Consider the following 144,179-nt stretch of genomic DNA (forward strand, 5'->3'; position numbering starts at 1 on the left):
TTCCTTTCCTCTGAAATATTCTCTTCCTGAAGATTAGGAGATAATGCATCTGGAATAACATTAGCTCATCCAGGTTTGTGGTTTATCTGAAAATTAAATCCTAATAATCTCATATTCCATCTGGCTTGGGTAAACTTGAAATATCAATCCCTAGAGAGGACTACAGCCACAGCAAATGAGAGACATTGAAAACATCAAGAGCAAAGGAAAGTTCCATCTTTTAAGTTAGGGCTCAACATTCCTTTGCCTCTAGTGGTATATTTTTCTTTCACTAGTTGGGGAAATTTTGTTGGCAGAAGTCTCTTTAGTACGTTTATTTATCTTGTGTTAATATGTGCTCAGTAGGCCTCTCTAAATAGGAACAGAGCACATGTATATCTCTTCCTCTGGATGAATCAGAATTTGGAAAGGCAAAAATAGGTGTTAAACCAACAAGCCAGAAATGAGGTGGATTAACCTTTCAACACTTATGTGTGGAGATGCATCTCCATTCAAGGCTGTGGGCCACTTAGAATGACCTTTGCCTTTCTTGGTCTCAAGATGTATGCAGGTAACAAGCATAAATCCAGCACAAGGTAAGAGCAACACAAGGCTATTGATACTCTGAAATTTTGGTGCATTTTCTTGAAGCTTTAAAAAGTTTTTTTTGTTTTATTTTTTATTGTTTAAGTTATTGCCTGAACACTATTTGAGTTGACTATGTCAAAAGGTGAAATGCAGATTTGACCACAGTCTAGTTATATGACAAAGGATGCACTAGGTAAAAGATGGGAAACAATTCTCAATGCTTTCCAAAGGGAAAACCTTGGTTTTATATGTCAGTCACGTGAAATTATCATGAAGCATTGATTTAAGTTTGAAGTCTCACCAAGAAATAGTAAATATTTTCTCTAAGTCTATAAAATCTGTAATGGACTGAAAATGATTATTCTATAGCTCTTCCAGCTCTTTTTTGAGCTGCCAAGCAATTCAGCCAGAATTAAAAGCATTGTACCTGTGACAGGGAAAATTTGATAAGTGTTGATTTATTTGCTTTTTGGATCAAATTGTATAAGAAAAGAGAGCTGGATTTAGAATAAAGAAAACCTGTTTCTGCCATTTCCTACCCATGTGGCCCTGGGTAAATCATTTATTGAATTCATAAGTGAAGGAGAGAAGGGTTGCACCAGATGACCTCAAAGTTCCTTCTAATTCCGTATCTATGGTCCTTTTGTCTTAAATATGACCATTCCCAATTTACTTTCTGAGATTTTAAAACTTAAATGGAAGATATCAATGGTTTTATAGATGTCAATCTGATAACATTTAGTAATGAAAATAATTAACCAGATTCTTTGACCATGCAAGAAAGCTGAACCATTATCTTTGAAGGATTATACTACCTAGGTTTATATTTGGAAAAATAATTCCTACTAGTGGAGAAGCTCTTCATATTGAATTTAGAATGAGGAAAGTAATAAGGGAGCATGATTTGAAACAAAGGAAAAAATCAGAAGAGGACTTCATTTATAGTTACTCTGTGGCTATGAAATACAGCAATGGTATCCTATCCTTTAGAGGTTTAACTCAAGGCTGTCTTTAAATAGTCATCCTACTACAGATGAACTAGATAGCCCATAAGGGATATAGCCCCTAATGTCAAAACTAAAAAGGGATTCTCTCTAAAATGGAGAAAATCATTGCTATAATACAGAATTTATAACTTAGAAGAGGCTTCGGTTTCCACCAAGGCTAAACATTACACAGTAAGAATCTTGAATATAACCAGATAAGTGACCATCCAGTCCCTTCTTGAAGACTTCCAAGGTAAGAGAATCTGACACCTCTCAAGTTAGCCCAATTAAATTTGGGCAATTCTGTTTGTTGTGAAGTTTTCCTGGCATAAAACCTAAATTGACCTCTTTACAACTTCCACCATTGTTCCTGGTTCAGTCCTCTGGGACCAAACAGAATAAATTTTACTTCCATATGACAGAGCTATCATATTGTCCCTGGATCTTATCTTCTCCAGCCTAAACATGTCCAGTTCCCCACATGACTTGTATTTTGAACATTTATGTTCCAGGTTGCCTTTCTCTGGACACTTTCTTACTTATCAATCTTCTTTAACTGTGGTACCTGAAACTGAACATAATACTACAGATGAGAAATGACCAGGTCAGGGAGTAGAACTCAAATTTCACTTGCAGACCACTAAAACACCAATGTCTTTTATCGGAATAGTTGCCTTCCATTCATGCCTTCCCCATATTGTATTACAGAAGTCATTTTTTTTGTACCCAAGTATAAGACTTTGCATTTATAACTATTGACTTTCACATGCATATTTTTATCTTTCAGTCAAAACATACCCTTAAACTTTCTCTGCCCAATTTTCCCTCTATTTCTCTTACTTGATTTTCAAAATCCTTTTTAAGCTCTTCCATGGCCTGAGATCAATTCATATTTTTATTGGAGGCTTTTGACTTTTTTTTCTTCTAGTTGTATATTTTAATTTTGTCACTAAAGTAAGATTCTATAATATGAGTGTTATTACACTGTCTGCTCATCTTCCCACCCAAATACTTAACTTTTTAACTCTTTGTCAAGATCAGACTTTGCTTCCAGGATGATTGAGGGTGGAGGTGGGTGTACTGTCCCAGGCTTCAGGGGTTTTGTGTTAGTCACTCAAATCCCCTCTTTCTGTAAGCCCAGAGCTCCAGAAGCAGCCACTGCTTCTGCTGCTGTAGGCTCCACCTCCTCTGTTCTGGGGCTAGGGCTGGACCCCAACTAGATGATGAGCTCCTCTTTCACCCAGGTCCCACAGAGTTTTCCCAATGACTTTCTACGCTGTTTTTGGCATTTGTGGCCAGACTAAGTTCCACTCCCAGTTGGGTGCAATATACGTTTCCTGTCATCCTTTCAGATTGTGTTGTGCTGGAGATTTGTTTCACTCTGTTATTTTATGGGTTCTGTAGCTCTAGAATTAGTTTATGGTTATTTTTTTACAGGTATTTGGAGGGGTTTGGGGGAAAAGTTCAAGCAAATCTCTGGTTTTACTCTGCCATCTTGACTCCATCCATATGTATATATTTAACCCAGTGCTGTAGCCCATCAAAGATCCCCTTGACTCCTGATTCATCATCCATTACATTAACTAATCTTCCTTGATTTGTGCCATTTAAAAGTTATCATATTGTTTAAGGCATTCAAATTGTAGATAAAAAATGTTGACTAAACAGCACAGGCAGAAGTACAGATACCTAGGGTGTTTCACTTAGACTTCCTTCCATACTCACTCTGAACCATAATGCCTAGTTTTTTAATCTGGCCATCTGGCCAGTTTTGAATCCTTTATCATTCAATTTATGTCTCCATTTTTTTATTAGAATATTATGGGATATTTTATCAAAAATGATCATATTATGTATTAAATTTGGATATGTAAATTGAATACTAATTATAAAAGATAAAGGGGTTTGAAATTATTCCACATAATCAAAAATTATAGAATCTTAGCTTTATAAAGGACATCAGATACAGTCTATTTATCTAGTCTAATCATGAAAAATGAGTTCTCTATATAGTATCTCTGTGAAGTACTTAATTTGACTTTACATGAGAGCGATCAGCAATGGGGTAATGCTTTATAATCAGCCAATTTCTGACAGAATATAAGCTCTTTGAGGACAGATTCTTTTTTCATTTTTATCTTTGTATATTCAGTGCCTGGAACATAATAGGCACTTAATAAGTGATCATTGCTTTTTAGATGGCTATAATTTTATTATTTCCTTACATTGATCCAAAGTCTGTTTTTGTACAACTTTCACTCCTTGGTCAAGCAGAATAGTCTAAACCCTCTCATATATTATGGCCCTTCAAAAATATGCTTCCTACTTGTCTTCTCCACGTTAAGCGTCCCCATTTCCAGGTAGCTGTTGGTACAGTAGATAAAGTGTTCTGCCTGGAGTCAGGAAGACCTGAATTCAAATCTGTCTCAGACATTTCTAGGTATGCAACCTTTGGCAAGTCACTAACCCCTGATAGGCCTCAGTTTCCTGAACTATAAAAGGGGCACAATAATAGCACCTACATAGCAAGGTTATTGTGAAGACTAAATGAAATGATATTAGTACATAGCACTTGCCATCCAATGTCTGGCACATAGTAGAGTCTACATAATTGCTTATTTCCCTTCCTTATCTTTCCCATTTCCTTCAAGTTATATTCCTATGGCATTTTTAAAAGTCTGCTCACCATCTTTGTCATCATCCTGGTAACTTACTCCAGTTTGTCATGGCCTTCCTAAACTAGTCTGAACAGAGCAGTGTGTTTTGTTGCTATCCTTTCTCTCATTCTGAGCAATAGCTTTTTGTTAAAGCATTTTAAGTCTATAATAGCTTTTATTGGTTGTAATGTCATGACTTCTACTTTGCTTCCAGTCTACTAAATTTTCAAGATTTTTTTTCATCAACTCCTTTCTAGGGAAGTTTTCTCTGTCTTATAGCTATACAGTTGATTTTGGTTTAGTTGAACATACCAGAACTTTGGGTCTTGTATCCGCTCATGAATGACCTGCAATTGAAAGGATTTTGCATTTTGTTTTGATGTTGAAATGTTACAGGATGTCACCTGAAGTGTTGAAGCAGGAGAAGCTGTTCCAGAAGCTGCCTGTGTAAAAAAACAAAACAAGAAAACTTACAGAGAGTCCACATAACCCTCCTCCCAGATTCACTGTTCTTTTTATAGGGGGAGGGGAAGACAACCCCAAAGAACTATTCAGGGTTTACTACATTATATCAAATGGCAAAGTCATTTCAGTCTTGGGTCACCAACATAGAAAAAGGGACCAAAATTTCTTGTGAATCACTGGGTCTAGGAAGGGCAATTCTGAATATACTCTGTAAGTTGACCCCAATGAACCATTTTAGCCTTCACTACACTGAGAAGAAAAACAGCACCAACTACTGATCCATGTGTCTGTTTTCTCATGATTATAACATCTTCATGAAATGGTCTATACTTTGATTAAAATATGAGAATGAAACATATATATGTCAAACATTTTCATACTCTCAATTAACTTGAAGTGTATACAGACTATAAGATCCAGCTGTGTCTATTTTGAAGTTGATTACAAAGGGACATTTGACTTAGCAAAACAAAATGCAGCCTTAGACTTGCTTTTAACAAATTGTCTTCTGTGCACATGCTAAGATTTTATGAGGATCCATGACATATGCAGTCATTAGAGATAATTTTGTGTAATGATTGTCTGGTAAAATAAGGAGACATCTGCTCTTTAGGGGTATTCATCAAGGTCATGAGCATGTCCTACATGAAGTATAGACAAAAGATGGATTTCTTGTTAATTACTAGGGTCTCTAGATACTTTTATTGGAAGATGATATTATGTTGATTGTGTCAAGCTCTCAATTACTAACTGCTCCTTCTCAGTGAGATTAACACTTTTGAAGAACTACATCTCTTCAGATAAACTGGGAAAACAAGATGGAGGAATAGCAGTTATTGATAAGATTGTACTAATATCTCGGACAAATGGACAATTTCCTGGATCCAGAATAAAATATTAGAGAGCTATTATAATAATACTTAAACAATTGTTTAATATTTTCAATAATTACAGGAGGCTCAATGGAGCAAAAGTTCATAATGGTAACACCAATATTTTCCCAATGATGCAAGATGATTGTGAAGCATGGAGCACCACAAGGGAACAAAAGGGCAATGGAAAGTTCGGTGAGTGTAAGTTTTCTGCAACATTTTGCTAAGGATGACTTCCATGTGAGAAGTAGAATAAAAGCTACCACCAAGTACTGTATCATTAAAAAAAGAGGTAGACTAATAATAAAGTGAAAGTGATGGACAGCATATATACATGCCAAGAGTTAATACCTATTAGCCATGAAATATTAAAAAAAAATCATACAAGATAGTTATTTTATGTAGGATTTACTTTGTATGCATATGTATATATGTACATATACATATATACATGTATATGTATATATATACATACATATATATGTATATATATACATACACACAATGAAAAGGAGGAGGATAATTATGCAGGATAAGAAGATGTAGGAAGTTTGCAGTCTTCAAAACTATTTCATTTGGAGTATCTACACAATGAAATCAGATCCACTAGCTATACACACATATATGTGCATATACACATATTATGTGTGTATATATATATATATATATATATACTTTGATTTGGACCTGTAGTTTCATCAGTGTAGGAAATCACTTGTACCAGTGCAGTTAACAACTGTTCTACAGTTTATAGTGTTAGAGATGATATTGAGAGGCACTGAAAATTTATGTGACTTGTCCAGTGTCATGTACCTGTGTTTTGGAAGCAGATCCCAAATCTATGTCTTCCCACCTCTCAGTTCAGCACTCTATCCGTCTACTATACTATATTCACCTCCTCTATTGAAATATGGAAATGTGTGTTTCATATTATTTAATTCAACATATATTAAGTAGCTTTAAAAATAGAATATTATTCCTGATTTTTGATAGATTTATGAATCTGTCTTAATTTTGTCATATTAGCCATTTGGACTTTTATGTTTAGGGGAAATAGCATAATTAGGTGGAAAGGATATTGGACCTAGGTTCCAATCCTGGCTGTGGTGCTTTTTTGCTGTGTGACCTTAAGTGAGTTATTTAAACTCTCTAGACTTTAGTGTCCTCATTTGTAAAATGAAGAGTTGCACTAGATGACCTCCAACATCCTCTCCACCTCTAACTCTAAGTCCTATGATTCTGTTATTAAAATATTTGTAAATACATATTTGTATCTTCAATTCGTTGATGAAAATATTGGACAAAAAAAAAAGACTCAAGGAACAATGCTTCTCATACTCCAGTAAAGAAAACCTTCCAGAATGATTTTCATCATACTCTTTGGTAAGATTATTTAATTAGTTGTAAATTATTTAGCTGCACTATTAGCTCACACCTCTCTAATTTCTTCCAAAGGAAACCATGAGAGATTTTGTCAAATACCTTTTGGAAACACTTGTTACATATTAAGATGATATATTATACATTTATATGATGTATTAATAGTATCATTAGATGAACAAATCCAGGAAATGTACTATTATATACATATTTTATATTTTTTCTTTGATTTTCTCGTCTATATTACATACATATGTTATACTTTTCCTTTGATTTGCTAATCTAATCACACTATTGAGAAAGGAAATGAGGTTACTCTGGTAGAATTTACTTTTAATGAAAAAATACTAACTCCTGGTGATCTCTGCTTCCCTTTCTAAGTAATAGAAAGCCATCTATTTTAATTCTGTCCTAGAGTTTTCACAGTTATTGAGGTAAATCTCTAGCATCTAGTTTGAGGTGTCCACTTTTTCCATTTTGAAGATCAACCTAATTTCATTTACTTTCAATTCAACTATCCTATTCCCTTTCTCCATGTTTTCTTTTATTTATTTATTTTTTTAAATTCTTTATTTTATTTTTTGTTTGTTTTCTAGGAAATAAAACTTCATAGACAGGTAATTTAAACTCATGGAAGACAGGTGGGTACTCTGTAATGATCTCCTTATTTAGATTTCATTTCTCTGTTAACTCTTAATGTTTTCTTTCCAGTCCTGAAGAACATGCTCTTTGGTTGAGAAAACAGAGGTAAAATAATTCTATTTTCTTCCACGCATCCATCTTCTCCTTCCATATAACTCAAGTCTTGCTATGCCTTATCTTATCCCCAATATAGCTAAAAGAATTACTTTTATTGTCCTCAATATTTATCAAATGGATAAATCTATTTCTATTGAGCATTTGCTCTCCTGACATTTAAGATCACACCATCCTTTTGAATTCATCGTGGTACCTGTCCTCAAAGTTATCTGTCTTATATGTTAAGAAGCTATGCTGATTAGGAAACCCCAATCAAAAATGACTTTACAATTCTTAGAGCATTATCTAAGGTACTTTGTGGTTAAGTGACATATCCAGGGTCAATCAGTTAGTATACGTCAGAGTGTCAGAAGTAGGAACTGCGATCTACCTGACTTAAAGGCCAATTCTCTTGTCACTATTTCACACTGCCTATCTGGATAGTCATCACTGAGATTTAAAAAAAAAAATCCCCTATAATACGTATGCTTGTTATTTCTTATTAAATACACCTCTTTCTCAAAGCTCGACATCTATGAAGCTGAGGAGCAGTGTTCTACTTTCTCCTCCCCTCCTCTACTCTCCAGTGTATTGGTCCCAAACAAATTTAGGATGAGCAGGTTTATTGAAATAGGTTGTCAGATACAAATCAAAGGTATATTAGAGATGTTTTGTCCTTTTTTATCTCCCAGTTGAAGAGGTTTTAAAAAGTAGTTCCCCAGAAGGCCTTTACTCTAGCCTTTTTCACATACAAATGCGTTACACTTATATGTATAATACAGGCATTCTATACTTAAATATCATGTGCACATAAAGTTGAAGGGACAATGTAGTCCCAAACTTTAGGTGAAGTTTATAGGCAAATTTGGATTCCTGGGCTCATCCTGGTTGGTTAAGGATATTAGTTAAGGATATTTGCAGAACTCACACACAAATCTGTAGAGATACTGGCCTTTAAAAACTTTGTAGTCAGGCATCTCTGCCATAAAGTCCAAGAGATGGCATTCTTTAGGACCTGGGGGAGTTATTGTGTTCCACTGGAATGTAGTGAATGGCTTGTAAATTAGAGTCCCTAATGAAAACTCGCTGGTGTCCAACTGGCGCAATCATCTGGTTAAAATCAGGCAGTAATTCCACTAATTTTACTGCCCTTCTCCCAGCCCTCAACGCCTCATTTAGGAAAAAATGTTTATGTTCCCCTCAAAACACCTGCGTTTTAACTTCAGTCCCCAAAGCAATTACATTTTTTATTTATTTTTTATTTTTTCTCTCTATATTTTCAACTGCTGCATCCCTTTCTTTTCTAAATTTAAACAAATATGAACCACCACCAGAATCTAGGATTTCAGACTTTTCTAACCAACAGTGTTTTTAGAACACAGCATAATTTCACAGAAGCCATCAGAACCATTTAGACACTTTTCGGAAAACAATGCCACAAAACTTCTTAGAAGGTTTTACTTTGTGATGAAGTGACTTAAGGTGGAGGGAGATGATAGTGTGACTGCCACTTATCCAATTTGAAGCTTTCCAAACAGACTATGGTTTTTATCACAATTTAGTCCCACTGAGACCCTCCACACCTTTAACAATTTAACATTATCCAAAAAAAGTGTTTTGCTCCCTCAGGGAAAGAAAAAAGTTACATGGCAAATGTTGAAAATCGAGTATGAAATGCTGCAAGTTCATTTTGCTTTTTCATCCTGATAGGGTAATAAAACTCTAGCTGGAATTTCACTTCTCTGGTTCCTATCTCCCAAAACTTCCTCAGACTAAGCAGAATTTTTTCTAACTAATAGGTAAAAAAACACATACTTTTACATAACTTTTTGGGGGATGCAAACATAAGGAAAACTTTTTATATAACCTATACGAATCTCGTTATTTGTTTCCAGAATTTCCCCTCCCCTACCCTCCAAGTCTGGGAAACATCTGTGATGTTGAAAAGCATTCTGGGTAATGACATGCAAATAAGCCCACCAGTTAACAGAATTTCCTTGTCCAATAATGGAATTGGACCAACATGTAGATTTTTAAATTGGAGCATGGCTTACCCAGGCCAGATGTGCAAACAAGAGCACATGTTTCACTCTTTTAGGGTTTGGTGCAGATCTAGAGGAGATGGATGGGCAAGATAAATCCATATGGTAAACCACCAGGGCAGGGGAACAAGTGAATGGGATGGTTCTTTTGGGCGATCTAAATATCAGTAATGTTTGGGTGTGCTTAAATGTCACTGATAGCTGGGGAAAGTCATCTACATTTCCTGATTTGCCTGTCAGCTCCGCTGACTGAGGAGAGCACTGAGTGCTCTGGTTATCACTTTGTTAACTCTACCTTAGATTATACAGTTATCAGGGCACTGATTGATGCTCCCACTTTCAGAGAACCAGAGGTGCTTGGGTTATCAGGCACCCAGAGAAAACCCTCTTCTCCCTCCACTTCTCTAAGTAATGACCTTCCTGAAAACCAGAGCAAGGAAGACAGATAAATACCTCGCATTCCATTTCTTCTGTGAAGTACATAGGTAAGACTTTGACTGTTCCTACTAGTAAAGAGGAAACAAGGACGCAACCTGAAGCCCAGGGCTTCCATCATAAAAGAGACCCAAGATGGTAGCTGTTTTCTGCCTGTAGAAGGACAAAAATAATTGGAAAAGACTGGAGAGGGAGTGCTCCCCCAAGACCACACATTATGCTGATAAATAACCCACTGGAATTTAAATGAAGGCTTTAAAATATATAAAATATAGGGAATCAAGTCCCAAATAAAACATTTCTAAATGTGTGAAATGGGTTCATAACTTTGATGAATTTAGTAAAATTATATGCTTTGAAAACTCTGAAGTCCAAGGTCTAGAAGTAGAAGAATTATTTACGTCATAGTTAATGGTGATCCACTTATTAAGAAATTATAAATTTCTTGATACTTTAATACTTGAAAATGTTGAAGATTCCACAGGTATGGACACTTCTTCCACTGATATAGACCTCAAATCCTCCTCCATGCTGTCCGTACATTAACTTCATAAGTTTCTCTGGTTAAAAAATTCAGCAACTAACTGTTGTCCAATCTTCTGTTAATGAGCTCTGATTTTAGCTCAGCTGGATCCTGGATTATAATCCATGTCTGGACCTGTACTTGAAGCGCTTCCAGATTGAGGAAATGTTCCAGGATACACATTTCACTGGTATATGTAATGTGTATTCATTAGCATAACCCTTAGGAAAATGAGGTCCACTGGACTCGATGATATCTAAGATCTCTTCTGAGTCTAAAGCTGTGATCTTATGAAAACCCAAAGTCACTTACATGCCAAGTGGAGAGTCCTACCTGGGTAGGTCTTTAGTAGAGATATTTATTGATATTCTTTTGATAGCTAATGATTTATTTACTTAACTGAAGGCTGCTGCCCTTATCATGGGCTATTAGCACATGCATACCCTATTTTATGAGCCTGTTAAAAGAATGAATTGTTTTTATGTTTAGTCTTTTGTTTCCAAGGCTAATTTGTGCTTGTGTGTTTAACACCCTTTTCATCTACTAAAAGCTCTTAATAAGAACAGCTAAATAAATAAGCTATTAGATTGAGAGTAGAAAGTCAGCACAAGCACAGTCTAGCAATTATCAACAACACCAGCACAGATAGCACTTTACTGTTCTATATTCTCATTGACCACAACACAGGCACTAGAATTAGCAAGGTGGCTAACTGGTGGAAACCCGTACCAAATGCCAAAGTCACTTCCTTGTGAAAATATCTTTGGCTGGGTCAACACAAAGACCGAATTAAGAACAAGCCAAGCCAAAGATACTTTGTTTGGATTCTCTGGATATTCTAGAGTATGTAATTTTTAGAATTTGAATTATTTAGATATTATCTATTTTCTTTTCTTTATCTAGACTTGACTATCCCATAATCTAACTTTAGAAAGTTGGCTTGATCAGTCATTCAATAAACATTCAATAATCGGTCACTATAGGCACTGTACTAATTAAAGCAGACCAGACACTGGACCTGGGTTCAAGTTCTGGTTCTGAAGTTTGCTAATTCTATGACAAGGGGCAGCTAGGTGGCAGAGAGGATAGAGCACTGGGCCTGGAGACTAGAGTCCAAATCTGATCTCAGATACTTACTAACTGTGTAACCTTGAGCAAGTCATGCCTACATAAAACTGGAGAAGGAAATGGCAAACTGCTCCAGTATCTTGCCAAGAAAATCCCATGGACAGTTGGTCAAAGAGTTGAACAGAACTGAACGATAACAATTACATGGCCAGGACTAAGTCACATAACTCCTCTCAGGCTTCCTTATCATTGAAATGAAGATGGTAATATTTATAGCGTCTGCTTCACAGGACTGTCAGGAGAAGAGTGCTTTACAAATTTTCAATATCTACAATACTCTCAAAAATGATCATGGAAATAGGGGTAGAATGTAAATGAGAACCTTGGAGGTATGAACAATTTTGTTTTTGTTTTTGAATCCTCAGAGATACATTGGAAGGGTTCAATATATGACTATTGATCTGAAATGTGAATTAATAATTAATGATAATAATATACTGGAGTCGTACCACCAAGGATATTTTCAGTGATGACTACGGAAGAGGAGATTACAGTCTAAGACTGTTATTCAACTGTAGAAAGCAATTATTTTATTCACCTGTGCCCTAGTCCACAGAACATTAAATATAAAAGAATAATAAAACAGAATGTTCCAGGACCATTTCCGTTTTGAACTACATTGAACATGATGAGAAGGATGATGGCGTAATAGTAAATTCTAGTAGGAAATGCTGCAAGCTCTCTAAGTCTGACAATATGGAACCCTGGAGTGAAGGTTGTGAGGGGTGGTGTGGACAAGGGCCAATGAGGGGGATGATAAGGGATGAGAAGTTATCAAGAATTTGGTTCTTATTTTGGCTTTTAATAGATGAGTATTTGTTTCACATTTACACTCTTAGCTTTAGCTGACGGGCCCTAAAAGGACAGCCCAGCTTATCCATGCCTGTAGAACAGACTGAAAATATTTTTGCCCCAGTATTCCCCTGAACTTGAATGTGCTTGCCAATTTCTTTCCCAATTCTATGAAGGATTAGGTAATACTAATCATAAGATAATAACTGAGAACCCAGAAGGTGGTAGATGGTCATTCTATATGCTATCGCCATCTAAGAGGACTCATGATTTTACCCTTCAACTACAATAATGAGTATATGCCATAAAATAATATAGTAATAGTATATGATTAGTAGGCTCTATCACTGTATATATAATTTGATTACATAGCCCCCTTTGCTATCTTTTTTGGTTAATTTCCCCCCCAAGTATTCAACTTCTATCAGGGAAAATTAGGCTTTATTTTTACACATGGATGTGAGGCAGTATTACATAATGGGTAGCAAAACCATCTTGGAATAGGGAAGATGAGTTCAAGTCCTATGGTGACATGCTTGTTGTGCTATCCTGGGCAAGCAGTATAATGCCTTAGTGCCCTTGGGGACTCCCTAAGATGATCAATTGTAGAATGAATGCTGATCTATATTGATAGAAGGGATTTCCTCACCAGGAGTTCTCTATAGCAATAAATTATATGTCTGGTCTCCCCACAAAAGATGTTTTTATTTTAGAGGCATACCAGCAGAGTGGGATGCTGGACTTACAGCAGGCCTGCAACAGCGTAAGGCCCACTTGTGGCCTGCCAAAGCGTCTCGTGAGTGGTATGTTGTACAGATCTGTTTTACATCCTTTACATTCTTCTAGGGCCCACCAAAATCCTTTGGCTGGCCACAAACAACCCATAGGTGGTATGTTGTACAGGTCTGCCCTGAGGGAACTTAGCATAGTCAGTTTTGCTGAGAGATTTGCATAAAGCAGGTCTACACAACATACCACCTGCTGGCTACTTTGGCCAGCTGTAAGCAACTCATGGGATATGTATTGTGCAGACCTGGCTTAGAGTTAGGAAAACTTAAGTTCTGACACTTGGCCAAGTCATTTCACATATATTATCTCAGGCAATTTGCAGGAATTTATATTCTAAGCCATAGATTTTATTATGTGTTCTGAGTGTTATGTTAAATATCTCTTATTTTGTTATATGCTTGAGTTTGCACATCAACAGTTCTCTAATGCTGGTGAATTTCTGATGTTAGTATGTTTTACTTGATTTTCCCACATTTCTCTTTTTTTGGGGTTGTATCTGAGTTTGAAGTTCAAATCAACCAAAGCGTTTCTTTGATACATTTTGAACAAGTGTTCCTGAGTCAAGACTAGTAATTCAAATGCCCCAAGACTAATTAGGATTTCCTAATGCTTTTTTGGGATGCTCAGAATTATGATCAGTGTTATTGATAAGGGGGATTGGCACAATTATTTTACACTAGGAAGGAAAAGAGATGGAGGAAGGAAAAGAGATGTTTCAGATGCAACTAAGTTGACTTGGAGGCCTCAGTTGATAAGTCCTTCCTCCTTCCAAAACCAACACATGCAGATTTGCTTAGGAAATGTCTGGGAGTTTCCAAAACACAAAATTGGATTGGAAAATGAAGACTACAGTGCCATGTGAGACAAGAGTTTGTCAACATGCGAAGAGTTGGAATTTTATCCCCCAAGAATCTGGGCTAGCACACAATCTGGTATCTCTTGCCACACTCCAGTAGCAGCAATTTAGGCCACAATTTACATTTTCCATTTGTGAAAGCTCTTGGAATTCAGTAGTGGAAGCGTTTGGGGTGGTAGATTAGAGAGAAACAGACCGAGCAGGAGCAGTAGCGAAACAGGCAGGCATGTAAAATGTGCAACAAAGGAAATAGGGGAATTATTTGGATCAGCTTTAAACCAATGTGTGTGTAATTAACAGCTCCTATTCATGATTTAATTTCCCCAACATATTACTTTTTATTTGAAACCCTTCATGGAACATTGTGAATTGGCCATGAATCAGAAAAGATGCTTCAAGATGGGATCTGACGTAGTTCTCTTTATTTCCTTTCCATTAAATTTGGTGCTGGTGAAAGATATCACCCTGACAGTCAAAGATCTCTTCCCTGCTTTATTGGAGCAGGTACATCACGGAATCAGCAATGCAGGCGTTTGTGTCTGCTGAAGTAAAATTGTTTGAGTGATAGGGTCTGCTAGAGGAATAGTGAGTAGAAAATAAGTTTCTTTTCCAGCTCAGTTGTAGGTCTCTCTGCTATGGCTGTCCACCAGGGCCAATTAACATCAACTGTAAAGGGATTTGAGTTAAATACTAATTTATGAATAGCTTTCCTTTTTCCCTCCCTCTATCAGTATGGTCCAAATTTTTTAGATCATAATGATTTTTGGCCATTTTTAATAATAATAATAATAGCATTCATATACTTCTGTAAGGTTTGCAGACTACATTTGTGGGGATTAATATTGTCCATTCTACAATAAAAGAGATTGTGGCAGAGCTCTTTGGCTCAATGACATTTTATTAAAAGCTCCATGATCCCCTCTAATAAAGTGGACCTCAGATCTTCCTCATAATTCGAGACACCCCCTTCTTTCAGGATCTTGTTTTGTATAGGATTTGATACCCAAATATGCAACAGACATGGTAAAATACAGAATCTCATTGGTTGACAGGCCTTGACCTTAAGTGCCAAAAATGACATATGAACAAGGTGGGGTCACAGAATGGGGAAAGCATGCAGCATCTCTACTGACTAAGTGGTCATAAGATGACCACCTGCTTATGTTGGACAACAGAATGGTCTGAAGGTATAAAGATAAATTGGAGGACTTTCCATGTAATTGAGTCACCTCTGTCACACTGGACTTGATCAACATGATAAGAAAATGCAAAGTTAGAAGACATCAAGTTAGTTTCCTATGATTAAGCAAGTGAACTTACAATCTGCAGCTCACAGCTCTGGGACATAATATACAGAATTTATAATCCCTACCCCTATGGAATCATATCAAATTGATTGGTACTGATTGAAATAGAGGTTCAAATGAATTATTTCTCAGACATTATAAAAATATTTTTTCATTAAATTTTTCATTAAATCCTCACACCAGCCTTGAGAGATTGGCCCTATTTTTATCTCCATTTTACAAATGAGGTAACTGAGGCATAAAGTGATTTATTTAGGGACTTGCCCAAGGTTACACAGCCATTAAGTATCTGAATCTAGTTTTTAGTTCAGATTTCCTGACTCCAGGGTTAGTGTTCTATACATAGTACCACCTAACTTTAATGAAGAATTAGATTTCAAACAGAGTTAGGTGGCAACATTTTGAAGCTCTGACTCACTTAAATCTAATTTACACAAGTCATCACCATAGTGATGTCATTGGACTTCTTCAGAAACAAAGTACAAGCAACAGCAAAAATCACAATTTCCATTCCTGGAAAGAAAGAGCACACATGGGGAGGAAAAAGGTAGCAAGCATTAACACAACCCTGGCTTTTAGACATTTTAGAAAGAAACAGAAAATAAAAAAAAAAAAGATCTTAGAAAGCATCTAGTTCAATAGTGCTTAATCTTTTTTGGTGTGATGGACCCTTCTGACAGTCTGGTGAAGGATCTGGACCCTTTCTCAGACTGATGTTTTCAAATAAAAATAAAAAACATAGAAATACAAAAGGAACCAATTATATGGAAATATAGTTAACAAAATAGTTAGAAGAAAAACCTAACAGATCCCAGATTAAGAACTGGGGATTGAGTTTAATTCCTTTGTTTTATAGACAAGGAAACTGATGACCATGAAGATTTAGTCACTGGGTGATCCAACAGGATGAACACTGGCCTTGGAGTTGGGGGTGCCTGGTCCTGAGTAGGCTTAAAGCCTTGCTTTGACATTTACTAGCTGTGTTACTACGGAAAAATCCCCTTAATTCTTTAGGCCTTAATTAACTCATCTTTATAAAGTACAAATAATACTTTCATTATTTATATGACAATAATAATAATAGTATTTATGTAGTATTTTAAGGTTTACAGCAGGCTTTACATGTTAACTCATTTAATCCTAGCAACAGCTCTGTAAGAGAGGTGCTATTATTATCTACCATTTAGAAGATGAGGAAACTGAGCCATAGAGTTTAAGGAACTTGCCTGGGGTTAAGAAGCTAGTAAGGGTCTGAGGCAGGATTCAAACTCAGTTCTTGCTTACTCCAGACTCTGTTCTGTGTTCACTGAGCCTTGTTTTGACGAAGCCACTTTGCAATTTTAAAACATTAGTGTTGTTATTTTCCATGGTCCCACACCCAGTTGGTAGATGAGCCAGGCTAGAACCTGTCTCTTTTGATGTCTAATACCTTTGTTCCCATTTATTTTTTGCTCTGTATTGCCTAATTGATACTTCATGGGGATAGAGGACATTCCTGCCACAGTAGAAGTGGTCACAATAAGGCAAGAAGGCTTCTCACAGCTGTTTTGGGATTCATAGAGACATGTCATAGGTTGCAAAGGTTTTGGGTGAGACTATGGAAACTTTCTCCATTATATATTTAAGTAAAGTGAATAAACTTGTGTTAAGACAGGGCTCAGTATCAGGCACTGAGATATAAAGATGAAAAATGACATAGTCCGTGTTCTCAAGAAGCTTACAATCTGATTGGAAGGATGAGAAAAACACACAACAATCATGGTGAAACAAGTTAGGAAATGGTTAAGTGCACATATGTGATAGGATGATGTATTTTGAGAGATTTAAGGAGGGACTCAGAACTAAGGCATCAGGATGTCATGGAAGTGGTGATACTTAATCTGGGCCTTGGTAAGGGAAAAACATTTTACTAAGCAGAGATGGAGGGAGTGGGTTGTCCATTCTACCTATAAGGACAGTACAGGTGAATGCATGAGAGTATCTGTTGTCAAGGCAAAGTTGGTAAATAGGGAGTAAACTGTCACCTAGAGTATCAAGTATGTGATAAATGGTGTTATAAAATAACCTGCAAAGAGGATCATAACTAGCGTATAGATAGCCTTGAATGCTAGTTTGGATTTCATTTAGTAGACAATCAGGAGCAACTGAATATGATTGAAGATATCGTTGAAGTGAAATGATTCTTTTGGTATTAGCATAAAGGATGTTCAGAAGACAGGGAGCGCTACCTAATCAGATCAATTAGGACTATATTGTGATAGTCAAAGTAAGAGGGAATGAGGGTCTGAACTAGTGTTGTGGCAGTAGAACTTGAAGGGAGGGGATAAATATATGGCATATTTTGATATTAAAAACAGCCAGTTAATCAATAAACATTTATTAAGCACTTACTGTGTACCATGTACTCTATTAGGATCCAGGAATATAAAAATGAAAAGACTTGACAAGTAATTGGAGATAGGAAATGAGAAAAAGAACCCAAATCACTGAAGGTGTAAGACAGTGCTGCCATCAATGAAAGTGGTGATGTTAAGAGTAGGTGAAGGTTGTTAGGGTTTCCTGCATTTGCCTAGATAGGAGAAGATAATAGCCCGGGTGAAATGATTTCAATGGCCAGAATAAGGTTCAGGGGAAAAAAAAAGAGCAGGAAATCTTATATGGAGCTATAATAAAATTTAAGAAATAAACAAAATTTTTTTGGTAACTTGCTTCAGGTGTAGATTAAGATTCCATGGCCACCTTTAAAGTTTTAGCAAAGAAGAAAAAACAAGACACCCAATGATTAAGGAGGTTTGGATCTTCGTTTAAGCATGGGATGTAGAATTGCAAACTTCAGTGAGTAACTAAGGAAATTGTTGGATAATTCAAAAACTCTCCCACTTTCCCGTTTTTGAATTCTATCTATTTGAAGTGAAAGTGGACACGTGTGCCTGAATTATTTTGATAATTATTTCAAATTTACAAGTTTTGTTTGTCTGTTTTGTTTTGGGGTCTTGTTTGTTTGTTTAGACAAAACCAGGGTGTAAGTTGTTTTTGTTTTTTTAATAAGAAGTATAATTAATTCTGGAGCTAGAGGAAGTACAAAAGAGCAAACGAGTGGGTTCATTGCCTGAACAACTGGAACATTGCTGCCAAATGTGGGTAAAGCAGTTTTTATTTTTCCTAAAAATATAGACATCATGTAAGTAGAAAAATATTTTCATTTGTAAAAGAACTTTTTCATTTTGTACATCTGAAGACATAAAAGAAGCCATACTTGAATAGAAATTAGATCAGTGAACTGAAACTAGTTCAGATTGTAACATAGACCACGGGTCTGTGAGAAACATGTGAGAAAAAAATGTTGATGGGGTTTGGCTTTTTTTTATAGTGCAACAAATGGAAGGTCATTTTATGTTGCTGGAATTCCCTCAGCCCCACTCTGTTCTGTGCAAAGAACCTAAAGCAGAAAACAGAAAGCATAATCTCTGTGTGCATGTCTCTCCATCTCTCTCTCTGTCTGTCTCTCTCCCTTTCTCTCTTCTCCCTTCCCCACCCTATCTCTGTCTGCCTCTTTGTCTCTCTGCCTCCACTCTTTTCCTCTTTTAACCATCCCTATTATTGTATTGCTACATCTTGTGTATTTGGGGAGCCCTGAGAGAACTTAATGCTTCTATAGAGAAAAAAACAACATTCATTCAAAAATCAGTATTGATCTTAACCCCCCCCCCCCCATACACACATTTTGAGTTCCTATGGGAAGGTTACATCTGTATCAAAAGCTAGACCAGAACTTTGACTTTGACCCAGAAGGTAAGATTGATGGAAAAAATTTGAAATTTTCATGTGTGTGTGTGTGTTTGTGTGTGTTTGTGTGTTCTTAGGGGTAGTGTGGGATGTGGTTCTAGGTAAGGGAAGCCTAACTACAAAACTTAGAAATTCAAAGGTTTTTCTATATTTTTTTTCTAGCTCTAAAATTCTGATTCTTGCCTACTATGGGAGTTTGAATCTCAAGAACAGACTGTGTTCTTAGAAAATCAAATTCTCCCACCTAGAATTTTAATATCACAAGATAGTATACATGAATTTCCATAAGTAGATATATATTTATTCTTTTTTAATTTCTTGATGTTTTTTGTTTTGACAACAAATATTCTGACATACATACACATATGTTATACAAACAACCTACTGCCTCCAAATAGTTACTGAAAAAGTTTTGTTTTTTTTAATAGAAGTGCAGTATCTTTTTACTTTTAAATGCCATATTAACATTAAATATATATTAAACCATGCTTTTGTTGCCTTGCAATGATGACCTCATTTATGTTGTTGCAGTTACTGGGTTTTCGTGGTTCTATTTCCTTCAGTCTGTCTCACATGTCTTTCTGTGTTTCTCTGAATTCTTCATGTGTCATTTCTTAGAGCACAGTAATGTTCCTTTATATTCATACAGCATAATTCATTCAGCTGATCTTCAACCATTGAAAATATACTTCTTGCTAGCTTTTTGTTTTCACAAATAATGCTCCTAAGAACCTTCATATACACATAGATTTTATCTTTCTTTCAAAAATCTCCTGGTGAAATCATAAAGCTTATGAATAATTTAGTGACTTTTCTTTATTAAATCCAAATTATTTTCAAAACTCATTGAATTAATTTACATCTGTGTGAAATGTAATATCTGTTTTCTTGTTGTTTTGTGTTTGTCCCTTGTTCTGATAACCCCTCCCAAAGAGTTTCCCTCTCTTTTATAATGGCAAACTTGATGGATATGTACTATTAACTTTGAGTTATTTTAATTTACATTTCTCTAATGACTATTGTAGCTGTTCAGTTGTTTCAGTCATGTCTGAATCTTCACGACTCCATTGGGGGTTTTCTTGGCAAAGATACTGGAGTGGTTGTCATTACCTTTTCCAGCTCATTTAAAAATGAGAAAACTGAGGCAGAGTCAAGGGAATTGACCAGGGTCACACAGCTAGTAAGTGTGTGATGAGTCTTCCTGACTTCAGACCCAGCACTCTATCTACTGTGGCATCTTGCTGTCCATTAGTGATTTTGAATGTTTTTATTTTTTGGTACTTGATTGTATTTCTTCTTCTGAAAATACCTTGTGGTCACTTGCATATTGGGAAATGGACCTTAAGAATGAGAAATTTATGTCAATTCTACTTAATTTTGAATGCCAGAATTTTATTAGATTTCCTGTAAACATTTTTCTACTCTCTTTTTTTGAATTGTAGTAGCAGTAATTTAATTTGTGCAAAGATTTTCAGTTTTATACAATTGAGATTGTCCACTTTGACTTTTATGTCTTCTATCCTGCCATCTCCTTTCAAAATCTTCCTCTGTGCATAGCTGTGAGGTTTGACAACTTGATTGAATATGAGGAAAAATGAGAGAGTGAAGAGTTGAAGATGACTGCTAGGTTTTGAACCCAAGTAACTAATAGAATATAAACTTCTTAAGATCAGGGATTGTGTCATTCTTTGTATTTTTGCCCTCAGAATCTAGCACATTATCTGTAGAGAACTTTACAAATGCCTTTTAAATGATTAATTGATTTGAAGAATGTTAGTGCTCTACCAAAAATGGAGAAATTAGGACAAGGGTTTTTTATTCGGGGTGGGGGGAGGAATCTGTATTTTGAGCATGTTGAGTTTGGTATTGAGATCCCTGTAGGATATTCAAGTAGAGATATCCAGGAAGAAGTTGAGAATGCAGGTTAGGGCCTCATGAGAGAAATGAGGGTTGGACATTTACTTTGAAATGATAGCTGATGGGATCAATCAGAGGCAAATGGAGAATTCAGGAGAGAGCATTGGTTTGTGTGCGCATGAAAACTGTGTGGTTAATCGATGAACAAGTATTGACTGACTAAGTACCTACTATATGCTACGCATTGGGGATATAAATACACAGAATGAATCAATTCCTAGCCCAAAGGAACTTATATTGAGGAATGCAATGAGTTCATGTAAGATAATAATAAAAGACATAAAATGAATAAATGCAAATATATACAAAGCAGTTAAATACATAGTAGTTTAGTAGTGAGGACATGAGCACCAGGAGGGATCAGGAAAGACTTCATGTAAAAGATCGTGTTTGATTGGTATCTTAAAAGGAGAGGGAAAAACTCTCTCAGATGGAGGTAAGGAGGAAGATTGTCCCAGTTGTGTGGGATGGCTAGGGCAAAGGCACAGAGATGGGATATATAGTGTTATGTATGGAGAAAAGGCCATTTTAGCTAGATGGCAGAAAGTGAGAGAGAAGGACTGTCCAATAAGGCTGAAAACAGAAGTAGGGGCCCTTTGCAAATGGAGTTAAAACAGAAGAGAGGGGGCTATATTTTATCCTAGAGGCAATAAGAACTCATTGTAATTGACTGAGTAAGGAGATCAAAGAAACATATTTTGGCATTGGAGTGGAAGAGCTTGGAGGCAGGGAGAACAATATAGAGGCTCTGTGTGAAAGGCAGGAAGGAGTTAGATGGTGAGAGACATTGGCAAGATTTAGCAAGGATTGCCTATGTGGAGAGATCAAGAAAATAGAGTTGAGTATAATGTAGAGGATAGAAGCCCTGGAGAATGGAGAAATGGTGGTGTGTTCAATAGAAAGAGAAAAATTTAGAAGAGGGTAGAGTTTATGGAGAAAGAGAATGAGTGAAAATACAGAGAGATAAGAGGTTCTAGTTCCAAAGCTAGAAAAATACCCACCATTAGGATGCATGATATGGAGGATGAAGCAGCAAAAGACAATAAGAAGTGGTCAGGAAGGTAGGAAGCAGACCAGGAGAGATCAGTGTTAGGAAAACTCAAGGAGGAGAGATTTTCCAGGAGAAAGAGTATGGTTAACAGAACAAAGGTTGTAGATTGGTTGAGAAGCTTTAAGGATAAGGAAAGACCACTTAAGAGATCATTACTGACTTTGGAAAGAGTAGTTTTATTTGAATGATAAAATTGTAAGCCAGATTGCAAAAGGTTGAGGAATGAGAGAAGGGGAGGCTGTGAGTATAAATAGCTTTTATTTTTTATTTTACTCATGAAGTTTAGCTGAGAAAGGAAGGAGTTATACAGGATAATAGCTCGAGGGGTGGTAGGATCTAGTGAAAGCTTTTCAGTTATGAGGGAGACTGAAGTGTGTTTGAAAGCAGTAGAAAAAGAACCAGTAGATAGGGAAAGGTAGACGATTAGAAACAGAAAAGCATGGTTGAGGATATAATCTCTTGGAAAAGAAAGGAGAAAATTAGAATAAATGAACATATAGAGTTAGTTATCCTTGACAAGAAGGGCCACCTCTTTGTCAGACTGCTGACTTTCAGAGCCTGGTGGAAAGAACAGTAGAAACTAATGCTAAGGGATTTTGAGATGGCAAGAATGAGAGAAGATGGGAGTCAGGCTGGAAAGTCTAAATTTTCTCAGCAAAGTAAAAGGCAAAGTTCTCATTTGGGGGAGGGAGGGAATGAATGGTCAGTTTGAAAAGGTAAGCTAAGATTTGGAACAGGTTCTGAGAAGTGGGATAGGGGGATTAATTAGGGAGGAATTAAAGGACTTTCTCACCACAGTGAGTGCCTCATTAAAGTTGGATAAAATAAACTTAAAATGTATTCACTCAGCATGACTATGAAACTTCCTCCAGGTGCGTTCCGTAGTCTACGAGTAAGGGCACAGGAGAAACATGGTCAAATGATAGCAATGAAGTAGGGCTACAGTTTTTTGGGGAGGAAATAGTAGTGATAGGCCGTAGGGGCAAGGGGTTTAAGAGATAAGGAAAATGTGGAGTTGACTTTGGGGTTGAGGTTGGAGAACAGAGGAAGATTAAGTCAGAAAAAAGGAGTAAAGGCCTAAGAAATTATTGAGGGTGGAGGGATTGGAAGTACCAGGTTTCGGAGCGGTAAGGCATATATGGAAAGGCAGAATGATAGGTTATAGTGCGATAATAGAATGTCTGAGCTTCTAATTAGGGAAGTAAAATACTTGTGGGTAACAGTGAGATCTAGTATGTGACTAACTATGTGAAAATGTGTGAATGAGGTGGAATGAAGGAGTAGATCATGGGATTTAAGAAGCCTGGGGAATTGGGAGGTTAGGAGTCTTGAGAAAATATCTATAAGAACATTGAAGTCTCTCAGTATAAGTTCAGGAGTTGGGGAGAAGAGGAAGACAGTGAATTCCTGGAGAAAGAAGGGAGTCTGACTCTGTGGCATCAACATACAGAGTATATTGAGGCAAGAAATTCAAGGATCAAGGATTGTACAGAGTTGAACCAGTTAACTACAAGGTCAAGAGTCTGAAGGAAGAGAAGTGAGGTCAGAGCAGGGATCATGTTCTGGGAAGGAAGGGGCGAGTGGAATGATAACAGAGAAAAGAATTTAGAGACTTAAAAGATAGGGGCATCTGGAAGAAAAGGAAATAAGGGTAGAGGAAGTTCAGGGTTATGGACTATGAAAGTGGAATATTTGTGGGTGATGAAGAGATCAAGGTTCTGATGGGGTACAGTCTCTAGGAACCTCCTTGAACTCCACTAGAATCTTCCCACTTAATCTGACCTTTCATACTCAAATCTGTTACCCTTAGCCTAGCCGGGCCCTCCTTTGTCTTATCTCTGGATTGCCCCACCTGCTTCCCACCCAAGCCCTCCCTGGTCTGATATCTCCTGATTGCCTCCAGCTATTTCCTCCCTAAACCAGTCACCCTGGTCCCATTAAGGTCCTCCTTGGACTTCTCAAGTTACTCCCTAAACCCCTCCTCCCATCACACTAGACTACCAGACCACCCCGATCCCTTCTACAATCTTTTCTGTATTTAAGTTCCATCATATCTCCATAAAGGCACTCAGATTCAGTCCAGCTCAGACACTGTCTAGCTGAGATTCTATCTGGCCTGCTTCTTAATACAAGCTTGACAAATGCTTAGGCTCCTTAAGAGGCAACCCAATATGGCGAATCTTTAATAAAATTTATTTTTCTTTGGCTTTAAGAAGGCTTGTGTTGAATTCATTTGAGCAGGACCCGATGTGTCAGTATTTTGGGGTCCCTAACACCCCAGAACCTCAACAGTTCTGATCATTCCTGTGTGTTTAACTGAGATAGAATAAAGGTATCAGATAAAGGAGTTGAATTTGATGAAACAAGGGAAACAAGGATATTTGAGGGAACATAAGTATCCAAGTTGAATCCCTCAAAAATGAGGTCAGCTTATTCTTTGTAATATTATGTTCAAAATGTATTGCATACTGCTCATATCTTCCCTCCCCCTGCATGTACTTGTCTAGTGCCCTTTGACTGACATACAACTTTAGTTCTTTGGAAGATGCAGTGGCTCAAAAACTTACAATAGCACTGGAAAAATATTGGCATTAAAATGATGAGCCTTTGTTTCAGGGAGGTATTAAAAGAACTCAGCTATTATCGAAAGGTAATTCATCTTTCTTCTTCCCTATAGTTCAATGGAGTCTCAGATTATCATACAACAGCAGTGTATATCCAAGACTGGATGTTAAAGCCAGGGCCAGAAGCATTTCTTCTTTCATTTTTTTTCTGGTCTGGATAGTTAGACAAAATTATTTTGCGTGATTATTTAGGAGGCTTGGCAATGTCCCAGAGTTTGATGCAATAAACAAAATGTCATCTACAAACAGGGAGCATCTGGAGGACCTCATTATCCATAGGGAATCCCTCCTTGAAATAGACTCTGTGCTGAATATCCTCCACAACAGTGGTAAAAATGTTTGGCAAGCGTAAGGCTCTCAGTTTAATGCCTTGCTTAATCATCATATAGAGTCATCAAATAAGGTTGTCTCTATTGTTATATCTTTCAAGAAATCTTGTAGAATTTAAACATGCCAGTTTTGCTCTATCAAATCTTTTTTTCTTTAAAAAAATAACAGCTAACACAATGGGTCTTTCATTCTTTGTTTTCCAATCACTTGAATATGGTAAATACTCACTTTACTATGGAATATGACTTGCAAAATATCCACATTCCCTTGTAATGCTCTATATGCATGGAAAGATTATTATCAAAAATTCATATAGATGTGAAAATGCACATGACTTTTCATATTATTTTCTCAGCCTTTTTTTTTGTAATACTAAGGTTCAATTTTTCCCATGCTTTTGGTATATTCTCCTTCTTCAAAGATCTTGAGAATAAATCCTTTGATAACCTAAAAATAATGTTTCAGAATGGACTTCCTCTGTTTATACTTGGTTTAGTCCAGCTACTTTTCCCATCTTTGCTTCAGTGACATATCCATTCATGATGAAGTATATGCGAGACTTTGATGCTAGAACCCAAGTATAGAAACTTCACTATGATACAGATCTCTATTAATCTTTGATCTGTTTGTTATTCTGGAAGTTTCATGTTTAAATATCCTTGGAATAAATTTGTTTAGTAGCTAAGTTCCTTTTTTCCTTACACTGTTTCTCATTATTTATATTACAGTCATGGTGCACATAATCTTCTACACTCCTTAATATTTTTCAAATGAATTTAAATTTTAAATCATTTTTGACCTTGATTGCCATATCTCTCCACTAGATAAGGAAATGAGGTCTTTGTTGACTGACTCAAGTTTTAGATTATTAATGGAAATTAATTTATTTCAGCTAAACTTCTATATAAAAGTGTTAGAATGGAGTTTCTTTCCTCAATTCAGTTCTAATTATTGACACCAATCATTTGTCTACACAAGTCATCATGAAGACATTGTAAATGTGTGACATCTTTTTTTCCTTTGTCTTTGTTATTTCTTTTAGATTATTTCTAACAAGTTGGTGGTCTGTATATTGACAGCTGATTCAGGAATAACTCCCACATCCCTAATGTACTATTTCCTGTCCATTAAAATATAATCTGTTTCATTTTTTGTGTTGCTATTTGATACTCTCCCTATCTAGCTCTTTGCCATCCTTTTCTTGAAGAAAAATGTCTAAATGATATGTAAATCTGGGGCTTATAACTTTTGAGCCTCTCTCCCTCTTTACTCCTCATCCACATTTTTTCTGCCTATTTTTCACTATCCTTGGTAATGCTTACCTTCGCCTTGAAGTCAGAGAATATAAAAGTGTATGTTGATTTAATATGGAATGCCTTGTTGACCTCTTCATAGAATTTATTTTTCTCCTTCAATCTCTGCAACAGATGTTGGCACATAAACTGCAATTATTTTCATGGTGGTCTTTTTGTATGAACAATGTAATATAAAATGGCCAAATGTCCCACGATATGATTTTTCTTGTTGACTTTGGATGCACAATAAAATTAACTCCACCAACTACTTTATCTGCCTCTTTAAAGTCAAGCTATAAACTATCCTTCCATTTAGTGGCCACTTGCTTTTGTCTTCTGGTTTTAATTATAACGAGGATATCAAGATTGTTATGATTCATTTCCTGTACCATTATGTCCACTCATTGGCTATTGAATAAGGTTCTCACATTTAAAGTGCCAAAAACTGTTGATGTTTATAGATGTGTTTATAACTTGTTCTTAGGACTTTCTGGCCCTTTTCTAGCCACACTGCATCTTTCTTGAAGCAAGAGAAAGGGGACTTAAAGGACCGAAGGGAATTTTGTCTTTTTTTTTCATAGGCTACCACAGCCAAATAAGTCATTATACCTGGCTAATCTACCTGTTGATAGGAATTTTCATACTTAACCTATGCTGCTTCTTAGAAGGCAGACACAATCTACATCAGAATCATAAGCAAATATTTTCCATTAAGGTAGAATCATTGGAATAGACTTCAGAAGCCCAGAGTCACCTTCATGCCATGATGAGATGAAATAATGATTAATACTTTAAAATGTACAAAGCACTTCCCATACATTATCTCATTTAAGCTAGTTTATTGGCTCTATCATTTGGGAAAAAACCAAAACAAAACACTTGATCATCTTTTAATAACTGTTTTAGTCTTCATATAAAGTCTGCCTATTTTGTTTATTTTTTTCAAGTTTTTGAAAACTTTTTTTTTGCTTTATATTCTGTAAGAGATAATTCTGCTTTTCTGTAATTAATTATGAATTTTTATGCTTTATAATGTGAACTTTTTGTAAACAAACTTTATGAAAATAGATAAATTCTCAGAAGTCCCATTTGGATAATTTTGATTACATGAAATTAAAAAGTTTTTGCGCAGACAAAACCAATGCAATCACAATTAGAAGTAAGACAGATGACTGGGGGAAAACCACAGCAAATTTCTTTGATAAAGGCCTTGTTTCTCAACCACATAAGGAACTGAGCTAAGTTGTTTTTTTTTTTTTAATGAGCCATTTCCCAACTGATAAATAGTCAAAGACTACAAAGAGACACTGCAGAGAAGAAGAAATAAAAACTACCAAGGGCCACATGAAAAAATGTGTTGTCATTCTTGATTAGAGAAATGCAAATTAAAACAACTCTGAGATACCATCTTATATCTATTAAATCAGCTAACATGGCCAAAAGAATGACAAATACTGAAGAAGATGTGGAAAATCAGAACACTTACACTGTTGGTGCAGTAGTGAACTAGTCCAACTATTCTGAACAACAATTTGGAGCTATGCTCAAAGGGCTATAAAACTGTGCATGCCCTTTGGGTCAGCAATATTACTACTATATCTGTGTTCCAAAGAGATTAAGGAAAGGAACCTATTTATATAAATATATGTTTTAGCAGCTCTTTTTTTGTGGTGGTGAAGAATGGGCTATTGAGGGAAGACCTTTCAATTGCTGAATGACTGAACATGTTGTGATATATGATTTGATGAAATACTATTCTGCTATTTTAAAAAAAAATGATAAGCAGGATGGTTTTGTAAAAACCTGAGAAGGCTTATGTGAACTGATACAAAGTGAAGCAAGCAGAACCAGGAGAACATTGTATACAGTAATAGAAATAAAGGTATAAGGAAGGTCAAAAAGATTTAGCTACTCTGACCAATACAATAATCCAAGACAATTCTAAAGGACTCATGATGAAAAATACTATTGCTTTCCAGAGAGAGAACTAATGAATTCTGATGAGAACATATTGGAGCATAGTTTTTCAAAACTTTCTTTATATGTCTTTGTGTGTGTTTTCTTTTGCAATGTGGACAATATGGAAACATGTTTTGTATGACTTCATATGAATAATTGATATATTGCTTGCCTTTTCAGAGAATGGGGCAGGAGCAACAGGTAAGGAGAGTGTGGAACTCAATTTTTTTAAATGAATGTTACAATGTTTGCATGTAACTGGGAAATACTTCATGAAATAAATTAAAATAGGCTTTAAAGAAAAAGAAATCCCATTTAGTTATCACCAAAAGTCTATTTATTTTCTAGACTTTTTGCTATCCTGTACTGATCCTTAATTACTATTTTTTTCTGTTGTATTTATCTAATTCTTTATTCCCTCCCCCTATACCTGACTCTTCTTTCAACTTTTTTTTTCCAGGACTCTTCCTTTCTTCTAGTTATCCATGTTTTCACCCCTCCCCCCCCTTTTTTCACTCTTTCCTGTTCTTCATCCTCTGTATCCTGCAAGTCACTAGAGCTTCTCACTTCTTCCTTTTCACTGCTCACCATCATCACCTTTATGTTGGACTATTACAATAACCTCCTAATTAGTTTTCTTGCTTCTAGGCATTTCCCTTTTCAATCCATCTTCTGTCCTATTGCCATATTGATATTCCTGCAAGGTAATTCTGACCATGTTACTTCTCTACTCAAGAGTTTTAAATGTCTCTCAAATACCTCTAGGATAAAATAGAAAATCTTAAACTTCACTTTTAACATTCTCTGTAATATAATTGCCACATCCCTTGTTTCATATTACTCTCTATCAAGTACTTGCCATTACATTTAGGAGTTTTGCTAGCTGTTCCCCATATAGGACATTCTGTGTTTTACCTCTCCACATACACCCTGGTGGTCCCCCATGTCTGGAATGGACTCCCTCTTTATCCTCCTCACTTCTTACAATCCCTAGCTTCCTTCAAAACCCATTCCAGTTGTCACCTCCTAATGGAAGCCTTTTCTTATTCCTCTAGAAGTTGGTTCTCTTAAATACCTAAGATTACTTGATATTTATTCCATATAAACTTACTTGTGTATTGCTATTGTTTACCCTGTCAAATACTAGCTCTTTCTTGGCAAGAACTTTTTTTCCCCTGTTTTGCCTTTGTATCCTGCCTCTTTAGTAACTGCTTAATAAGTACTTGAATTTTGTTTTTCTGTTTATTTCTCTCACCAACCTTTCACATTGTGATATTTCTTTATTGTATTAAGACCTTCCTCATTAGGTTCATTTACCTTTGTTTTGGTCTCTTCACTAGTATTTGGTTCAGATTTCCTGAGGACTTCTTTCCTCTTTTTTGGCTGTTTATCCTCTTTGTTTGATATGTCCCTTGCTGTTTTGAGAAGACAAGGAAAAGTTTGACTTAGTCACAACCTCTCAGACATTTTTCTGGAGATACCTTGATATATATTTCAATCTATTACTGATATATTAACAACTGATTTGACAATAGTGTAATCCAAAGTTCAATATACTTCATTTGGTACAAATGGAATATAATAAACTCCTAGAATACTATGCTCTTTTTGACAAAGTTTTGAAAATTAATATGTGACATAAAGGACTATTAATATAATAAATGAAGTCTTCAGGGTTTGTTCTACAAACTTCAAGTTCTACTTTATAGAATTATAGAGTATTGTTCATATGTTTACATTTGATTGAACTCCCACATTCTAAAAACCTTTCTGCTCCTTGAAAGCCAGGAGTCTTTTTCATTTTGTATTTGCATGCCAAGGACTGAGCACATTTCCTTGCACATGGAAGGCACTCAATAGGTGCCTGTTGTATTGTGTTGGTTTGAATTTTCAGTTCAAACTCTACATTTTCTCAATAGCATTAATGGCTGTTTCATTTTCAACTACTTTCTAAAAAGACTTGTACAAATTTATTCTAGGTTGGAGTGATCCTGAAGTGTTTCTTAGACTAGGTCTGAGAAAATAAATTTTGTCATGACTATTCAAAGTATAATCCATCTGCTTATGAAGATCCATTTTAACATAATAAGTCTATGCTCCTAGAAACTAGAAGTCATCAGTTTCCAACATTTTAAGCACCAAGAAGAGATGAATTAATGTAGTATATTTTTATAGTTTCATATCTTGTCTATTATTCTTATGACATGGAGTTGACATGAAGTTGTGTCTATAGCGAGCAAAAGAAAGTAGAGTTCTTGTAATTATATTTTCAAAGCCACTTGAAATGAGTTTCAGAGGAACTAAACTTTCTTATTTGGCTATGTATGTTTATCAATAAAACTAATCAGATGAGTTGGCTCTCAAAATAAAATGGAGAATGAAGTAATTATGTGGACCCTTGTGTCTATGTGACATTCTTTTATATTCTTTTCTGACTGATTTGCTACCATTATCCACTGGGAAAAAAACCATAACTATTTCTGATGTTGAACTATTTGATTGTTTCAAGGATGTTAGTGGGGAAAACTTTGTTTTCTGGGCATTCCGTAGATGTATTTATTGAGGATGCTAGGACTACAGCATCTGGAGAAGCATTTGCCAAGTTACCTCTTCACCAGGGTTTATTCCCTGAATGATAGTTGTTGGGATCCGACTAGATGTTGTGTCATTAGTCTATGGGGTACTGCTATTTATTCACTTAGGGTTTGGGGTTTCTTAATAACTGCTCATTAACTTGGGGAGGAATAGGCTGGGTCTATAAGAGTGCAACAAACAGACCACAATTTAGTCCAGACTATCACCCTTGGCCATCTTAGCAATTGGTGCAAATTAACACATGATTTATTGGGCCACAACACTCCATATTGATCACCCCAACAGTGTGTGTGAACAGCAATAAGATAATATTATGTCTGGCTAATCTCCTCAAAAGAAAAGGTTTCACAAAAATCAATGAATTATAGTGACTGGAACAATATTTTTACCTAGTGATGCTGATAAATTTGTATCATTTTAAGTGGGTGTAGAAAATAGAAGGAATCAGGAAGGCCATGGTTTAAGTCTGGCCTCTGATGTGTGTTCATTATATGTCCTCAGGCAAGACATTTAATCTCTAAGTGGCCCAGATACAATTCTCTAAGAAGATGCAAGGTGGTGGAGAGTTGACTATCTATGTCTGTGAACAGAGTTCCCCACAGAGATGAGATGCCTATGTTTTCCACTTATTTCTATAAAGTAAATATAAGAGATACAGAAAATTCTGATTAAAATCAATATCTGTTCATTCCATATTCTCTGACTTAACATATCTTGCTCAGTGGGCAATTAGATAAGACTTATCCATAATTTTTGGCACAGGCCAAAGTAGGATTAAAGTACATTTCATGAAAGTTTCAACCCACCTCCCTGACCCGTCACAATGGCTTCTCTGGTATTGCCATTTGTTAGAAGTTCTTGAGAAGAGGAACATTAATTTTTGTTTTTGTATCCCCAGAAGCTAGTAGAGTACTGGGCGTATACTAGGCTTTTATTAAATTTTTGTTGATTGCTTGGAGGGAGTGCATAATTTAGATAAGATATGGTCCTCACCCTCACAGATTTTACATGCATAGCAGGGAAAGATGTCATGTAGATAAATAACAAACTGTTGGAGATGTGCTGACAAGTGCTACCTGAGGCTTGTTGAGAGAGAGAGAGAGAGAGAGAGAGAGAGAGAGAGAGAGAGAGAGAGAGAGAGAGAGAGAGAGAGATTGAGAGGAAGGTTCTTTGGAGGTACAGGGAAATAGTTACATCTGAGTTGATATTCAGAGAATGTGCAGTAAATTCACGAGGTCAGGAGAGGGAAGGAAGGCATTCTTGGTACAGGAAGTGATGTGATCCAAGAAGCCCATGGCAAATGAGAAGAATGGTATAGAGCTTGAAGGGGAAGTGTTATGAGAATGGATAGGATTACTAGGGGAGAGGGAACAAATGCTCCACATTTCAGTCTTCCAGCTGTTCTCACCATATTGCCAGGAAACATATAGTCAACTGCCCCAACTTTATCATCCTTACTACAATGCAGGTTTATGACAAGAAACTGGAAAATGACTATTTTTACATGACTTTAGAATTTGTTATGAAATTTTGCCAAAAATCTATAAATACCAGCCAGGGCAGTTAAGGTAGTGGACTACATTCTTTCCATCTCATGAACTATTATTTCTTGTTCTGAAATCATAACTTAAAATGAGCTGAATAGTCTTTGTTGAATTGGGTTCCCTTGTAAAATACCTGGTGAGTGATGCTTGATTAAAACCAATTATCTTTAGTTTCCTGCTTCTTTTAGTGTTAAGTTTACATTTAAAAAGAAAAAGAAAAAAATAGAGAACTATGAATACAAGGAATTTATTTGTAATATTTTAGTGAGGTTTTTTTTTCTTTTTTACCTATCTGTGGCTATCATTGGTTTGGTAACCTTTTTAAAAAACGCTGGATTGTCCTCATACCCATTGTTTTACTCTGTCTGTTTCATAAAAGCAAAAGGTGAATTTTTTTACGTATTCAGAGTTTGAAAGGGGGAAAAGGCACAACAACCTTAAACTTGTAGTTAACAAAATAAACTGCAGAAAAAGCCCCTGAAGGTCTTGGCAGCAAATGTTTCCCACTAAATTGGGAATCTGTGCACTCATAGTCTGAAACAAATTAGGGAGGAGGGGAAAAAAAATCAACAGCTCTGGGGTGAAACAGGGGTTGGTGCTGCCTCATCATTTTTAAACCAAGAATAAAACAAGCAAATTTTGTTTAACTGCAGGTCAAAATTTAAAAAAAAAATAAAAAAAAAACCCTCATCTGCTCACTGTAATTACTAACAGAGTACGGTCTCTGCCAGCTGCAGAGTTCATGGATAAATGGAGGGACACATTATTTTTTCTCCCTAGGGTTAACCCCTCAGCTTGGGTCTCAATTTGCCTACAGTATGCCTTTAATAGACTCTGAAAAGTTGCTCTGGAAAACTTTTAGACTGCCTTTTTTGATCACAGTGAAATAGCTGTGTGTCTACAAGTTTTTAAGTGATTAAGGAAAAATTTACACCTCAGACCAAACCCAATCAAGGAACCCTCCCATTTCCTGAACAATTACTGCACAGAGCCTAGCATTTTGTAATTAAGGGATAGGTGAACGTGGCTGTGTTTTAAGTCTATCAAATGTCTTGAATTACTTTCGAAATGCTTTTGGTTCAGCACCAACCAGAAAAAAAAGTTTTGCCAAGTGCATTTTCCCTTAATTTTTAAGCCCAAGTGTATTTTAAGGAAAATTTGATCCTTATGTTTCTGATTCATTTACACTTAACTCATTACAATGTTGTGTGTGTGTGTGTGTGTGTGTGTGTGTGTGTGTGTGTGTGTGTGTGTATTTTAAGCTATTGGTATCCACAAAGACTAGTGAATATTTTTAAAAGCCATCTTTAACCTTATTTTATTTGAACCAGGAAGTCAAATTGGGTTGAAAGTAATTGGAATCTGAACTCAAAAGGCTCAATTTTGGTTTGAGATTGAACCCGTAAGGTTCATGTGGGGTCTGAAAGCATTTTCTTCCACCTCTAGTTATACTTTTATTAATGGACAATTTCCCCTTGTTGTCAAGAGCCAATCAGAGTAATGTGTATTAACAAACCAATATAAAGTGTCATATTTATTCAAATACCCTGCGGATGATCTGTTCAAGTTCCAAGGTTATACAAGTTTTCACAGAAAGCTGTGACCCATTTTGGGTCCCTTTAATCTCTCCACCATTCAGACAGTGAATTGACTTGAAGAGTGAAGGAATATGAGCATTCAGGAAAGGACAGATTGCTACAAGATGAGATGGGTCTCAAGGTCAGTCACATAAAGGAGAATGAGAGGATCAAGAGAAACTCAGACTAGATCAGAGAGGATAAGTGCTCTCTGACCATGGTTATATGATCACAGTGGCTCAGTGAAAACTAAATGTTTTGGTCAGCTCAGTTCATCAGGGGATGTCTTCACCATAAGAGCAGAGAGATTAGGCATTCAGGTTCTCAGCTCTGTAGCTTCCTCATTTAGACAAGTTATGGTGAATTAAGACCACCGCATTCTAATCCTTGACTGAGACATACATTTCAACTGTCTCCATAGACCATAAAGATGATCAGCAAATTACCCAGTGAATACACTTTGGTTAATACCTCTGATCAAAACCCATCAAGAGACCCTCCCATTTCCTGAACCATTATTGCGTGAAATCTTGCATTTTCTAATTAAAGGATAGATGAATTTGGCTATCTTTTAGATTTGTTTTATATCTTGAATCACCTTTCAAATTATTTCAATTTAGCACAAACCAGAAATAAACAATCTGGAAACATTTATCAGGCAAACATTTATCACCATCTATACCCCAATAAAATTTTTGGCCTGAATTACTTAGATGATTGTTTCAGATCTGAAGTTCATTTTTTGACACATCTTGCTTATAATTAAGAAGAACAAAATTATTTTTCTACATAGAGAAGCAAGGTAGTAATATTGAATAGAGAGCTAGTTTCACAACAAATTCAGCTTTTGACATATATTGGCTGTATAACCTTGATAGATAAAGCTTCCCTACCTGGAGTTTACCTATAGTAATAAAAATCACACCCCAGACCCTATGTCCATAGGAAAAAATAATTATGGCATAAACTTTTATTCTGATGCTTTGCTATTGTCAGGTGGGTCTGACTCTGGTTCTCAAAGCATCTACCAGAGGACTGAAGGCTCTGGCATATCCTACCAAGTTAGATTATCCAAGTATTGGCTTAGCAATGAACCACATTTCTGTTATCCAAGGACCTACCTAAACTCAGGATCATCACCATGCTGGCTGTAGGGGAAGGAATGTTATTTATTTTATTTTGAGGGCAGTTACAACATCCATATACCTGCTACTAAGTTATGGAAATGTTAATACATGCAAAAGTATTGGGAGTATCCATGCTTACAAGTATATAGATCTTTGAAGTATAGAAATAAATTAAAAGCAAAGAAGAAACAAGGAGCTAATGAAAGTAGAGTTTATGAAAGTCTGAAGAACAGATTTTTTTTAAGATGAAGCCAAAATTACAAACAAAAATTTTCACTTTTGGCAAAGGGTGAATCTTGGCTTTGTTTTTATCTTGGAGTCATTGACTCTTTCAAAGAGAACACAGGCTTTCCATTTCAGTCAAAATATAACTTTTCCTGTGTGAAGCAAAGCTAAAGTGAGGTCCCCATCTGGTGGTCCTCATCAGGACCAGGACCTTAAAGATGATTGATAGATGGATGTGCAAAAGGACCCTCATACCCCTGGTTCAGATCATATGCTTCAGTGTTAACCTGCCTGCATCTCTCCTCTGGGTGAATGATATCACTCTGTCCTTTCAGCAAAACCAACTTAAACTTTTATAATGCCTTATAGCAAAGTAGCTTTAGACATTTTACAATAGCATTAAAATGAAAAGCCAGCCCTTATGTCAGCATCACCAAGGGGCCTAAACTAAAAGTCAGTTAGTTTGCCCTGAAACCAAATCGGGAACTTCCTAACATGACCCACTTTTACACCCCTGCCTTCTCTTGATATTTGTTCATAACCTTGGCAGCTGTTTAGATCCTAACATGGTGCAAGATCATAGAGCAAAACCTGGAAAAGACCTCAGAGGCCATCTAGACAAACTCCTCATTTTATAGATAAGAAATTTGGTGTTATGATTTCTAGAGGAAATAGAGTAGTTGTATTCTATTAACTCTTAATAGAATATGAATATAATGAAAAACATAACCATCTTTAATATTGAAACCCTGAATTGTTTCCATTCAACTCTCAAACGAAGCAGTTCAAACTAATAAAAACAAAAATCCACATGTAGGTAGGTGTGTGTGGTATCTTGTCAGACTGATCAGACCCTTCAAAGACAAGAATGATTTTGTTATTTTTAGCAATACATCAATTTTCCCCCGGGAAAATTGAGAGAATTTGTTAGGTTCTAGCTTAGAAATCTATTTTTAAATGAATGTCTGTAAAAGAACAATTATGTTAATATCGACATTCTAAGGAAAATTGTGGTATCATGGTATAAAATAAAAATATTAGCATTCAATAAATCATGACTCCAGGGAAAAGTTATCTACTTATTTTTTTCTCTTACAATCATAACCCAGTGGCCAAACTATACAACGCAAGATCATATCCACATTAACAACGCTGGAATTGAAAATTGCAGTGATGATCACTTAATTGAGATCTCAAACTTTTGGGTTTCAAATAGCGAAATAATTCAAGAAAAACTTTTTTTTTTGTTAGATTTATGTGTGTTGGGGCAGTGGTGTTTACACAAATAAAGGTCAGATGAGGTTATAATTCCTACTGTTCCTTTATAAGCAAAGGAATGTAGAGAATTGCAGGAATTGATATATGATCACTTTTGTAAAACTTCTACAGAGGAAAAACTTTCCTGTCAACAAGCTCTTAGGGTAGTTTCTTATTCGGTTGATAACATCAACTCAGACCCCTGAACAAGCTAATTCTACGTTTCACTTTGTCTACTGGGGCTGTACAACACCTAGGATGAATCTATACATTTGTGGCCCAAATGAGTGTGACTTCAAGACTGATTTGCTGTGCCCTGGAGATACCTCAAAATGAGTCTTCTCATTAGTTTCTGAATCTGTTAAGATCCCATGATGACTTATGATGATGCCTGTAGTGTGAGTTCTAGCCCAAGATATAACCCTAACTGCATTTTTCATCTTTTCCTTTCCTTCCTAACACCCCTGCACACACATACACCCCATAAACATCTGTAAATAATGATAACAGGAGAGAAAATTCACATAATTACTCCCCTGTACTTCCCAAAGAGTAGATATTTGGGAAGAAATGGATTTTTTTTGGGGGGGGGGGTGAGGAGAGGGAAGATGTGGGAGAGGTTGGTAAGAAACTTAAGCTACCCAGATCTTAACATTTTTTTCTAATGGACATTTGACCATTTAAGTCAATTTCATTAGCTGTAGTATTGGAATGATCAAGCCGCCTTTCTGGCAGGGCCATCCCCAACAGTAGCAGATTTGTGTTTTACAAAACTCACAGTGTCATTATTAATATTGTTGTTATAAATTCACTGCCCTAGGAAATCATCCAATCAGATTTCTTAAATTCCTTTTTTTCTAATATACCATTACTCCAGCATCCCTTTCTTTCTGCATAAAGCTCCAAATTGAAGTTTGCTGTTCTTTTTTTTTTCCCTTCCTTGTTGATGACACAACAGAAGAGGGCAGGCCTAGGGCAGAACTATTTTCTTTGCCTAGGATTTTATTGCTGAGCTGAAGTTTAGTTGAAGCTGCCTTTAAAAACGACAAATGTGTTCTAATTTTAGAGCATCATAGCAATAATTGTTTTTATTTCAGTGGTGAAGGAAAGTGAAGAAAAAACAGCTTGGGACTTAATAAACACCTTAGCCTGCAGCCTTCGACTTTATTCATGAGATTTTTTATCTTCTCTCTCACTCTCCCTCATAGCATCTTCTTTACTGCATAGTCTTAAATTACCATTGCAGAGGTTATATGTTTATTTACAAAGAGCTGGCTCCGATGGAGATCCTAAAGGCGAGAAGGGTGGCTCATGGCAGTAAACATTTCTAGCTTTCTAAAACACCAAGGCCAAGTGAATAAGGTGATGTTTAGTAGTTCAGACATATTATGCTTTATGGCTTCATTAACCATCTGACCTGTATGGTGTGCAAATTTCATGAAAGTGTGGTGCATATTTATTCCCTGAGGTGCTTGCACTGCTTGGTGGTGTTTTATTCTTAAAGGGAAATGACAATAATTACTTATAAAGTTCTGGTCACATCTTCACATTTTATGAGGCAAATTGAATGTTTAGCTACATATGGTATATACAGATAAAATATATTGACTTGTATACTCAAACACAGGCATATAGAAATGTCATTTTTATTTTATTTCTTTAAGAGACCCACAAATGTAAAATGAAAGAGGAAACTCATAACTAGATGAATGATTCTAGTGCAAAAAAATTATTTTGTTATTTGATTATTTCAAATAAAAGTGAATTTCTTTTGCCTTGAATTTTCTAGGCAATTGCCTTGATTTGTTTTTCCATCACAAAGTGAAATGTAGTACTGTCCCTGTGATCTGAGTCATTTTATCCTTATAAACAGCCAAAATAAATAACTCAAGAAATCCCCCTTTACCTTTCTAACCACAATCACACCCAAGTTTACCAAAAATGTCACTAATTAACACTACTTAAAATTTATATTAGATTGTAACTTTAAAAAAATATTTTTTTTTTATGAGAATGGTATACAAAAAAAAAGTCATCATCTGGATTTAATCTATTTTGTTGTTGCAGTTGTGTCTGACTTTTTATGATCTCATTTGGGGTTTTGTTGGCAAAGACAGTTCCTTTTACAGACAAGGAACTTAGGTAAGTATTAAGTGACTTACCCAGGGTCACACAATAAGTAAGTGTCTGAGGCTAGATTTGAACATGGGAAGATGAGTCTTTCTGATTCAAGGTCCAGCACTCCATCCACTTCACTGCTTAGCTGCTCAACTTAATCTATACAAATTAATGTATTAAATCATGCCTATAAATTAACCAAACTTTCTCTTTTTCCTCCTATAACTACTAATCAGCTTCTCATAATCATTTTAACTCTCTTGAGTAAGGGCAGGGTACATAATGTGCTCTTACCCCGAATTTTTTTTTTTTCCTGCATCATTATATGCCACTTGGCCATACATACTAAATATCTCCCTCTATAGACAATCTTATAAACTGGTCTAAAATCTGCACCATTCATTTGAACTTATAATATAGTAAGACCTATTAGTCATATTTGCATGTATATTTAATTCAGTATTATCTCCTCAGCCTTATTCTAAGCGCTTTGAGGACCAGAATGTGACCTCTCAGTTCAGTGTTCAGGAATACAATAGTTGCTCAATAAATACAGAGTGTCCCAAAAGTCTCAGTTCAACTTTAAACCATCAATAATACTAAGAAGGGTACTAAGACTTTTGGGACACTCTGTATATGACTGAGATGCATGCTATACTATTAGAGCAAATAAAGGTCAAGAAATTGGTAGGATAGTAAATATTTCATTTCTCTTTTCCTAGCCAAGTTAAATATACATAGTAAAAAGAGTGTAATGATGCAAATTCTGCATTTTAAGCATTCAAATGCATACTTTATATTAGCTTTTCCTATTTCTCATGTATCTAATTTAATACTTTATTATTAAATATTGAACAGTTCTTTACCTAATGAGGGCTTTAGAATTATCCATCCAGTTACCTTCAGTGATCACTGAGGATAGATTCTACATTTTCAAGATTATTTTTAAAAGCCTGTGACTTTTTCAATCTCTCTGCAGCTGTGAGTGGTGCTGGCATATCTCAATGAGAGCTGCCGTATCCCTGAGGATTCCCAGCAGCAGGAGGTCCAGACTGATGAGTCTTTTTGAGACTTTTACAGTATTTACTCTCACTTAGTGTGATTATTTTTAAATACACCTTCCCTAATCATTGCAATTAAAAGAAAAAAATCATGAGACCATTTCTGTTCATGCTCAAAAGTGTTTCTGCAGTATAGAAATCCCAAAGCCAAACTCATAGTACCCTCTTTTGTAGTTTTTTAAAATAATTTTTATTGTTATTGAGAATTTGGTGGATAATTCTCAACAATTCAAAAGAGAACTGATTGTGAAAGTACCATGGTAATTATGATGATTACCCTTGGGTAATTAGGGGCTACTGCAAAACTCATGAAGGAATTGAACAAGTCCAATTCTACACTTGATAAAGTGGAGAATTGACAGTTCATCCTGGATATCCTCTTATTGTTCAGTGATCCAGGAGGTGGGAGAAGAAGCAATTTTTGGTTTTTTGTTCACCCTTTTTTTTTCCTCTTATATCTGCCCTCACGAAATATCTGAGTGATTGTCTCTCTCTAGGTAGACCTGTCCTTAACCTGATGACCTAAGAATATTGCATATACAGACACTTGCAAAACTATTCATGCATTTGGAGAAGCATTGACACTTAAACTATGTGAGCATGCTTTGTGTGATGCTACTTGGGTTGTAATTGAAAGAGAAAAGGTTTTTTTCAGTGAAAGATAAAATCATCAACTTAGGCTGGAGATGTTGACCTGTGGATGAAAATATGAGTCCTCAGCTTCCCAGGTTAAATTGTAGACCTGTGCTAACTATCGAACATGTTTAATGGTATACCCACCTTACTCAGGGAAGATAGGAATGATTACTGAAGTACAGACCATCATCAGGAGTGAATGCATCTATGATAGGAAAGGCAGAACCATCACTTGAATAGGATGTATTGGGCATTTTCATTGCTCCAGGACTACATAATTTAGAAGGTATAAAAATGTAATATTTATGATTTTGAGAAACTACATAGTTTTTAAGTTCATTATATTAATATTTTGGTAGTACTTTCACTTTATCGATAGTGGAGAAACTACAGAAGAATGAGCTAAATTAGGAAGCTACAAGATGGGGAACTTTATCCTATTTGCAGTTACTCACCAAGTTCTCATACTGGAACTACACTGTTCCTGTGCAGCAGTGGCCTGAGAATGTGGTGTGTTGGGGTGTTTTCCTTACAAGGCATTATTGGGATATTTTTCACTCATGGTTGATTTGAGGCTGTATCTTATGCTACTTTTCTCAAGTACCATTTCATACTATGTGCCCATATATATGACAACTTATAGTTATGGGTATAAGGAGAGTTAGAGAAAGTAACATGATAAAAGAAGACAGTTCTTGCTAGGGGATGTCACTAAAATGAAGACAATTTCCTAGTACCACTCCAGGATAGTCAATGAAGACAATTTTGATTGAGTCCTATATGTGCTAAGCTCTTTGGGGAGATACATGAAAAATATGGAACCCAGTCTATGTCTTCAATGAGTTTCTGATCTGACCCTTTGTACAGTTCAATACAATGTTAGGGAGATAAGACTGCACATAATCTCTGAAAGTCTATCAAATTCAAGAGTTCATGATTTTATTTCTGTGGCTAATATAGTTGAAACAATTGGAGGATATTATCAGATGATAACCAGTCAAATGCTTCTTATTCTGACAACTCTGAGTATAATAAGAAGGATAAGGAGGAAGAAGTATCTGGTGATGCAGTGAATGAGGAAGACTTCATGGAGAAGTTTGAAATTGGACTTGGTCTTAAATGAGGGATGCTCAGTTCAACAAAGAACTATGTACTGTTAAGTCTGAATTGGGAGTAGAGGTGGCAGTGCAGTAGGAACAGTGATGTACTTGGGAATTAAGATGATTTGTGGTGGTGCTGGTTTGTAGAGACCAGCTTGGCTGAGTGGAGAGTTTGTATTGGAGACTAACGAGAAATCAAGTTAAACTTCTAAGGTGCTCAGGGTTCCATTTTTGTTAGCATGCCAGAATGTCATTGGATGTGGGAAATAATCAGATCAACCACTTCATCAATTAAGACCAACCACATACCAATACCCACAGAACTGAGAAATGGCTATCAATCAATTAATCCTTTCAAAAGTCTTCTCGGTCATATAGTGAGTAGATTCTTGTTAATTGGTTAATCGACACAGGTGAAGATTGATTGGCTAAAGTTCTTTCCATGAAACAACTCCATTGTCTTTTCTGAGAATATTCTTTCAAGATACCAATGGTTCACTTCATATCTAATACCCTACTTCATTGAACCTCAGGACAGCTTTTCAGTGTAATTGTATAAGCTTTTTCATTTTTTTTAAAAAAAATTATTTATATTTAGTTTTCAACACTTGTTTCCATAAGTTTTAAGTTTTCTATACCTCCTTCCCCTAACCCCTCCACCAAGACATAGTACGATCCAATATAGGCTCTACCTATACATTCTTATTAAACTTATTTTTACATTAATCATGTTTTATAGAAGAATTAGAACAAATGAGAGGAACCATGACAAAGAAAAGACAAAACAGAACAAAGCAGAAAGAAGCAAATAGTAAGCTTCGATCTGGATTCAGTCTCCTTAGTTCTTTCTCTACATCTGGATGGCATTTTCCATCATGAGTCTTTTGGAGTAGTTTTAGGTCTTTGAATTGCAGAAGCTTCTTCAGGCTCCAGAGTCAGATAATGATCCACATGAGAAGTCAAACCATAGAGTAGGATATATAGTAGCAGAGCATGATGGTAACAGCTTGGCAAATATAAGGGGACCATATACTCATATTACTCAATTGAATTATGCTTTTTTGACTTCTTATGATGTAGAATTTGAGTCTTCTGGCTTCAGAAATCCACCAGCTTCAGTGCAGAAAGTCTTGGCCTTCCTTAAAAACTTAGGAGCCTGAGAACAAAGAGAATGAGAGGATGATTAATTGCGAAGGATTGTTCATTCTCAAGGTAAAATTACTTTTGTTACATTACATATGACATTCTGACAATATTTATTCAACTGAATTATTTAGACAAGGGATTCTTAACTGAGAGTCTATGCATTTTTTCTTTTAAACTTAACATCCATTTACATTTTCCCAAAAGTCTTAGAGAAGTTTAAGTTCCAATGGCACTAAGACTTTTGGGACACCCTATATTTTAGTAGGCCTACAGGGTGTCCAAAAGTCTTAGTAAAGTTTTAAGCTATTAAAACTTAAAGCTGTAGTTCTTTCAGAATACCCTGTATTTCAATATAGTGAGTTTTCTTTGTAGCCTTACATATTTTAGGTATTTAAAATATTATTGTGAGAGGGGATCCATACATTTCAGAAACAGATGGCTAAAGAGATCCATAACACAAAAAGGTTAAGAAACTGTGATTTTGACATTAGAATTGCACTTTTTTCTTTTTGGGGAGTAAAGACAGAGTTCTTATTATTAATATGCACCACTTTAAATTGAGGACTACATAGACTAAGCATTTTTATTTTCTTTACATAAAAATGCTAGCCCAGTAACATAAAGGGATCCCTGATTTTATGTACATAGTGGTGATTCATTATTGGCTTTGTGTCAACTTTCATGATATGAGGATATAGAGATGTGTAGCCTATAGAGGAGAAGTTTCAAGGAGATATGATGTCTGTTTTCAAGTCTTTTAAGGCTGTGTAGTAGAAGAGGGATCAGACATTCTCTTTGGTCTCAGAGGACATAATCAGCAGAGGTGGGAAGGAGACTCAGAGGCAAATTAAGGAGAAAAAAAGAACTTACAAACAATTAGAACTGTCTAAAAGTAGACTTGCTTGTCCTGAGGCATGGTGGGCTCTAATGTATTAGAGGTCTTTAAGAAGAGGCTGATTGACCACTTGACTGGCATTTTATATTATAGTGAGGCTTCCTTTCATATTTTGGTTAGTCTAGGTGACTACCGAGGTTCCTTCATATTCTTCAATAATTCTGTGATCTTAGAATTGACAGTATCAATCCCACTATGCTTCACTGTAAGGTTATTTTTTAAAAAAGCACTTTGAATTAGGATACATGTGGGATATCGTTATGTTGACTCATTGGCATTTGAAAGGCATTTTTTTCTATTCTGTATAGAAAATAAACTCTAAAATTTAACAAATGTTAGCACAAATACTCTAAATTTCTAACACTGTTAGTCGTAATAACAACATGTAACAATTTGTCCCAGGATGATTTCTATTGGAATTTCATATGATAAAATAAAAATGATTTTTCAACAATAATAATAGCTAGTAGCTAACATTTATGTAGTGCTTAGCATGTGCCAGGCATGATGCTAAGCACTTCAGAATTATTATTTCCTTTGATCCTTCCAACAACACTGGGAGGTAGGGGCTATTATTCCTATTCTGCAGAGGAGCAAACTGAGGCAAACAGAGGTCGAGTGACTTGTCCAGGATCACATAGCTAGTCAATATCTCAGGTCAGTTTTGAGCTCGGGTCATCCTGACTTCAGGTCCTAAACACTATCCATTATATCACTAAGCTATCTTTGCAATATTTTACATTTTATATGTAATGCTCTAAAATTTACAAAGCTTTTCCCTGTCTCACCATGACCATAGGAAGCAGATTATCATGCAAATAGCATTTTCCTCATTTTGCAGAAAGATCAGCCTGGACTCAAACTTAGTTTTGTTCTTGAGTGGTGTGTTCACTTTTTATTGTATCAAGCTTAAATACTCTTGAATTACAGGAGTCCACAGATCTTTTCATTTTGTAATTAAAAGAGAAAAAAATAATATTTTTTTTTCAAATTTAACTTAGAAGTTGAAACCCAATTTTCATCATTTATGTTACTAGGTTAGCATTTTTATGTAAAGAAAATAGAAATGTTTAGTTTATGTAATTCTCATTTTAAAGTGATATATTTTAATAATTTACTACCAGGTACATCTGTGTCATTATTCTGGGTACATATGCCTTCTAGTCAATTTGTGACTTGCCATTTTCTGTAACACAAGACCTTATCTATCAGGCTCTAAAGCTTAGATGACATGTCCACAAAGTTTCTCAGTATTATTTCTAGGTTTGAGGTTAAGCATATATCCTCACCCATAAGTACTCTCACCATTTCCAGGCAGCCAAATAGAATTTCCCTCTGCCCTCTATAGACACTGACCTGAGTGTCCTTCAAATAAGTGAAATTAAATAAAAGTTCTGTGAACTGACAATGTATTGCCCTGCTAGTTTTATATACTCATTTGAAAGCTATCTTACAGTAAATAAATGGTATTTATACTTGATATAATAACAATAAACATTTATTATGTGCCTACTACATGCCAGGGACCATGCTCAGGACTTTTCAAATGTTATGTCATTTGATAACCCTGGGAGATAAGTGTTATTATTACCTCCACTTTACAGATGAGGAAAAATATGGTATTTGTGGTGGTTTCTATTAAATATTGGGAACTGGGCTCTTTGTAAGGCTCTTAACAGGCTTAGACAATTTAGGTGGTACAGGAGAGACAATGCAGGTCTTGGAGTCAAAAAGACCAGAGTTTGAATCCAGCCTCAGAAACTTCAATGGTAGACAAGTCACTTAACCCTGTTTTCTTCAATCTCCTCATCTGTAAAATGAGCTGGAGAAGGAAATGGCAAACCACTGCAGGATCTTTGGTGAGGAAACCCCAAATGGGGTTACAGTGGGTCAGACACAACTGAACTAAAACAAAACCCTTAGTAAGGGATACAATCACCTATAATTGTATTAATTCTTTGGGAAACTCAGATTTCTCTTATATCATTTTGATTTTTAGCACAAATTCCATAAATATAACTTTCTTTTATTACAGTTAAAGTTTTCCCCTTTTTCATTAATTATTTTCCTAAAACACTTTTTATTCCAAAAAATATTTGTCAGTTACAAGTAGAAAAATTTTAACATTTATTTTGTAAAATGCTTAGTTCCAATGTCTCCCCTTTCTTCCTGCCACTCTTTCCTCCTTGAGAAAACAGTTTGACACAGATTATACATATGAAGTCATAAAAAAATAGTTTCTTATTGACCATGTTGCGAAAGGAAGCAGACAAAAAAACAAACATTAAAAATGAAGTTAAAACCTGTGCTTTGATTTGCATTCAGACTCAATCATCTCCTTCTCTGGGGGTGGGTAGTATTTTTCATCATAAGTCCTTCAAAACTGTCTTGGATCATTGTATTGATCAAGATAGCTAAGTCATTCACAGCTTATCATCACAAAAGATTGCTGCTACTACGTACAATTTTCTCCTGGTTCTGCTCAGGTCAATTTGCATCAGTTCATATAAGTCTTCTCAGGTTTTTCTTAAAGCATCCTGCTCATCATTTATTATAAAAGAATAATATTCCATCCTAACTATATACAACTTGTTTTGCTATTCCCAGATTGATGGACATTCCCTCAATTTCTAGTTATTTCTCACCACAAAAAGAGATACTATAAATATTTTTTGTTCAAATAGGTCCTTTACCCTTCGCTTTCATCTCCCTAGGATACACACTTAGTAGTTGTATTGCTGGGTTAAAGGGTATCACAGTATTATAGCCCTTTAGGCATAGTTCCAAATTGTTCTCCAGAATGGTGTACTAGTTCACAACTCCACCAACAGTGCTTTAGTGTCTCAATTGTCTCAATTTTTTCTACATCCCCTCCAGCATCTGTCATTTTCATTTTCTATCATGTTAGACAGTCTGATAGGTGTGAAGTGGTGCCTCAGAATTGTTTTAATTTGCATTCCTCTAATCAGTAGTGATCTAGTCTAAAATACTTTTTTTCATGTAAGTATTCATAGCTTTGATTTCTTCTTCTGAAAACTGCCTATTCATATCCTTTGACCATTTTTCAAGTGCAGAATAATTTGTATTCTTGTAAATTTGTAAATTTCATCAGACTCTTTATATTTGAGAAATGGGACAGCTAGGTGGTGCAGGGGATAGAACTCCAGTCCTGGAATCAGCAGGACATGAGTTCAAATCCTGCTTCAGACACTTAACACTAACTGTGCGATGCTGGACAAGTCACCTAACCTTGATTACCTCACTGAGAGAGAGAGAGAGAGAGAGAGAGAGAGAGAGACACATAGAGACAGAGACAGAGACAGAGACAGAGACAGAGAGATGAGGCCTTCATCAGAGAAACTTGCTGTAACTCTTTGTAATATATTTCTGTAATCTCTTTGCTAATATCTTATTTAAATTTTTTGCATAGACATTCATTATAGAAATTGGTCTGTTCTTCATTTAGGCATCAACACCATATTTGTGTCATAAAAAGAATTTGGTAGATTTCCTTCTTTTCCTGTTATTCTAAGTAGTTTATATAGTGTTAGAATTGCTCTTTAAATGTTTGGTAGAACTCACTTGTGATCTCATCTGGTCCCGGGGATTTTTTCTTAGGGAGTCCATTAATGGTTTGTTCAATTTCTTTTTTTAAGTAGAGTTGTTTAAATAATCTATTTTCTCTTCTGTTTATCTGAGCAAATTATTGTTTTGTAAATATTCATCCATTTCACTTAGATTGTTAGATTCATTACCATATAATTGGGTAAGATCATGCCTAATAATTGCTTTAATTTTTTTCTTTATTAATGATTAATTCACTCTCTTCTTTTTTGATACTGGTAATTTGGTCTTTTTTTTTAATTAAATTTATTTATTTAACTTTTAACATTCATTTTCACAAAATTTTGGGTTACAAATTTTCTCCCCTTTTATCCCCTCCCCCCCCCAAACACCAAGCATTCTAATTGCTCCTATGACCAATCTGCTCTATCTTCTATCATCCCTCTCTGCCCTTGTCTCCGTCTTCTCTTTTGTCCTGTAGGGCCAGATAGCTTTCTATACCCCTTTACCTGTATTTCTTATTTCCTAGTGGCAAGAACATTACTCGACAGTTGATCCTAACACTTTGAGTTCCAACTTCTTTACCTCCCTCCCTTTCCACCCCTTCCCTTTGGAAGGCAAGCAATTCAATATAGGCCACATCTGTGTAGTTTTGCAAATGACTTCCATAATAGTTGTGTTGTATAAGACTAACTATATTTCCCTCCATCCTATCCTGTCCCCCATTACTTCTATTCTCTGTTGATCCTGTCCCTCCCCATGAGTATCGACCTCAAATTGCACCCTCCTCCCCATGCCCTCCCTTCTATCATCCCCCCCACCCTGCTTATCCCCTTATCCCCCACTTTCCTGTATTGTAAGATAGGTTTTCATACCAAAATGAGTGTGCATTTTATTCTTTCCTTTAGTGGAATGTGATGAGAGTAGACTTCATGTTTTTCTCTCACCTCCCCTCTTTATCCCTCCACTAATGAGTCTTTTGCTTGCCTCTTTTATGAGAGATAATTTGCCCCATTCAATTTCTCCCTTTCTCCTCCCAATATATTTCTCTCTCACTGCTTGATTTCATTTTTTTTTAAGATATGATCCCTTCCTCTTCAATTCACTCTGTGCACTCTGTCTCTATGTGTGTGTGCGTCTATGCATGTGTGTGTGTGTAATCCCACCCAGTACCCAGATACTGAAAAGTTTCAAGAGTTACAAATATTGTCTTTCCATGTAGGAATGTAAACAGTTCAACTTTAGTAAGTCCCTTATGACTTCTCTTTGCTGTTCACCTTTTCATGGTTCTCTTCATTCTTGTGTTTGAAAGTCAAATTTTCTTTTCAGATCTGGTCTTTTAATCAAGAATGCTTGAAAATCCTCTATTTCATTGAAAGACCAATTTTTCCCCTGAAGTATTATACTCAGTTTTGCTGGGTAGGTGATTCTTGGTTTTAGTCCTAGTTCCTTTGACTTCTGGAATATCCTATTCCATGCCCTTCCATCCCTTAATGTAGAGGCTGCTAGATCTTGTGTTATCCTGATTGTATTTCCACAATACTTGAATTGTTTCTTTCTAGCTACTTACAATATTTTCTCCTTGACCTGGGAACTCTGGAATTTGGCCACAGTGTTCCTAGGAGTTTCTCTTTTTGGATCTCTTTCAGGTGGTGTTCTGTGGATTCCTTGAATATTTATTTTGCCCTCTGGTTCTAGAATCTCAGGGCAGTTTTCCTTGATAATTTCATGAAAGATGATGTCTAGGCTCTTTTTCTTATCATGGCTTTCAGGTAGTCCCATAATTTTTAAATTGTCTCTCCTGGATCTATTTTCTAGGTCAGTTGTTTTTCCAATGAGATATTTCACATTATCTTCCATTTTTCCATTCTTTTGGTTTTGTTTTGTGATTTCTTGCTTTCTCATAAAGTCATTAGCCTCCATCTGTGCCATTCTAATTTTGAAAGAACTATTTTCTTCAGTGAGCTTTTGAATCTCCTTTTCCATTTGGCTAATTCTGCTTTTGAAAGCATTCTTCTCCTCATTGGCTTCTTGAACCTCTTTTGCCAATTGAGTTAGCCTATTTTTCAAGGTGTTATTTTCTTCAACATTTTTTTGGGTCTCCTTTAGCAGGGTGCTAACCTGCTGTTCATGCTTTGACTTCATGTCTCTCATTTCTCTTCCCAGCTTTTCCTCCACCTCTCTAACTTGATTTTCAAAATTCTTTTTGAGCTCTTCCATGGCCTGAGCCCATTGGGTGGGCTGGGACACAGAAGCCTTGACTTCTGTGTCTTTGCTTGATGGTAAGCATTGTTCTTCCTCATCAGAAAGGAAGGGAGGAAATGCCTGTTCACCAAGAAAGTAACCTTCTATAGTCTTATTTCTTTTCCCTTTTCTGGGCATTTTCCCAGCCAGTGACTTGACCTCTGAATATTCTCCTCACACCCACCTCCCCTCCTGATCCTCCCAACCACTTGGGGTCTGAGATTCAAATGCTGCTTCCAGCCTCAGGGCTTTTGGCGAGGGCAGGGCTGCTATTCAGTGTGAGATTAAGTTCAGGTGCTCAGGTCAGGGCAGGGCCACCTCTCAGGCTCAGTTCCCTCAGGGGGTTTATGCACAGACCTTCAACAATGGATCCAGGCTCCTGCCTGCTTGGGGAGCCCTGGTCTGCTGCTGCCTCTCAGCTTCTGCCTCCCGAGGGGGCCTGAGTTATGGGGGCACCCCACTCCCCTCTCGACCTGCCAAAGAGACTCTCTCTCCAACCGCCATCACCTGTGGGTGAAGGGACTTGTGCGGCCACTGGAGATTCCGTCCCTGAAGCCTTCTCTGATCTGTTCCTCTCGGTGCCACGGCCGCAGCAGGTCTGGGCTGGGCTCCGTGTCTGCAGCATGATGGACCTTTTGTGAGAGGTTTGCAGGTCCCTCTGGAACAGAAATCTCCTTCACTCCACTGTTCTGTGGCCTCACTGCTCCAGAATTCACCGTGAGTTACTTTATACAGATGTTCTATGGGTTGTGGGTTCAGAGCTATGTGTATTTGCGTCTTTCTACTCCGCCATCTTGGCTCCACCCCCCCTTTTTTTTTAATCAAATTAACCAGTGGGTTTTTTTTTCCCCATAAAACTGCTCCTAATTTTATTTATTTGTTCATTGGCTTCTTATTTTCAATTTTATTAATCTCTACTTTGATTTCTGGGAATGGAAAAAGTGAGAGAAAAAAATAAATGTTTGTTAATTAAAAAAAAAAAAGAGAATGTGTAAGCAATGATGAGGTTGTTTCTCATGATCACAGCTACAGAACAATAGTCATTACACTTATGTGTGATGTCTAGAAATCAGACCACACATCAGCTCCATTCAATGGATTAGGACCTGCAAAATTTTCAAATTCACAGCATCACTTCCAAACTTAGACATATGACATCAAGACTTACACATGCTCAAGACAGGAAATGCAAAACAGAAAAGGCAACTATGAGCTTGAGCTTGCCTAGTTGAGACCCTCTGTTCTTGCTGCCACCAGGGAACAGCTATCATGATACTAGAATGGCGGAAAGGGCACCGATCCCTTCTCACCATCCCTTCCCCCAGTGAAAAGCTTGAAGGATATTCCTATAACCTGCAGCCAGGAAGAGAAGTGAATAAGCCAGGAACCTAGTCCTTTTGTTTTTTTAAGTCCATTGGGGCATTAACTCCTTTTGTTCAGTGACTGACATGGTCGTAGCTTCATCAAATCCAAAGCATCTGAGTGTTGAGTCACTGACAGCCAGCCAAAAGCATCCACATAGTTCATTATCACCAAAACGCTCAAGCTCTGGTCTACCTAACAACACATGGCCAATGGAATCAGAAATTTGCAATTTGCTTTGAAAATTACGTTTTTGATCCCTGTTTATAACTGACAAATACTAACCCCCTACAGATCCTATTTTTAGGAGACTCAGCCACATATTTCATGTTTTCCATAAATTTCTCTTAAATGTTGTCCACTGTGAATTTGCTAATCTTAAATTTGATCAATTTGTTCCCATTTAGCCTCATGCCAGCTTGTTTTGAGTCGAGAGTTATTTTATATCTACTGTATGTCATCAAGTTCTAGGCCACCCTGAATACCCCAGACCACATACTCCAGGGATATTTCTAGAACAACTTCACGTATGTGAGTCTCAACTGTGTAGTTATGAAGAGCAAGATTCAGAATCTGGTGACTGGAAGTTATATATCCCCATTCTATATGGGTCCAGGAAACTGCAGCTTAAGAGATCAGGCTATTTCTGAAATTATCCTTGACAAGTCAAGTTCTGAGACCACCAAAATTCAGGCTCTTCTCAAACATGCTCAAATGGTACTAGAATTAAGTGGTCATTCTGAGCGAAGCTTAGAATGGAGCAAACTTTAGTGAAAACTCTGGAATTTATTTGACTTTTTTTTCTGCTAGCTGTAGTGTTTTGAAATTTGCAAATCACTTTACAAATGCTATATTACTTTATCCTTACAACAGCTCTGAGAAGTAGGTTCTCTTTTCTTTTATTACTATCTTATTTTATAGATGAAGAAGTTGAGGTAGGCAGAAGTCAAGTGATTTGCCCAGGTTCACGCAGCTAGTAAGTATCCAAAGTCCCATTTCAAATGAAGTCTCCCTAGCTCCACTTCCAGCATTATAACCACTGTGGCACCTAGTTACCTCTCATAAAAAGATGAGGTCATGGCAGAACAGAGGCTGATACTCTTCCTGAAATAGATACCTGGAGATACCTATGTCTAGATATACATCCTTGCAGTTTCCCTGGAATTGATCAGTCTTCTAGTGTAGATAATATCTTATCCAGTTATATTCCTAGTTGCAAACATACAGATATGGAATTCCTTCTGAATCTCTAGGTACTTTTCTGTACCTCTCTTAGGACACTCATATCAACATGATTTTATGGAATGTCAGGATCCAGAAATACCTTAATGGACTAGAACACTGGGTACAAACAAATAAGATTACATTTAAGAGGCAATCCAATCTTACACTTGGGTACAACAAAATTAGCTAAATAAGTTCCAAACTGGGGCTAGATAGCAGTATTTCTATAAAAGTTCTGGGAATATTTATGACTATTGTATCCATTCAGCCACATGATAGTTTTGTTTCCTAAGAGTGGTGAGCTGATTTGATACGGGCAAACAGTATGATATGGTGGCCAAAAACCAAATGTAATCTTAGGCTATGATAAGAAGCATGACGTTTGGGACCAGGTCATAGTACTTCTGCACATTGCCTCAGTCCAACCATATCTAAAGTAATGGGCTCAGTTCTGAGGGCCACATTTTAGGAAGAACACTGACAGGGTAGAAAGTAGCCAATGGAGAATGACCAGGATAATGAAAGGCCTCTAGTACATGCCACATAAGGATTAGTTAATGGAATTGGGCATGTTTATCCAGGAGATGAGAACACTTACGAGCAACACGATACCTATCTTCAAGTATTTGAAGAGCTATCTTGTGGAAGAGGGATTAGACTTCTGTTCAGCCCCAGGGAGCAGAGCTGTGTAGCAATGGGTGGAAATTACAAAGAAGCCGATTTAAGCTGGCTATAAATTACTATTTCCTAATAATTAGAGCTATCTAAAAGTCAAATGGGCTGCCTCAGGAAGTAGTCAAGTCAACAAGCATTATGAAATGCTTACTCTATGACAGGCACTGTGCTACATGCTGAGAATTCAAATACAAACAGAAGGAAAGATAGTTCCTGCTCTCAAGGACCTTACTTGGACGTTACATTAAGATTGGGAAAAGACAGCATATGAAAGGAAGCTGAACAGTAGGATGGAAGGGGAGGGATGGAAACCTAGTGCATGGTACAGAAAAACAGGAGAGTAAAAAGTACAGACTGGAGAGGAATGAAGACATGGTTGACTTGGGTATTCTCCTTAAAATGAAACATCTAGGAGGAACCAGACAATCACAGAGTAGAAATTATTTCCAGTGTATGAAGTTCAGAGGTTGAATGAACTTCTTGGCTGAAGGATACTTCCACTTTCTGAAGTCCATGAGTGGAATGAACTTTCCTGATTAAGAGATTTGTATGGTATGTTAGAGAAAGCTTGCAGAAGTAGGGGTATAGCCTGGAGAAAAATGTTTGGGTTTCACCTCATTAAGGGTATTCAGGCAAAGGCTAGAAGAATATTTGTTGAGTAGGTTGTGAGGGAGATTTGTGTGCAGGTCTGGGTTATATGTGATGGAATTCGCAATCCTTTCCAAATCTGAGATGCCTGATTCTGTGAAAGAGTAGGAGAATTTTGAATCTGAAAATCTGAATTTGCTTTCCAACTTTGAAACATGTTAGAAATATCATTTTGAGCAAATCACTTCATTTCTCTTTTTCCTCATGGGTAAAACAAAAGACTTGTACCAGATGATTTGTAAGGCCCTTTTCAGGTCTGAAATTCCATGATTCTTCTATGTACTAGATTTATCTTAAACAGGTTTGATCACTAAAGAGGTGTTGCCTCACTCAAAGTGAGAACTCGAAAAAACCCTAGCTTAAAAAGGCCAAAGTCTGGGCCATCTCCAGTTGTCCTGCTCTATATTTGGCCACTGGACCCAGATGTCTCTGTAGGAGAAAGTAACACTGGTGACTTTGCACAGTCCTCTGTCATTTAAATCCAGTTCAATTGCAAGTCATGTCATCATGTTCCTGGTATCATGGTACTCTTAGAGAACAGGATAAGATTTATCCTCCTACTTGATTACTAAACAATAAAGGTTTTGAGGGCAGGAACTATCATATTCTCTTATTTCCCTATATAGCACATTGTCTTGCCCTTAAATACCAGTTGAATTAAAGTGAATTTTATTCAAATCAAAATTACTGGAAACAATTGATAAATGTTTAAGCTTGATAGTGAAGCACAGATTTCCGCAGAAGTGAGTTCTTGAATGGTTTTTGTATGAATATAGGAAAATATCAGTACAGCCAAAGAAGACAAATGAGATTTGGAATCAGAAGATGTGAATTCAAGTTCTGACTCTGACACTTCAGGCTGTTTGATAAATTCCTTTCGCTTCAGTTTTCTCATTGTAAAATGAAGACAATAATACTTGTACTACTTATTTCATAGGATTATTGTAAGGTGCTTTGTAAGGCCAAATTCTCTACCTATGACATACTGTTGCTATTGGCAATTTCATATTCTATTCACAATATAGTTCATTCCATACAATGCTCAATTATTTTGTATGTTGTTATACAAAAGGGGAAATGAACATCTGTAAAGTGTCTCCTACATGCCAGGCAATGTGCTAAGCATTTTGCAAATATTATCTCCTTTGATCTTTACAACAAACCTGTGAAGCAGGTTCTTATTATTATCTTCATTTTACATTGGAGAAAACTAAGGTTAAGTAACTTGGCCAGAGTCACACAACTACTAACTATCTTAGGTGTGAACTGAGATATTTCTGACTCCAGGCCAATCACTCTATCCAGTATGCTACCTAGATGGCTCTTTATATATGTAAACGTAAGATTTATGTATATATGCATAGTACTTACCTTATACATATAAATAAAGTATATCCATTTCTATTTATGCCTATGTTTCCATTTGTATAGGGAACTGAGTAGTGATTATCCTTTACTCAATGGCCAATGAAGATCAACAAATGGTCCTGTAACTTAATAGTCTTTAGAGAATTGCCTGGTTCATTGAGGACTTGCCATTTTGGTACTACGTGTCAGAGGAAGTGTAGGAACTCAAGTCTTCATAACTACAAAGCCCAATCTCTATCCACTATACCATATGGTTCCTTAGAAATAAGTAAATAGTAACTACCTTATATCTGTGTTTATATTCTTTTATATTGGAAAAGAAAACATTTCTCCTTCTACATTTGAACACTTCAAAGGCCACTTTTAAAAATGAGTAAATATGCCATAAATTGTAGTAAATCTCTTTATTTTCATTCATTTGAAACTGGTCCCATTCCCTGTCTCTTGTCTTCTGCAGAGTAGAAGCTTGATGATAGGTTACATTTTTCTGTATCCCTTGAGACTGACTGTAAGTGGGCTTTCCTCTGTTTCTGAATGAAGAGGATGGATGGACACAAGGGAAATCAGATTCTAGTTTTTTTTTTCAGTGGACAAATAACATCTGTATTAGCCTAGATGATTCAACAGTCCTCCCAGGGACGAAGCTTGCAGAATTAATTTGGTTATGGATCTGATCACACACATAGGATATGAGTTTAGCTTAGTCTTCCCCTCAGGCAAGCTAATTCATAAAATTTGAAATATAATTTTTGGCAATGAGGTAATGTTTTACCTAACTAAATAAGTAAAGAGAAGGAAAAACCTAATAAAGCCAAAATCCCCAGCAGCTAAAAAGTTAACACCTCCATGGTGATTGCCAAACTAAGAAAGAGCTGACTGTTTGCCAGCACTTGAAGGGTCCCAAACGTGTTAAACTTTTTTCTTAAAACTATGACTCTTTTCTTTCAAGTTATTCAACCTCTCACCAAATAGGCCTCTTCCCCTGACCCTTGACCTGTAGTTATTTGTTTAGCATTGTGGCAACAGAGTTTGGAAATCTGAAAATCATTAGGTTAAATGTTAGGGTGTTGGGGAGGGGAGATTCCTGAAGTGGGCTGAAGAAAATTCCATTTGGAAGATTTTAAACTTTATTTTCCTGTAGGAATTAATCTGTAGGCATGGGATTATGAGTCTTTGGAAACATTTTCAATAGATTTTTTTCTCTTAAAGAAAAGAATTAAATTCAGCTGACAAAGTATCTGTACACAAAAGATTATATCCATTAACAGCTATTCTAAAAGCTCATTACAAAAAAAAAGCCAAATGAAAAATTTTTGAAATGTGGTACATTATACAACTAGAAATGATACGTTCATATGCTTCTGACACTTTTGGATTTATTTAGAAAATTACCAGTAAAGAGAGGGTATTAAGTGCCTGGGACAAGAGCTGGCTTTTGGTAAACAGATTCTCCTAGTAAATCTAGCAAGTTGATTATGAAAACTTGCTCAAAATTATAGAAATTCAGTGACAGTTGGAAAGGTGGAAAGAAATATTTCAGAGTTAGGTCAGATAGTTCTCTGTTTCATGCCTTCTTCTCTCACCTTTAGTAATAAGTTGTTGCTGATTCCACTTGAGAGTTTTTCTTTCTTTGCTCCGACATGCTGGAATCAATCCTTGGCATTGCCTCTGATATTCTAAAGTAGAAGAAAAGAAAATTATAACATCACTGGAGGAATTTTCACTTCACATGACAACCAAAATATCCTGATTGTGGAGGAGAATTTCGTTCATCAGCATACTCTACATGCATTCCACTGAATATGTGATGTTAAAAAAATCTAGCCAATTGACTGAATTTTTTATTGTGCATATTTCAAGTAGATCCTTTTGTTTTCCATGAAAATGATTGCCTGAGAACAGGAGAGAGGGAGTACTGAGAGGACAAGATGCTAGTGAGCATTAATGGGTTTGGGGTAGGGTGCCTTAGAGTTTAAGTTTCTGATAGGTGGATGATGAGAGAGAAGGTGATAAATATTAACTTTCTCCTCCTTTCTCACTTGGAATAATTATGAGTTATAGAAAGCAAAGATGTGGTAGTTAAGCTTGTGTATCCTGGAAGTATTGGAATTCAGCTGGTTCAGAAGCCTGGGTACAAGTTATCATCCAAAGTATAAATAGTGAGGATATATTATCATGTTGCAGTTTAATTAGCTGGAGAAGAAAGTCATCTATGTAGAAGATTCAAGAAGCACTATTTGGGAGTTAAGGGAGGAGAGGAAGTCACTAGAACTGTGATTTTATTAGTATAGGAAACTCCTGGCAAGGAAATTCTCTAAATATAGACAGACTACAGGTTACTCACCTGTGACTTAATCTTAGTGAATTGTCTGGGACACTGAGAGAATAGATGACTCACCCACTAACACACAAGTAAGTATCAAAGGCATGAACTAGTCTCAAATCTTCTTGATCCCAAAGTGGCCTCTTCTCTCTTTGGAATACCGATCATGCCATAGAACCTGAAACTTCAATTGTGCTTTTGTTACTGTTCAGTCATTTCAAACTCTTTGGTAGCCCATAGGGAGTTGGGGTTTTCTTGGTAGAGACACTGGAGTAGTTTGCCATTTCCTTCTCCAGCTCATTTTACAAATGAGTAACTGAGGCAAACAGGGTTAAGTGATTTACTTCCCCAGGATCATACAGCTAGTAAGTGTCTGAGGCCAGATTTGAACTCATGAACCTTCCTCATTCCAAGCCCAGTGCTCTATCCACTGCACCACCTAACTTCTACCATACTAGCAGATACCATAACTGACTTTATTGGATGGGGAGGGGAGTTCTTATTTATTATATATCAAAATATGTTTTTTCTACAGTTAAAGTGTATTCTAGAAAACCAATTCCCTGGGGCAGAATAAGAACATCTGTGGATGAGTCAGCAAATGTAGGTAGGGAAATATGGAATTGGTGGACAGATCTATCATTTGGATTCTAACAAAAATCTGGAAAAGAAATGGAATTTGATGGGAGCTATAAAAGGGAGTTTGTTTTGAGGTAGAAAAAGGTTTTTAATTGGGAAGCAACTCTTGCTGGTAGCAACTTGGTAAGGTTGGGCTCAGGAATGGACAAGGGAATATCACTGGGCACATGTGCTGAACTAGTGCAGAAGGCAGTGAGGCCATCTTTGCCATAAAGGCCAAAACTAGTCATAGCAACTGGTTCAAAAAGCAACTAGAGGGAAGGAACCAAGATGGAAGAGTAGAAAGACTTATATACTCTAGTGCTTCCCCCACAGCCTACAAAATATCTGTAAAAAATGACTCTTAACAAATACTAGAACAGCAGAAGCCACAGAACAACAGAGTGAAAGAGGTTTCCAGCCAAAGGTAAGCTGGAAGGCCACCAGGAAAGGTCTATCTCACAGGATGCTGAACAGAGCAGAGCCCAGCCCTGGCCATATGGAACTGGGAGGAACAGGACCAGAGAAGACCTCTAGGGCAGAGTTCCCAGCAGGAAGGGTCCCAAATACCTCAACCCATAAGCAACAAAGAAAGCTCCAAAGGTCAGTTGTGGGAGGGCTTTCCCAGCTAGGTGAGAGGGGAAGGGATTCCTCCAGCAATAGCCCCAGGTGACCACAACAACAGCAGCAGCAGACTGCAGATGGCTACGGTATCTGGGAAGCAACCTGAGTCCATAGCCCAGGCAGCTCAGCTTAAAGCCTCTGGCAGTAAGGAGCAGCTGATCTAAACCTCAGCCCTGAGTGACAATTTGAGTATTGTGGAAATACAATCAGGATAACACAGGATCTTTCAGCTTCAACATTAAGGGATTGAAAGACTTGGAATAGGATATTCCAAAAGTCAAAGGAACTGGGATTAAAACCTAGAATCATCTACCCAGCAAAACTGAGTATAATACTTCAAGGGAATAAATGGTCATTCAATGATATAGAGGACTTTGAAGCATTCATGGTGAAAAGACCAGAACTAAAGAGAAAATCTGACTTTCAAACACAAGAATCAAGAGAAGTATGAAAAGGTAAACAGGAAAGAGAAATCATAAAAGACTTTCTAAAACTGAACTGTTTACATTCCTACATGGAAAGAAAATACTTGTAACCCTTGAGAATTTTCTCAGTATTTGGGTAGGTGGAGGGATTGAGCACACACACACACACACACACACACACACACACACACAGTACAGGTTGTGTTGAATCAGAAGAGATATCCAAAAAAATAAGATAAAATAAAAATTAAGGGTTGAGGGAGGAAAATACTGGAAGGAGAAAGGGAAAAATGGAATGGGACATTCTATAACTCATAAAAGAGATAAGAAAAGTCTTGTTCAATGGAGGAGAAAAGGGAGAAGGGGAGAGGGGAAAAGTGAAGCTACTCTCTCCACATATGGCTTAAGGAGGGAATAACATGCTCACTAAATTTGGTATGAAAATCTATCTTACACTACAGGAGAGTAGGGGAAGAGGCAACAAGTGGGGTGAGGGGAATGATAGAAGGGAGGGAAAATGGGAGAAGGGAGGAACTAGAAATAAACACTTTGGAGAAGGGACAAGGTCTAATGAGGGAATAAAAAAAACAAGAGGGGATAGAGTAGGATAGAGGGCAATATAGTTAGTATTACACAACATGATTATTAGGGAAATCTTTTGCAAAATAACACATATTTACTCTGTATTGAATTGCTTGCTTTCTCAGTGGGGATGGGTAGGGAGGGAGAGAAGTTGGAATTCAAAGTATTAGAAACGAATGTTGAGAATTATTATGGCATATAAGTGGGAAATAAGAAACACAGGTAATGGGGTATAGAAATTTATCTTGCCCTACAAGAAAAGAGAGAAGATGGGGATAAGGGAAGGGTGGGGTGTGATAGAAGGGAGGGTATATTGAGGGAAGGGGTAATCAGAATGCAAGGTATTAGGGGGTAGGGAGAGGAGAGAGATGGGGAGAAAAATTGGACATGTTACAAAGTGATGTAAAAAGCAATTAGTATTAAAACAATTGACTGAATTAATTACTGAGACTAAATCAGAGACTTCTTTAGTTTGGGAAAAAGAATTTTACTCTAAGTTTCCTAGAGGCAGGTAACCTTGGGTAAAATTTGGCATTGATGGAAAAGTTAAGGTTTTAATGGTAAATTTGATTTTATGATTATTATTTAATCAGGAACTAGAACATGTATAGTAAGGTATGTAAGCCAATTAAAACTTGCCTCAAAAGATGTTCCTTAGCCAATGTGAAATTATAGTTATATCTAAAACCTGGTTATTGGAACTTGCTGTTTTAAGACTCTATGGGACTATTAACTGACTGTTCTTCTGAGTCTAACTCCAGGTATGGATAGCAAGAAAGGTGGTCTGAGCCTCCAATCCATGATGCCAGTAAGCCTGTGAGATGCTGGTATGAACTGCAAAAGGTGATGTCATGGGAAGGATGGGAGAGCTTCTGTTCAGCCTGGGCTGAGGTGGGATTCTCCTGATTCATCTTCCCCATTGACACCTGGCAGACTTTAAGCCTGACTGAATGCCAGTGCACAATCTACTCCTGCCTGAAACTGACATGAAGTTGGGGAGATATTGGTTCCCTGCAATGTCCCTATTCTTAGTGGCAATTTCCTATAGTCAAAAGGTTTATAAGCTTAATACCAGATCTATTAAATTATAGATTGTTGGTAGGGGAACATCTGAGGTTAAGTCTAAAATTAAGCTATTAGGCATAGGACTTTAGACCAACAACAATAAGTTAGCGTCCTTTAATTCTTAGTAATAATGTGGAAACAATTAGGTCAAGGGCTTGTGAAGTTAGCATATACAGTTATTATTTGTATATCAGTTAATTAATGTTAAAAACAAATTCATTTGTGGTGTATATTGTAAGTGCTTTAAAAGAAGTATCACCTGACCAAAAGCTGGAATTGTTTTATGTGATATGAACTGTGTTAAAAATGAAAAAAAAAATAAAAGAAAAAACAACTAGAACAGAAAGAATAGGTCAAGGCTGAGAAATATATTCCCTGAGTTAGAATAATTGAGATCTTCAGGAAGATGAGAGGCAGAGAACAGAGAAAGAAAGCGAGGGGTAAGGGTGAAAGCCTTTTTTCTGTCCTTCATACAAAGCTGGTTGGCTAGCGATTCACATTCCTAGGAGATGTAGTAGCAAAGAGAAGCCAGTAGTGAGAGTTCATAAGCCAAGCCCTTGATATAAAAGTGGAATGGTGGTTTGTTTGGAAAAGAAAGGAGAGGAAAGATAAGAACTGCATCTACATAGTGCTCTAAGGTCTGTAAAGTCCTTCATGCTTGCTATCTCACTTGCTACAATAACTCTAGGAGACTGGTGCAATTATTGTCTCCATTTTGCAGATGAGAAAACTGAGGCACTCCATTGTTAAGGAACTCACCCAGTTTCACATAACTGTTCTTGTTTGTCCATCCTTCAGGAAGAGTAAGTGCCTGAGAAAGTATTCATAATCAAGTCTTACTAATTCTCAAGTCCTGTGTCCTATAAAATGTGCTCCTTTGCTGCCTATAGTGCCCTGGGGTCCCCTTCACCATACTCACTCTTTTGGGCAAAAGTGCTAAAGGTTTTACTAAACTGTAAAGGTTGAGTTGTGAGGGATAGGACAATCACATATATCTCAATCACATATATTTCAGCTGAAATTAGTTTACCAGGATAGTTAGTTATATGCTGCAGAAAAAGGATGTAGGATAATAGTACAGAAACAGGTCTACAAATTGAGGGAGTTCTCAGTAGATGGACTGCAGTGGGAAGCTGTGGGCAAGAAGAAGGGAATGGGCTGTATGTAGCCTGGGTTTTCAGAACCTGGGAAGCCGGTGAGGCTAAAAGGGAATGTGAAATGTAAGATGGAAGGTGACTGAAGAAACATTTCAAGATTTTTTCCTTATATTCACCCTAGGTACAGTCCTACCTATTAACTTACTCACAAAATTGAAAGAATTAGAATTGTAGGGCTGGATGAGACCTAAGAGATTATGTATTGCAGCCTTTTCATTTTACAGCTGAGGAAACTGGAGCCCAGAGGGATTAAGTCATTTGTCTAAATTTCAGCCTGGTCTTTTGACATCTAATCCCGTTTCCTTTCCACTGTGTTATGCTGCAAAGGAGTAAACTTTCCCATTTAATCCAATATGCAGGTGGAAAAGCCTTAGGATTTAAGATTGGCATGTATGCATCTAAAGGCACATGTGTATATTTGAGAAGAATCGCTAGAACTTTTAGGCAAAGGGTGAGGGATACAGGGATTATAGGCTCCATCCCATATCATGCTATTTTGTTATATAAAGTGAAACTGATGACTGTGATATTTAGCCTAGCACAAACAATAAACTACTCTGGGGCCTTCAGAGCATAATGCAGATTTTGCCAGGTAATTTACCTTTATCACTTCTATATTTTATTGATTGGCCTGCTCTCTTTGTATGTTATAACCCTTTATAAGATTGTAAACATCTTGAGAGCAGGGACCATTTTGCTTTCGCATCTTTATCTCCCCAGTACCTAGCATAGTACCTTGCCTATAGTATGCACTAGAGGATACTTGGTAAATGGTGACAAACTAAGCTTTGGCAAAGAAATGTAATTTACATTCTCAAACACATACCAAAAGCTAGTTGTAGAGCCAAAGATAGATTTCTGTTCTCTATATCCTTTTTCTGGTAATTATCTGCCAATTAAATTGCATTGGTAATGTTTACACAGCAAAAGTATCTGAATGTACAGTAGAAGGGAAAAACTCTTTGCCCCTATAACGCTAAACATACAGATTGGCCATAAGGTCTTCTCTATGTGCACAGCCAGTTGTAGCATTGTGACTAATCTGACCAGGATTAGTCAGATTAGGAGGATAAAACCGATATGCACTCATAAATGTAACTTGAGTTAAAGAAACAACAGTCTAATTTGAAATGCATCCGCTAGGAAGAAAGTGCCTCTTTGAAAAAAGGCTTTGTAAGATCTATGAAATGAAGAACCAAAGCTACTGCCTATTATAAGCTCTCCAAATTGTGCTTATAGGGCTCGTAGTGCAACGATGGCAGACTTTTTATTCAACTGCTATGTTAGTTTCTCATTGGTCCTCGGTCACATTTGCACATGCTGGATTAGTGGGATGGAAGGCAAAACCATCAGAAGGGTCATTTGGAAGTGCCAAACTCAATGATACGAGATCAAAGAAACAAAATGGCTCTGCATATTTTTATTTTTGTTTTTAGTCTAGGTGGTATTTGATTGGCCATTCTGAAAAATGCCATGTGCAGGAAGAAAATTTACAAATGATTTTTGCAGTTTTCATTTCTTCCATGAACTCCTTCTTGAGGTGAATTTATGTGGATTTGGCCATAGCAGGAAAACTTCATGCAAAGTCGTGGTGACATCATCTTTAAGGTGATACTATATTATAAAGGTAACTATACATGTCTGTATAAAAAAAGGATGATTAATAAATTTCAAAGTTTTGTCCTTTTCTATATTATTGTCTAGAAAAGAAAGCTTTTAATTTTACCCTTAACATCATTAGAGGAATAAAATTTTCTACAGTTACTCTTTTGAACCTTTTAATTTCTAGTCAAGTAACTAGTGTCTAAAGGATTTATATCCTTGGTATCTCAGCATAGGTCTGTATTAGTGAATATTCACACTGTTTTTTCTATAGTTTTAATAGAATACATGCAGGATTTTTTATTAAATATTTTACTAGGATAAATTAAAAGTGAACAGAATTTTTCTTTCCTAGATTTTTTTCCTTCCCAGTCTAAACTTTAAACTACCATCTGCCCATCCATTTTTTCTCATGAGAGTTTAAAAAAAGTACAGCACAGAGGAATTTCATTGATCCCATTTTGAATCCCGGAGGATTTGCTACTTTGTGTCTTTTTCCCAGCTGTTGGTCATTTCCCATGAAGCCATAGCCAGCACCAGAGTACACAAGGTCCCTGTACTGCTTAATCTCACCATGAGACTAGATATAGTCTTAACCACAAATGGATTTTCTTCTAATGATTAATTCTAGCCTTTGGAGTGTTCTTCAGTCATCCTAATGGAAGGACTTAACCATGATGTATCAAGGGAGTTCACTGGTCTCTGTTTTTTTCACTGGTGGCCAAGATTAGAGAGGCTGCAATTTTAAAATATTTAGTAGTTAAAAATAGCAAAAGAAATGCTTTTGGTAATGGAACAGTGCTGGGTTTTGGATCTTCCTGATAGGGTCCCTTACTTGATTTTGTCCATTCTGACTCCATACCAAGCTGGTCATTTCTGTTACCTGGTGTGATTGGAATAGTTGTTCTAAGATTAGTTCCTTCTTAAAGAGAACCCTAAGACCAAAAGGAGAAGAGTTGCTTTAATCATCAAGGCCTGACCTTATTGATGATGTTTTATATTCATTTTCCTGATAGCCTGCCATTCCTGACTGCTAGCCTTGAAAGATATGCTGAAGTAAGCCTCGTTCTGTCCTCTTGTGTTTATATACCCCCATTTCTAGTCATATGATTTTTTTTCTGACCCCTTCTTGACCCAATCTTTGATCCTCAATTTATCCCCTAAGAGTTTGCCTTAAAGCCATACATTGATATTCGGCATGTAAATGTGTGCCAGCCCTGGAATGCTGAAAGTTCTATTCATTGGCCTCTACTTTGGCTTCTAGACTTTTCTCCTGAGCTTATGTACAGCTATATTCATCCACTCTTTAGAGCTTTGCTTTAACTTGCCTTACTCTGGATCCTTGGCATTTATTTGTAATTTGCTACTGAGTAGATTCTCAATCCTGTGTCATCTTAGGAGTTTAGGAGTCAGAGAGACTGAAGATGACCATCTCTCATTAGATCACCCTTTCTACCCGCCATGCTCCTCTGCCCAGAAAAGAATGCTATAACACAAGTCAGCCTGAGAGATCACCTGTCTGAGCATATACCCATAAAATGGGAAACCAGATTCTTCGAGAAACAAAATAACTGCCCAGAGTTCCTAGAGCCATGTCTTAGCAAGCAGTGTACTGTCAGGGGGTGAGATGGATAGAGGCCCAGCCTAAAGTCAGGAAGACCTGAGTTTATATCTGCTTTCAGACAGTTCTTTGCTCCATGATTCTGGGCAAGTCACTTAACCTCTCTTTACCTTATCCGTAAAACAGGATAATCATAAAATAATGATGACAACATACATACCTCCCAGAGTCCTTGTAAGGATCAAATGGGATGAAAATGATAAGCCCTTAGCTTAGTACCTGGCACATTGTAAGCACTATATAAATGTGAGCTGTTGGGACTGTGGTTATTATCATTACACTGTAGGAGACATTTTGTTCAGTCATGGCTGAAGAAAGTTCCAGTTCATGTCTGAGACAATTTGTTGCATAGAATATATTCTGGGTGTATCAGAATGCTTCAGTCGTGCTCTGTGTATGCCTATGCTCCTGATATGGTCTCTTCAAGACAATTCAACAAACACTGATGAAGTGTGTGTCCTATGTGTTAGGGAGGCAATGGCTTTTTGCTCCCATCCTTCTAATTATCTCATGATTAGTAGGAATAGTGCATGATAGAACTGAGTGGTTCCACAACTCTGAGAGATTCTTCCGCACTCAAAGTGCTCCGATCATGTGACTCTTCTGCTCAGCAAAATTTTAACTCAAGTCCTACTTGGAAATTTGAATCAAAGAAGGGAAGTAAAACTTCCTGGGTTCATGAGGCTAAATAAACAATGAGTAAAAGTGGAGAAAACGAGGTCTAATTTTACAAAGTTATGTTGTAAAGGCCAGAAACTAAGGATCTATGTACACCTTTTTTAGTCTGGTGAAAACTATGGATTCCATTTCAAAATAATATTTTTAATGTATAAAATGTAATACATAGGTTTACAGAGGAAACCAATTGTATTGAATTCAGTTATTAAAATATTTTTCTAAAAGTTAATGGGATCCAAGTTGAGAACTTTGACATAGCCAGATGGAGAACATTTTCTTTCTCAGTTTTTTCTTCTCCTTTCTATTCATTAGAGTCTATGTCGAGCTTCAAAAGATATCTATCTCAAAATGGAAATGTTGGCGATGTTTTCTTTCGAAAGCCTCCAAAACCTATTGAAGTCAGTAGTAATGAGATGGGTAATTTAATCACAAAATATGAAAGAAGTTAGATTGGATAGGTTAAGAACACCTAGAAAAATAGATTATTGGAGATGTTGATGTGAGGCAAGTGTATAATGTTAATAATAGGACAGGAACACAAATTTAGATCTGGAAGGAACCTCAGAGGTCATCCAGTCCAAATCCTTCATATTACAGATCAAGAAACTTAAAAGGTTAAATGACTTGCCTGAGGTCAAACAGGTGACCAAGTTGGTGGTATTCAAATGGAGTTTCTTTGATTCCAAAGCTAGCAGACATTCCACTGCACCGCACTATACTCTCTCCCTCCCTTGCCTTGTGTTTGCATTACTCTTGATACTTTTTGAAAATTTTCACTGATGTGATATGATTTGATCATGTAGGTGGGGCAGGTATGATTAATATTCATACTTGACAGAAGGGTACCGAAGCATAGTGACCCTTTTGCCCTTATGTATTCATCTGGCTTAACTCTACTTTATTGTTTACCTGGTCTATGGTGACAGAGTAAGAGAACTTATTTAGAACTTAATTTTCCTCAGCTGCCTAAGCCACTCCTTAAAACTACTTAGAAAGAGGCAGTATCAATAACAGACCATAGACAATAATGTAAAAAATGTGCCCCTAGGGTACGGCTTAAACTGTACCCCTAAGTGCCTAAATAATCACAAGGGAGTAATTTTGGTAAGGCAGTAAAACTACTTCAGGGATGTTTGTCTGAGAGTGGTAATGACAAGACTGTTATAGCACAGGTGACTGTCAATTACTTTAAATACTGGGTTGTGTATACATACAAGAACTTTCTTGAGGGTGAGCAGTGGGGATGACAGAAATGCTTTCATTCCTGCTTACCCACTAGTAATTTGGGATCTGGGTGTTGACATGGAAATGGTGGGAAATTTGGGGAGAGGTGACCACTTAATCTCAGAGTTTGTGGTAGAGAGGAAGACAACTAGCATCCTGTGGAAAGTAACTTAGATATTTATAGTGATATTTCAGATGATTAGGGAAAGAGTCGGACTAAAATCTTGTGGGGGAAATCAGGTGGAATTGGATGGAAAACTCTAAAAAGTGGAAATCTGGTCACAAAGTAAAACCCTATAAGCAAGAAAGGAGGAGCTGTCTAAAGAAACACACACACACACACACACACACACACACACACACACATGCATGTTATAACTCATCCTCAAAGAGGACCAAAATGACATCACTACATTGGGATCAATGTGTCCAGCTGTAGGTGATCAGACCACGACAAGTTTAGAAGGCTCTACCACAGGTTGGGCACAAAAGTCCATATGACATTTGGAGTGGAGATGTCTCCAAATTTGAACATCTCATGTTTCTTTTGAGCTGCTACGATTCTGTTTTGCTATAGAGCATAGTACCATCTCTGATGTGGGCAGGTTATGCTGGACAGTCTTAGGTTAGTGTCTCCCCTGTCTCACAATTGATCCCAAAGTTCTTCAGAGAAACCTCGAGAGTTTCCTTGGATTGCTTTTTCTGACTTCTGTGTAAGCACTTGTTTCATATAAGTTCTCCAAAAAATAGACTCTTTAGGCAAGCATACATTTAGCATTTGAACAAAGTGACTATTCAATTGGAGTTGTGCTCTCTGCAGTAGACTTTGAATGCTCAGCTCAAGAAAGAACCTCAGTGTCTTAACCTTAACTTGAAAAGTGATCTTCAGAATCTTTCTAAGTCAATTCAAACAGCAACAATTCAGTTTCCTGGCGTCATGCTGTCCAGGTTTCACAGACGTACAGCAATGAGGTAAGTAAAACAGCTCTGTAGACCTTCAGTTTGGTAGGCAAACTAATATCTCTTTTTTCCATCACTTTCTTTCATGGCCTCCCAAACACTGAGCTAGATCTGACAATGCCTTCATCAGCCTCACCATCTATGTGGACATCCCTGGAAAGTACACTGCCAAGGTAAATGAGTTTGTCCACAACATTCAAAATCTCTCCTTTTTCTGTAACCAGTGGTTCTACATATGAATGGTGCAGTGCTAATTAATGGAGAAACTATCTTTTTGATGTTAGTTGCCAAGCAGTAGAGAACCAATCCACTCTCTGTTGTATCTTGGTCTCAGAAGCTACACCGAGTGCGTGGTCATCTGTAAACAAAAAATGTTGTGCACCAACTCTCCTTTTACTTTAGTCTTGGCTTGTAGCCTTTACAAGTCAAATAATTGACTGTCATGTGGCAGCTGACCTTGATGCCATTTTCATTCCAGTTGAAGGCATCTGACACCATTGCTGAAGCATGGGAGCTAAAAAGCATGGGACCAGGCACATAGCTTTGCTACAATTCACTGGTGACTGGAAAAGAATGAGAGAATAATTCATTATTCAGAAACCATGCCTGTGGAACTGGTAAGTATGTATGTATGCATACATGTGTGTATGTCTATGCACAGATATGTGTATATGTACATGTTTATTTGTATTTATACATACAATGTGTATATGTATCTGATGTACGCTCCATTGCATCCTGGATGCATGACACACATGTACATATAAACACACAATGCACAGATACATATAGACATGTGTACACATATGTACACATACACATATATGTACACATATGCACAGATGTTCATATACACATAGGCACCAAGGGAACTGATCAGCAAGTAGCTTTTAACAAAGACAGCCTCAGTGATAGAAGCAAAGTCAGGTAATGGAGAATGAATACAAAAGCATAACATAGTCTGGTAAGAATTGTATTAGAAGCACTAAAACCTATAATTAGTTGAGACTAGCAAGGATATCTAAAAACAACACATAAAAGGTTTTCTTAAAACTAAATGTGTTGACAGAGGAAGATCAAAGACAAGGCAAGAGATGCTTTGAGTGGAAGGAACAACGATAACTAACATGGAGTATGAATGGGTAGCTTCTCAATTCTTAACTCTATTTCTACTTTCCTTCCAAAGAGAATGATCTTTGTCCAGAAGAGAAAGAATAAAAGTGGCTAGTGGGGAGTCAAAACCCAAGAGAAGGGGAACGACAGGCAAACATCTATCTGACTTTGATGAACTCAGGTCACCAGGCCCAGGTCAACTGCACTCTTGGGTGCTCTAAGAATTGATGTGTATAATTGCTGAGCTACTATCTTTTAAAGGTTATGAGGAATAAAAAATGCACAGTTGGTCTAAGAAGATTTGATTTTGATTTTTAAAAGAAAGAATGGAGTTTTCAAACCATTAGACATTTAGTTTCACTTCATTTCTTGACAAAATTTTATGAAGTATTATTTAAAGGAATTATTAGCGAACATTTAGCAAAGAAAGGGATGATTATAAAGAACATGTATGGCTTCATCAAGAATCGGTTACAATTGAACTGACTGGAGAATAGTATAATTTCCTGTATTTTAGAAAAATCATTTAACAAAATTCCATGCTATTTTTCAGGTGAGTTAGATGTGGCTTAAGTAGTTTACATTTATGTGGATTCAAGATTATTTGAATGGTTGGACACAAAGAGTTGTTATGATTAGCTTGGAATCCCTCATGAACTCTTCCCCAGAAATTTGCCTTTGGTCCTAAAAAAAGAAATCAGTGTCTTGGTTAAAAGTATAAGTAGCATACTTATCAAATATGCAGATAAGGAAAAACTGGGAAGGATAACTATATCAGTTCTTGAATCGGAATTCATAAAGATCCTGTCAAGATAGTTTCTTTATATTCTGGACAGCAAGATGGCATAGTGGATAGAACACTGGATTGGAATCAGGAAGACTCATCTTCATGAGTTCAAATCCAGCCTCAGACATTTAATAGCCATGTGACTGGGCAAGCCACCTAATCTTATTTACCTCAGTTCCTCATCTATACAATGGGCTGGAGAAGGAAATGCTAACCCACTCCAGTATCTATGCCAAGAACATTCCTATATCCCAAGTAAATCAAAGACAGAAACAAATGTCATATTTTGTGTTAGCAAAGAGCTAGAATCAAAGTGGGTGTATACTCTTTCAGGAATGGCTGAAAAAAATAACTATAGTATGTGAACCTAATAGGATATTGGCATGTAGTAAGCAATAGTAATAATGGGGAGTTCAGAGAAACATGGGGTAGTTTGTATGAACTGATTCAGAGCAACACAAATAGAACTAAAATAAAAATATATGCATTGACTAAATAATTTGAATGAAGTACCTGTGATTTCATTAGTTTGGGGACTTCCCTGGTCCCCCCCATGCGATCTTCTCTGAAACTTACAGTCTTAAAGAATTGCCTTAGATATTAAGTGACTTGCCCAGGGTCACATAGATACTATGTATGAGAAGAGGAATTTGAAACCACCTCCTACTGGTTGCAAGACCAGCTCTCTATCCACTTAACATCAATGAAAAATTCACTGATAGGAAATGTATCACTTTGTGAGTGAAAACTTGGGGATGATCTTATAAAATAGATAATTAAGCAGTAAGGGAGACGGTCATGATGTAGCCAAAAGAATGTCTACTTTAGGATCAGAGGACTTGGGTTTGAATCCTGCCTGTCATTTACTACCTGTGTGACTTTAGGCAAGTTGTTGAACCACTGTGGATCTCAGTTTGCTTATATGTAAAATGAAAGGGTTGTATTAGATTCCTTCCACCTTTGACTCTATGTTTCCAACTTTCCTCCTCACAACAAAAATGCTAGAGCCTATGAGCGTAGAATATTTAAAGTATGGTCAGATGCAGTCACAATATATGTCGTTTATTTCAAAGGAGGGTTTTATGTGAAAGAGATTTATCTTTTTCCAGAAATGGCTGTGATTTAAAAACAAAACTCATCAATGAAATATATTTTAAAAAAGAAGACAATCACAGAAAATCCAGCATTGCAGTTCCCTGAGAAATATATTTGTGGTTTCAGTTGTGTTGTAAAGAAACCACCCTCTGTGGTTAAATGAAGAGTCTATTCCTTCATAAAGCAGATTTCTCCTTTTCTCTAAATGTGGACTGTTTGGCTGTACAGTCAATAAGTCAGGCTTCCCCTTTCCCAACCTTCCTACTTCTTCAAATTGTGGAAAGGTAAGAACTTGCCCCTACTGCCATATGCTGCTCAGAGGCATAAAGTCTAGGATGTTGGACCTTGAGTAATGGAGTCCTGAGTTTGATTCCTGATTCGTAGACTTACTAGCTCCGTGACTGTGGGCAAATCATTTAACCTCATTCAGCCTCGGTTTCCTCATCTGTAAACTGGTGCTAATGATTCACTTCACAATTCACTTAATGATTCACTTCATGATCCATATTACTGGATTGCTATGAAAAACAAATAAGATAATGTGTAAAGAGCCTTGCAATGTGTAAGGTGCTATATAAATGCTAGTTATTATAATTAGCATGTTTTGCCTAAATAGTAAAGCCTTGCAGCGTTAATCTCTTTTCTTTGAATAACTGTGTATGACCCTTAAAATTATGGGAACAGAATAATAAAATGCAAATGTGAGAAATTAAATTTATCAATATTATAAAGAAAGTGATAATACTAAGGCAGCCCATGTAAATTGAAGGGATTTTTAACAATGATATTATTTGTATATCTATATAACATGAAAGGGAGTACTTCATAGGCACACATGAAACACAGAAAAAAATCAGAGGAATATCTTCGGTCTGTTGGGTGGATCCTCTCCAATCAAGGCAGCTGGTGGCACAATGAGTAAAGTGCTGACACCAGAGTGGAGACTATCTGAGCTCAAATCCAGCCTCAGATATTACTAGTTCTGCAATCCTAGGGAAGTGACTTAACCTTGTTTTGTTTCAGTTTCCTCAGCTGTACAATGAGAATAATCATAGCCTCATAGGGTGTTTGTAAGTCTCAAATAACTTAATATTTACAGAATAAACAGATAAAAACAATTTAGCATAATCCCTGATACATAGTAGGCACTCTATAAATGCTTATGGGAAGAAATGGACAATAATGGCATAGGATGAGAGGACATGGGGCTATTTTCTCCACCAGGATGAGAACACTGATACTTGTATGCACTGGACAATTAAATGGAAGAGTGTCTGTTAAGCACCTACTAAACCAGGGACTATATCTGTTAAGTACCTATTACGTGGGAGGATAAGTACTAAGGATAAAAATAGAGCTGATAACTTCTAGCCCTACTTGCAAAGAGCGTTAAAAAATGTTCCTAGCACAAGTGAGTTCCCTGAAATATAGAAGATCTGAGTTTGAGTCCACCTATGACAGTTATTATATATGACCTTGAGCAAGTCACTTAATGTCCCTGGGCTTCATCTTCCTCATCTGTGATACTTCCTCACATCTGTGAGTGAGGTGGTAGTATGAGCTGAAAAATCCTTTCCAGGATCATAGAGCTATGATCCTAAGAACAGAGCTGGAGAGGAAGAGTCTAATCAATAAAAATGGAATGAAAAATGAGGTAGATTAATGCTTACATAGTGTCATGGGACAGAGAAGTAGATTTGGAGTCAAAGGACATGAGTTCAAATTCTACTTCTATTACTTATAAACTATATGATGTTGGGTAAGTCCTTCAACCTTCTAGACCTTTATATGACTTCTACCCTGGAATCTTTGATTCTGCAGTTAATTGGGTAACACCTAATTTACCTATTCTATATTTAATTGGGTCCTTGAGATTCTTCCATATTGTAGTAAAAATTGTGAATCAATTGTGTGTGTGTGCATATGGCTGAGTGAGGGAGTCCAGAGACAAAATGTAAAATTGACTTTTCTCAGGAGTGTGGTCATTAGAAAGGTATTTTATGTGGGAGTAAGGGAAAAATACCAGGAAGAACAGCTCTCAAAACCAGACCAGGAGTAGTTCCAAGAACTGTCTATTTCCATTTCTAATGGGAACAGAGAGTATAGCACGAGGATTTCAAGAGCTCAACTGAAATCAAGATGACCTAGGTTCAAGCGACACACATTGGCTGTGTGGCCCTTGTTGAGTCATTTAACTTTTCAGTGTAACTTTTTTAGGTAACTATTTTCAAAACATTTATTTTGTTAAAAATTTCCCAATTACATGTAAAGTTTTTAACATTCATTTTTAAAAATTTTAAGTTTGAAATTCTCTTCTTCCCTCCTTGAGAAGACAAGCAATTTGATATCACTTCCACATGTGATACATGGGCAGTTAAGTGACACAGTGGATAGAGCACCTGACCAGGAGTCAGGAAGACTCACCTTCTTGAGTTCAAATCTGACTTCGGACACTAACTAGCTGTGTGACCCTGGGAAAGTCACTTAACCCAGTTTGTTTTCTTCCTTACCTACAAAATGAGCTGTAGAAGGAAATGTCCAACCACTCCAGTATCTTTGCCAAGAAAAACCCCAAAAGGGATCATGAGGAGTTGGATACAACTGACAAATGACTCAATAATGTACACGTGAAGTCATGTAAAACATTTCCATATTAGACATGTTGTAATAGAGTACAAATATAAAAAAAGACTAGAAAAATAGTGATCTAATCTCTCTTGTTTAATCGTAAACTTAGTCTACAGATCTAACGTAAAGTTTTCTATGTTCTGCTAATTTACTTATGGTATTACTCTTTATGCCTAAATCATGTATCCATTTTGAGTTTATTTTGGTATGTGGTGTGAGATATTGGTCAATATCTACTTTCTGCCAAGTTACTTTCCATTTTTCTCAGCAATTTCGGTCGGATGGTGAATTCTTGTCCCAAAAGTATGAATCTTTGGGTCTATCAAGTGCTAGATTGCTATACTCCTGTACTACTGTGTATTATATAGCCTAATCTATTCCACTGATACATCATTCTACTTCATAACCAGTAACAGATTGTTTTGAAGATTATCACTTTGTAATATAGTTTGAGACCTGGTGCTATGAGGCCACCTTCCTGCACATTTTTTTCATTGTTTTCCTTGATAATCTTGATCTTGTACTCTTCCAGATGAATCTCACCTGTTTATAGTGTATGATCTTTGTGATCTATTGCTGTAATCCTCTTCCTAGCTTTTTATTTAAAATTTTTATGTCAATATTCATTAAAGAAATTGGTCTACAGTTTTCTTTTCTTTTTTTTTTTCTGTTTTTGCTTTTCCTGGCTTAGGTATCAAAACCATAATTATGTCATAAAAGGAATTTGGTAACACTTTTTCTTTACCTATTTTTTCAAATAGTTTATATACTATTGAGATGAATTGTTCCTTAAATGTTTGGTGGAAATTATTTGTATATCCATCTGGTCCTGGGGGTTTATTGTTCAATTTCTTTTTTAAGATAGGGTTATTTAAGTATTCTATTTCTTCTTCTTGGCAGTTTATATTTTTATAAATATTCATCCATTTAACTTATATTGCTACATTTGTTAACATATAATTGGGCAAACTAATGCCTAATAATTACTTTAATTTTATCTTTATTGGTGGTTAATTCACCCTTTTCATTTTTTGTACTAGTAGTTTGATTTTCTTCTTTCTTTTTTTTCTATCAAATTAATCAATATTTTCTCTATTCCATTGGTCGCCCCCCATAAAACAAGTTCCTAGTTTTATTTATTAGTTCAATAGGATTTTTTCAACATCTAATTTTATTTATTTCTCCTTTGATTTTTAAGATTTGCATTTTGGTGGTTAATTGGAGATTTTTAATTTGCTCATTTTATAGTTTTTTTTTTAGTTGTGGGCCCAATTCATTGATCTGTTTTTTCCTCTCTTTTATTTATGTACCTGTTTATAGATATAAACTTTCCTTTAAGTATTGTTTTGGTTGCATGCCATAAATTTTGGAACGTTGTGTAATTGCTGTCATTCTCTTTGATGAAATTAATGGTTGTTGCATATTTGTTCTTTGTTCACTCATTCTTTAGTATTATATTATTTAGTTTCAATTAATGTTAATCTATAATTCTATAGCTCTTTCCTGAATGTAATGCATAATGGTCTGAAAAAAGATACATTTAATATATCTGCTTTTCTACATTTGAGGGTTTTATGCCTTAACATACGGTCTATTTTTGTAAAAGTGCCATATGCCATTGAGAAAAAGGCATATTCCTTTCTGTTCCCATCCAGTTTTTTCCCATTTCAGTTTTCTCCAGAGATCTATCATATCTAACTTTTCTAAAATTCCATTAATTTCTTTGACTTCCTTCTTATTCATTTATGGTTAGATTTATCTAGTTCTTAAAGGGGAAAGTTGAGATCCCCCCTCAGTACAGTTTCATTATTTCCTTCAATAATTTACTTAACTTTTCCTTTAAGAATCTGGATGCTGTACAATTCGGTGCATATATATTTAGTATTGATATTATTTCATTGTTTATGGTGCCTTTTAGCAAGACATAGTTTCCCTGCTTATCACTTGTAATTAGGTCTATTTTTGCTTTTGCTTTGTCTGAGATCATGATTGCCCACCCCTGTCTTTTTTCTATCAGCTGAAGCATAATAGATTCTCTTCCAATACCTTATTTTAATTGTGTGTGCTTCTCTGTTGAAAACGTGTTTCTTGTAAACAACATATTGTTGGATTTTGATTTCTAATCCATTCTGTTATCTGCTTCTATTTTATGGCTAAGTTCTTCCCATTCACATTTACAGTTATGGTTACTAACTGTGCATTTCCCTCTATCCCATTTTCTTCTGTTAATCCTTCTTTCTTTTCTTATCTTGTTCCTCCTCTAAAGTCTATTTTACTTCTGACTTTTGCCTTTTTTTGTTCTGCCCTCCCTTTTATCACTCCTTGTTTCTTTTATCTGCTTCCCCTCCCATTTTCCTGCTTGATAAGATAGATTTCTATTACAAATTAAGTATGTATACACACACAGACACACACACACACACACAGTCACATTTGCTCTTTGAACCAATTTAATTATGAGTGATGTTCAAATTTGCTTTCTCCCCTATCATTTCCCCCTCTATTGTAAAAGCTCTTTCTTGTGCTCCTTTTTTTGTGAGATAATTTCCCCCATTCTTCCTCTTGCTTCTACCTTCTCCCCCATGCATTCATCTTTCTTGCCTATCTATTTTTTTTAAATCTTCCCAACGTAATTTACTTACTCCCACAACTCTTTCCGTGGAAAATCCTTCCTAATGCCTCAATAATGAAAAGAAATTACATATAAAATCTTCCCATATAGAAATGTAAACAGTGTAACTTTATTGAGTTGCTTATGATTTACTTTTCTATGTTTCTCTTGAATCTTATATTTGAAAGTCAAATTTTCTATTAAACCCTGGTGTTTTCATCAGGAATGGTTGAAAGTCCTCTTTCATTAAATATCCATTTTTGCCCTCAAAGGATTATGCTCAGTTTTGCTGAGTAGGTTGTTTTTGTTTGCAATCCCAGTAGTTTTGACCTCCAAAATATCATATCTCAAGTCCTCTGCTTCTGAGTTTATTTCTTGTCTCTTGAAATCATTAGCTTCCACTTGCCAATTCTGATTTTTAAGGAATTATTTTCTTTGAATTTTTGTATATCTTTTTCCAATTGTCCAGTCTTTTTTTTTAAGGCATTATCTTCATCAGTGAACTTTTCTGCCTCTTTTTCCATCTGGCCAATTCTGTTTATAAGGTGTTATTTTCCTTGAAATTTTTTGTGCCTCTTTTACCAAGCTGTTACTAGTTTTTTTCATAATTTTCTTCCTTAGCTCTCATTTCTTTACTTCATTTTTTTTCTTCTTTGTCTTATTTGACTTTGAAAATACATATATTTTGTTCTTCCAGGAATTCTTGTTGGGCTTGTGTCCAATTCACTTTTTTTTTCTTTGATGCTTTGCTTTAGGTGTTTTAATTTCATTGCTTTCTTCTGAGAACCTTTATCTTCCCTATCATAGTAGTAGCTTTTTCTTTTACATTTTTCCACCCTATTTCATGATTTTTAAGCTTTATCTTAGCCTCTGTTTCTAGTGTGGGGGGAGGTGATGGGAAGGAAGGGAAAGGTACTATCTCAAGCTTTTTCACATAGTTATTTTCAAAGCTAGGTGTTGGAGGTTTAGATGTTTTTAGTGCTTCCAAGCTGTGATCTCGAGAAATGTGTGGTCATTGTTCTCCTGGTCTGAGCTCTAGTCCTTATTCTGGAAGGGCCTTTGGTTTCTTAGGATTTCAATCAACATCGTTCCTTAGGGCCCCTGCTCCATTGGGACCAGAATTAATACTGCTCAAGGCCCACAATCATTTGAGACCAGAATTGATACTGCTGTTCTGGAGCCCAGCTCCCTTAGAACCAGAAGTGACACTGTTCTTGAGGGTCCCTAAAACCTTGTGATCAAAAGTGATACTGATCCTTAAGGCTCCTGCTCCCCCTTGACCAAAAGTATTCCTCTCTGCCCTTGAACTATGATCCAGAAGTGAGTATAGGCAATGGATTTGTTCAAACAGCATCTGGTCCTGCATCCAGTGCTAGCACAGGGGTCCCCCGTAATCTCTTTCTGGCCATTTGTCATGTCACTTTACCATCTCTGTCTTGGGAGCTCCCCAAACTATTGCTGCTTCTATTGCCAGAACCTAATCTTACCAAGGATGTTTCATTTGCATGGACTTCAGGTCAGCTCCCACCCTGATGTCACAGATATTGTTTTTGATCTCCAAAATTACCTTGGGCTGGAAAAATGTCTTACTTTGTTGGCTCTGACATACCAGAATTTAAATTCAGGCTTTATGTTAGTTGTTTGGAAGGAAATGTTGGAAGGGCTCAGCTGAGGGATTCCTCTAGTCCACTCTCTTGTGTAGATAACTTTTTAAAACTATATGTTGCACATAATGTGCCAATCTACATTAGCATAAGAACTTCCCTCAAATATGATATTCTCTATTAAAATGAAATGCACAGCCTGTCTTTATTCCCTAACTGGCATCGGAATGGCAAAATCCAGGATAAATCTCAGGAAAGTGAATTTCAAAAAAAATCATCTCCCTTCAGATTTAGTTTTTAAATGTCAAGATTTGGGTCAAGGAGAAGGATCTTTGATATCTAAGACATAGCCCCCAAAGAAACTATTTCTAAGTCATTTTCAAGTACAATGAATTAGGAGTAATCTTCTTTCTGTAGGGAAGACTCTGATATGATTAATGTTTCTGGCTGTAATGAAAATAATCAAAACGGAGAGTTTGAAGTTAACATAAACTGAAATCTGAGGCCAGTTCTTGGTAAGCTTTGATAAAGGCCAAAGAAGTCAAAAACAAATAAACACTGTGTAGCATATGAAAGCTCATCTCTAGTCTCTCCTGAGATAGTTTTGTTTGAGTTACTACTCTTGGAAAATGTAAGAGAGAAGCAGGAAACCTGTCCTTAAAACAAAATTCTAACTACCATATACTTGTGCTTTGACGTCCCCAAAACTCTGTACCTCCTAGATAAAAATCTATACTCTGTATAAATTTAAGATATATCTTGTATATATGAACACGCCATCTAAGTATATAATACATGCATATGAAGATATATTATGCATATGTGTATAAGTATGTGTTTATATGAACATATAATATACATACATTTAATATATTTATGCATGTATATGTATATACACATACACACGCATATACAAACACACATACAGTATAAAAATTGCTGGAGGAAAAGAAGTTGAAAAATCAAAATGTATATTATATATATAAATATGAATGCACACATATTTGTATGTGCACATAAATATACATTTATATTTTATTTTTGTAGACTATATAGACTAGTTAAGTTAACTAGTCTAAATATTTTACAAAAACTACTGGAGAAAGGAAGGGAACAAATCAATTTACATGACTTCCAAAGTGCTCAGTAGGTTCACGTAGTGGTTGTTCCTTCCCACAGTCCTACCCAGAGATTATAAAAAACAAAAACCTTTATAAATTTATCTTGTCAAAAACAGAGGAAAGTTTCTTATTTGATCTGTTTATTTGATTTGATCAAACTTTTCTAGAACTTAAAAGGCAATAATAAAAACTATTTGTCTCTCTCCATCTCTTTGCTTTTCTTTGCCTCGGTTATTTGGAGCAAATCATTTTAACCCCTCTGACTGCATTGTAGGGAAGGATTTGTGTGTACGTGCATATGTCTATGTGAGTTGCAGAGTACCTCAATTTTCCACTGCTTTTTAGGAAAACTCTCACGTTACATAACCCTGATGGTAATTAGTACCAGGTCCTGGTGCTTATTTACCATGGCCTAGTCAGTGGGACCTCGAAACTCCCCCTGTGATTCTGGTTTTTCTGTTCCCAGGGAGAAAAGTGAGTTTTGAAAGTGTCAGAACAGTGTAAATGCTGATGTATTGGCCACAGTTGTTTGTCTCTCAAAAAGCCTTCAGAGCCCTCCCCTCTCCTGCGTTCCCTTCAAGTTGGGAATGATTCATCAGCTGGCCTTTAGCAAGAAAAGAGGCCTGCCTTGGGTCTCAGGCCTTTGACCTTTTTGGAGAGAAAGGTCAGACGGAGAGCAACTGTGCAAGCACGGCTGCCTCAGCTACAGGACTTGAAAACACAAGGGAAAGGCGCCTGAAAGAATGGAGGGGGACGGTGGGAAAAAGTGGGAATTTATAAAAGTTAAGAGTACATTTCTAAGAGACTCAGTGGATCAGCTGACAAGTCAGGTCAGGGGCCATATTTATGCTTGATTCCCTGAGCATGTTACAGTAACATCTGTTTGTTAAGAGTCTTTAGGGACTAAACCTAGGCACCAAACGTTTTCTGACCTTCCTCCACAAAAAGGGGACAAACCAAGAGATTAGGTGTTCCCGTTACCATTTGTGTTTGACTTAAGGGCTCCCCTCTCTGGGGCCTGATGTGTCTGCTTCACCCCATTTCTTTTTATAATCCCACTAAATATTTAGCTTAACCACATAGTTATCATCATGTCAGCATCTGAAACCTCAGAGCAGAAGTTACAACAAAATTGGCATAGGGCAAACCGTTCAGAGAACATAGGATAGAAAGAGTAAGTAAAAATGGACAATTGGTTTGTCACATGATAGAATAAGACGATCTCGCAGAAATTTCTATAGTAGTAACTATAGAGAGGTTTTTGGTCATTCAAGAAAATAATCATGTTAATTGATATTCAGTTCTCAGTTTGGTAAACGAGACTCGGAATAAGCATTTCATTCAGAGTTTAGGTCAGGGATCGTATTGACCCCAGCATTCTTTTCGCCTTTCTGGTTTAATCGTTTTTAGAACACACGATTACAAGATTCCTTCAACCCAATCGCATGTTCTCCTTTCTACCAAATACCGTAGCCCTTGAGCTTTATCCGGACCTATGCCTCAAAGCTGATTGCAGTCAAACTAAAATGATCAAAGAAAATATTAAGCAGTTTCTGGGTGTTGTGGTGAGTCCGGTGTATGAATTCAACTACAACATGTCTTTCATTTACTTCCTGAAATGGCATTTGCCATATGATTGTTACCTGGTATAATTCATATGTTGTACCCATTATAAAAAGCCAGTGCCTCCTCCCCCATTTCTCAAGATTCTTGCAGTGATGTCATGTTCAGAACTGATAAAGGAGAACTGTCACTTCTTCGTTGTTGACAAAGGCACTCAATGACACGTTAGGCATCTCACTTGTGTGCATAGTTTATGCCCTGGTTCCTGACCTTGTCCTCAAAGGCCACATTAAGTTTTGTTTCAGGATAAAAGCTCCCACAGTGGAAACTTTTGAGGGGTGGTGTTGGTTATTTTTAACCAGAAACAAGCTAAAAATAAGGAAGCATGGGCCATCACGTAATGTAATCCTCTTTATGTTCCATATCAGCTACAGCAAAGTTCACACAGCCCATCCTTCGATTTAACTCTATGAAAAAGACATGTTTGGTATTTGTAGAGAATTATCCAGGAGATATCAACTGTGGGGCTTTGCATTAGGAGGAGAGTGGACTATTTTGAAGCAAACATGACATGAGGAGAAGATAGAGCCTGTCTCAATGGTAGGGGCTTGTGTGTGTGAGTGTGTGTGTGTGTGTGTGTGTGTGTGTGTGTGTGTGTGCATGTGTGTGATAGAGAGAGAAAGAGAGAGAGAGTTGCGTGTGGGGGAGGATGATGTGAGCTGTTCACAACTACCTTTGTAATTATAAATAATAAAAAATTTCATTCGGAAGTACGTTCTGCCAAACTTCACAATAAACCTCCTAGCAGGTCATTGAAGTTTTCTTAATCAGGGTCAGAACCCACAAGTCTGAGGCCAATGAAGTTCAGTGGGAAAATGACTCTTCTTCCCAGTGATTTTTTTTCTTTCCTTTTCTCTTTCATTTGGAAAGGACCTCCTCATAAACATGCAGAGCAATTTTCCAGTACATTAACCCGGGAGGGATCCTCTCTCCCTCTGTGCTAGAGAGGAAAAAGTTGAGAAGCAGGGCCAGGCGAAGATGGATGAGCCTGGGATATAAGACAGGGCAGTTTTTCCACTGTCCTGCCCTATACACCTCGGACAAAGACTTCATTGAGTGAGATGCTTGACATAAGCCTCATAAACTAGTAGTTGGGTACAAAAGGTCTGACACTTGAAAGTACCAGCCCCTGCCTTCCCTCTATTGCAGCTGCGCACGGGGGTTGGGCCCAACAGTTGTGTCCCATTGTCAGTCCTTAGGACAAGAGGTGAAGATAAATAGTGTTGACTTTAGTGCAGTCACACAATTTTGGTTTTCCCCAAAAGAGACCATTTCCTCCCAGGCCATACATTATTATATTGGTAGATAGAACCCCCTTTCCTTTCTCTGTGGGGGCAGGGTATAATCTGCTCAGGATATCAAGGTAGATTGAAGAGGTTATGGGTATAGTGGTATAGTGGGGTTGGGAAGATAGTGTGTGTGTGTGTGTGTGTGTGTGTGTGTGTGTGTGACTTTGAGTGGCATGTGTTTATGGAAGGTGGTAGTGGAAAAGAGGCAAGGGACCAAGGAATCTGTTATTTTTCCTCCGTGAAAAAGTGGTATGATTTCCATGCATTTACTTTGGTCACAGTGGTTGCTTTCATTCTTCAAAAAACACTGGAAATGGTAGTTACAAGAAACAAAAAGATATGATGCCAAGCAAATTAAAATGTATAATGACATAGTTTAAAAGGTAAAAAAGAAAAATGTACCTTCAACTATCTTTTTAATCATCATAAAGGCAGCATATAGATACCTAATTACATCACTATTAACAGCTTTTCAAAACAAATATTTTAAAGCATTATCAATCATTTTTATTTGATAGAGAATGTATCAATAGAATTTTTTTCTCCACTATTAGAAAAAGAAAAATGAAGGATTATCTAAAGCTAAATCTATTTGTGCTTGTTGGGTTATGCAACAAGCTTGTTGGGTTATTCTTGTTAGGTTGTGAAAGTTAAATTAATTAGAGATGACCCCAACCTTATTGTAAAATGCTTTCTTGGGATCAGTCTCACTGAAGGCCTTTCCCCAGAAATCAACATCGTTCTCTAAATAGGCCTTTTCTGAGTGGATGCAGAAATGGTAATTTATTGGCTACTAACCACTAACAAAAGTCATTTTTTGAGAAATTAGATGGAAGTACAGAAGCTCATATATTCCCAGCTCTGTTGTATGCCTTCAGATGAAAATTCAGGATTGGAAAACAGAATTCCAGAAGCAAGGAACAACATCCTGTTGACACATCAAAAATTGAACCCAACTCAACTACTGTTTTCAGTAGACAGTATTTTACTATTTTATCATTGTTTTCAGTGCTTCTTCTTATATTACTTTTCATCATATATCAAAATACTATTTGAAGTCAATTGGGTTGATTTATTTGGAAAATTCTTCAATTTACTTATGATTACAACATATCATGGATAGGCACATTCCTACTAGCAAGATTCGTATATATTTATTTGACTCGGAAATATTTGTTAGACCCTACCTATAAAAATCTACTTTGTAATGATTTTTCCTTGATTAATAATTGTAAATTAGAAAGTAAGGGTCTTAAAATAAGAACTATACCAATGTTTTATATTGAATTTTATATTGTGATGTACTATATTGGCTTAACATCCTCATTTAGAGGGCTTCCAGAGATGATCCATTTTTGGGGGTGGGAGAGGAATTGCAGCAACGTTTTTTTTAATCTGAGCCTTGTTTTGAATATTACATGTTAAGAATAGGAAAGGACAGAGGTAGAGTAAAGAGTGACTTTACTTTTTTTTCTTTCTGCAAGATAAGGGGGAGGTACTTTCTTTTCTTTTTCAGTCCAACACGTGAGCACATTAAGGATTGCCTGCTATGAGTTTACGACTGCCGGATCCCTACCCAAAGGATGGAGGAAATGACAATACATCACACAGAAGGGATTGCATTAGGGATAAGGCATAAAGGATACTATTAAAAACAGGACAAAATGGGCCATTTTAATATCACAAATGAAACATGACCTATGTAAGTCCCAGGGCAAGCCTAAATATTAAAACGTGAGAAATGTTCTGAAGATGAGGCTCCACCAACTGTGATGGAGTCATGAGGTAAAATGGAAAAGGATTAAGCGGGATGGGCAGGCATGCACTTTGGGGAGAGGGTATCTACATCTATGAGATCACAGACTTATCAAAGATGTCAAGTAAAGTAATTAGTTGAAGGAATAAATGTTCCTTTCCTTAAAACAATGTGTATATATCTAAAACCAAAGGCTACATGTAACATGTAACAATGTTAAACAAGAATACTTTCCAATACAACCAGGGGTGAAATAAAGATATCCATTGTCACCACTTGAGATAGTACTAGAAATGCTTGCTATACCAATAAGACAAGAAAAATAAACTGAGGGAATAAGTATAGGTAAAGAAGAAATGAATTACCACTGATGATATGGTGGTGTACTTAAAGTATTCTGAGTCAACTAAAACTATTTGTGGTAATTAATAACTTCAGCAAACTTGTGGGATATCAAATAAATCCACATAAATAATCTGTGTTTTTATATAATACCAATAAAACCTAATAGGAAGAAATTAAGCAATAAATTCCATTTAAAATGACTATATAACATATAAAATTCTTGAGGGTTTTCCTATCAAGATACACACAAGAACTATATCAATACAACAAGAAACCCCTGTTTACAGGAATAAAGATTGACCTAAATAATTGGGGAAAATATTAATTGCTAATTGGTAGAATGAGTCACTGTAAAAAAAATACTGCTACCTAAATTAATTTACTTATTCAATATCATACCAATCGACAACCAAAAATACTGTATAAAACTATAAAAATAGCATCAAAATTCACATGGAAAGCAAAAGGACAAAATTTTCTAGGGAAATAATGAAAGAAGTCAGACCAAAGGGAGCCTAGTATTGCTAGATCTTAAACTTTAATACAAAGCACTCATTCTCAAAACAATTTGGTTAGAGGCAGTAGGTAGCAAAGTGAATAGCTGAGCCTAAAGTGAGGAAGACCTGGGAGATTTGAGTTGAAATTTGACCTCAGACTTTTACTAGCTGTGTGATCCTTGGCAAGTATCTTAACCTTTTTGCCTCAGTTTCCTTAGCTATATAATGGAAATTACAACAGCACCTACCTTTAAAGGTTTTTTCTGAGTCACAAATGAGATAATATGCATAAGCCACTTAGCACAGTGCCCGGCACAAAATAGGTGGTATATAAATATTACTTATTAAAGGTAGATATGTGGCACAGTGGATAGAGTTCTGAATCAGGAGTCAGGAAGACTCATGTTCTTGAATTCAAATCTGGCACCATACACTTACCAGCTGTGTGAACCACAGCAAGTTACTTAACCCTGATTGCCTGAGTTTCCTCATCTATAAAATGACCTGGAGAAAAGAATGGCAAACCACTGCAGTATCTTTGCCAAGAAAACCCCAAATGGAACCACAAAGAGTTGACATGATTGAAAAACAACTGAAAACAACAAAATGTTTATTCTCCTCTTTTTTCCCTTTCCTACTGGTTAAAAATTAAAAATGTCAATTGATGGAACAGATTAGCTACATAACATAACATTTTATGTAGTGCCCCACTATTCAATAAACACAAAGACACTAGATGTTGGGACAAAGACATACTATTTGACAAAAACTGCTTAGACATCAATATGGAAGAAATTAGATTTAGACAAACTATACTTTATATCAAGGTATGTTCCTAATGGATATGTGACTTAGATGTAGAAGGTCATATCATAAACAAACTATAGAAATATTGGAAAAAATTAATTATCATATCTATGAAATAAAGTTGACATCCAAAGAAGGACCAGAGAAAATAAAATGGATAATTTTGATTAAATAAACTTTTTAAACAAATAAATCTAATAAATCTAGCAGTAGAAGGGAAACAACTGGGAAAAATCTTTGCAACAAGTTTTTCTGATAAAAGTCTCATTTTCAAGATATATAGAGAACTTAATTGAGTTGTAGGAAAAAGATTCCCCAGTTGACAAATAATTGAAAGATATGAACTGATATTTCAAAATCTAGGCTATATGTAGTCATAAAAATATTTCAAATCAATTCTAATGAGATTCTGCCTCACACCAATGAGAATGATGAAGATAACAAAAAAAAAGGAAAAAGATAAATTTTGGAGGGACTATGGGAAAAGAGATATAATAATGGTGGACCTATGAATGGGTGTAACCATTCTAGAAAGCAATTTGGGATTGCACACAAAAAGTTCCTAAACAATGCATGCCCTTTGACTTTGCTATAACTCCAGTAGACCTATACTCAAAGAAATAAAAGAAATTGAAAAAGATCCTTAACATGCAAAAAATATTTATAGCACCTCTTTTATGGTGACAAAATGACCAAACAAAAAAACTTCTGGAAGCTAAAGCGTTGCCTATCAATTGAGAAATGACAGAATAAATGGTATATGAATGTAGTTGTCTACTGTTGTTCTTCAGGAAAAAAAAGAAACTGATTATTTCAAAGAAACATGGAAAGAATTATATGAACTGATAAAGAATGAACTAAGCAGAACCAGAAGAGTTTAGGCTATGCTATTAAAATGAACACTTGTAAGATTTTTGCAAAATGATAAAGAATGAAATTAGCAGAACCAGGAGGACAATTTATACAATTATAGCTAACATTATATAGTGCTTTATATGTTGGAGAATACCATATATGTAAAAACAAAAGTAACAGCATTATTGAGAGCTGCAAGAACTATGAACAATACAATAGCAATCTATGATCACAGAGGAATGATGATAAAACCTACTCTCCACCTTCTGACAGAGAGGTGGTAGATTTGGGGTTCAGAATGAGATATTCACATATTTGTTTACAATGGGAAATTTATTTTGTTTGATCATACATATGTGTTACAAGGAATGTCTTTTCCCTTTCCTTTTATTCCTTCCAAGGAGTGGTGAGAGAGAGGGAAAGAAAATAAATTTATTTTTTATTTTTTAATAGAGAGGTGATTAAATATCATTTAATATGATACAGATATTCAATGTTGTCAGTTTCAGGTGGTCACTGTATTTTTTTCTTTGTTTTGCTTGATGCTTTATTTTGTTACAAAAGACTTCTCATAGAATGGGGATAATCTGTAAATGTAAGGCAAAAACGTGACACATCAGTGAATTTTTTTAAGTACTTAAATGGATCTGGTTTATCACACATGAATAATCTTCCTCCCACCCCCTTACCTTGAGCTTCAGTTTTAGTACCATATTCCAGAACTGAAATTGAATAATCATTGTAATTTTGTTAAAATATATTAGCAAAATAGGACCACATGAAATTTTAAAGTATACTATTAAGACCTTTTCAAACAGGGTCCCCATTCTATGGCTATGTCTTCATAGTTACCATGTTACTTTGCCTGATTTAGATAACTTCTTAAATGTAAATAGACTAAATATTGTTTGTGGTTATTGCTAAAAATTCTTAGCCACTGACATATTTTGGAACAATTTGCATATTTAAAACCTTCACCTAGGTGAAAATCAGTATGTGTTACTTACACACATAGCAAATACATATATGTGTGTGTGTATGTGTGTATTACTACAAATATGTATGTATGTATATACGTATGTTTATATTGAGTTTAATTTAAGTCCTAAAGGACTAGATATGTTTTTTTGTGATGTTGCCACCCACTCATTTTCATTTTCATTCTTTCTTTTATGCTTATGATGATTACAAAAGGAAAGAGAAAAGCCCTTACTGAAGGGCTATGTGAAAGCAGTGCTACAGTCAATATCCATCTATGCCAGTATTCTCTTTTTGACAGTGTTACCAAAGTACATTACTGGACAGGATAAGAGTGGGGTAGAGAGAAGGGTAGGGAAAAATTATGGTAACTATTCTTTATAATGGAGACTCTTAAAGACCAGGGATATATTCCCAATATTCCTTACTTTTGCCTTAAAGACTATGTTTATGGATTTCTCTAATGCCATTTCAGACTTATTCTTGTAGCCATTCTGCACTGTTTCTGAATGAAAATTTGATAACTTTGTGTAGTAGATCCAGTAATGCATAACTACCGACCTTGATGTCAAGAAGACTTGGGTTTGAATACTGCTTCTTAGACTTATTAGGTATGGGACCATGGGATAAATTACCCTCGAATATTTGTTTCTTCCCATGTCAAATACCTGTAGTGCCTGTCTAACAGTTACAAGCCTCAGGCATCATGACAGCACTGAGAGATCTGGAGGAAGGAATAATATGCTTCAGCCTGTAGTCAGACAACATCAGTTCTTTCTCTGGAGGTGGATAGCATTTTTCATTATGAGTCCTTTGGGATTGTCTTAGATCATTGTATAGCTGAGAAAGGCTAAATCATTCACAGTTTTTCATCTTACAGTATTGTTGTTAATGTGTATAATGTTCTCCTAGTTCTACTCATTTCAGTTTGTATTAGTTCATTTTATAAGTCTTTCCAGGTTTTTCTGAAATCATCCTGCTTATAATTTCTTATAGCACAATAATCCAATACAATCATATACCACAACTCATATATCACAACTTGTTCAGCCATTCCCCAACTGATGAGCATCCCCTCAATTTCCAAATTTTAGCTACTTCAAAAGAGCTTCTATAAATATTTTTGTAAAAATATGTTCTTTTCACTTTTTCTTATCTCTAGGGATACAGAACTAGCAGTGGTATTGCTGAATCAGAAGATATGCAGTTTTCTAGCCTTTGGGACATAGTTCCAAATTATTCTCCAAAATGGTCGATCAGTTCACAACTCCACCAAAAGTGCATCATTGTCCCAGTTTTCCTACATCCTCTCCAACATTTATCATTTCCCTTTTTTGTCATATTAGCCAGTCTGAAAGGTGTGAGGTGGTTTTAGTTTGCACTTCTTCAATCAATAGTGATTTAGAGCATTTTTATATAACCATAGATAGTTTCGATTTCTTCCTCTGAAAACTGCCTTTTCATATCCTTTGACCATTTACCAATTGGGGAATGACTTGTAGTTATATAAATTTGATTCAGTTCTCTATATATTTGAGAAATGAAGCCTTTGTCAGAGATACTTCCTGTAATTCTCCCCGCCCCCCAGTTTTCTCCTTTCCTTCTAATTTTGATTGCAATAGCTTTGTTTGTGCAAAAACTTTCCAATTCCATATAGTCAGAATAACTCATTTTACATTTCATAATGTGTCTTGTTGAATTTTAAATCGTTCCCTTTTCCACAGATCTGACTGGCAAATATTCCATGCTGTCTAGTATCATTGAACTTATCTTGGTATATGGTATGAGATGTTGGTCTATACCTAGTTTTTGTCATGCTGATTTCCAGTTTTCCCAGCAGTTTTTGTCAGGTAATGAGATTTTGTCCCCAAAGCTTTGATTTTGGGTTTATCAAACCTCACCTTACTATGGTCATTTACTACAATGTTTGTACACCTAACCTATTCCACTGAGCCATCACTCTTTCTTAGATAGTATCAGATTTTTAAAAAATAATTATTGTGAAGCATAACTTTTAAATGAATTATAAGAATGACTAGAAATAGATATTTTCTAAAATAGAGTCCTAAGAGAGTCTGTCACCAGCACTTTTTAAGGCAAGTATTCTTAACCTGAGATACATGACCTTTTAAAACAAATTGATAAGTATATTTCATATATAATTGGTGTCCTGTGTAATCTTGCATAGTTTGTGAACTCCAAACATTATTTAAAGAAGGATCCATCATATGATGAAGGGTCCATGACACACACACTAAAAAGGTTAAGAACCCCTGCTTTAAGGAGAGGTAAGATATTCATTTATTGGAGAACTTGGAGATTCATTCTACAGACAAGGGTTTTACTTTATGTACTCGGTAAACTTGAAGATCTCTTCTTATTGTCAGATTCTATTGTGCTACTAGATCAAAATTCATCACTTCGCAGATATCAGGAAATAAGAACCAGAATGATTTTAATCCTCCCAAATTTAGTTCATGGTAAGACTGGAACTAGACACTAGCTTTTTTCTCCTGACTTATTCCTGTGACCTTTCTACTATACTGTGGTCTCTAGGTATTGCTACTGATATCATTTACTATATATGGCACAGTTGCAAAAAGATAGCCTGTGCTATTCACCTCTAGATATGAAAGTTTCCTCTTGGTATTCACAATGACTTTTAATCTAGCAGCATGTCACTCTTTTTAGACATCTTCATTTGGCATGTCAGCTGTACAACCTCAAAAACTGGCTCACAAACTGTCTTTTTATGAGTCAACTTCTAAATGGTGTTTAAACGATCTTTCCAAAGATCATAGCATCTACACTGATGAAGAAAAAGTTAAATTAGTGAGAAGGATACCTAAGCAGTAAAACCATGATAGCCAGGAATTCTTTCATAGAAAAGGGCAGAAAAAAATTTTCTAGTATTTTACAACTTGAAAATATCTGAACCAGTATTATACTGCAGGGTGTGTGTGTGTGTGTGTGTGTGTGTGTGTGTGTGTGTGTGTGTGTGTGTGTGTGTGTGTGTGTGTGTGTGTGATAAAGTTATAATTGATTTAACTGAAGAGAAAATACAAAGAAAAAAAATTTTTCTGATCTTGCTCGGTTGTTCCTTCCATGGGCAAAAGATTTGCATTTTCCTTGAGAAGAAATTGTCATTTCAACAAAAACCTACCGAGGCTTTCTAATCCTGAAAACTATGTATTCATATTTCCTATTCATAATTTCAACCTTACTGACATGCTTATTGAATACTTACAAGGGAAAAATTATAAGTTTCTTAAAATTGACCCTTATTATCAAAAATTCTTTTCATTTCATCTTTCTTCATATTTTAGAGTTCTTCATGGTACAGGCTAGTTGTTTCTCTCTAAAAAGTGATAAATACTAGGGGAAAATATCCACAATATAAAAAAAAAATAAGTCACTAGAACTTTGACACCATATTTTACCCTTGGACCTCCCCCCCCCCTCCCCACTATGGTCAGTGAACCTAACACAAACCTAGGTTTTGTTTCCCCAACACCAAAGGAACATAATCATTTGGATGACAAAGCAGATGGGAAGGTTTGTTACTGTACATACAAAAAGAAAAGTTCTTTAACAAATTTTTCACTTTTCAAGTGAGTTGTTTTGGCATCGTATAATGTAGTCTATTTTTTTAGCTTCAGTTGAAAAATAGTAACGGTGAGCTCAATTCTTGGACCTCTGACTTGGAAAATTTTTTTCACAGAAAACTGTGGAAGTTAGTTCTCCATGGGTTTGCACAGAGAAGGAAAAATATTACTCTACTCAAGCAGGAGAGGAGTAGTTCTGTGTGTACCACTTTCACCCTTGTTTTCTCCAGGGTTCCTGGCTCTATTTGAGTAGATAGTCTAAGGCTAGAATGAGGGTGGCCCATGACCCCCACTCTTCACATTTTCTGAGTTGCATAATGTCAGACCATATGCACCTGCTTCTAAAGAGTTTTCAGGACAGTGTAGAACAGTGCTATCTAGAATCTATACTTCTATTGTTTGCCAGCTATGGGAAAGCAATTCAAGATAAAACAGGTATTGGGGAAAATGCACATTCTTTTCCTCCTGTGTGGAAGGAATGCACCTTCTCTTGGAAAGAGAGAAAAATTGAAGTGGATAGTTTTTAATTTTTTTTTTGTTTTAAAATTTTATTTTAGATTTATTTTCTGTTTGGATTATTTGATTAGCAATTGTGATTTCAATCTATCTCAGGTCAGTTTTAACAATCTCATGACAGTATATTACAAAGATGGGCACATAGAACTAAAGCAGTTTATGATCTCTTAAGTCACTGGCAGGTCAGGGTAGGATTTCAGAGCATAGTAACATCAATATGGAATTTGTGATTATTTGGATAAAATTTGGGATAAATTTATACATTTAGTTTTCCCTTATAATGATATATTGAAAAGTAGAATTTAAGTAAGTCAGGTCTGAGTTCAATTCCCAATACTGCCATCTACTAGCCTTCACCAATGACAGGTCACTTAGTAACTTTGAGCTTGTTTCTTCATATATAAAATGAGTGTAACAGTACCTCCATTATTTACAGATTAGAGTTACTATAAAGATCAAAGAGAATAATGCATATGAAACATTTTGCAACAGTGAAATAAAATGTAAATAATTATTTTTATGATGAAGATGATGAAAGTTTGCTAAGAATATCAAGTTGTATGAAGAAGACTGTTAGAATAGAAGGCATATTTAAATGATGCATACTTGGATAAGTCCATGGGCCCATGTTCTTAAAGGACATTTTTCCTCTATTGTTTCAGACTGTCTCTATTAATGCCCTCCCATCCTGTGATACCTAAGAAAGCACATTTTTGGACACTTTCTAATGATCAATTTACAAAAAAAAATAACTCCTATGTCGTTTATAGCCTATCAAGTCAATAAGTGTACTGTACTGTGCTACAGATACAAATATAAATATAGCATCTATCTCCTCAAAGAGCTTACATTTAAATCAGAAAATTCAGTATATAAAGAAAAACTGAAAATGGAGCCTGGGCAGGGAGGTAAGGGTATAGCAATGAAGTCCTGAGAATAAATGAAGACTGGTCTGGGCTCTTCCTCAAGATAAAGGCTCTGGAAAGAACTCACTAATGGGAGAAAGGATCTACAGGGGCAGAGGGAGAAGGCAGCTCAACCATAGTGGCAAAGTCCAAAGAGTGAAACTTAGCAGGTCTAAGCCTTTCTTCAAGATATAACCTCTGAAATGGCACTGAAGTTCCAAACTTGAATAACTAGAAGGATGGAAGTACCCTTGATAAAAATAGAGAAGTTCAGAAGAGGAGGGTTTAGGAAAAATCATGATGAAATTCAAGATCCCAATAGGACATACAGTTGGAAATACTGAATGAATAGTTGTTGATCCCGGGATCATGATAAAGAGATGAGGACTATATATGTATCTTGGAGTTATTTATATAGAGTTTTATATTTATATCAATTTATATAATTGAACCTGTGGAGTCTGATGTTATTATTAAATGAGAGAATGTAGATTAAAAAAGTAAGATGGCCAAATGTTGGTATATACCAACAGTGAGTATAGTGTTATCAAAACATAGAGAAGGGAGTATTCAGGAGGTGGTTAACTGTGTCAAATATAGCAAATAGGCAAAGAATGATGAAGATTGAGGCAAAGACTATTTGGCAATTAAGAAATCATTGATACCATTGGAGAGAGCAGTTTTAGTTGAAGTGGCAAAGTTAGAAGCCACATTGAGAAAAGAGAAAATGGGGCACCAAGTGAAGACAGCTTTTTCTAGGTGTCTAGCTTATAAAGGGAGAAGCAATATGGAATGACAGCTTGAGGGGATGGTATAGTATCTAAAAGGATTTTTGAAAATAAAGGAGACTTGGGTGTGTTTGTAGACATCAAGAAAGGATACAATATGCAGGGATTGAAGATTAGGAGGGGTGAGAATGAGAGTGGGGGCAATCTGTTGGAGAAAATAGGAGAGGGTGAGATTAAAGGGTGCATGTAGAGATGTTAGTCTTAGAAAGGAGAGGAGCCATCTCTTCATTAAAGACAGCAGTCAAAGAGGACATGAGTGATGATGCCAGTGCCATGTGAGATGACAAAGGGATAGAAGAAAGTCACAGTGAATAGTCTTAATTTTCCTGATTCAAGATTGTCAAGTGCAGTATTGTTGGAAGTTAGAAGAGACAAGAAAAAGTATTGAATATCCCCTGTCATGCATAGGCTACAGAATCAATCATAGAGAAGTAGAAAGGTTGCTTTGCTTCAGTGATGGCCCAGGTGAGATTAGATAGCCTAAAGTAAGGGGTGAGACCTTGAGGCCACATGTGACCCTCTAGGTCTTTGGGTGTGGCCTTTTGAGTGAGTCCAAGTTTTGTAGAACAAATCCTTTTTTTATGAGGATTTATTCTGTGAAGCTTGGGTCTGTCAAAGGGTGGCATTTGAGGACTGAGAGAGCCACATGTGGCCTCAAGGCCACAAATTCCTCGCCCCTGGAAAGCTATATTAAATCTAGTGAGAATGGTTATATGACTTCCTCTAGTTCCATTAAGTAACACATGAGAAAGAGTATGGGGCCAGAAATATGATAAATCCAGGCTTGGAACTTGGGAAGGTATGAGTAGAAATATGATAAGGGATTCAAAAGTATGAAAAAGTAGAAAGTTGAACTTGTATACTAAGAGATAAGGATAAAGAGGAGAGAAAAATTTACTCAATACTGGGTAATATCTAGAAAAATTCTTGAAAGGTAGAGGGAATGGGTATTATGGGGGAAGACAAAGACTATTTTTATAAGTAACAAAGCATGGGCGGAGATAGTATAATAGAAAATTATGAACATATAAAGGAACTTCAGAGTTTTTAATATAAAATTGAAATACTTATGGGTGATGGTAAGATTAAGGGTATAAACATTCCTGTATGTAACTGAAGCAGAGTAAAGGAACAAAGATATGCATAGACTATGATATACACTGGTGGAGGGAATACCCATTTGCATTGAAAAGATCATGGATCCACCCAAGCATTGCTTTACTGAGTGCAAAAATACATTCATTTAAGTAGAGGTCTGTTTACATGATCCTAGTACGTGTCCTATAGAAAATTAGGTTTTTAGCACACATATCTATGCACTTAATATTCCCAGAATTGATAAGAGGATTTATTTGTCCTCTTCTCATTAATATGGAGGTACTATGAAATGTACTTTTTGAGAATGGCTTTCATTCACACCCAAATCCTGAATGCCCCTGTTGGAGTGAATTCACTCTATCAGATGAGAACGATTTTCACCCTGATTTGTGTTTGAAACATGAAAACAACATAACAGCTGCATGCTGCATTGAATAAAGAACATACACATGCATTTAAATCACTTATATCTTACTTTTTTATGATGCAATTGTGAATTATGTTCTTTTTGCATCTGTAATTAGAGGGCAGAACAGATGGTGAAGGCTTCGTTTAAAGTGATGTGTCCATTAAAAGAACCTATGCTGCCAAATGATTGCTCACTCTAACAGGGCATTCATTCACTAGGGCAGGCATTCTGCTCCACTGAAATATGTTAGAAAGGCCCCTGGACTTTACATGCTGCTTATTATTTTTAAGGGCCTCCCAATAAAAAGGTTCACTATAGCTGGGCTTACTCCGTACCTCATTTATCCTCTGAGCATATGTTTCATTGTATTGTTCTAATTAAGAAGTGACCTTGTGCATAATGATCAGGATTCTGGGCCATTGAGTGAGTCATGGTGGAACTAGAGGCAAGGCCATCAAAGCAATATTAGGGAGTGGGGAGCTGGGGAATGGCCTTGTCTGAGATCATAAGTACAATGAGGGTAGAAGGTCCACTTCATTCCAGTTCGTATTTACTTATATAACCTTTAGAGAAGGATTCTGGGGAAGGTACAGGGAATAAAGGCTAGAATGAGGTAGAGTTAAAGTAACTCATGCTGTGTGGACTTGCTTCCTTTTAGACATGGCCTTGATTGAGGTCATTGAGATTACTTACCAGGTTATTGTAGCAACAAACAACCTGACACATCCAGGATGGCCTGCTAGCACAGGTTCTTAGATCTGCATTTCTAAAAGGAAAGCAACTTTTGAGGGATCAAGAATCTGCTTCAATCACATATACCAACAGAGAAAATACAAGCAGAGAAATAAAGACCAACAGACAGTGCTCCTGTCTGACCATAAGCAATACATACATCACCAATCAACAGATAGATCCAACTGTCTGACCAGTACATATATACATAGATACCAGAGAAACAGCAGCATCTGAGTTTTCAAAGTTGGGGTGTCATGGGGTGGGGGTGGGGGACCTTCTTAATAGCTCCTCAGAGTCTCACCTGGCACACGATCCTTATTCCAAAGAGTAAGACCCAAAGGAAAACCTCACTTCAGAGTACATATACACTTTTCAGAGCTGGAGGGCGCAATCCTCCTGACTCAGTGCCTCATCAGAAATTAACGAAAGGTGTGGACCTTCCTACAAAATAAGCCTTCCCTAATCAAGTTTCTCTTAATAAATTTCACCTAAGGCCTATTAATGGGTGGGGAAGATCTTTAACTTCCATTAACGTGAATCTCATTAATATTATAGTTATATGAATATTCTCTGGTTGTGTGACATTGCCAGAAACAGAATGGAAGTGAGAGACTTAGGTTCTAGCTTTAGTTTTGTCATTAATTCTCTATATTCCTCTTAGTAGTGTAGTGCATTGTGGGATGAATGCTGAATCTACAATCAAAATACGTGGGTTCAGATCTTGGCTTTGACACTTTCTACCAGTGAGATATTGGGCAAGTGAGCTAAACTCTCTGGGCCTCAGTTTCTTCATATGAGTTGATTTAATCATAATGGACTTAATGATAACTTCTGGCACTAAATCTATAATCTCATGAAATCAGATCTCTTATCTGAACCTCAGTCACCTAATTTGCGACCAGAACATTAATATTCATACTAGTTTACTCATTGCTTTTAGCATCAAATGAGCTAATAGAGATGAAATTCTGAAAAGGAAAAGGGCTTTATGAATGAAAATAAATCTATTATGCCATGTAATTTTATCATCTCCTTAATTCTTCCAATACCTTCTTGGGATTTGGAAATGACCTTGAATATTACAATCTGTTGCAGTAAAGGATAAGCTCTAGTCTTCCTAAGCTTAAACTTCAGATACTGCAAGCCTAATTACCAGAAAGTATAACAATTAATAGTTATTCCTATTCACTTTATCATCTTGGCTCTGGCCCAATGTTCTAGTCAGTCCAGACCTTTTTGAATCTAAATTCTGTCATCTAGCATGCTAACTGTCCTTCTCAGCTTCATGTCATCATCAAATTTGTAAACTCTTAGCATAACTATGTTTATGTATTTCCATTCAGTGATCCAGCATGATGTATTTAAACAAGCCACTGATGCTGGAAAATAGGAAATCGATAAAAGAAAAGACATTGCCTAGGATGACTCTATCTTAGAAAAGTGTAACAAATGTAAAACAAACAAAAAGGACTGTCCCAAAACCCAGAAATGACCTTAGCCAACAAACATTTAATTTCCTTGCCAGAGACACATGGCTGCTAGAGTCAATGCCAGTTCATAATAGAAGTTATTTTGGTGGCATATTACAAAGGAAGAAAAAAGAATATTACAAGCAGCATTGCCTAGAAAAACACTGGAAAACACTGTAGGGGAAAAATAAAGGTTGGCATAAGATTGATAATACTGAGAACATTAATAGCAGAAACTGTAAATACAAGAAATAGTTATGAAATGAAAATGATTCTCTGGCATTTCTATACTAACTTATTCCTTTCACTATTGATTATGGAAATATTGTGATTGGACTCTAATACCTCAGTATCAAATGTGGTATATTCAATTCAAATAACATTGATTAAGTGCTTTTTAATGTAAATAGCCCTGTGATAGGCAGTAGGGATAAAAAAGGCAAAGCTAAAAAATAAGTCTCTGGACTGAAGGATCTTATACTATATTAGAAGATACAACATTAACTCAAACAAGTAACAAGAGAATAATTGGAAGAGTAGGAAAATTCTAAGAAATGGAAAGAATGGAGAAAAGATTGTTGTAGGAGCTGAACCTTGAAGGAACTTTAGGATTCTAGAAGAAAAAGGTAAGAATGAAGTGTACTCCAAGCATAAAGAGAAGACTATGTAAAGGCAATGAGAGGGGAGATGAAGTGCCAGATTTGGTGAACTAGTAGGCTAGGATGGCTAGAATTTGAATGTGTAAAGAAAATAACTTCAAATAAGTCTGAAGGGATAGATTAGAAACAGACTATACAAGACCTTATATCATAGGATGAAGTATTTCAGTTCACCCTCTAGGCAATAAGGAACTGTTAAAGATTTTTAAGCAGTAAAGTGACATGGTAAGACCAGTGCTTTACAAAGATTTTTTTTTTTTTTGGCAGCTTTGTGAAAGCAGGATTAAAGTGGAGAGAGACTAATATAAATGAGACCAATCCGGAAACTATCACAATAATCCAAACAAATAGGCAAGTAGCAATGAGGACTTGAACTCGGGTGGTGGCCATGTAAATGTAGAGAAGTGGGTGGATTTAAAGAGATATTTAAGGACTTAAGAGGTTGAAAGAAAACAAACTTGGCAAAAAAAAAAATTCATCAGATTTGAGTAAATTTAAGTCTCTATATGAAATTTATATTTGAGGTGACACAGTTTAAGTGTACTAAGGGAATACATTTTTAATACATATCAACTGGGAACAATTTTACAGGAAGTCAAAAAAAATCACAGATACCACTAAAAAAACAACTAAATACAAACTAGATGCAACTAAAAAGCAAATCTAGTTACTTCAAATTAATATCTCCATTTTAACTACTTTGTAAAATCTTTATGGGAATGCTTTATGATGACATAGAGGGTAACCTGAATGAAAATTTGAGAGGTGAACAGATGTTAGTCTAGAGCAGACCAAAACCTCACCATCATACAGTTGACTGAGATGTATGCAGAATGCAACATTAAGCTTGTTATTGTTGGTTTGAATCAGTAGGGCATAAAGCAATCTTAAATAATATCTTGACCAACTTATCTTCTTTATATGTTAAACTAAAAGGTTACCTGTTAAATTCAACTGCAGAGATAACTTTGTTCCATGATCCTGATTACTGGCATTTGCATTATTACAGAGTAATTTAAAAACACTCTGACAACTATGAATTAATGCATTCTTCCACAGTAAAAGAGGTTAAGAGAAAGAAAAGTCATTACTACATATTATGTAGCATAACATATGTGTATATGTATAAAATGTCTGTGTAATATAATTATATGTAAAAATAAATACATAATTATGTCATAAATACACACACATATATAAAATTATTAATACAAGTATACAATTATAAATTATTTTAAAATTTATCTATTTTTATTTTATAGGTAGGGTATAAATCATGTTGCATTCTAAGAGTGGTAAGAAAAGATTCATACAAGAAGAACACATATTTTTTCATATAAGAAAGGAGTGAGATTATTTCTTTTCTGATGTAAGAGACAAGATTTTAATGTTTAATTTGTAGACACAGCAATAGGGTCTCCAAGGAATACAGTTTAAAATGCCAATATGAAACACACTATTCTGAGTATGATCTATTCTTAGACAAAATAAGAGAAGATAAATTGATAAATTTGAAATCTTTACTTCAATAAAAACACACTAAAAAGTATTTGCAGAAATTCATGCAGATAGTAAAACTTTACTCAAATCTAGTTATGTTATTTCAGAACTTGTAGCTAAATATTCTAAGCATTTTTATGGAAGATGAATTTGTGAAAGTCACTAAATTTTTTGTATCCTGAAACTGAAAACCTTTCATATTTAATTATTATGAAACACTGTTAAGGAAATAATTAACAAAATTGCCACTGACATTGGGAAAAACAAATCAAAATTGGAATATTGTCCAATTCTTTTGAATTATAGCTCATGAAAATATGGATATTAGTCAACTTTTTGAAATGCATAATCTTCCATTATCAAAACAACTGTGTGTGGCCACAGATGATGCAGCGGCAATGACAGGGAAGACAAATGGATTTGAAGCCAAATTATTGGCAAAGAAGAAAGAAATCGCTCCTGATAGTAAGTTTCATCATGTTGTGCATCATATACCAGGAAATGTAGGGCTCAAAAGTAGTGAAAATGGAACACGAGCAGAAGTTTCTTAAGAAAACAGTGAATTTTATGTATTCTCAAAGATTGAATCAGCAAGAGTTTTCTTCATCACTCTTGGAAATTGAAAATGATCAGGAAGTTTTGCTTTATTATATAGAAATTTACCGGCTTTGTTTTCATAAGATTTTGAAGTGATTTTAGCAACTTTACCATGAAATCAAAAGGTTTTTAGAAATGAGAGTCAGCAGAACAACTTAATCATAAGTACTAGTTTTAAGATTTGCCTTTCATTATAGATATGATGGGGCATTTAAATGAAATGAATTTGAAACTTCAGGGTTGAAATATGGTTGTAACATTTATATGTAACTGCATTAAGGCATTTAAGATAAAACTTGCTCTTTGGGAAAGACAACTAAAAATTGTGATAATTGTGATTATCTTCCTGCATGTATAAATTGTTGAGTTATTTGGTTTTTGTAATTTCAACCAGTATTCCTCAGAATTTCAAGAATTACCATTTGAATTCAAAGATAATTTGAAGGATTAAAAATGCATGAAAACAATTTTTGAATATTCAGCATTCCATTTTCTTGTGATGTTGGAAGTGAAAAGTAACATTCAAATGGAACTTGTTGAAATTCATTGTAACACTGCTAAAAGAAATGAAAAATCAACTTAATGTTCCAGATATTTATTATTACTTGCCAAGACATTTTGTTGAAAGGGGAATGGTTGCTGCAAGAATGAGTGAGATTTGGTATTACATACCTATGTGAGCTAGGTAACACTGGACTTGGAATCAGGAAGTATCATCTTCACCAGTTCAAATCTGGCATCAGTTACTGACTAGCTGTATAATGCTGGGCAAGTCACTTAACCCAGTTTGCCTTAGCTCTTCATCTGTAAAATGAGCTGGAAAAGGAAATATCTCTGCAAAGAAAACCCCAAAATGGAGTCACAAAGAGTCTGACATGACTGATCAACAGCAACCTATATTAACAATTATTTTCACTTCTGAAGATTATTTAAACTTCACATAGCTTGAGATTAAAAAAATAAACATTTATTATCCATACTGAAAACAGCAAACATCACATTCCTGATATTGATAGAACAGTTTCTGGCAAAAGGTGCCGATTTTTTAGCAATCAACATTAATTTAATTTTGAATCTTCTTGTACTGAAATTTTTGATGATGATTTTAATATATTTTATATTAAAATGTGATCATGCATGCTTCTTTTTAGCTATATCTCATTCCTACCTGTGCTTAGTTTCCATATGAACTCCAATAGATTGTTTGCTACTGACATGGTACTTTGCCATCACGAGTGAAATTTCTACTTAAAAATAAAGATTGCCTAAACCACAGCATACTTCTATAAATGGTCACATGACTGAAGCTCTAGTGTGCCACAATGTACTTAGTCAAATGAAAATATATAATATACAAAACCACAGTAATAACTACCTTGCAAAGGAAAATTGATATTCTATGTTTTACTATGCATGGATCAAAAAAAATGGTTTCAAAATATAGAAAATGACAAAGGAGATGAAAATCATGTGAGAAAGTATGATGTTCGTCTCATCCTTGTAGCTCTGTGTGCTATGATTTTTGTTTTGGGGATGCTTTCTGTAAGACTAGAGAAGATGACCTTGCATCTTAATACTTTTCTTCAACTAAAAAGATTATTTTTTCCACCGTGAAGTCTTTAAACACAAGGCTTGATGGACCTCTTATTTGTAATATTGTAGTGGAGATTGCCTTTTGAGTTAAGGTTGCACAAAAGGCCAGCAGAAGTACCTTCCAAATCTAGAATGCTCAATTACCCCAATTCTGGCAGCAAATACTGTCTGTAGAACATTCAACATAAAAGATTAACAGTAGTAGGGTAATTATTTGTCTTAAGGCCATTTTTATCTGAACCCCATAAAGAAGAAGAAAATGATGATGATGAGAAAACAGCAAATTAGCAAAGCAGCTTTCCTTTTAATTCAAGTTTTTTAACAGAAGGCATCACATATTTATTTCTTAATGACAAAAAAGATGAGAGAATGACTATTGTCTCTCCAAATAGAACCTAGTTATGTGTATTGGAATTTATACAAAGCTTTCATTTTTGCTAAAAATATTCTATAATCACTTTCAAGAAAATAACACATTATATTAGGAACAAAATATCCATGGCCAAAATTTTAAAGGTAAAAGAAACACTGATTACCAATACAAGTATTGAAGCAGATGTCAGAAAGTACTGTAACATTAATACCACATTTATTATCATAAATCCTTTGACTCTGTTCTGCACTCATAGCATAGTCATGTACTCTAAATATATAAAATGTCCAGGTCTAGGGAGAACACTAAAGTATTTGATTCCATGTGAAAAATTATTCTCTGTTAAGAGCATGCTACTGGCACAATAAGGTCAAGAATAGTTGATATAAAAGTGGTGTTATCCATAGAAACAGTTTGAACTTAATGATTCTGTTTAACATTAAATCTATTATCAAAATTTCTTAATAAAATTGAGTTTGAGTTTTGAGTCAATAAAGGAGTCAAATTAAATATAGTAATCACCTGATGATATCAGTTTACAGGATTCTACACAAATAAGCACAATAAACAGATCCTTTATCTTTTGGAAAATTTCTCCAGCAATATAAAAAGGTCATTTGAACTTAATTAGTATAAAATTCTTAGTATGAAATAGAAGGCAATAAAGAGTGAAAGTTTTGAACTTGAAATTAGAGATCAAGTTGAACTAATGGTTTTGGTTTTCTATGGTCAAGAAACTATGAAATATAGGGTTATCAAATTGGAACATAAGGAGTTTTTATGTTGAGAGACTAAATAAGAATCTCGAAATTAAAATGTAATAGTAAGTACACATGTAAAGCAATGAATGCCTATTCAATGTTAATCATCATGTTTCCTTTTGTTATGGTAAAATAGACAACGGATTTAGAAGGTATCCAAATTGAAACCCATACAAAGTAAATGAAACAATGCTCATGTCTCTAAGGCAATTATACAAATATTAACGTTTCCTCATAAAAAGAAGGAAAAGGATTGATAGATATTATCAGATGATATGATTCACAAAATATGAACATACAGCTAATACTTTTGAAACAAATAGACCTTTCTTCACAAATCAGTAGTAAAGGTGGGCAACAATTATGCACCACTGAATTTGTTAAAAAATGACATCTTTTGATACTACTTATTAAATGACTAAGATCCAAGCATGGAAGCAAAGGCCTCCTCATGAACAATATTTTATGAACCCAACCAAAAATATTTCTCCAAAGAATCAGGGAACAAATGGATGAGACATGGTAATTTATGTATATACTCAAATGGGCTGAAGAAATTAGCAAGTAATTTGATAAGAAACCAAAGTATCTTTGGAGACAAAACAGCTATCATGAGCACTCAAAAGTTACTCAAAAGTACTCATATTCTTCCAATTATATGAAATTCAGAATATAAAAACCTAGAAGAAATCATATGTAAATAAAAAAAGTAGAATAGAAAAATGTGGGGAAATGATAATACACATCCATACAGGCATCTTGTCTATGATGTGAGTTGCTCTGAAGTATTTTCAGTGATTCTACAGAAAATGGATTTGCATCTCAATTATGTTATTCAATTAAAAAAAAGTAATGATTTTATCCACTTCTTCAAGAATATTCACAACATTAAATATAGAAGAATAACAAGATAGTCACTTATCCTTGGACCATTTCTATCTGGACTGCATCCAAAAAAATGCAAAAATGAGATAACTAATAATAATAATAATTCTAAGTATAATAATTTTATTTAGTGTTTTAATATTTCAAAGTATTTTACAAACATTATTCGACTAGATCCCCATAACAATCTTTTGAGAAAGGCATTATTACTACCCTTCTTTTACAAATGAGGACTCTGAAGCTCTACTAGTAGGTGTCTGAGGAACATCCAAACCAGGTCTTCACTATACCAGGGAGGAGAGTCAGACATACATACACACATGCATACATATGTGTGTGTGAAATGTGTCCCTTATCATAAAGTACCTAGATGATTAAAAGAAGATAATCTTCCCAACCAAAATGGAATTGCCCAATGGAAGTAGTGATTTCCCCTTTCTTACCTCCTCCAACTGGAAGTCTTTTTTTTTTTTTTTTTGGTTCCTTATTTTTTTAATGTTTATTTATTTATTTTTAGTTTTCAACATCCATTTCCACAAAATTTTCAGTTCCAAATTTTCTCCCCATCTCTCCCCTCCTCCCACTCCCAAAACACTATGCATTCTGATTACTCCTTCCCCCAATCTGTCCTCCCTTCTCTTATCCTCATCTTCTCTCTTTTCTTGTAGGGCAAGATAGATTTCTATATCCCATTACCTGTATTTCTTATTTCCCAGTTGCATGCAAAAACAATTCTCAACATTCATTCTTAAAACTTTGAGTTCAAACTTCTCTGCCTTCCTCCCTCCTTACCCATCCCCATTGAGAAGCAAGAAATTCAGTATAGGCTATACATGTGTAGTTTTGCAAAAGACTTCCATAATAGTCATGTTGTGTAATACTAGCTATGCTTCCTTTCACCCTATCCTGTCCCCCCATTTATTCTATTCTCTCCTTTGAGTTTGTCCCTCCCCAAAAGTGTTTACTTCTAATTGCTCCCTTCTCTCATTTTCCCTCCTTTTCATCATCCCCCCCATGCTGCTTATCCTCTTCTCCCTTACTTTCCTGTAGTGTAAGATAGATTTTCATATCAAATTGAGTGAGCATGTTATTCCCTCCTTAAGTCAAATGTGATCAGAGTAAGTATCATTTTTTCCCTTTCACCTTCCCCCTTTTTCCCTCCACTGAAAAGACATTTTCTTGCCTCTTTTATGAGAGATAATTTGCCCCATTCCATTTCTCCCTTTCTCTTCCCAATATATTCCTCTCTCACCCCTTAATTTTATTTTTGTAGATATCATCCCTTCCTGTTCAACTCACCCTGTGCTCTCTGTCTATATTTGTGTGTGTGTGTGTGTGTGTGTGTGTGTGTGTATGTGTATAATCCCTCCAACTACCCAAATACTGAGAAAAGTTTCAAGAGTTACAAATATTGTCTTTCCCTATAGGAATGTAAATAGTTCAACTTCAGTAAGTCCCTTATGACTTCTCTTTACTGTTTACCTTTTCATGCTTCTCTTGATTCTTGTGTTTGAATGTCAAATTTTCTTTTCAGTTGTGGTCTTTTCATCAAGAATGCTTGAAAGTCCTCTATTTCATTGAATGACCATTTTTTCCCCTGCAGTATTATACTCAGTTTTGTTGGGTAGGTGATTCTTGGTTTTAATCCTAATTCCTTTGACTTCTGGAATATCATATTCCAAGTCCTTTGATCCCTTAATGTAAAAGCTACTATATCTTGTGTTATTCTGATTGTATTTCCACAATACTCAAATTGTTTCTTTCTAGCTGCTTGCAATATTTTCTCCTTGACCTAGGAACTCTGAAATTTGGCTACAATATTCCTAGGAGTTTTTCTTTTTTGGATCTCTTTCAGGAGGGGATCAGTGGATTCATTCAATATTTATTTTGTCCTCTGATTCTACAATATCAGGCCAGTTTTCCTTGATAATTTCATGAAAGATGATGTCTAGGTTCTTTTTTTGATCATGGCTTTCAAGAAGTCCCATAATTTTTAAATTATCTCCCCTGGATCTATTTTCTAGGTGAGTTGTTTTCCCAATGAGATATTTCACATTGTCTTCAATTTTTTTCATTCTTTTGGTTTTGTTTTATAATTTCTTGGTTTCTCATAAAGTCATTAGCTTCCATCTGCTCCATTCTAATTTTTAAAGAACTATTTTCTTCAGTGAGCTTTTGAACCTCCTTTTCCATTTGGCTAATTCTGCTTTTTAAAACATTCCCCACTTGCCTTTTGGACCTCTTTTGCTATTTGAATGAATCTATTTTTAAAGGTGTTATTTTCTTTGACATTTTTTTTGGGGGGGGGGTCTCTTTTAGCAAGCTGTTGACTTGCTTTACATGATTTTCTTGCATTGCTCTCATTTCTCTTCGCAATTTTTCTTCCACCTCTCTTACTTGATTTTCAAAATCCTTTTTAAGCTCTTCCATGGCCTGAAACCACTGCATATTTTTTGGAGTTGTTGGATGCAAAAGCCTTGACTTTGATGTCTTCCTCTAATGATATGCTTTGTTCTTCCTCATCCTAAAAGATGGAAGAAAATACTTGTTCACCAAAGAAAGTTATAGTTTTATTTTTTTCCCCCTTTTTGAACATTTTCCCAGGCAATTACTTGACTTTTGACTTCTCTGTCAAGAGGAGGGTATATTCTAGGGACCTGTAAGTTCTCAGTTACTCCAAGGTGACACAATCAACAGAGAGGAGTTTACTCCTCTCCCGACCTGTGCTCTGGTCTAGGAGTAACTACAAGCTTTTATGTCCAGGATCTGAGAGTAGAATTTCCTGTCCAGAGCCTCCACCAGCTCCACTATGCCAGCCAGCACTCTTCTTTATGCCAGGACTGCTACTCAGGACTGAGACCTAGATTGACCACTCAGGTCTCCCAGGGTCTTCAGGCCAATGGCTCCAAAAGTGGCTGCTGCCACCATGGGGCTGGTGCTGGGGCCAAACAGTGTTCCTTTCTCACTCAAGTGAAACAGTTTTCTCACTGACCTTTGAATCTGTCTTTGGTGTTTGTGGGTTGAGCAATCTGGGAACCACAGCTACTATCTGAGATTCTGTGCCTTGGAGCCTGCTCCTGTCCTGTCCCTACCACGCTGCCACCAAGGCTGTGCTGTGCTCCATGAGCTGTGCTCTGCTCTGAACTGGTATGATAGACCTTTCCTGTCAGCCTTCCAGGCTAGTCTGGGCTGGAAATCTCTTTCACTCTGCCATTTTGTGGCTTCTGCTGCTCTAGAATTTGTTTAGGGTCATTTTTTACAGATATTTTATGGGCTATGGAGGAGAGCTTGCACACGTCCTTCCTTCTACTCCACCAACTTGATTCTGCTCCCCTGGAAGTCTTTAAACAGAGGATGGATGGACTTCTTATTTGTAATGCCACAGTGGAAATTCTTCTATGAGTAAGAGTTGCACGAAAGAGCAGCAGCTGAGGTACCTCCCAACTCTACCGTTTTCTGTTTCCCTGATTCTGGTCATTAGTGTCAAATGCTGAAGAGAAGTTGATAGAGATTAGAGGCAACATGTTGTGGAAACACAAGTACTAAACCTGGAATCAGGAAGATGTGAGTTAAAAACCCACTTCGGACCTTACTGGTTTTGCAATCGTGGCAAGCCACTTAATCTCTCTCAAATTCAGTTTTCTCATCTACAAAATGAATAGTTGTTTTTATTTTCTTTTCCCCTTAGGCTGGATGGGGGATAGGAGAGAAATAAAATTGTTAATTTTTTTAAAAATAAAATTAAAAGTAGAGAGGTGATGGAGTAGTATGGATGTGGATTGTTGCAAGCATTTCAGATTAGATCATCCTATTACTAGTTCTGCTTAACTGTATTATTTTATAAGAAAGCCATGATCAATAAAAGGAGCCTAGACATCTTTCATGTCAAGGAAAACCATCCTGTTATTCTAGAACCAGGGGACAAAATAAATATTGAAATAATCCACCGATCACCTCCTGAAAGAGATTCAAAAAGAGAAACTCCTAGTAATATTGTAGCCAAATTCCAGAGTTCCCAGGTCAAGGAGAAAATATTGCAAGCAGCTAGAAAGAAATAATTTAAGAGTTGTGGAAATACAATCAGGATAACACAAGATCTAGCAGCTTCTACATTAAGGGATTGAAGGGCTTGGAATATGATATTCTAGAAGTCAAAGGAACCAGGACTAAAACCAAGAATCACCTACCCAGCAAAAGTGAGTATAATACTTCAAGAGAAAAAATGGTCATTCAATGAAATAGAGAACTTTCAAGCATTCTTGATGAAAAGACCACAACTGAAAAGAAAATTTGACATTCAAACACAAGAATCAAGAGAAGCATGAAAAGGTAAACAGCAAAGAGAAGTCATAAGGGACTTACTGAAGTTGAACTATTTACATTCCTATAGGGAAAGACAATATTTGTAACTCTTGAAACTTTTTTCAGTATCTGGGTAGTTGGTGGGATTACACTCACACTCACACACACACACACACACACACAGAGGGCACAGGGTGAACTGAATAGGATGGGATCATATCTTCAAATAATGAAATTAAACAATGAGTGAGAAATATATTGGGAGGAGAAAGGGAGAAATGAAATGCGGCAAATTATCTCTCATTAAAGAGGCAAGTAAAAGACTTTTCAGTGGAGGGAAGAAGGGGGGAGGTGATAGAAAAACATGAAGTGTACTCTCATCACATTCGACTAAAGGAAGGAATAAAATGCACACTCATTTTGGTTTGAAAACCTATCTTACAGTACAGGATAGTGGGGAAGAAAGGGATAAGCAGGGTAGGGGGGATAATGGAAGGGAGGGCAGTGGGAGGAGGGAGCACTTTTGGGGAGGAATAGGATCAGAAGAGAGAATAGAAGAAAGGGGGGGCAGGATAGGATAGAGGGAAATATAGTTACTCTTATACAACATGACTATTATGGAAGTCATTTGCAAAATTACACAGATATGGCCTATATTGAATTGCTTGCCTTCCCAAAGGGAATGGGTGAGGAGGGAGGGATGAAGAGAAGTTGGAACTCAAAAGTTTTAGGAACAACTGTTGAGTATTGTTCTTGCAACTAGGAAATAAGAAATACAGGTAATGGGGTATAGAAATTTATCTTGCCCTACAAGACAGAAGAGAAGATGGGAATAAGGGAAGGGAGGGATGTTAGAAGGGAGGACAGATTGGTGATAGGGGTAATTAGAATGCTCAGCATTTAGGGGTGGGGAGAGGGGAGAAATGGGGAGAAAATTTGGAACCCAAAATTTTGTGGAAATGAATGTTGAAAACTTAAACAAATTTAAATAAAAAAAAAAGAGATGTGGTCAGTGACATGAGCAGTCCTACACTTTACACAAGTAACCATGACAGCTGAGTGGAGAATGTATTCTAATGCGGAAAGATTTGGAGCAAGAAGACCAGTTTGGTGGTTATTCCAAGAGTCAAGATACCAGTGATGAGTGCCCGAACTAGAGAGTGATTGTGTGAGTTTAGAGAAGGGACTGTATATGAAAATATGAACACAGAAGAGACAAAATTTCACTGCAGATTTTATATGTCCAATCAGTAAGACTGAAGAAAACTAAAAACAAGCTTGGAATAGGGTAGGTTTGGGGAAAAGGGTAATGTGTCAATGAGTTTTGTTTTGGATATATTGAATGTGAGATGTGAATAGGACATCCATTTCAAAATGCTAAAAGGCATTTGGTGATAAATGATTTTAGGTCTAGAGACAGAATGATTATGTATATACAAATATGGGCATATAAATATATATGAGTAAATATATATTCACACAAATATTTAGACAGGTATGTGAACATATGTGTAGTTTATGTGTGTATGTATGTGTCTATGTAGTCATAGTATACATATAACGTGTATTGTGTGTTTGCATATACAGATGTACGTATGTATATGTGCATGCATATGCGTATGAATATTGTACATGTATAGATAGCTAGATAGCCAGATCTGAGGAGTATATAGATGTGATAATTGGACACAAATCATCCGATGAGATCACTACACAAGACAGTGCAGGGGGAGGAGAAAAAAGAATCTAGGATCGAGCCTTGGGATACTCATGGTCAGTGGGTGTGACATGCGTGAACCAAGTAAACTGAGAAAGGGCAATTGAACAACTCAGAAGAGGACCAGAAGAGATCAGCATCATAAAAACTTAATAATGGAGACTATCCAGAAGGTTTAAAGTGCGTTATTAAAAGACAACGTGAAAATAGTTATTGTTGCCATTAGGTCTGTGAAAAAACCATGGACTTAGTGGTTCTGTCTTCTCGATTCTGTGGCTTCCTTCAAGCCCTAGCTAAAATCCAACTTCTGCTGGAAGCCTTTCTCAATCTCTCCTAAGTCTAGTGCCTTCCCTATGTCAATTATTTCCTACTTATTTTATGTATAGTTTGTATAGAGTTATTTTTATGTTGTTTCCCACGTTTAGTTGTGAACTCTTCGAAGGTAAGGACTGTCTTTGCCTTTCTTTTTAGTCACAGTGCTTAGCATAGTGCCAAACGCATAGTAGGCACACAATAGGTGTTTATTGACTGACTGATAAGAACACTCATAGAAATTAACTAATCATTATCTATAACTCATTATGAGTAGGTTTGTGCTGTATCTACCTTTATATCCCTAATATTTAGTGCAGTGCCAAACACGTAATAGGCTCTTTGAATATTTGTTGAATCAAATTCATTTCTATGAGAACAGTTTCAGTAGCATACTATTTCAGAAGACAGACTTCAAGTAGCTGAAAACTGTCAAATAAACAATCCTTGTATAGACAGTACATACAAACCTAAAAGTTTGGTTATGTAAGGGACAGAGTAGTGGTAGAAAAAATTGGAGATTTTCTATTTTCTCTTTAGGAACTGAAACGACCTGAATATATTTGTTGGCAAATGTGAAGAAGCCAGGGGATGAGAAGAGATTGAAGAATTATGAGAGAGACAGTATGACTTATGGATCAAAAACCTGCAAGATATGGATGGGAATCAAATCAAGGGCAAAGAAGGAGAAATTAATTTGATCTGGGAAGCAGCATGCAGGTTCATAGATGTAGCACTGGAGTGTCCTTCTGGGGCTATCTAATCCAACCTTCTCCTTTTGCAGATGAGGAGATGTGGGCCCAGAAGCATAAATTTATTTCCCAAGATCACACAGGTAGTAAGTGACATAGATGATTTTGATCTCACATCCTTTGACTTCAAAGGTACCCCAGTTCTCCATACTATGCTGATGTCTATTCTGAGAAGAAAGAAGAATGGTGAGGAGGGTGGTGAGAGAATGAGTGAAAACACTGAGAAGTGTTGATGTGTAGAGGAGAGTTAGAGATGACAAGGCTGATGAACTGGGGATTCTTATTTGAGGAAGAAAGCAAGGTCATTTGCTATGACTCATTTTTTAAAAAAAATATTCATATATTTTATACTTTATTTTAAAAACTTTCTGAATCAGCTATTTGCCATCATTTGACCTATATGCTTTCAGCCATTGTTTAGAGGATTTTACATTTTGAGTAAGATTTTTGGTGATCACTCTTTTTCACTCAGTAAATCTATCTTTCTGCATTAAGATTTTTTTCTTTCTTTCCTAAAGGGCACGTCTATAATAATTGTGTTACCCTCTCTGTCAGTGGTCATTTCTCAATTATATTAACTCAACTAGCTGTGGTTTTGAGACTACACTTCCCATTTCTCCCACTCCACCGCTGTTGGCTTAATGAATGTCTGTGGTATGTTTCCCTTGCCCCAGAAAATGAGAGGCCATAGATCAGAGGAGAAAATGCTAATCCAAAGGTTGATTATATCATTGGTCAAAGCTTATATCAGTCAGGTGAGGTGAGTTGGATTTATAATGTTTGTTCAAGGCATTTCTTGCACTTATAGGTTTCAGTCAGTGAAAGAGGTCATGTGAAGCTTTCCCTATTTGCTCACCCAGGTAAACTTATGTGTGTGTGTGTGTGCACATGCATGTCAGATGAGACCTTCAGCATTGTTAATTTAGACTGTAAGCAGAGGTGATGAGTGACATGTTTTCACAGAGGACAGTTTTCAGGTCCTGGAGAGACCTGTTGGAATAAACACATTCGAGGTAATAGCGTCAAGGCAGGACAAAGACAACATTATTGTAAAAATGCCATCAGCCTGAAACATTCTGATGGAACTATGCGTGAACAATGGACACAAACACCGCCTAATGCGCTGTGTAAAGACAGCAATAACCCTTAATGGCAACTGTAAAATGAAGCATTATGTTAGTGAGCAGAAAGGAAAATGCAAATTGATTCTCTTTTTGTTTAGATTTAAGTGCTTATCAAGGTTAGTAGGTAGTCCAGATCTGTGAGGCTGGAATAATTTGTTTTATTATAATGCATGTAAAGGGTGCTTAGGGGAAGATTTGATTTTTTTTGTTTGTTTTGTTTTCATTTTTTTCTGGATGTTTCTGAAGGCCAGGCAAAATGCCATAGTGTCTCTTCAGAATCTTCTGTACATTTACCATATTCTGATGAGCAAAATGGATGTTTGAGCTAAAGTCTTTCCAAGCAGCATGATAGACTTCATACAACTATTGCTTCCAGCGGCATTCAGTGGTGGGTAGAAGCTGCCTACACTGATGTAGACTGGTAAATGGTCTATAACTTACAGTCTCAGAGAGCTGAATGGGGCACTGAGTGGAGAAATGATTTGCCTGAATACACATAGCCAGTATGTATGTACAAGAAATAGCATCCTGAATGCAAGTATTTCTGCCTTCAATGGTGTCCATCTCCTCTGCTTAGGAGCTTGGGTAAGTTGTAGCTTGTTTCTTTAGGGAGTATAGAAATGAAACTTATTCAGTCTTCAACTATTTTACAACACTATCAAATGCCAACTTTTCAAATTCTTCATCACCCTAGACACATGAACATTCGCTTGATTTTAACCTGTTGACAATGCTTCCTCAAGAAGGCTCATCAGATAGCAGAGATTAGGGAAATATAGGAACCAGTTCAGCTGGAATAACAACTGGCTTCAACCCACCTGCCAGGTCACGTATCTGAATTAAACCCAAAACCTACAAATCTTTACTTTGTCCTGTCGCTGCCCCTGGGTAATACCTTAATCCCTGGCTGCTGTTACATAGTGACACCCATTGTCCCAGGATGCAATTGATTTACTCTTGGAAGTATCTTATCCAGGTAATGGGTGAGGACCAAGGAAGGCTAGGAGGCAAAAATAGGATCAGCTGATGGATAAGGCTCTTACTAGGCACCATTACAATTACTGAATGTTTTCAGCCAAAAAATATTCATCTTATGTGATAAGAGTAACTTGTAAAGATGCTGACAATGGGTGGGACAGCCATAAGCATTTTCTTTAAGCAATCAGGTAGATGTAAAATGCTACCTGTAATTCTCTGGTACATTGATTGAACAGATTAAAAACTACCTCTTTGTAGGTAGATTGGCAAGCCAGCAGATGTCAATCAATTTCTCTGCTTTATGAATGAATGATTTAAATAAGTAATGGCAATTAGATTTTTGCTCCATGACATTTGAATGGTAATTTGTTAGTCATCCATTGGTCATCACACCATAATATAATACTTGCTTTGGAGGAAGATAACAAAGAAATAGAAGACATAAATATTGTCTTCCAGGAACTTCCAATCTAGTTTTTGACAGCATTGGATCTGCCAATCTTTCTACTTCTCTGGGTCTGAATCACTTACAATTAGATGACAGTTATACTTTCTGCAAGTTAAAATTGCCCTTTAATTTATACTGCCACATAAAACAATTTAGTTCTAAAATAAAGCCAAAAAAATCATTTTAGGAGGAAAAATTTGTTTGCAAAAAGCAGTCTACCAATCAAATTTATTTAAGTCTATTTTAAAGCCATGCCCATATCTTAACAAAAGTTCACTGTTTTGTAAATGTAGATCTTACAGTGAGGAATAGTATTTGTGAATGGTGCTAAATTTCACACTAGTAAAAGTGGTTGACCTGGACTGATATAATTCAATAGGACAATAATTGTCCATGTTCTAGCGTACTATCCCTGCATGGATCTATCTTTACTATTTTCCTTCTTTTGGTTCTTGATCTTTATTTCTGTCTTTAGCATTGAGGTAACTATCCTTATTTTATATGACTAGAAAAGGTCATTCTATATTCCCATGAGTTGGTAGTCCTTATGGGATCAAGTGATGGAAGGGATTTGGTGGGGGCAGTATGTGATGTGTAGGTAGTGATCGCCAGAAGCATCTGTTTCCCCAAGAGCTGCCAAGAATTTGCCAGCTGCTACTTGGCGACATGTGCTATAGCCCATAGGGGGCAATGTGAGTTTTCTTTCTCAAATCCCTTTCTTTTTCACAGGTCTGATGGTAATGACAGATCATTTCATAGCATGCTGCGGTTGGAACCTGACCAACACAGGAATAGTGCTATATACCCTTTAGTCACTCTCAACCTTGAAAGGTTCCCCTTCCCCCGCTGGAGGGTGGGGGTGGTAATTTTATAATATAATATAATGTACAATATTATATATGATATAATATACAACATAATCCTATTTTCTAATAGGATGCAACTTCTATCACATATTCCCTAAGTCATCCAATCCAAGTGAAATTTTTGTTTGCTATTATGAGAAAGTCAGTAAAACCTGTAACATGACATAATTTGTCCATTGTAAGCAGATCTTTACTGCTTCTCTCTTGGAACACATACACATATGTGCACCCATCCCTCCCCCCTGCCCATACCCTCTCCAGAAGCATTGTGGAAAGTTAAATATGAAAAAGGAAATGAAAAATGTTCCCCAGTGCCTTATGTGATAAGTCATCACTGAGAATAGTGATATTTCACTTAGGAATGCCAAAGCCAGAAGTCTTAGAAAAAAAAAAATTCAGAATTAGGAACCACACTATTTATAATGAGAATGAACATGGATTTTTCTAAGTATTTCACTTCTTTCTGTTAGTCTATTGCACTGCATCAATTTCGCTAATATTTGGCTACCAACCAATGGGGACAGAGAGGCCCCTTTTCCATTTCCATAGGTTGTTGAATTTAGGATTAGAGAAGAAAGTAGAGAGATGTTTACCTTTCTTCTAAATAAAGAAAGACCATCTGTTAAGATTATCTAGGTAGGCAAATCCTTTTTGATTCATCTTCTGTGACAACAGGTTTGGAAGATAACTATTAGACTACATTACCTAACAGAAACACACCTTTTTTTCAAAATCAGGAATACGCCCATCAGTTAATGTTAATGAGAGGAAAATGAAAGAGCCACTTGGCTGGAAACTCTAATTCTCCCCCAGACTTTAGTCAAGTGATCACAAAGGATCAAGTCTAACTGTAAAGAATACTTTTCTTCCTCTGATCAGAATGACAACTGAGGTGACTGGCAACGAGAGGGCAAGCTTCACTCCGGCAGACAAACACCAACTTTCGTAAGTGCCTTTTTAATGTGTAGGGAGTCTTTGTGGAGGAAAAGGATGCACAGTTGGCAAGTACAGAGCTGTAAGCGGATAGTTTTGACATTCTGATAAAACGTCTAGGTTTACTTTGGACTTGGCTTTATCATTTACTGAGGGATATTATTAGTGTGAAGATGGTAGCCATTCCCTGACTTTTCAAACTAAAGACAGTGAAATGTATATGAACAAAAGATCTGTTACTGAGACTTCTACCCTGTTTACTCAGTAACTTCTATTCCTAATCATTCAACTTTACAAAGAGATAAAGCACGAACCAAGAGAAAAAAGCCCACCCAGTTCAAGGGGCCCCAGATAGAACAGTGAAAAAAAGTCAGGTTAAAAATGGAAGCTCAGTAAACCCTGAGTGTGCCTGTTTTCCTTTATTGCAAATTCTACTATGTAAAAATAGGTTTGTTCTCTAAAGCCAGATGGCACACTGAATGTCTGAAGTTAAAATTGATATTGTAGCAATAGCCATGATTGAAAAAAATAAACAACTTTGAGTCTTAGAGCAGAAGATGAGGGTGTAACAAAAAATACCTTGTGCACAGTGAGTCAGCAAGATGGTTTCTTGGTAGCTTTTTGAATGGAAAGATAAGTGATCTAACTTGTCAAAAGTCAGTCTTAAAAATAAATGTTCTTCCATGATTTTTAGACTATTTGATTTTTAAAATCTGTTTCACTTTTATTTAAAAAATACACATGATGAATAAAAAGAAATTTGTATTACTAGGTTTCGTTATTTGAAACTGATTTGGGAAAAAGACTTGATTTTGTATAGAGGAAAAGCAATGAATCTTAAGTGAATTGAATGAGTTGAATGAAGGGTCTCTATAAGTTATTTAATTTCCTGCTAAAGTTTAGTTCTTTCTCTGTAGGACAATGAGCTGTATTTCTAGTTTCTGAAAATCCAGAGTTATAAAGGAGTTGTGTTGGGGATGGGTAAATGTGTTGTGAACAAGTTCAGGTGCCAAATTCAACTGGCTGGAATTAATCGTCACTCTCATCATTGTTCATTTCCCCAAGTCTGATGTATGTTGTGTAGGAGTTCTGAATCAGTAGGAGGCATGACCCAATACCAAAATTGTTGTATATGTGTGCATGTTATTTCTCTTAAAAGAATATAAGCTTCTGGAGAGTCAGACTTATTTAATTGTTGTCTGTTCGGGGACCATTATCAAATAAACTCCATCCTTCTTCTTGAATGGAATGTGCCACTCCCTTATGGCTGTACTCACCATTCCTGTTACTTCTAGGATCAAGCTGCTTTCCCTGGTCACTATTACCCTGTGTGTGTTGTTTTTCCCATTAGCATGTAACATCCTTGAGGGCAGGAACAGCCTTTGCTATTGTAGTCCTATATCCTAGCACTTAGTGCAATACTTGACATGTAACAAACATATGATAAATGCATTTTAAAAATTTCATTTGTAGAGATTACTTGGATATCTCAAAAACTATGCCAGAGAGGGCAGATCTTATCAAAATGGGAGCATCTTAGGGATGACCTAAGTAATTAGCTTACTTCTTGGAGAGTGGTGGAAGTATAATTTAAGTGTCTTGGAGAGACCTTGGAGTATGAGCAGACATTTTGTCATTATTTTGATTCTCTTAACCATGTGCTACATGGCAGTCTCTGTTAACTGGTTATGTATCTGAAATTAGGGCTGCCTTCAAAAAGTACTAGCCATCCAGAGCCTTGGTTATTCATTTTTATTGACTACTCTCTCTTGGTTTTACTCCTTTACTGAGATGAGAGACAAGGGAAAAGACCATGAATCTTCTTCCGTCTCAGGTTAACATATTAAAACAGGCCTAGGTCTTCTTGCTTTGCAGTTCATTCTTTTCCATTTTTGGTAATGGAAATTAATCTAGATGCTAAAGAACCAGTCAAAGGATATCTGTTTGTGCTCTGAAGTGAGGGTAGTAAAGGGACTCTTACTTATGCATGCCTGGAAGCAAGACCACCCTAAGCTACCATGCACTTACTTCTAAATAAGTACCATTAAGCTTCAGCTAAGCAATACCTAGCTAGCTGCTGTGCTAGATTTATAAACACATTTTTCTTCTTGCATACTGTAAGAGAGACCCTAAGGAGATGCTACACCAAGATATGGAAGCAATGTGGTTATTGGTGATGGCGGGAGTGCCCATGATGATGAAATGATGGATGTGTTGAAGTATTTCAGAATTTCTGAATAACTTTAATATTGAAAACAGTATTCTGAATTGTTAAAAAAAAAACAGTCATAGGGTTTACATTTCCATAATGTCTAGGAATCCCAGCAATTACTCTTAAATCCAGATGAACCTTGTGTCTATTGTACTTCATACATAGTAAGAGTTTAATAAATGCATGTTATAAAATGGGGATAATAACAACACCTACCTTCCATGGTTGTTGTATCAAGTGAGTTAATAGCTGTAAAGAACTTAGCACAATACTTGGCACAGAGTAAGTGCTATATAAATGTTAGATTATTATTAATTAGTCATAAACTAAAATTCTTAATTAGTAATAGTGGTAATAACAGTAGGTAGTACTCATCACTTCTAGAAAAAGAAAGAACAGAAACAGGTAGATGTCTGATATTAGCTGCTTAAACATTGTAGTAGAGAAGTGGTTGGACTTTTTATGGTCTTTTTAAAATTCTGCTTTTGATTCTAGGATTTGGCTGTTTAAAGGACAGTGTCTCTTTCATACTAGAACCTTGTTTATCTATCCTCAGAATTCATTGTAATGTAGATGTGTGGCGGACAGAACTCAAAAGATGTTTAGTTACTAAAGTACTAAAAGGATCTTGCTATAAAGTAATGATTGGACTCCTGATTTTGCAAAACTGAGTTGTATCAATAAGGCTATTGGTTAGTCTTCTAGTTTGGCACTTAAAGTTTCCTCATCTGATTTTCTGTAGTAACTTTTTTTCCCTCTCCCAAATCTCCTAACTGTACTTGTGAATGTCATATTCATAATGGATCTTTTCACCTGCTTCTTTGCTGACAAAATCAAGTCTTTCCAGAATGAGCTGCTTTAACTTGCCTCCACCAAGCTTTAAAATTCTCAAATTTTATCTATTCTCTCCTTTTTTTCCTCTTGTCTAAGAAGATATCCCTGTCCCTTGTCATGATTCATTTTGTGTCCTTGACCACATCCCTTCCTGTCTCCAGGACTTTGTCATATGAATCATCCAATCTCTCTGTTGACCCTCTTGGGGATGCTGTCAGGAGCTCATGAAATATATGTGTGCTCCCTGGATAACTGAAATTGGTTGCTATCTCCTAGTTTAGATAAAGATAGAACATCCAGAAAGGGAATGTAAGTGATAATATGACCTAGATTCATACTCACAGTGCATATGTGATCATCAATGATTAAGCTCAGTCACACCCCATTATCAGAGGGCTACCTGTTGACTCTTGTTCTATTATATATATATATATATATATATATATATATATATATATATATATATATATGTATATATATATATAAAATATATGATACATATATATATGTATATTCTATTATCACTGCTAATAATAATAGTATATTTATATTGTACTTCAAAATGTCTCTTCAAAACAATCTTGTAAAGTTGATAATGCAAGTATTATTATGAGAAGTTAACAGATCAGGAAAAAAGATCAGAGTGGTTACAATATTCATTCTGTTGGGATTATAGCTATGGAGACATTTATCTAAAGATGATGATGATGATAGCAGCTACTTTAAGAATTGGCAACTGGCAATTTAAAGATGGCCTAATATATAAACATTTTACATTGAAAATAAATTTAAGATATGCTTATACTTTTGGAAATAAAGCTACCTCTAACCCGAAGGAAGGAGGACCTTAAATCAGAAGCCAAATTTGTCAGCAGATAATAAAGCATAAGGCACATTCCTTTTTGCTTCTAAACAGAGAATGTCTGGAATTTTCTACCACTGAAAAGAAATTGAATATTTAAAGGTAATTTGACCTGTACAGTGTGTATCATGAATCTTTTATGTGACGTATAGCAAATGTATTTATACAGTATTATTCTGAGAATATTTGTGTTATTCATTTTCTGGGATATTATTTTTTCTGGTCTCCTCCACTATCAATTTAGCCAGAGATGCTAATCAGCAGCTTCTTGTGTATATGCCCTGAAAGTACAAAGACAGGTCCTCTTTTACCTTATTCTTACTGAAGAGAGGAAGACAGACTGACAGATATATACACAGAAACAGACAGAAGGTGAAATAGACGGACAGAGAAAGACAGAGAGAAGAAAAAAAGAACAAGTTTTATTGAAAATCAGTGAAACATCATCACATTTTCCCAGAGACCATATTTTGGGATGGTCATAATCATAAAAATGTAATTGGGGTAACATTTTATATATGCTAGAAAATGTAAATGAAAGTACTCTTTTTATGTCACATTAAAATTTTTGATAAGTTCCCTTTATAATATCTCGCTGTGTTAGTGCCAAGAATGATCAGGGAGTCCAACTTTCACTTCAGTTAATAGTCTAACAAAGTTTTTAATCTTGGAATTTTTTTTCTTAACTGCCCCTGGATATAATTGGAAACAAAATATCTGTGTATAAATGCTAATACCCTGTTATTTAAGCTTGAATCATAGGATTTAAAAAAAAGGAAGTTTTTAAAGGTCCGTGTCCAGATAGTTCTCTGTGTTACACAAATCAATTTCTCTAATCCACTTTTCTTTTTCAGAAGTAGACAAATTTGGATTCATCTGATGATGTGTTTCTTTTGTTTTGTCCAATAAATGTTATATGTGAGAGCTTATGAGATTCCAGAAAGATTGATCAGAATTTCCAAGTTCTTACTATTTTTCCATTTTGGTTTATAATAATTGCCATAGAGATAATCTGAAAGTTTGCAATTTCAAGCTATCAATATATGGATGCTGTACAATCAGAGCTCTTATACTTCATGTAAGAAGTATACTAGATGATCTACAATATGAAATCCTTTTTAATTTTCAGTTCTTTCAGTTGGCTAATTAAATGATCCTGTGATAATTTTCTGATGTACTTTTCATAAAGATGTGAATGCAAGTCTTAAAAATTTGAATTTGTGTCAAATTTATGTTTGACATCAAATTATCTTTCTTTACACACACAAAAAAGCAACAACAGAAAATGAACAGAACAAAGCCAAAAAATTTGCAAAAGATCATTTTGTTGGCTAATATGAAGTAAAAGAGCTATAAACTTGGAATGGCTTGACTATTTAAAATGTAGCAATTCTGAGGCTTTTAAAAACGAGCATACTGTTATTTATGAATTGGAACCCGGAGGGAGTGATAATGCATTTCCTGCTAGATTCAGAATGTTGGTTCACATGTCATGTAATTATAATAGGCACCAAGCACTGTGCTGACTTTCTACTGACCTTCATACTCCAGTGGATCTTAATTCTAAGGTCCAGGGAGATAACACCTGTTGACTACGGATTCTACTGAAACATTATATTCCTGAAGAGTTATCATCTGATTGCCAAATAGCACCTTTTTCTTCTCTCTGAACCAGTAGACCTGGGGAGGGATGATTAGGGTTCTGTGTACCTTGGTATTAGACTATTTGTAGCAAAATGGGGCATTTCAACACAAAAGGATAACTCCCATGCAAAGATCTTATTCTTCATTCTTTGTTTAACTATCCACTATGGTCATACTCCCAAGGGGTCTAGCATTAAGCATGATAACTTTTCAAACCAAAATCCTTTTCTGCCTGGAATTTTATGTCTGCCACATTTCTAATTTTTAATGCCTTTTGTTTAGTGGATGATGATAATTTGCAAATATAAGAAGAAATATTAGTTCAATAAAACCCATATTGTCTACATTTGCAAATATAAGCAATGGCATACAACTATGGTACCCCACCTTGGTATTAAAAAGAATGAGGTATATATTTTCTTAATTATTTTCTCGGGTCAATCTTGATCATTTACAGTTACACAGTTTTCAGTTTGGGTCCATTGTATTTTTAATTACCCCAATTGTAGCCATTGTATATGTTGCTTTCCTGGTGCTTCTTCCCTTACTTTGTATCAATGCATATTAGTCCTATGTTTCTCTGAATTATTCTTGCCAACTTCTTAGGGTACAATAATATCCTACTACATTTATATGACAAAATTTGTTTAGCTGTTCTCCATTTGATGGACATCTACATGGTTTGCAGTTCTTTCCTACCACAAAAATTACTGTAATGATTATTTTAGTGTGTTTGGCAACTTTTGCTCTTTCTTTGACCCACTAGATATGCCTAGCAATGCAACTCGAGTTCACAAGTATGGACAATTCAGTCACTTTTTAAAAGCATCATTCCAAGTAACATTCCACAATCGCTGCACAAATTAACAGATCCATCAACAGTATACTTGTTTGCCTATCTTCCCACTACTCCAGTGTTGAGCATTTCTGTTTTTGTCATTTTTGCCTATTTTCAAGGTGAAAAATTGTTTTAAGATTTCTTTTAGTATTGATTTGGAACCTTCATTCATGGGGTTATTAATAATTTGTAATTCTTTTTATGGAAAGTGTTTATTCATATTCTTAGACCACTTAATCATCAAGAAATACATGTTGGTCTTATATATTTATGTTAGTTCCTTACATATTTGATATCTTGAATAGTGGACTTTTTTATCAGAGGGATTTGTTGTAGGAATTTTCCCCAATTGATAATTTCCCAGTGGCATCAATTTTTTGAAAAAGCTTTTCAATTTCATGTAATTGGAATTATGTGTTTTAACCTTTGAGATCTTCTTTATCCCTTCATTGGTAAGAATTCTTCTCCCAGTCATATCTGTGAAAAGTACCTGATACCCTTCTCTTCTGATGTTATGTTGTAAACTTAAAGATTCAGGATATGTATCCATTTTGGCTTTATTGTGATTTATGATGTAAAATGTTGATTTAAAGCTAGTTCATGCCAAACTCTGTTCCATGTTTCCTCTCTGTTCTTGTCAAAGAGAGAGTTCTTCTAACAAGTAATATATGTTCTCAGGTTTAACAAAAAAAAGGGGGGGGATCATTCAGCTTGAGTCTTCTCATTCTTCCTTATCTATTCTCCTTTCCTATTTTCTAGTATTCTTTTCTTTTTTTCTCAAAGACTGGGTTGCCCTATATCACCAAGGTTAGAAATGCATGGGACTATTCACTGGCCCAGTCTCTCTGCTGATTTTCACAAAAGCTTTGACCTGATTTTTTTTTTTTTTTTTACCTGGGCTAGCTTATCTCTCTGTAGCCAGGCTCTTGAGCTTCCCTATCTCCGCTGGGGGCTTTGGACTTACTGTCTCTGTCTCTAATGCAAGCAATCCACCAACTTCAGGCTCTCCAAGAATGTGCTACCACAAAACATTACCAGATAATTTTGATGATTATTGCTTTATAATATAAACTATATAAATGTTTTATTCCTATTTTTTCATTATTTCCCCCAATATTCTTAATTTTTTGATCCTACAGATGAATGTTATTATTGTTTCATGAATGTTGTTAGTCTGTCCCTATGGTAGTTTGCTAGGTAAAGGACTAAAAATATAAATTAACTTGGACAATAGTTTCATTTTCATAATATTAAGATGATCTAGCAATGACTAATGACTATCTATATGACTACTTATTCTATTTTTTATAAAGAGCATTTTCTATTTTATTTATATATCTTTAATGTGTTTTGGCAAATTGATCCCACATTATTTTATACATTTTATAGTTATTACTAAAGGGATTATTTTTTCCCGGATTTTGTTCAATTAGTTTCTTTGCTCTTTCTCTGAGTTATTCTAAGCATCTTATTATCTTCAAATAAGAATAATTTTAGTCCCTTATTTTCCACTCTTTAGGCCTTGAATTTATTTCCCTTGTTTCATTACAAATGCCAGCCTTTCTAGAACCATGGCCAACAATAAAGGGAGAAGGTATCCTTGCTTTACTATGGACTTATTGGTAAAGATTCTAGGGTTTCTCCATTTAACTTTTCCACCATCTGACTAGCTGCCTTTTCACCTTGAGGTTCTTTCTTTTGATTGGGGATTTCCTGGCTTTCACTGCCATCTCACCAGATACCTGGGGGCATGTATACCCTCACTTCTGGCTGTACTCCTTACTCTTCAGATTTTTATACCTCCTTGCCAGAAGCCTTCTCACTTCTCACCTTTGCTTTTTCCTTTTTATGTATTACCTTTCCTTATGAGAATCTAAGTTCTTTGGGAGCAGAAATTATTTTTTTTTGCTGGTATTTAGCAGTTAGTACACTGCCTAATATGTAATGTGATTTTAAAATGTTCTATCTTTATCTATCTTTCTATCATCTATCATTTATCTTTGTGAGAGAATTGCCAGGTTCTTGGTCGAGTTGATTTTTTTTTTTTTTGTAATCTTTGTATGACATAATATACTGATTTATTTCATTTTTACTCTTCATTTTTCTTTTTTTTTTTTAAATTTAATGCATTGTTAAAGACTTTTCTACTCAATTGGAAATGATAAGAAACAGCAAGATGGGGTGGAGCTGAGTTTAGGCAGCTCCTTAATCTGCTCATTTGAGCCATTGCCACCTGTCCAGCATTAAAGAAAAAGATGGAAATTGGAAGGTAAAAGAATTTGCTCAGCTGTGATGTGAGACTTCTTCCTAGACCAGGAACTAAAAAGATTAACAGAAAGGTAATGGAAAGCTTCAGAAAGTTATCTAGGGCATGCCTCCTACTCTCAGGACATTCCTTATGTAATTCATCCTAGACTGATAAAAATCGTATTTTCAAAGACCTTCAGAGCCGTATTCACAGGCTACCTAGTTAACTTACTCTGATGTTTAACCACAGTCACCAGTGGCATAGTTTTCCTCATATCTCAATTTCTTGGGTTATACTTTAAACCTTTTGTTTGGATCTCACATTGATTGTGAATAACTTGTCTCTACACTCTATTTAACAATCTCGCTTATCTTAGGGAGAAAAATCAACACCTCCAAAGCACCTCTTTTCCAGGTTATGTAATGTCAGTTTCTTTAACCTTTGCTCTCAAGTGTGATTTTCTACTACTTCAGTCATCTTCATAGCTCTCATCTTTAACATTTAAAATGTCTGATGTCCGTCTTATATTATGGAGCACAAAAAGGGGTCACAAAATTCTTGTCAGTATATGATCAACATTGAATGTGACCAAAGGGATGATCTTTGCTAAGTGTGCTAACATTATCAGTTTTCAAGACAGCAGTGCATTGCTGGTTCACATGTACTCACTTGTCAGGTTTTGACATAGTTATGCTTGAGAATATAAGGAATGGTTCCAAAAGTGTTATCAAGGACATTGCTATCACTGGCCTTGTGACATGGTAATCATTGCCAAATGATTTGACATTTTGTGCCCAATATAAATACATACCAACACTGGGAAAACCAGTCAAGAATACCAGACCTCTGGAGCTATATTACTCCACTATAAAGAGTTTATTCTCTTTTTTTCTGTTGTAAAAGACAGCCAATTTTGAAAATAGCAGTGTAATTGGACAGCCTAGAGCAACAGCCAAAATGTTGTACTTCTCAGAGGCACCCACAGCATGGCTGAGAAGTGGCACCTTCAACAAGGTCAGACTTTGACATTAAGTAGCTCTGACCTTTGGCAAATCTGGGCTTTACTTCCCACATCTATGAAATGAAAGTGTTGGATTATCTGGCATCTAAAGGAATTTCTTACTCTAAAGTTCTGTGGATGTTTTTTAATCGGTCCTTTCATTGACTTTCTGTGGAAACACTTGCCAAAATGGTTTGAGTATTAGAAAGATCTAATATATTTTCAAATCATCTTCCTACTTAAAATATATATGGTTTCAATGATCTGTTTTGTTTTTTTAATTCTTATATAGAGAAATATAGCCAGGCCCATGCTTTTCAAAAGTGATTTCTGACTTTTCTTTTCTCTACTATCCTTTCTCATTTCCTTGGTTTGATATTTTCAGGTTGAGGAGATATAAATGTTAAACCATTAGCATACCTTTTGTGTGGGGCGACCAGAAATGCTACTTCAGATTCAAGGTATTCAGTGGTTCTGTATTCACTCAAAATCATATCTCACAAGACTCTGCCAATATGTTCGCTTTAAGTAGTCAGGCTTTGTTGTTATTGTTGTCATTTCAATTGCGTGCACTTCTTCATGACCCCTTTTGGGGTTTTCTTGGCAAAAATACAGGAGTGGTTTGCCATTTTCTTCTTCAGCTTACTTTACAGATGAGGAAACTGAGGTAAACAGAATAAAAAGTCTTGCCCAGGGTCACGTAGCTAGTAAGTGCCTGAGACCAGATTTGAATTCAGGGCTTCCTAATCCCAGGCCTGGCTCTCTATCAACTGAACCACCCTGCTTCCCCAAAATAGTTATGTAGAAGAAATAATCAGTTCAAAGCAAAATCATTTAACGAAATTTGATTCTAAGAAAAGTATCAATAAAATATCTCCCCCATAAACCTGATATGAATTTCATGTTCTCCTGGAAATTCATATACTATCTATAAGAAGATTGGATACATCCTTGGGATACATGTAGAGAGGCAAACATGGGTTTTCCCAATAAGAATCGCATATTCAGAACTAGAAGGGAGCTTAAAGGACATTTTACAGATGAGGAAACTGAGACTTAGAGAAATTAATTTGTTTTTCCAAGTTTATATAAGTAGCAAGTATCAGAGCTAGCACTGAAATCCAGAACCTTTGTCTCCAAATCCAAGCTCTTTCTCATGGACCATATTCTTTCCAATATATATGCAGCATGCATCGAGGTGCATTTCACACCTCTGTTATTATAGCCACATTGATGTTTTCTGGTGGTGTTATTACCTTGCCTCTAGCCCTCAGTGGTCGTGTCTCATCTCCACTAGGCTGTGCCTTGCATTCAGTCTCAGACATGTTGGCAGTCTTCTAGTTTCTTGATCATTGCCAAACGTTGTTCACTGGACCCGTGGCTCTGGAACTTTTGTTGACCATCAGTTGAAATATTCAGATTTTTCTGCTGGTTTTCTTAGCTCCTGCCTGATAGGGTTAAGTGACATTAGAGGTTCTCTTCCATTATAAGAGCAGTCTTTTAGTCATGGTCAAAACTGTGAGTTGCCAGACTTGGCTAAAGGTGTTACCCAACAAAAACCTCTAGAGTAAGAACGAATCTTTTCTTTTAACTTTTTATTTCTAAGCCTTAATAGTAGTCCTTAATTATTGACAATTGTCTGACTTAGGGTTAGAAATTCCAAAATTCTTCTCCATATTACAATAAATAATGAATTTAAGTCAGGATAAAAAATGATGAAATAAATTACTTGATCTCAAAACATCTACATTTTTAATGTATAGGTAGATGGTAAAAAGGTTGCCAGATTTTGCATTATTTCATGTTAGAATTAGACAAAATTATCAAGAAATATGTGAGACTGTGGAATCAGTGGAATAATCCTCCATGTAATTAGCAATTCAAATTATATCCATAAAACTTCCACCACAGAATGTCAACTCTGCCTCCACGTGATTCCTAAAGCAACTACTTAAAGAACAACAAAAAATATGGCTACTTCAGAACTTTACAAAAGAGATCAGCCATGAATGTACCTGACCTAATGTATTCCAAAGAATTACTTGTTACCTGGAGAAATCTATTTGAGAGAGACAGTCAAATGAATATGTTAGCTACCAGTTCCTCTAAGCTTTTAAAACCCCTTGCCCATATTAATATATTTTCCAAAAAATGATATACCTGGACTGTATTCTTTCCACTCTCCATAGAAATGTCACTTAGGGTTTGTATTGTCATAAATTTAATTGAGTAAATAGGGAAAAATTTCAATTTAAACAACTCTATGTCCTTGGTAAAAACATAAATGCATTGATCCTTATGTTATCCTAAAAACAAGTAACTTTTTCAATGGTAGGAGAAGTGTTTGGTTCCCTCCCACCCCCATCCCCTGCACCTCCTGATGGCTGTATGTTTTCTTTTTTATTGAGCAATGACTGCCCTATAATTCCGTGGATTTCCTTTCATGCCTTAGCTGCCAAGAAACCATAAAATTCCGTAGTTAACTATAATAACTAACTCATCCCAGGTGTCTGGTAACAGCAGATTCTTGGCTCCTTTTAAATGATGTATGCTGTTCTTATTTTCAATCATTTTGTTTTATCCTGTGTTTGATATAATAATTTTTCTTGAATACTTTTTAAAAATTGTTGTTTGTCCTTCATTTTTGAAAAAGACCAATGATATCACTGGATGATGTCTTGACATGCGCATGAGCTGGATTTAAGTGAGGCAGAGTTGTGCAAAGTCATCAGCCTCATTTGCTCTTCTGGAGTCAGTGAAGTCCAGTGACAAGATGAAAATCAAGATGACTGACAATGGCTCTGGATGCAGTAGATGATCTTGGTATTTTCAGCATCTGATGAAGCTCTAAATACTCCATAGTGCCTGCTTCAGCTGCCTTCATGACCACTGGAACAAATTGTCCCTATCCACCCAATATCCTGGGGGAAGTCTTCACAAGCTTGAAATAGATATCCCTCTAATTTACCAGTGCGACTTGTTGGTTGCTCGCAACCTAGTTTAGCCTGTCTGCCAAAATGGTTTTATCATGGTATGGCTTCTTGGAGCCACAGGTGAGAGTTGGTGAACACCAAAGGTAGATGAGCAGCCTTGAAGAGGGCTCAGCAAGCCCTGGCACCAGAAGTGCTAGTCCTCTGTGAACACTCCATATGCAACTTTTTTTTAAAAATTAGGTGAGATATAAATAATAAAAAAATGGAATAATATCATTTATTAAATATATGGATGTTTATACTCATAAATACATATAAATAGATATCTCCATGTATATCTATGATATTATAGATATCTAGAAGTTAGATATACAATTATCCATATTATATATATAGGTAAATATATATTCTCATATATAAATAAACATATATACATGTTCATATGCATCTATACATTATATATGTATCTTGATATCCCTAAATTCAAGTAAATATACATACATATACACAACCAAGTTACTCAGTTCTTTCCCCAAATTTAATAGTTTGCAACCATACCTGTGGAATGTGAGATTGGTGTAATCAATCAATGTGCCTGCTATGTGTCAACCACTGTTCTAGTCACTAGATATACAAATACAGAAATAATATAGTTCCTCTTCTCAAGGAACTTGCATTCTGTCTGAGGAGATAGCATGTGTGTGTGTGTGTGTGTGTGTGTGTGTGTGTGTGTGTGTGTGTGTATAGAAAATAGCTAAAAAAAAAAAAATGTTAATTATATTGAACTCTCTGGACTGGTGAAATCCATTCCTATTTAGTAGAGTGTTTAGCGTCCTGCCCTTGGTGCCCACCTGCTTTTGAGTTACCTATAATGACATATAGGCAAAAGATATAGATGGTGCAAATTTTATCTTCATTTTCCCCTAATTCCTCAGTTATGTTAATTTTAAAATGGTGTCCAATATATATCACATTTCACATTATTGTCAAATGAGCCACAGTGTCTCTAATCACAATGGTATCCAAATTAACGGGAGAAAACTAAAATAAATTTATTGGCTTATATAAGGCTTGCAACTTTTATGTCATTAAAAATGTTAATATATGTAATATTTTCTTCTTTTGTTGTACTCGTTTGTTTTACACAATTTAGCATTGTGTTCAAATTATTTTGACACATATTCTTTAACATACTCATTAATTCTTCATCATCGCTTTTATTATACTGGATATTAAGCATACCTCTCATTCGTTTTTCCGAGTTTATCTTAGATAATAGCCTACAGGTTTTCAGTGTGATGTGAATCAATGGAGTTCTTAGGACATTGAAACATATGTTTCTCTGTCTCTTGGATAAATTTCTTTTCTTTTCTTTTCCCCCTTCTGTTTCTTTCCCTTCCCTTCAGTTTTTGATAGATGCTATTTATCATAGTAAAGAAAGGCTTTTTTAGTCCTGTGTTGTTTTTCCTTTTTCGTACTTTGACAGAAGTAGATGTTGTACTTTGTCAAAAGCTTTTTTTCTGAATCAATTGATAAGTGATTTTTATTTTTTTCTTATTAATATGGTATATTTTGTTAATAGTTTTCCTAAAAATGAACTAATCCTGCATACTTGCTGTAAATCCAACCTGGTCATGGTGTATAATCTTTTGCCATAGCCTCCCTCTTTATATTTAATTTAATAGTTTTGTGTCAATAATCATGAATGATATTGGTCCATTATTTTCTTTCTTTTGTCCATTCTTGATTTAGGTATCAGAACAATATTTATATCATAGAAGGGATTAATCTCTTCTTTTCTTATGATTGCAAACAGTTCATGTAATATTATAATTAATTATTTTTTGGATGATTGGTAGAATTCACTTATAAAAACATGTAGTCCCGAGTTTTTTTCCCCCACTATAGGTTCATTTGTTGCTTGTTCCAGTTCTTTTTTTTTTCTGTCTAGGATTCGTTAATTTAGAGGCTCAGTTTCTATTTTGTAAATCTGATTATTTCATATTTTATAAATATTCATTTATTTCATTTAAGTTTTAAATTGTTTTGTCATAAACTACATAATTGGGTAAAATAATTCAGATATCTTTCTCTGGATTCTAGTGTTTGCATTTCAAGATTTCTATGTGGCTCTGTTATTTTTATTAAGAATGCTTCAAATTCCTCTATATAATTAACTAATGGTCTGTCATTCCATTTATGACTATGCTCCATTTTGCCAAATATGTTGCTTTCTGTTGATAATCTTTTTTTTTTGCTTTTTAGAATGCCGTATTCCAACATCTCCTCTACTTTATGGTGGTAAAAGTCAAGTTTTACATATTTCTGAATGTGCCAACTTGGTACTTGAACATTTTTTTTCTGCCTACTTGAAGTATTTTCCCTTTGATCATGAAGCTCTGGATTTACACTCTGATATTTTTTGAAGTTTTCATTTGTTTGTTTTTTTCCAAGTAGATATACTAATATATTCTTTTTATTTTCAATTTTTCCTTTATTTCTAGGGTCTATACATTATTCATTCATGATTTCTTGATGTATGTTATTCAAGCTTTAAAAAAGTATAGTTATGGTTTTCTGTTAGTCTACTAATTCATATATAATCTCTCTTTGACCCTTTTTTAGGGGATAGCAAGGTAGCTCAGTGCATAGAGTGCTGGGAATCAGAAAGACCTGATTTAAAAATCTTTCCATAGATACTCACGAGCTGTGTGACACTGAACAAGTCACTTAACTTCTGATTGCCTTAATCCACTGGAGAAGGAAATAGCAAACCACTCCAGTATCTTTGCCAAGAAAACCTTATGGAAAGAGTAGTCCATGAGGTCATGAAGAACATCACTTAAACAACATGACCCCTTTTTCCAGGTCAGTTCTTTTAGAATAGGGAATATATTGTATTTTCTTTTTGTTGTTGTTTTTAGTTTGTTTATTTTTTTCAATTAAAAAATTGCTCAAATATTTCTTCTTGTCTCATGGGATCCCTGATTTGTGTTTGGGCCATTCTAATTTTCAATAATACTTGTTACATGAGTAAGGTTTTGTAATTCCTATTTTAAATTACTTATTTTCTTTTTATGTCCTTCTGCTATTCTAATTTAATTTCCAGGTTTTTTTTTTTTTCTAGACTTCTTGCTTCATTTCTTCCAGGTATTTTATTTTTTATGGCCAACCTCAATTTTAGTGTGAGTGTTGTAATACAATTTTTGTGAAATTCTCTTTGCCTGAATTGATGTCCTGGGCATCCCTAGATCTATAATATTCTTAACAATTGATATTTTCTTCTGTTCACTCATTTTTCCAAGTCTTTTTGAATTTAAACTTTTTTAACAAGCAGGCTCTGTCTACTTCTGGAAGGAATAGTAGATCTTTTGTTGTCCTTCTTGCTTTGTATTAAATGAAGTCCTGCCCCTGCTTCCTCTAAATACAGTGCTGGGGTTTTTTTTTTCAAGGTTCATTTTGGTCATTCAGACCAGCAAGCTTCAAACTCTAGGGAAGGTTCCCCACCCCTGCTCTAGGACAGTCTGAGGCTCAATTTCATTGCTACCTTCACCACCTGAGCTTCTCAGGCTCCCAACCACAGTCTAGGCAGAGTAACACGACTGTGGGTTGCAGATGTCACTGGCTTTTCCCTGGTTTGCATATTAGAAAGTTTATATATTATATTCCTAAGTCAGGCTTTTATGGTCATACTCCCTTCATATTTTATAAAGGTTTCTGATTATCTCTCTGCGTATAATAGATCTGGAAAAATACAAGTACTCTCTTCTTCTCTTTTAATTTCCCTTCCCATGCTTGTTTTCTCATCCTTACTTTGGTGGTTGTATTATAGTGGTGTCATTCTGCTCCCAGTCACCTCATCATCTTAGTCAGAAATCTTCTTTCCATTGTCTTATCATCACAAGCCTTTTTCTTGAGAGCAATAGTTAGCAGTTATTTTAGGTGTCTGGTTTTATTGACTTTGTGCTGTTTTTCCATTTGAATAAGCTATGCTAATCTGTAAAGGAGCTGACGACAACATATCCAGCTTCTAGGTACCTCTGAAATACATTTGCTTGTATTCTAAAGGCTATTTAAAAAGATATTCTTGTTTTATTAATTTTGTTTTGTTTGGTTTTTTTTTTTTTTAGATTGTCCTTTATCTTGCACTTGATATAGCCTATCCTCTTTGGTTGTGGGCTTGAATGATCCTTGATTTCTCCACACTCATACTTGCTGCAGTAATTGTAATCTACAATAGTTGTTGGTTCGCCCTTTTTAAACTAGAATTTTTGCATATTTCCTTTGAGTAATGTCCATTCCAGAAAACCATGGAATTAAAAATACAACATAAGAGAGTAATAAAACGTGTGAATGGCATGAAACCCATCACTTCGCTGAAAGAAAACTAACTAAAGGTGGGGAAGCCCACTGAAACTGATTTACTCTGGCCAAAGTATCATGCTCTGGGTCAGGTTAATGCTAGCAGAAGCAAGCATGCATGACCATTGTTGTTACAAAATGAAATTGTATCAAAAGTTTTGCTCTTCCCACATAAGTCACGTATCACTGTAGCATATCACGTTACATGTATTGAGATATACTTGTCCTTGTTTATTGTTCTTAAAGGCTTCTTTCAAGATATTTCTAGACCTTATTTTCTCTAAAATCATTTGCTCTCCAGAATGTGAAATCCTGGAGGAAAAATATTTTAGCTATCTTTTGACTCTCATAGAAAGTTTGGCTTGGGTCCACAGTGTAGGTGATTGCTTAAATTAGTTTGTGCTATTAATAGTGGACTGAAAAAAGAAAAAAAGAAAACATTTTGCCTCTTGGTTTTTACAAAGCATCAGATGTGATTATTTGAAAGGGGAATACGTATTCACATTTCTATTTCCCTAGCATGGTGCCTGGAACATAATAGACACCTAATAAACATTTGCTCATTGATTACTTAGAGCTTCCTATATTTCCATAAAGAGAAATTGCACTTGATAGTCTGTTTTGTCTTTGTTTCCAATTTTTTCAGTGATGGACAGGCTCTTTAATATTAGGAGTCCTATAAAAGTCAGTCTGAAATTTGAGGATGGAGAGAATTTACACAGTATGATAGAATAGACTGTAAGAATAACAGGGAATTAGTTAGCATTAAAAAAAATAAAAACAACAACGATCCACAAACAATCCAAATTTTATTTCCTACAAAGCATTACATTTGGCTCCATTGGTAAAACTAGATAGCAGGAAAAGTGCACGTGAAGATAGTACAGAATCTTTAAAAAAATGAAAGAAGGTGGGTTAGCTATTGGCAGATATCAAGGCAACTTGAGACTTACTGCTTACTAAAATATCTGCCTTCCTTATCTGTCTCCTGTAAAGTTGACAAAACAAGGCAGTTCTGATGTCAATATAGGGAGGAGCAGAAGAGAGAAACTTAGGTAGAGTTAAGAAGGTGTTAGTATTTACAGTTGATGATTCCATTTTTCCTTTCCGTGAGATGCTCTCTTAAAGAAAGCTGACCTGTAGAAGATGACACCTGACTTTCAGTAAAAACAATGAAAATTCATCATTAATCAACCTATAAGACCAGAATTAAGTGAAAAAAAAACCTCTTTGATTAAAAAAATAAGAGTTTTGTAAACCTACCGAAATAAATATTATTGGGTTTTCATTTTCATCAATAATTTATACTTTAACTTTAATTCTGCTTCTCTATAGGTTTTACAACAAGTTTTCAGGGGTTCAGCTTTGGAAATTGCCTAGAATTAGTTATACTGAATACAGACTCAGCATATACAAACACCTCAGTCACTGAAGGGGACACAGGATGGAATAGCCATTAAAATGAATGAATGAATGAATGAATGAATGAATGAATGAATGAATGAATGAATGAATGAATGAAAAGCTAAGTATGTGCCAGGTACTCTGATAAATGCAAAAAAAAAAAAAAAGATAGCCTATTTTTTTCAAGAAACCTGCATTGGAATGGAGGAAATACTACATAGACAAAGCTTACTGGATCCGGGTTTTGGTGAGATCCAATTGTCAAATTTTCTGTTAAAATTATTCAGTATTGCCAAATGCTACAAAATAGGAATTTGTTTATTGTTTTGTTAATTATTTCAACTTAAGAGAATGATGTAGAAAATTTTCATATAGATTAAAATTAAATATGTGATGTACTTACTTCCCCCTACCCTCACCCCGCACCCTGAGTGTGACCAGGGTAAGATGCATTGATACTGAAAGTAACCAGGATGATTAATGGTGTCCTAAAGGAGTACATTGATGCATCCCATCTGAGATGGTACATAGAGTTGAACTGATTGTGGTCTGTGGGTCCAGAACTAGTGGGAAGTGTTGAAAGGTTAGTCAGAAGAAGGTATAAAGGAGATTATTGGAAAGGAGGGGGTGAAGTTGGGATTTTTCTGAAAGAGTCAATTTCCAGTCAGGACAGGGTGCCACAGTGGAAGTTCCTTTAGAACGTGGTTTCTGTATGGGTATCAAGGTACTGTGGAGAAGACAAAAGAAGGAAGGCAGGCATGATTTGAGCAGACTTTGAGCCAAGAAGACCAAAATCCAACTTCCATCTCAAGCACTAACTTGCTGTGAGACTCTGGAGAAGTCACTTAATTTAGTGCTTTGGTACTTCATCCATAATCCCAGGAGCTAGATTCAGTGGCCTCTAAAGTCCCTTGTAGCTGTAAATCCAAGATCCTATGAATATGTGGCCCATTGATAACTAATATATTCACATTCAGTGATGAAGGAAAAGATCTAAGACTATCTGATCTATGAATAGAATTGATATTTTTCAAATTAATTTTGTGAATCTGTTCTGGCTAAGCTCATTTACTATGCTTCTTAGCAATATTGACCTAATATCTGAAAGTTATTTCCATTCTTTTGGGGTCAGAATTAGCTCTCCATGTCACACTAAAAAGACATTAGGTTACCTCTGAAATCTTTTTTCTCATAAAGTGGACAGATTTTTCTATTCCGTCTAAGTACAATTTTTCAAGTCCCCAAAATGTGGCTCTTACATAACTCAGATGATTCTTTAAGGAAATTTTAAAAAAAGATTAGTTAAATGTTACCTCTTTTATTATGTACCCTTTTCAGAAATATGCAATAGTTATATCTTCACTTAGTAGCCAAAATGATTTTTTTTCTACTTTCTACATTATTATCTAACTAATTTTAACACCTAAGAATGAATTCATTCAATAATCAAGTATTTATTAAGAACCTCCAATGTCCCAAGCACTGTGCTAGGCACTGGGGATAGAAACTACAACAATGACATATGGAAGACATTGTAGTAGTCTATATTTTGTCCACAGTGTTGGACTTTGAAAAATATAGACCTGGTCTAAATACAAAACCCCTGTTCTTGAAGTGGAACTCTACACAACCATTTTAAAATTCTAGGCATCCTGTGTGAGAACTCAGGCTTTCCAAGTCAGAGATCCAGATAATGATTAAGCTATTTAGTCTTTTGAACTAGCTACTTCTGTGACTCATTTTTCTCTCTAACCCATGCTATTATGCACTAATCCATAAATTCTTTCCTTTCAATACAGATGACACAGCCTGTTTATTTAGGATGATTTTTGCAATATTCACATTAACAAAGACTTTATAAGCAAGAAAAATATCCTCATTCAACCAACTTGAAGGAAGCAGCTGGGGTGTACGCTGATTTTGCATGGTATTAAACATCCATTAAAGATGGCAAAACAACAAACCTTCAAGGTTTTGATTGGGATTCTGCTTTCCAAAGTCAGGAGGCTCCTTCAGTTTTCTCTATGCTTGTGTGAGAGATATTGTAGAATAATCTCCTAGAAATGGTTACCCACCTTGCAGACTTTTCTGGGAAATTTATACATTCAGTTCCACAAGCTTTTGAATTTTAAATTTTCTCCCCCTCCCTCCCATTTCCTCTCTCCAAGATGGCATGCAATCTGATATAAGCTCTACAAATACATTCATATTAAACATAGTTTGTGAAAATATTTTATTAAAAATTATTCACCTATTCATCTTCTAGCTTAAGTGTTGGTGGAACTTACAAGTCCTATTCAATTTAGAGAAAAAATAGCAATACAATATTGGAAAGAGCTACAGTCAGAAAACTCAGGTTCAAGGACCTGCTTCACTTCTTACTATTTTTTTTTAATTATTATTAGAAGCAAAAAAGAAAGTGGTTTAAGCTGTTGCTCAATGCCAAGGCAAACTGAGACTTGGGTGACTTTTTTCCATGTAAGTACTTGTTCTTTACCCTAAAACACTGCCACCCATGAGCTTTTAAATAAGGTGTATTTGATAACTGTATTTGAGTAGAGTTGCTTTTTCACTAGAATCTTGTGTATTTTGTTTTATGCATTTAAAAACATTGTTCCAAGATGGAGTAGACTCTTGCCAAAATACCAAAGGGATCCATGTCACACACACACACACACACACACACACACACACACACACACACACACAAACCCTAAAACACACGATTAAGAATTCTGTAAAATGTGGCTGTTAAATAATTAAGATTGGATTTGTTGAATTTCGGTCCTTTTACCATGTTTCTTTTTCAATAAGACTCAGCTACATCTTCCATTTTTCCTGAAAAAGGAAGAATGGAAGACAAATGAATGAGACCACTATCTCTGATCTGTGCCATACTTTTCTCACTTGTATAATGAAAAGGTTGGACCAAGTGATCTCTAAGGACCTTCCCATGTCTAAGTTCTATGAACTCCTATAACTGCACCTTGAAAAATACTTCCCAGGAAAATTCTAGGAACTTTTTAGCTAAAAATTTTCCAGGATGCTGCAGAGACATGTAGATTGATATTTTTCTGAGCTTGCGATGACTCATGCCAGTCCTTTAGAAGTTTAGGTTTGATACTGGAACAAATTGAGACACTCATAGTTCATATGTCATTCAATATTTAAGAAAAGGAGATTTAGTTTGGGGAAGGATATTCAACAAAGAAAGGCATTGAGAACCCCTTGAGTTGATTGAGATAAGTGAAACTCTCAATGAGATATACTACCTAAGCATATGAGGACCCTTCTACCTCCTTGTCACTGCTCTGAACCCAGGCAATAAGGAAGAGACATCAATAATTTGAGCTCCCCAAAGGCAACCAAGTCTTGAGGAATGTCTCAATATCATTTAAGGAAAAATTTCCTTAAAGGCATGAATGGGGGGAGGGGGGAGGGAAGAGAGAGGGATTAAGAGATTGCTTCTACCATAGATATCTATGTTAAAGTGTTTGTATTTTTTTTTAAGAAAGGAGAAATACATTTGGACCAATTTCTAATGTATCACCAACATGGTGAAGTGGAAAATAATCTAGAGGACTCGTGTTTAAGTCATTCAGCTCCTCTGTATATCATTTTCTCCTCTGTAAAATGAAGAGTTCAGAGTAGATCTCCCTCAGGGTCTGAGGTCTTATTATCCTGTTCTTATAACATTGGTTTCTCTAATGGATGTAAGCCTCTAGTAGAAGCAGAAAGGGTTCATGTACAACTTTGAAAAATAAATGCATTTTTTCTTTCTTTCTAGATCCATCCACATACACACACTGTAACACATACACAAACACAAGTTTACAAACATATTCTGGTCAAGCAACACCCAGCTAGCTGAAACTATAATATAATGATCACTATATGAATTAAGATACTCCCGGAAGAAATTTAGGAGTACTCAAAAATACTCAAAGATTTCTATAGTAAGACTGATTAATTAGAGACTTCAAGAAAAAGAGAGTATATAATCTCCCTTTGGGCAGGAACTATTTCATTTTTGTCTTTGTCTCTCTAGTGCCTATCAATCAGTCCATCAATAAATATTGATCAGGAACCTACTACGTGTCAGGCACTGTGCTTAGCATGGGGATGTAAAAAGTACCAAAAGAAGCTCATCATCACTGAGGGAGACAACATGCAGACATATATATAAATACATACACACACACACACACACATACATACATACAAACGATGTACAGGATAAATAGAAAATAATTAACAGCGAAGGCACTAGAATTAAGAAGGGTTGGGAAACGCTTCCTATAAAATAAGGAATTCGAGTTGAGACTTAAAGGGAGCCAAGGAAGTCAGTAGGCAGAGTTGAGGAGAGATAATGTTCCAGTCCTGGGTAAAAGCCAGAGAAAAAATGCCTAAGCCAAGAGGCGGACTATCTAATTTCTGTAACTGCCAGGAGACCAGTGTCACTGGATCAAAGAGTACACGGAGGTGACTATTGGTATAAGAAAACTGAAAAGGTAAGAGGGAGGCTAGGTTATAAAGGCGTCTGAACCCCAGACAACATGATTTTGTATTTGATCCTATCAAGTCTCTGATACACAATAGGCATTTACTGAATGATTTATTGATTTATGGATAAATGATCTCTAAGGAGGTACCTTCCAACTCTAAGATTCTAGAACTCCTTTGTAGCATTATGGTTTATGTCAGTGATAGTATAAAATACCTCATTTAATGAACATCACTAGAGATGGGCAACTTTTTTTATGTAATAATCCTTACTCTGGCCTCTCCATTGCTCCAAGTCCAGGTATATTACATTTCTAATCGTCCCCCAGGATTCTCCAGTGCCCTTAGAGAGTTGGGGAGTGGCAGTAGGATAGGGGAAATGTTTCCTTTCAAGTTCCCACTGATTGTGGTTCCCCTAATTATGTGTGTAAGCACCCCAGTTCAACTCAACTACTTAATACCATGGTTAGTTGTTACAAGAAAATATTTACTTTAAAGGCATAACAACAATAACATACAAACATTTCCCCCCAAACTTCTGAGGAACATAATATCCCTGACACCAGCTTAGTTTCCAAGATGGTGAGAAGGATTAGGTTCATAGTTTAACTCAGTTCCTAAATAACATTACTTCCTAAAAGTTTCAAGTTCCAAGCCCTCCTTGGAGCCCATGATCTTGTGTCATGGCACCTTGGCTTTTTAAGGTTTCCCTGCTTGGCTGGTTGTAAACTTTGGTCTAGATTTTGGATTCTTCATAGTTGAAGCTCCTGGGTCCAGGGATTCCACCCTGTACTTAGAATTGAAAAGGACAAGTAAAACTTAAAAAAACAAAAGAAAACAAAACCAAACCCTAAACAAACAAACACAGAACTTGTTTCTCTGGAGCCACAGGACTAAAAAGGAAGGAGAAGATGGCCCTTCCCCTCCATCCATCTACCTACCTATCTATCTGTCTGTCTGTCTGTCTGTCTGTCTATCTATCTATCTATCTCTTAGTGTCCTTTTAATGATTCCTTTTCCTCTGGACACCACCAGAAGGAAAGAAGAAGAGTGTTTCAATTGATAGCTTTAAAGAATCGTACTGTTCTGGCTACACTGTCGCCCACATGGTGTTTCGATGCAAGGTGTCTTCTTTCAGAAGTAGGTCTCTAGGATTTCTCATGTGACTACTTTCACATTAGGTGATCTAGGCATGAGCCAAAGTCCTGTTACACTTAGACAACTTTTTTTTCTTCTTTTTGGAGCCAATTTTTAAAGGTATATATAACTATTATGAAAAAAATTCCATAAAATTCATTATACAATTACATATTTTTTCTTATTCAGTATATACCAAGTAAAACTAAAACTGGTCTTGATGGTACTCAGTTATATTTATATCCATTAATATTGTAAGTTATACTATTGAACATTTTTTCCATTTTGTTATTTGGTGTCTTTCTGGTAGCTATTGCTTCTGCTATCTAGTTACAGGTCTTTTCTAGCCAAGCATCTTTTAATCATTTTTTTTTAATCTATGTAAGCCTGAGAAATTAGATTACCAAATTTAAGAGAACAGCATGTAAATTAGGAATCAGTAGGATCTCAAGAATGCTTTAATCACTTTCTTGCAGAGTAAAACATAAGAATTTTAAGTGTGCCATCTTTATCAAAATCATTTTAGAAATTTTCTATTTTTAGAGAAATATACTTACATGTTTTTTAGTTGTATCCCAAGAGATTGAGGTTGTAGCACATTTGACCTCTAATAAGCCAGGTGTTAAAATAGTATGTCAAGTGTTAAAAAACATGGATACATTTGAATATACTCACACATGCACATATTTGTGCACATATATGTATAGCCATATGAATATATATGTATCCTGTATCAATTCTTAACTGTATTTCTATATCTCTATCTATATATGGCTATCATCTGTGTGTTATGCAACACAATAATATATTTATCTATATGTATATATAGATATAGCCCCTTATAGCTATCTATTCTCTATAGACATATTTGCCATATATTCCTTTAAAAAGGAAGAAAGGTTGTGCATAATGTATTTTATTGAAATTTCCATATAATTATATTTTTAATTAAAAACTTTCTTCAAAAGGGAAAAACTTATGTTGTCTAAAAATTTAGTTTGTCTGCAGTGATGCTCATTAAATAATGTGTAATTGAAAGAGTTTCTTCATATATGCTTGTAAAGGTTAATATATATGTACATATGTGGTTATTAAATCTTTAAAACATTGCACTAAGACTTTTGGGACATGCTATATATATATATACATATATATGTGTGTGTGTGTGTGTGTGTGTGTGTGTGAACTTGCACACACAGGCATACACACACACATGCACAAACACACACACGACTGATCCTTGTCAAATTCTTCCACAAAAATCTCACTCTGGATTTCTAAGTGATGATTTATGATGTTATTATTATTTTTTTTTTTGGTTTACTTTTCATGAACTGGTTTAGGCAACCAAGATATTCCCCTCTTAAGGGATTGGGAGAAAGTCGAAGTGCATTAATAGGGGAACAGAGACTCTCAAAGTTCTTGAAATAGGAAACCTTTTTTTGTTTTTAGAGTCGTTTTAAAACTTTATCAATATAGAATGAATCACCTTGAGGATAGTCAAAATTTAAAAAAAACTTTTAAAAACGAATCATGAGCAGAGAAAGGCAATATGTAAGAATATGACTTGTTCAGTCTTGCTACTATTTCCTGTAGTCAGATCTGTTTTAAAACATAATAAGCAGACCTGATCTTGTCATACTTATTTTCTCTTGGGGTTTTGAAACTGTAATGAAAGCATTTTAACTCCGTGGTAACTGGATTAGAGTAGTGCAAGGACCTGTCACCTTTGGGACCTCCCGCTTGCATCTAGGTCTGAATAAATGTGCATGGAAATTGTTTTAAACTGATGGCTGTGCAGGATCACAAGTTATAGTAATGTTGACAGTCTCAGCTTGGAACTTGGCAAAGCTGCAAAAATGTGGAACTGGGATTGGAAATACCTCATTTGCTGACATGAAAGGCGTGCTTAGAGCTTTAGATGTACAACTTCAGCAGGTCAGTGTTGACATTTGCAAAGTGCCACCAGCATCTCTATCCCAAATTGAAGGAACTTAATATGGGTCTTTGCTGCAAATATAAAGCAACTTGATTTCTTTCCCAGCCTCCAGGACTCATAAGAAGCCATAAGGAGAAGTTTCTTAAACTTAAAAGTATACGAAAGGATACTAAATCTTCCATCTCCTGGAGGCTGTATAGGAAATGAAAAGGTATAGTTGTCACATTCTGTCACTGCATAACATCCAGGAAATAATCCAATCAGTCTGTTCACTTCAAAAGTAGCCCGCTTTTCAGTACTAGTTCCCTCTTTATTATTTCACAGGTTTATTGTACTCTGTCACAGAAGCAAAACATCTGTCGGCAAAGGGAAGGGAAGAAAGAGAGGTTCTCCATCTTCCTTATGAACATTTAAAAAGGAAGTTTTGGTAAATTTACTATCAGTGAAAAGTGTCAGTTTGTCAGTTTCAGGGATCAGAGTTTCACAGAACCACCAAATTGTTCTTGTGTCAGAGCAAAAATTCACCAGTTTTCCCCTCCATGTAACTGTATCTGCTTTGGCTATGACTAGGCAGGCTAATGGAATGAGATGTGGCCTCCAGAGCAAGGTGTTTCAATTCCCTACAACTTACCCCACACTGTGCTTTTGGGTCTTCTCTGTGTGTATGTTTGCAATGCAGATGGTCTGAAAGGATGGAATGAATCTTTCCTGATCCAAACAACCCTTTTGTGGTTAGAACCATACAATCACAGACCGTAGAGCCAGAGGGAAATTTAAGAGCCCATATGCACTAACCCCTTGCCTTTAGGCCAGGAAGGTGTTGTTTTCCTCACTAGACACATGAGATGACAGATTCTTCCTCTAATAAGTTGTGAACAATGACAATTAGCAGCATAATTCCTTTCCTTGTAGACTAACGTTCAAGGTATTTTGTTGTTACTCACTTGTTTCAGCTGTGTCTTCAAAACTGTTTTGGGGTTTTCTTGGCAAAGATACTAGAGTGCTTTGCCATTTCCTTCTCTAGCTCATTTTACAGATTAGGAACCTGAGAAAAAGAGAATTAAATGACTTGCCCAGGATCACATAGCTAATAAGTGTCTGAGGTTAGATTTGAACTCAGGTCTTCTTGACTCCAGGCCCTGCATTCAATCCAATGCACTGCCTAGTTGGCCAAAAAGACAACCATGACTCCAATGCATTATACTCAAGGGTATATTTAAGTCTTAGGGGCAGCTAGGTGGTGCAGTGGATAGAGCACCAGTGCAGGAGTCAAGAGGACCTGAGTTCAAATCTCATCTCAGACACTTGACACTCACTAGCTGTGTGACCTTGGGCAAGTCACTTAACCCCAACTGCCTCATCCTGGGTCATCTCAAGTCATCCTGAAAAATATCTGGTCACTAGATTCACATGGCTCTGGAGGAAAAGTGAGACTGATGACCTGCACAGTCCTCCCTCACTCAAACAAAGGCAAGTGCAAGTCATGGCATCATTTCTCTGATGGCATGATCTTCTTCGGCAATGAAGGAGGAACACACACATACTTAAGTCTTAATTTACTTCATGTAGAATTTCTGTGAGGACAATGTCTTCTAGTCACAACTATTCTGAACAGTTGGCATTTTTTTCTGGTAACTCATACTTTACAACCATTTTGGACAATTTTATTTTTCCACCAGTTTTTTGGATAGTTACCACTCCTGCTAAATACCTTTTCTTCAGTGCTTTAAAAACCTTAAATCACAATAAAAATGTGAACTCTTTTTATTGTTTTCTATTCATTTCTTTGATGGTTACTCTAGGCAGGGTAGCACTCTTATCAAGTATTAAGTAACATAAGGATAAAAAAAATACTATCTCTGACTTCAAGGAGTTTATTATATATCAAGGAAAATAAAAACCTATAAATAAATAACTCAATAGAAAATCAAATGTGATAATTGCATATGAGAAGTACAAACAGGAGGCTATCAGAGTTGATAGTGAGAAATCACTTTTAATTTGGGGTGAGAATCAAGGAAGGTTTTGGGGAAGGGGTGACATTTTAACTGGACTTTGAAAGGATGGCTATGATTTTAAGTGGTTTTAATATCAGAACCAATCAATGAACATTTATCAAGCTCTTATTATGTGCTAGGCACTGTGCTAAGAGCTTATATGGGTTAAAACTGGATGAAATATAACCCTGTATCAAAGTTAATAAAATGAATTCTCTTTTGGGCTAATTTGTAAAGAAAGGAGACACCAGGGTTATAAAGGGCTCAATAAATATTTCTTGATTTAAAAATAAATAAATAAATGTTCTTTGAAAAATAAAATAAAATTAATTTGTAGAATAAGGGGAATTTTGAGTCAAAAAAAGAAAAATAAAATAAAATTAATTTGTAGAATAAGGGGAATTTTGAGTCAAAAAAAGAAAAAAAGAGGAGGAAATAAGCTATGCACTGCTATTTGTTTTTTGTTTTACCTTTTGGTGACAATTCCTCTTTCTTCTAGGTCATAGCTGCACAACCTCTGGCCCACCAAAGGATTTTGGGTGGCTGGTGGCCATTTTTCAAGGGCTGCCCCAAATCCTTTGGTGTGCTACAAGAGGTTCAGGCCTGTTCTAGGTCATCCTTTTCTCCTTCCTCATGATTCCTCTTAAATGTCTCACTCTCTATAACCCTATGAAAGCAGTCACTGCAGAAACATGGCCCACTGGGTGCAATGGAAATGAGCATTGGGATGTCTAAAGTCGACTAAGAAAATAGACAGTTGCTTCAGAAGGACATGATGGACATGGGCAGCTGGTATGCTTCATATCTAAGGAATAGTTATTTCTGTCTCTTTCTGCCAGAAAGCTAAAACTTTATTATAAAGCTGCAGATAAGTATATCAGCTGCTTGGATGCTGGCACAGCAGAACACAAGCAAGTAGCAGATAAGGGAATTTGGTCAAATACAAAAAGTACCATGGAATTTAAACCAAATGACATCAGATAAGGCCTGCACTGAGTTTCTATTAAAAATGTAATAAATAAGGAACAAAAATATGTCTGTCCTGGCATAACATTTTTTGTTCCTATGGTCCTCTAGCAGTACAAAATCTGTCTCAATTCTTTTTCCACTCATTTACAAACAACAAACTCCCCTCAAATAACATTAAGAGATTCTGACAGCTTCAGAGTGATACCTTACAAGACTTTCAATAAAGTTTGGTGCTTGAATAAGTAGATGTTATCGAGACTCTCCAAGGAATGTCCCCATAAACTTGCATAGAGGCCTGGCGGTAAAAGCAGCAGTGTATAGTAGTGCCTGACTCTGGAAATCACTGGGGATCCAGACTGAGGCAACAAAACCAGTGGTTATAGCTATGCTTATGATACTCTTAAAGGAAAACCCACAGTCTTTTTATTTTATTGTTTTTATTATTATTTTAAATGTATATAGCATCTTTTCTCAAAGGAACCAAAGGTACTTTAAATGACAGACAGACATTGAGACTTGGCTTTTGGGGCCTCCATGTACACTCCTGTAAAATCTAGCTTAAGTGTTGAAGGGGCTTCAGGAAAATTGGTAGCTGAATCTGATAAATCTTGAGTTTGTTTTAAGTAAATGAATGATCAGATACTTCATTTCCATGACTCTAGCTAGTCTTTGTGACTTTTTTCCTCCCCTCAGTGAGGGAGACATGAAGATAAAGATTGAAAGAATCATAGTTTGATGGGAAGAGAATCCCTATGGGGCCTGCATCATGAGTGAGATCTGTGGTCTGAGGTGAAGTGATCTTAGTGGTGTCTGCTTGGTCTCCAGTGGACAATAGCCCATGTCATAAAAGGGCTACATGCATAATGTGGTACATCTGTCAGATTTTGCTTCTGAGAATCCCAGAATCAAACAGTTTATAACTATCATGGGACAACCCATGGTAAGAAAGATCAGGCTGTTTGGCTAGTAGATATTCAATTTATCCCATTTTATTCCACTGTATGTGTGTGTATCTTTAGTATACATTCAACTTAATCTAGTACACTTGAGATCTTAAACATATTTATAATTATATACTATATCACCATATTACCACAATTAATAAAGTATTGTTTATTG

General features: G+C 35.9%; 1 long non-coding RNA gene across 2 annotated transcripts; it reads left to right on the plus strand.

Moving 5' to 3' along the window:
• Window positions 1-18,956: 18,956 nt before the first annotated feature.
• LOC140509582 (uncharacterized) lies at window positions 18,957-83,645 on the plus strand. Of its 2 annotated transcripts, none has more exons than XR_011968826.1 (4): window positions 18,957-19,329; window positions 67,854-67,917; window positions 68,223-68,361; window positions 83,132-83,645. It is a non-coding gene; the product is annotated as an uncharacterized lncRNA (long non-coding RNA). The 2 variants fall into 2 exon arrangements; XR_011968827.1 differs by lacking the exon at window positions 18,957-19,329 and adding an exon at window positions 42,505-42,951.
• The last annotated feature ends 60,534 nt before the right edge of the window (window positions 83,646-144,179 follow it).

The sequence above is a fragment of the Notamacropus eugenii genome, chromosome 1 (assembly GCF_028372415.1).
Source record: "Notamacropus eugenii isolate mMacEug1 chromosome 1, mMacEug1.pri_v2, whole genome shotgun sequence".
Lineage (NCBI taxonomy): Eukaryota > Metazoa > Chordata > Mammalia > Diprotodontia > Macropodidae > Notamacropus > Notamacropus eugenii.